The 144,179-nt window shown below is 39.1% G+C and overlaps 2 protein-coding genes across 2 annotated transcripts; one reads left to right on the forward strand and one right to left on the reverse strand.

Moving 5' to 3' along the window:
* Positions 1-4,398: 4,398 nt before the first annotated feature.
* On the forward strand, positions 4,399-34,065 carry IL7 (interleukin 7). The gene is made up of 5 exons (XM_075550640.1): positions 4,399-4,601; positions 25,960-26,040; positions 27,418-27,549; positions 29,979-30,032; positions 33,175-34,065. The coding sequence occupies exons 1-5, from the start codon at positions 4,455-4,457 to the stop codon at positions 33,292-33,294; spliced, it is 534 nt and encodes a 177-aa protein (XP_075406755.1). The 5' UTR covers positions 4,399-4,454; the 3' UTR covers positions 33,295-34,065.
* Positions 34,066-46,545: 12,480 nt separating this feature from the next.
* ZC2HC1A (zinc finger C2HC-type containing 1A) lies at positions 46,546-103,395 on the reverse strand. The gene is made up of 9 exons (XM_075549542.1): positions 103,309-103,395; positions 89,772-89,845; positions 83,942-84,058; positions 73,310-73,451; positions 70,921-71,069; positions 67,407-67,506; positions 66,567-66,666; positions 55,945-56,052; positions 46,546-50,754 (listed from the first exon to the last, which is right to left on the reverse strand). Exons 1-9 carry the CDS (start codon positions 103,322-103,324, stop codon positions 50,589-50,591), a joined length of 972 nt encoding a protein of 323 aa, XP_075405657.1. The 5' UTR covers positions 103,325-103,395; the 3' UTR covers positions 46,546-50,588.
* Between the last annotated feature and the right edge of the window lie 40,784 nt (positions 103,396-144,179).

Below are 144,179 nucleotides of genomic sequence, written 5' to 3' on the forward strand. Positions count from 1 at the left end.
GGGAGGGGAAGGTTATGACTATGTAGTCTGAAACAAATGCAAGCAAAACAATAAAAGGAGAGTTTCTCGCCCACTGTGAGAACCATCTAGAAAGGCACCTTTCAGCTAGACCATCAGTTATTTTCTGTGTGGTCTGTGGAGAAAAGACTTCAATGAGAGACTAAACTGCAAGTCCTTAGTATGGGGTGTGAGGCACGGTTGTGCTTACAGAATGCTCTCTTAAGCCATTTCCAGTCTAAAGAGTTTCTGTATTGGGATGGCCATGGCAGTGCTTACAGTGAAGGTGTCTGAGAACTGGGAAACATCTTGTTACCGCTCTTAGGTGTCGGGAAGTCTATTCTGATTCATGGTGACGCTACATGTCAGAGAAACACTGCCTGGTCCTGTGCCATCCTCACAATCCTTGCTGAAGCCGCTCTGTCAGTCCATCTCATTGACTCATTAAGAGCTCTTTTCATCTAAAGTTTTTTCTGAATCTAAGGTTTCGGAGATCAGGTCAAGGAAGCTTAAAAGAGCTTTTGCCATTCACTTCGACAGCTCAGTGTCATTCCAAGAGGAAAAGCCCCATCTCCGTGTTCTGAAGCCTGTAATCTTGCAGTGGCCTTGCCCATCCGGAGAATCCCTAAGACCCAATGGTTTAAGGCCATCAGTTTGAACCCATCAATAGTTCCTTGCAAGAAAGACCTGGTGGTCTGTTCCTGTAAAGATTCCAACTACATCCACTCTTACTGAGTTGTCTCTGACTCTCAGGGATCGCATATGGGGTTCCCTAGGTTGAAGGCTTTCTCCCATTTGGTGGGTTTGAATTGTGGAATGTTCCGTTAGCCACCAGTGCTCTCCTGTAAAGCTTACAGCCTCGGGAAACCTAGGGGACAGTTTCTACTCTCTCGGATGAGTGTGAATCCACAGCCCGTAACACAAACAAGTTAATCTAGGGCTAACTTATTCTTCCCCAACAAAGGCAACAAAGCACACTCTATTCAGACAGGACAAATTGTGTTTAAGAATCAAGAATCGAGTTGTAATCTGTAGTTTCATTTAGTTACAATACACGGTTTAGTTTTCCACCCAACTGTAATTTGCAAACATTCATAAGGTGCCACCCCAAAAATAAATATGTTGCTATGAATTTAGGGAGCAGTAATTGGCAGGGGTAGAATTCTTGCCTTCTATTTGGAAGTCCAGTTTGATTCCCAGTGAGTTTGATTCTCAGCACCTCAAACACAGCCACCACTCTCTGTTGCTGGGTAGTTCCAAGATGAGGAAGCGACTTCAGTAGAGTTTGCAGACTAAGACAGCTTAAGAAAGAAGAACGGGAGGCTTGTTGGTCTACTTCCAAGGAGTAGGTAGTGAACATCCTGAGGACAGCAGCAATCTGATCCCACCGTGCTGGACTAGACGCCTACTCAGGTGCACTTCATAGTGATTTCTGAAAACTTGAATGAAAAGAACAAATCAGTCCGTGCTCATAGAAAATAAAAGCATATAATTTATTGAAACATAAAAGTGGGTTTTGGAAATAGCATTTGGGTAAAGAGGAAATACACTCTCATTTTCAAACTAGTGTTTATTTTATTACATTCCCCCTAAAACTCATTTCAAATTATATGCCTTTTTTCAATCATCCACTCCTTTCTATATATACCTTTAGAAAACCTATAAAATGACAAAGAAATTAATTTGATTTGGTACTACTTCTATAAATCTAATAACAAGTCAGAAACTTAGTAAGTACAGGTAGCCCTCGATTTATGACATATTCAAATTACCACACACCACGCTTAGGAAATACCCTTGGTGCCACTGCGGGTTAGGCATTGAACTCCCATCTGCACGGTCAGTAGTTCAAAGCCACAAGTCACTCTGGGAGAAAGATGAGACTTTCCCCTCCCATGAACAATTTACAGTCTGTAAAACCCTTTAAGTGTCCCCAGGAGTCAGAAACAACTTCATGGTACTGGGTTCAGTTTGAGGTTTTACTGTTAATAATATTACAGTACATAATTTGTTAATGTAATCATTCTCATGGCAATTACTAAAGCTAAATGAAGATCGGGTTTATAAAGAATATGACAGTAATAATGAAAACTTTTTAAAAAGTGAGGTATTCAATGTACAGCATGAGTCAGAAGTAAAACATCCCACCATAAGCCCGCGACAACCTGTAAATTACCAACTGATTGCTCTTTGAGAGCCTACAGACTGAAGGGATAGTAAAGGAAGAGACAGAAGGAAGTGCTTCATTACATGTGATTATATGTTATCAAAAGATTGTGGCATCCCCTGATCTACTCTTGGCGAGTCAACAAACCTGGATTCAAATCCAGATATGCTGCTGTGAGCCGTGTGTTACAAAAAGAATAACGTGCAAGTTTTTACATTTAAATAATACGGTCATGGCAGCCAACAATGCCTGGTAGATGGTAGTCACCCAAGCAAAGATGGCATCACCGCATTACCAACTTCCTAGGGAAATGGTGGGTATCGTACAGATAGGTACTTTAGCAGCAGAGCTGTGAATACATTTTATGTCTTACTCTTACATGTTCGGTTTTCTTTGAAGATAAGATGTAGGCTTTTTCTTTGTTGCCACCTGTACTACCTTGTCTACAAGGTAGAAAAATACAGGTTATAAACAGCACTTTATGTATTGGAAATTGGTGTTCTATAAGCCAGATGATATGAAGAATGAATATGTTACTGGAAACCTTATGGTAGACATGAAGTCCTTGTTGGTAGACTTAGGCCCTCAACTACCTCTGCACCTGGGAGACAAGAACACGCAGAATGGCAGTAAGGCTGAATCAACTTGTAAGCGATTAACAGCAAAAACAATAATGCGTTAATCTGGGTAGAGTAGAGAAACAAATTCATAGAGCTGCTTATATATGTATAAGGAAGAGCTTTGTATAGAAGAGCAATTGATTATTGAGGAAGCATCCCAGCCCAGATCAAGTCCATAAGTACGATATTAGCCCATATGTCTGATACCAATCTATAAAATCCTCTCCAGACTCACGAAACATATGGAATGATGCCGAATTCAGGAAGATCACAGGCCAGTAAGTGGGAGGTTTTGTGGATCCAGTGGTGTTGTAAGTAACTCAATGCTGGCAGGGGTCTCTACCTGGCTCCTCCAGCTCAGGGCACTAGTGTAGCTCCATGTGTCTTGTCAGCTGGAATGTCTCCCAGGGAGTGTGTTTCTGTCCTACCTCCAGCGAGCTATTTATCTCTGTGGTGCCTCCAAATGAGCTCATCAAGCTGCGACCTGATTGAGAGGCTAAACTCCACCCCTTCACAATTAAGTCTCAAATTGACAACAGATTATTTAACTACCACAATATACTTAAATCTTTAGACCTTGAACACAATATTAGTTCACTGGGTTTGAAGGGATGTTATTTGTACTCTTAATCAGAGAAGAAATGTGTGTGAAGTGTTTTGCAGTCGATAGTATTATAGGAAATATATTTCCAATAATCCTCTGTGTACCGAAAGATGCAACAAGACATTATAGCAGGCTTATAAGGAAAGAGCTTCCTGGATATCCCCACGTTAGGCTTCGGGATAGGGGGAAGGATGCACAGTTCTCTATGTCTGCAGCAAGTACCCCAAGTGATATGATTGCCTTTTTTTCACATGACAAGGCAGCCTCGGGTACTAAAAGAGCAGTGCGTGATGAGAATAAAGCTCTGGCCAAAGTCACAGTGTGACCTTTTCCAGACTTTGGGGGATGGGACACATTTGAAGGACCAGCATTGGAGAAAAAAGAATGTGGTTACAGGGCAATGCAGTGGTGCCTGCATGGTGGTAAGAGCGCAGTTGGGCACGTGGACTACAGCGCACCGTACATGAACACACTTTGCGTGGCATCAGTTCTATGTGGCATTTCAACAATGCGTGTGTGCCATTTGTGTCCTTCTAGTATCTTTGGGTGTCTTTTTTTGCAGACACTGTCAACCTGGGCTCGACCAACTATCATTATATTCCTGAGTTCCTGGATGGTATCAGTGGTTACGGCACTCAGTGCTGACTCAGGAGTTAGAGGTTTGTGTGCACCTGGAAATGCCCTGGAAGGAAGGTCTGGGAGTCTACTTTAGAAGAATCAGCCATTGGGAACCTATGGAGATGGTGCTACTCTGACACACAGGGAGCACCTGGGGTCAGTGTCAACCTCACGGCTTCTGGTTAACTTGATAGCTGTCTGCTTTCCAGAATTAGCCTCTCCTTTAATCATATCTATTCTACAGTGCCCCAGAGAAGAATTGCCAGATAAAAAAGTGAAATAACCTCCACACCAAAATGATGTCCCACTCTTTTTGGTTACAGAATATTCCTTTTGGCCATTCAGAAACCAAGATGTATTTAAAATTTTTATTATGAACAATTGGTCAAGATTATTGGTACAACATAAATTAAATATGCTATGACCTTTAACAGTTTATACTTATCTAATGTTGAATTTAGTTTCTTTTAGGTATATCTTTGGAATTCCTCCCCTGATTCTTGTTCTGTTGCCAGTAGCATCGTCTGACTGTGAGCTTGAAGGTAAAGAAGGCAACGATTATAGAAACATTCTAATGATCAGCATCAATGGATTGGTATGTGTTTATTTTAATTCCTTCATAGTTTCACTGGGATAATTTGAAATTAGAGCTTATTTTATTAATTACCCCTCTAAAAATAATTTTTTCTTAGATTCTAAAACTCACAACTATCCATTTGACGCCTATGTCTCTTTACTGCTGAACTTGAAAGCATGAGTAGCCTCACTGTCTGCATTTCTTTGATTCTCTCTTACAGTACTGGTCTCCATAGAGCATTCCAGTAGAAGTGGTAAACCAGCAGAGTAGAACATTAAAATATTAGCATGTAAAACGATGTGGAGTTATTTTATGTGAATCGTAAGTGAGCCCTTGAAATAGGCAGCCAGGAAATCAAATAACCCAGCGTGTTGGACAAGTCTGCTACAAAAGCAGTGTTAAAAAAAATAGGTCACTTTGAGGACTAAGGTAGACTTGATCCCAGCTGTGATATTATCAGCCACTTTTTTACACATTGGAAGACTGAAACAGGACAAGCAGGGAAGAACTGCAGCCTTTGAACTGTGGGCGTTGGTAGAACGTGGAACCGCAGGGAGTCTCACGCGGATGAACACCTGTGCCCTAAGTTCAGGCAGAATGGTCCCTAGCTGCACGGATGGTCTGGCTCTGTCTCACTTACCTTTTCACATGTTATGCAGAAGAATATCATGCTTGGTAGATGGTAACAGAGGATCATCCAGGAAGGAATAGATGCTTGTTGACATGGGTTGACCCAGTGGCTGTAACACTGGCCTTTAACACACCACCCATTGCGAGAGCAACACAGGATTGCGCAGTGTGGGGCTCTGCCAAGTAAGGATCACTGTGACTCGGCAGTCACCTCCAACAGCAGCAGGCATACTTGCGAAGGCTGCAGAAAGTTCACGGAAGTGGAATTGAATGACAATGGAAAGTGTCCATACACCTGTAACGCCTTCCCATTTGTGTACATCTATTCATGCATACATCATTTGATGTATCTGTGTATGTACAGATAGGATCTATGTTTGCATGTGTGCAATTTATTGACTTACGTTTTTGAAGATTTCAGGATATGTTGATTGATGAGCCACTCATCCTTGTCAGTCAGATTAAAGGCCCAAATGGTGAAGAAAGCCCTTCTCGAATGTTCATAAATGTCTAGACATTGTCTCCTTTCTCTGATGCTTCAACCCTACTCATTGATCCCTCCACATTTCTCACTGATAGGATGATCATTTGAAATTTTTTGTGTAATACTTTCTGGAGGGGGTGTGGGAAATAAACGTCTCTACTTTTGCTCCCTGACAAGGAACAGTACAGAAGTACACACTAAGGATAACTGTTTTTGTTACAGCTCATGTTATATATTTATCTTCATTAACTATCAAACTAAACCAAACTATCACCTCGTCGATTCTGACTCGTGGTGACCCGGAGGACAGGATAGATCAGAACTAGTACTCACAGTTCAGCAGCATGATATGGATCGTGTTAGGCTGGGTTTGTTTCTATGGAAATGAACCAGTTCTTTCTATATACAAGAAGCAAGTTTCCATCAAAAAGGTGCCCCAGCCCAGTCCAACTCCAGTCTGTAGGTCCAGTGCTAGCTGGGCCTCTCTTGAGGCTCATGTAGCTTCAGGCCAAGGGCACCAAAAGGGAAGCAGAAAGCAGGGAGATCACAGGCCGGGGAGTGCACAGTCACATGGATCCAAGCAAGGTCAGGGCACTGGCAGTTGTCAGGATTGGGCAGCCCACATGGGCCACCACTGGAGGCAGACCCAGAGTCCCAGCAACGTCCCAGCGAGGAGGACGGTGAAGTAGCAGCGAGGAATTGTTTCTGTCTGATATTTGTCTTATACAGAAGGCAATACCCCCAAGGAGGCCTTATCAAGCTATACATTGATTGACAGGTTAAACTCTGCTTCTAGCAAGGAGTGTCTAGTTGGTTGACATACTATTTAACTACCACATGGAAAATTCAAAAGTAGGAGAGTTTTGTCATAGCACATGTTCTGGAACTATAAGCGAGTCTAGCTTATTAAAACACACAACAGAAACAACAACCAGGATGAGAATAAGACAAGGAAAATATTGCTACTATTCTTCAAGAGTTTAGTACAGAAGATTACATAAAGTAACACATCCAAGTGAAGATTGCCATGAAAATCTTAATTCCATCAGTAGATAAACCTGAAAACCCCACTGCCATACAGTCCCATCCTCCTAGTGACCCTGTGCCACCTGGACCCTTGATAAGATCGATCAAGCAAAACTCACTGCCGTCCAGGAGATTCCAACTCACAGCAATACTATATGACAGAGCAGAATGGCAGCTGGGGGTCTGAGTCACTCTTGACAGGAGTAGAAAGCCTCTTCTTTCTCCAGTAACGTAGCTGGTGGTTTTGAACTGCTGACTTTGTGGTTAGTTCCCCAACACACAACCCTCTACAACACCAGGGATCCTTGTTCAGTTGAAAAGAAGGAGAAAGGAAATAATACAGACTAATTTACATCGACAAAGTTGGTAGAACATTCAGTCAAGGGGAACTGAACAACACGGTCCAACATAACCATGTTAATGATGAGGAAATCAATACTCAAAATTTTGATCACCAAAGACCATAACCAAGACTTGAAACTGTTAAGTCAAAGATTCTTTCATCAGCCCCATCTCGGTTAAAAACAACAACAAAAAACCAAAGCTTAGGAAGGAACATATTAAATATTTTTTAAGTTCTAAAAATGATACCTGTTGAAATTGATATTTATAAGAGTTTTGTTTCTATTTACTTTGTAAATATTTGTTGAATGGTATATATTGACATTATGATAAAAACAAAGGGAAGTATGAACATTTATAAAAGCTAATTGTGGAATTTCAACGATGGACAATTGACTCGGGAAGATAAAACACATGGAGAAAGAGCCTCGGGGAGATCATAAAAATACCAAGGTCTATGGGGAGGCTGCTATGGTCTCTGGCGAAAGTCAGAGTCTGGGAAACCTACCAGGGCCCTGCTACCCCACACTAGAAGGCCGCTATGAGTCAGAGCTGACTCTGGCACTGAGCATCATGGTCAGCATGGTTTCTGTACATTAACCAATTTAATCTTTTTACCTCAATGTCACGCAAAAAAACAAGGCCCATGATTGCCTATTGGCAGAAGTAGGCTCCAAGCCAGGACTGTGAATTGGACTTATGTTTGATATATTGTTACCATTGTAGGGTCTTTGAGGGAGTAAGGATGTGAACTCTAGTGGTAAAAGTATGAAAATAGAAGGACATGAACTATAATGTAGATTCAAAATAAAGTCTGGGTAAATGAAGAGTCCTGCTTTCTCCCTCCCTCGGAGCAAAGGAAGGATAGAAATCAACCCCTCCTTTTTCTATATGGTCTGTTAATTATGGAATGTACCAACTAACCAACCCACTAACCTCAAGTCTCTTCTGACTCAGAGCAACCCGATTGGACAGAGTAAGACTGCCCACAGAGGGTTCCTAAGGCTATAAAGTTTACAAAAGCAGATGAACACATCTTTCTCTTCTAGAGCAAATGGTGGGTTTAACTTGTGGACCTTTTGGTTAGAAGCCAAGCACTTAACCATGGTGCTACCAAGACTCTTTAGATTCTGGATAAGTATTATTATTTTCTGGCAAGATGGACAGATATACAGTTTGCACGGCAGTGTATGAGATATTCATCTTCATCCGTGTTTCAAAAATATCATATAAGACAATAGGAAAATACTTTTCTTGCTTTGATTTCCATTTCTTGGACAGTCAATGGAGTGCCGCTGGGTAGTGGTGACATGCTGGGCTGCAGACCGCATGGTCAGCAGTTCGAAACCAGCAGAGTTTTCTACTGTCATAAACAGTTACAGTCCCACCTGGAAACGCAAAGGGCGTCGCCGTGAGTCAGCCCTGACTCCACAGCAGTGAGGTTGCTTGATAAGGAAATCGTTAACTTTATGTGGTGTTTGGAGACTGTAACTCTTTAGGGGAGTAGACAGCCTCATCTTCCTCCTTGAGTGACTGGTGCTTTTGAACTGCCGACCATGTTGCGTGTAGTTTCTCCCCCAGCCATGTGAAATGGTGCAGCCGCTCTGGAGAGCAGTTTGGTCGATCCTTTAGGACACAGAGCTCCTATATCACCCATCACCTGCACTCTTACCTATATACCCAGGAGTACGCCACCAACACTCGTATATGAATGTTCATAACAGCCAGAACGTGGCAATCAACTGACGGATGACTAAATAATATATCTAGACAATGGGATGCTATTCAGCCATTGAACGGAGTGCTAATTCACACATAACAAGGAAGCGCCTTCCTGGGGAAGCTGTCTCTTTTCTGCTTTGACAAAGTTCCACAGTGTGGGGGAAAGAGAGGAGTGCCGGGGACTAGATCTTTCAGGCAAACATATTAACTTGTGAACAAGATCTGCTCTGTTTCCTCCAGAGCCAAGGATCGCAATGCCACTGGGGGAAGGCAGGCGTCTGTGCCCGTGTCAGTCAGTGAGTGGACAAGCGTGGGGCATGGGCAAGCGGAAAGGCCACAGAGCACTGCAGCCCTGTGCAAATGACCTGCCTCTTAATTCTCTGTTCCATTGGTGGCGGTAAACCGCGGTTCTCACAGGCTGACACAGTCGATTTTGACACTTTCTGTGGGTGGGTGTTGGTTGGTGTGCTATGTTTCTGTAAAGGGAAAGATTCTTGAGCCGCTTACTCAGGCATCCGGCTGACAGTATCCCATGTTTTTATCTTAAAATGTTTTTTGAGCAGCTGTGTGGTCCTTGATTTGTGGGTTAGGTCTGATCGAGAAGAGAAAAGAAGAGACAACATCAGTGACTGAGGTGAAAAGTGTTGATGGGCATGGACCGAGGGAGTGGTCAGAACCAAAGGGAAGATGGGTTGAAACAGATCCATCCAGTCTCTAGGCTCAGAGGACCCATCCTCAGAGTTTTGCTTCTGTAGTTTTGGGCTACAGCGTGAAACCTTACTGATCTTTCTAATAAGATCACAGGTGGTGTTGATGCTGGATTACCACTATCACGTGAATGCGGAAAATTTAGTTACATTTCAAACACTGTATAGAATATAACAAACGTGAGCATGTGCCTCACGTGTCCCCATCAGCTTTCTATTCCGGTGCCGAGTACATGAGTGACCAGGAAAACCAATGCGCTGCTTTCATAAAACTGTCCTCATATGTGTTACAGGCTTTGGTAGTTCAGGGAAAGAGTGTGGAAAATAAATCTCAGAATATTTTGCTGATCATCACGCCAATGGCAAACGTCTGTGAAAAACACTCAGCTGTCCAGACAAGTACATTTTGTCTGGTAAAGAGAACAGATGGGATAATTTCCCTTTCATGTTGCTTCATGTCATTAACGTTCACAGAAAATGCACTGAATCCATATATCACTTTGTCGCATTCCCCTTTGTTAGAAACCATGATGTTCAAGCAATGAAATAAATACGAAACATAAAAGGCTTAGAGGAACATGAGGGAATGCTATGCTCACCGAGCCATTTGTGACATCCTGAAAACATTGTTCAGCCTCTCTCCTTATGATTGTTCTCGGAGATTTTGGAATACTCCTCTTTATATCTTAATTTTTGTTATTAGGTATCATTGGATACCATCTTTATGAGAGTCAAAGATCTGGAGATAGAGATAAATATATGCCCGACTGCTGTTTCTCCTTCAGTGTGACCGCTCCAGACAGTGGTGTTCACATAGCACAGACGGTCCAGGGTCGGGCACAGGCACTCCCCAGAGGTAGACTCCAAACCTGGAGATTAATATTCGGCATAGGACTCCTGCCCTCCACATGGGAGCAGGCAGGGCTTCCTATTTGTGTGGAATTTCAATTATGTGGAAAGCACAGTGTATAACATTTTCTGTGTCCTCTCCCTTCTGTGGAAAGAATGAATAAATTTAGTAGAAAGCTTAATAGAGCAATATCCCCCTTTTCAGTCTGTCTTGAATGTTGACCACTAAATATGAACAGAAAAGGCTCTGGAGTATTAGCCTAAAAGTAGCTTTTAAAGCTAAGTAAAGCAACCATCTGTAATAGTGTAAATCTGTCTATATTTATATAGAAAGATACCTTACTTAATGTTTTATTCGGTGATACAGTTTTGTAATTTAGTGTCAAGAACCCTGAGTAATGGGTCAGAAGTTCTTTGTAATTGACTTCATTATTGACAAGCACTATGGACTTCCTGGTTGCCTAGTGGTTATGCATTGGGCTGCTAACGGCAAGGTCAGCTGTTTGAAACTACCCGATTCTCTGCGGTAGCAAGACAGGACTTTGTACACCCATAGATAATTATAATTTTGGAAACCCACAGGGGTAATTCTACCTTGTCCTACCTTTTGGGTTTGCTATGAATAAGCATCAACTTGATAGATGAACACACGAGTTGTGACAATGGGCTTGTACTAAGTACATGTGTGGGGAGGGAACCAGGCAGTGTTCCGTCCTGTTACACAGGGGTCCCTAACCATGTAACTCGGTGTGCTGCTGTATGACAAATGTTATGATCTGTGCTGCTTTTGTTATGGGTCAGGTAGTCAGCTCCAATTCATAGAGGCTCTGTGAAACAGAAGGAAGCACTGCCCACTCCGCCTCCTCGCCCATGGTTGCAGCCGTGAGGTTTTCCCATAGCCATTGACTCGACTTCACCAGCCTTGACAGCCTCCCCAGGGCTGTCCCTCTGCTAGCCTGTCTACAGCACATGAGATGACATTTGGCCATCCTGCCTTGTATGGAATGTTGGCTTCTTTGAAGCAGACGTCTGATGGCCCAGAGCATATTTAATAATCTTTGCTGATGCAATCAATCAAGAGCCCAACGATTTCTTTGACTTTCCTAACTCATTAGTCATCTTTCATGTACACACGATGACCATGACAATACTATGGCCTGGGTCTGGCATATCTTATTCCTCAAAGTAACATCCTCCCCCCCACCCTTTTAAATAGAAATCTTTTAAAATAAATCTTTTGCAGCAGAGGTTACCAATGCAACATGTCATTTGATTTCTTGATTGCTGTTTTTATGAGTTTTTATTGTGCATTCAAGTAAAATTTAATCCCTCCTCCATTTATGACGATGTTGCTTATTGGTCCTATTGTGTGAATTTCTTTTGTTGTTGTTTTACATTGAGTTGTGACTCAGGCTGAAGGCTGTAATCTTTGATCTTCATCAGTAAGCTCTTCATGTCCTCTTCACTGTCGACCAGCAAGTTTGTGCCGTTTGCTTATCAAGGTTCTGTTCCTTAGCGAGATTCAGTATGAGGAGAGAGAGGAAGAATAAGAGAACGATTTCTGTCTTTAAGGGACTGGCAACCAAAGGCAGGGATGAAAACGTCATCAAAAGCAATGATACTGGGTAGCCACAAACGAACCATATTATGTAAGAAAATAATGAAACCGTGGCATCACAGGACCTATTATCTATCTTAAGATGTATACATGTATTTCAAGTTGTAATTTGACACTAAAGAGCAGAGAGAGAGGAAGTCACAAATTCTAATGTAGCCAATAAGGAAAAACAGTTCGTTTGTTTTACCTGCACTATGTAACTTCAGCTCAGGTGGACATTTTATAGGGAGACCAAGCAACAAAACGGAGTGAGCAGAAACTGTTTACTGAAGGGCTGACCACGAAAGCGCTACAGAGATCTTACTGCGAACTACATGGCATTCAAATCCACCGTCAGCAAGTCTCTTCTAACTCATAGTGACATATGACATTCAAGGACTCCCTAAATCTGATGTCCACCTACTTGCCTTATCCAACCTCATTTACAGTCTTCCTTGGCACCCTGTGTTCCCATGAAGGAGTCCAAGTGTGCAGTGGTTAAGCGTCTAGTTGCCAACCAGAGACACTTCTCAGGAAAGAGACACGACAGTTTGCTTCTGCAAAGATAATAGCACTGGGCAGTTCCATCCTGTCCTCCAGGGTCACCGTGAGTCAGGAATGCCTCGATGACAATGAGTCTAATTTGTTTGGGTTTGGGTTTTGTGGTCCTCTATATTTAACAAATCATATATTTCCTTTGTCCACATTGTATTTCATCCTAGAATATTTATATTTTATTAACCAATGCCCAAGTCTCAGCTACCCACAAAAGTACCTCCTCCTATGAAGTGGTTTCTAATGAGCTTCCTAATCCTCACCTAGCACATAAATCTGAACTAATTGTTCCTTTTTCAAACAACAATTCTTTTCTCTCTCTGACTCTTAATTCTTCTTGTGTACTTTCCATGGAATATGTCTTTTTATTAAAAATTTCTCTGGATCACTATCAAATAGTTTTATGATATTTAATACAAAACATTTGCAATGTTATACAATATTAATTTGTGCAAGGAACAGTTATTTTCCTAAACAATTTATGTATGTGAATTATGTAAGTTGTAGTCATCAGGACAGATGCTAATTACAAAGATAAAAAGCTACTGATGGTGGTGTGGGCTCAAATTGGACAGCTAACCTCAAGGTCCATGGTTCAAACCTACCAGCTAATCAGAGAAATATGAGGGTACCTGCTCCCATAAGATTTAGTCTCAAAAAAACCGATATAGTGTTTCTGTGAGTTGAATTGATTCAATGACAGTGAGTTTATAAATGACAAAACCTAATAATGACTCATGTAAATGCAAGTATATGGTTTTATTATTTTAAGTTATGGGCAATGACTACTATTACCCATGACAATTTCTAATGTATTTCACTAGGTCATTTCTAAGTTCTTTCGACCAATTCATCTTCTATCTGTATACAGGTAGTCCTTGTCTTACTTATCTAGCGCTCCTGTAATGGAAATACCATAACAGGACGTTTCTGATAAACAGGAGTTTATTTTCCTCACAGTTTAGAAGGCCAGACGTCAGAATTTAGAAGTCAGCTCTAGAGAAAAGCTTTCTCTCTGTCAGCCCTGAAAGAAGGTTCATCATTTAAATTTTTTTCCTATTTCTACAGAGATCTCTATTTTGCCCATCTGGTTGCTTCTTTATTCTCTTTTATGTCTCCAAAGAAATGACTCAAGGCGCACCTTTCTTTAATCTTTAATGTAAGAAACAAACGCCATTATTCATTTCATAATAATCTAAATCAAATACAGCTGCGATCTTAGCTGTAGTCCAATCTGTGACACAATTTCTCTTCATCTGGGAACCTGTAGACTCTAGAAAACAAGTGTGTTACTCTGGGGTGACTAGAAAAACAAATTTTTTTCTTCGTGTATGAAGAGAAGAAGTTTAATTAAATGTTCAGTGCGCATCAAGAAAACATACCTCCCAGAGCTGCCAAAGCTCACAGCTCCAACATCATCCTAGGTGCACCAACAATCCAAAAATCTTCCACCATCTCACAAAAGAGACAAACAGAGACCCAAAGGAGGGCAACAGCCAAGTCAGTGAAGGGAAATCATCTCAAGAATGGTGGGGTCTCCACATGGCTTTCGGCAAAAAGTGCTGAATCATGACAAGGTCCGGACCCGAACCGGAAGTTACCAGGGGAACAGGAGAATGTCTCCCACTCTAAACCCAACCAGTGACCGCGCTGGCGCTTCCGCCTCAGTCCTATTCTGGTCCCAATTTACGGCGCCACCCATAGACGTGTCGGGACAGAATTTTAGAAAAGAAAAAAAAAACCCTCCTACCTCAAGGTCGGTCCATGCGTCCATGGCAGGGCCCATACTCTCAATCCCCAATCCCGAACGAGTCCCCAAATATTAGATTCTGGGAAGGAAGCCGAGCTTACCTTGGGCGCACGCGATAATCACGACCAGTTGAGATGCAAAAGCGGCAAAAGGAGTTTATTAGCTAGCTCGAGCTAGGGCTTCCTCTCACCGCCCGGCGTAGAGGGGATGCAGCATCCAAAGGAATCGGCAGAAAAGCAAATTCATAGGTACTCATATGTGTATAAGAAAGAATTTTATATAAAGAGTAAATGTACATAAGAAAACATCCCAGCCAAGTCCAGATCAAGTCCATATGTCTACTATTAGCCCATATGTCCAATACCAGTTTATAAGTTCCACGTCAGACTCACACAACACATGCAATGATGCCGAGTGCAGGAAGATCACAGGCCAGTGGGTGGAAAGTCTTGTGGATCCAGTGGCAGTGGAAGCATCTCAGCATCGGTGTGGGTCTCCACATGACTCCTCCAGCTCCAGCTCCAGGGCTCTGGCTCCATCAGTGTAGCTCCATGTGTCTTGTCAACAGGAAAGTCTCCCTGGGAGAGAGTGTGTCCCGCCTCTCGCGAGGAAGACAGGAGTTCCCAGAATCCTGTGCAGAAGGCTATACCCACACACAGGCCTCATTGGCTATGACCTGACTGACAGGCTAGATTCCACCCCTTCGCAAGTTGACAGAAGATTATGTAACTGCCATAACAAGTTATCTGTTTTTAAAGTAGAATAGTAGAACAAGTGCAAGGTAGACATTTCCACTACCTTGGAAGTGGGAGTGAAGTGGGAATGTTTCCCACTTCATTGGGAAACATTGAAAGGAAGTAAAGGATAACAGTCACTAAACAAATCCAAACACACACACACACACACACACACACACACACACACAATTACATTAACTCACCAGGCTAGAAAACAATGCACTCTTCTCTGAGACTATCTAGACAACGGTCCGATTCTCCAAACTCTGGTTGGTTCTGCTTCTCTGGATTCTCTGGATTATCGGTTTTTCAGCTCTGGGCCTTACCTTTACCCTCCAGGCTCTCTGGAATGGTAGCTCAGCTTCTTTGACTTTAGGAAGGTCCGTTCTCCTAGTTCTGAGTAGCGACCCACCGTCTCAGATCTGGCAAGCCCTGTTCTGCTCTCTGGGCATGGCCGCCTCTCTTCTTTGGTTTTTCGGTGAGAGCTTCACCCCCCAACATAACTTAGCAACAGCTGCACACTGGAGAAATGAGCTGGTAAATATCCAACTGTTTGAAACCTGCGCGCTGTGGCCCCACTGTTTGAAACCCAGGAGCCCCGTTTCCTGTTCTCCCTGCCGACCTTTGGAGCCCACTAAGGATTACCTGTTCTCTTAGCGACCTGGTTTCTGTCTGTAGAATTCCAGAGATAGATGGCATCTTTTGCCTTTCACTCTGATAGGTTTTCTGCTGTGATCCCGGTTAGATCCATCGATGGCTGGTTTAACGTTTCTTACACAAGGTTGTGTATGAATACCCTTGGAGAACACTCTAGCACACGGGCCCTTAGTTTGCACCATTTCCCAAATCTTTACATTCTGTTTTCATGTTGTGCAGAACATTTTTAAGTCCATAACGGAAGCTATTTTGGACCATGGATATTCATGCCTTTAGTTCACTGAGCTTTCTAGTGCTCTGATATTAAGAAATGAATCCCTTTAGAGGGCCCAGAAGAACGAATGCTCTGCCTATAACTACTGTGTATCTAGCATGTTCACACGCCCAGAGGAGGAGATGACACCTCTGTGGTCGGGGGCCCTGGGGCAAGTGCAGGTGAAAATGCTGCCAGCTTTCCAGAACTCGCGTAGCTTGGTATTTGGTATAAATATTGCTACCAGAGGAGAGCTGCCAACTGTTGAATCATGTAATTCCTGGATCCATTTCCTACTGCAAAACTTACATAACAACACCTTGATTAACAGCCATCAACAAAAAGGTAAAACACCAGGTTTTCGACCTAGGGTGTGCTGGGAATGCTATAAACAGTAAAAATTATAAAAGGCATCAAATCCATAGACAACTTTAAAAAAGACAAAGATTGGCTTTAACAACTAAAGTTTATCAGTTGATCTTTTGTGACAGTCTTCTCTGTTCCACATTGATAGCAGCATTTCTAAGGAACTAGAGCAATGCTTTGACTTTTCCTAAATTAGTTGCATTTTTTTAATTGAAACCCATCAAAGAAATTCTGTAAAGATATTTTCAAAAGTGCAAGCTTATCCTCACGAGCATTCTTCGCTAACTCTTGTGGAGAACCAGGCATGGCACCTTCATGATGACGTTAATTCCAAATGTCTTGTTGGAGAAGAGTCATTCTCTATGCTAATTTCAGACTGATATTCTTCTGTTTCCTTGGAATTCTCTACAATGGATGATCATCAATATTAGCTTTTAAAATATTTAGCTTTAAATTTCTGAAATTGCCAGATGTACTACCTGATGCACCATGTAAGAGATGCTGTTTTATGGGTGCAGGTTAAGTGAGAAGCACAGAAACAATAAATTGACTTTATGTCTGCTTTATTCGGACTACTCTGAATAATACGAACTGGAGAATTAATGCAGTTCTATGTTTTGCCCTTAGATCTTTTGGTAATTAACCCACCATGCTTAAAGAATAGTGACATACCTATTCACCTTAGAATTTTAGCCTAAATCTCAGTAGGAAATATTTTTGGCTGTTATATTACTGCATTAGATTTAATGTCAGTAAATAACAGATTCATAGAATGAATGCTAAAGTCGAACAATTCCAGAACCCCCTTCTTCCCTTTTTTTAACCCAGCAGTGTTAAGAAAATGGGCGGAGTGGCTTCAGGGGATACAGGGATGTAGGATCAGGCTCTCCTTGTCCTATTCACAAATACTCCCAATGCATTATGTTATCAAAGGGAGTATCCGCAAATACTCCCAACATGTTATGTTATCAAAACCTGTCCATTGAAGACAGAGTCTCAGAAATAGAGAAGTCAAAAATATTAAACAAGATTTCTCAAGTCTTCTGGCAGAAATGTAGAACCTGATTTACAAGTTTGGTGTTGGTTAATTCACGATTCGTCTCACGGTGTAACTCTACACGAACAAATGCTTGTGGAACTGGAAGGGGCTGCCAAGTGGGAGGCATCACTTCTGCTGAGCTGGACTGGCCCTGGGCTTCCAGTTCTAGTTAGGCTTAATTCTCCATCCAGCCTTTGTCCTGAGTCTTCTGCCTTTATTGAATTTCACTCTGTATTTGTCCCAACATTTATCACTCTAATATTTTATGTATGTAAAAGGTATCTATGTGACACTCAATCATTTTCATGAAGGAGATGCCTGAATGAATAACTCACTAAAAAAAAAAAAGACTCCCTGCCATCGAGTGGATTCTGACTCCTGGTATCCCGGAAGGACAGGACACAACTGCATGACCTACCTAAACTGTGGGTTGCCCACACTATAACGCTTTAGGGACTACAAAGCCCTGGCTTTCTCCCAAGAGCCAAGGCGGTTTCCAATTGCTGACCTTGCGTTTGGCAGCCCAACGCATAACCACTCTCAAAATGATGACAAGTGATGTCGTGTGGGCGGAGTTCAGGATTTTCAAAAGGGTTTTTTGATGTGTGGTTTTTGTTGTTGTTGAGTTCTAGAATTTATATTGTGTTCTAAGAAATAAAAAAAAGGCCCAAACTTACTGAAACAGAGCAAGAGCAATACAAAGACAAACCTTCCGCGTGAGGGAGACCATCAGCAAGGGGACCTAATGATGTCTGCAGAGTCACGGAAATGGAAGCCCTTCAGAAGACATGGAGATCAAAGGAAAGTCACAAAATTGCCATTGGTAGAAGACGGAGGCAGCACAGTTAGGGTGGGAACAGCTGAAGCATGCTGTGATTAGTGCAGGTAAACGACTGCAGATTAGAAAAGTTTACAAGATGGGCTCAAGGTTCTCCAACCAAGGATAGTCAGGTATAGTTTGTGATTATGCTTCTTTGGTACCCCAATTTCCATCAGGGGCACTCCCAGGCAAATCCATGGGGGCATTGCTGCACTCTCCAGGGGGGTTGGGTAGGGAACAGTGGTATTCTACTTTCAAACACTATCTGCAAACACTGTAAGGCAAAGCTGTTCTTATTGCTGATCAATGAAAAGAAAGGAAAAAATCACTTCCAGCGAGTCAGTTCTGACACCCAGCAACCCTATAGGACAGAGTAGAGCTGTCTCTGTGAGTTTCTGAGGATGCAAACTTTCGCTCCAGCGGAAATGTCATCTCTCTCCTGCAGAGCCTCTCTTGCTTTCAGACTGCCGATCTTGTGTTTACAGCCCAACTTGCTATCCACGACACCAGCACACTGGTCAACAGTCAGAAAACAATCAGTGGAGGCTGAATCTACGTGGAGATTCAAGAACAGATTTAGGGTTCCCGCTCCAAAATCTTGACAACTGCACTGATAGGTAATACCGTGATAAATAGAGAAAACATAGACACGGTCAAGGATCTTGTCTTGCTTGGATCCACAATCAATGCTCATGGAAACGACAGTCAACAGATCAAATGATGCACTTAATTGGGTAAATCTGCTGCACAAGACTTCTTTAAAGTGTTGAAAAACAAGGATATCACTTTTAAATTAAGGTGCGCCTGATCCGAACCATGGTATTTTAAATCATTTTATAGTTGTATTAAAGTAGGACATTAAATAAGGAACACCGAAGAATAGATGTTTTTGAATCATGGTGCTGGCAAAGAATATTCAAAGTACCATGGAATGTCCAGAGAAGTATAGCCCGAATGCCCTTCAAAGACAAGGATGGAGAGAAATCAGCTCACTTACTTTGGATACACTGTCAGGAAAAGGCAATCATGAGAGAAGTCCCTTGGTGAAGCAGAGAGGCCGCGACAAAGAGGAGCACCCTGGACATCTCGGTGAATACAGTGGCAGCAAAGACGGGCTCAAGCAAAAGAACAGTTGTGAGGACCGGGCAGTGTTTCACTCAGCTGAACAGGGGTTCGCTATGAGTCAAAACTGGCTCAATGGCTCCTAACAACAACAGCTGTAAACCGTAGCCTTCTCAAAACTGCTTTTGAATTATCACGTGTAGTTGTAGACCGCATGATTGCCCACTCTGTCTAGGGTGCTCTATGGCGACCTTTTACAGAGTGGTCAGTGGCAGTAGCCAGACATCATCTACTCTGGTCCTGCTAGTCTCAGGGTGGTGCATGCGGTGGTTTCTACTCTACTCCCTTGACCTAAGTCAACCAAAACCAAACCAAAAAAAGCCATGCATACCGAAAAGGTCAACCATTCAAGTTTATTTTCAGAACGCCTATGAAACTGCCCACGCCATCAGGAGTATACATGCCCAAAGTGTTACCATGATCATTTGTGCAATTCTGTTAGCTCACCATTCTCCTGAAGGGGTAGAAACACGGATCTCTTCTGATCAGTGAGCGAAGCAGCTGTCTTCCAAATTTCTTGGCATAGATGAGTGAGTTCTTCTAGTACTTCGTCAACTTGTTGAAACATTCCACTTGGTGGTCTGTCAACCCCTAGAGCCTTGTTTTTGACGAATGCCTTCCGGGCCGCTTGGGTTTCTTTCTTCAATACAATTGGTTCTTGATCACATGCTACCTCTTGAAATGGTTAAATGTCAACTAGTTCTTTTTGGTACAGTGACTCTAGGTATTTTTCCATCTTTTTTTATGCTTCCTGTATGATTCAATATTTTGCCAATAGAGTCTTTCAGTATTTCAACTTTAGATTTGATTTTTTCCTCCAGTTCTTTCAGCTTAAATATACGGAATGCGTTCTTCCTTTTTGGTTTTCCAACTCCAGGTTTTGCACATTTCATTGTAATGCTTTTGGTCTTTCTTCTCTTGCTTCCCTTCGAAACTTTCTCTTCGGAACTATGATCTCATCATTTCTTCTGTTTGCCTTAGCTACTTGATGATTAAGAGCAATTATCAGTCTCTTCTGGCAACTACTTTGACATTTTCTTTCTTGTCTTTTTAATGACCGTTTGCTTCTTCATGCATGATGCTTTTTTACGTCATCCACATTTTGGTCTTCTGGTATAAGTGTCCCAGGAGTCAAATCTGATGTTGAGATATTCTCGATATTGAGGTGGGATAGACACAAGGTCATAGTTTGGTTCTAGTAGACTTGTTTTAATTTTCTTCAACTTCAACTTATCTATGTGCAATTAGCGGTCTGCTGCACAGGCAGCCCCGGATTCATTTCAGCTGCTGATGGTGCGCTGCTGATGGAGCGCTTGCTCTTCCCACCGATGCCATCAGCTTGACTTCTGAATATTCCATCTGAAGACATACACACGTGTGGTTTAGAAAACATTTACAATGAAGTCACTAGTCTTCGAGAATTATTTCATGTGGCCTTCAGTTCCTCTCTATCAAATTAAAAACAACAAATGCACACGGCCATTCAGTCACTACCAACTCATAGCAACCCTGTAGGACAGTGGAGAACTGCTTCTGTGAGTTTCCGAACCAGTACCTGAGTCTTGGAGCCAATATTTCTCATCCGACTCATGCAGTGACCTGCACGTGCTATCAAACCTGAATGTGCCTTGAGACTTTATTGGACACCAAAGAAGAAAAGTGATTTCCAATTAACTTCTACTGGCTGAAACTTCTACCCTGCTAAAATCTTGCCAGGGTTTGCCATTGGGATTGGAACTCTCTTTTTCTTGAACTAATGTGAACCTTCAGTTGTGTGAATATTTGCTTGTGACCAGAAGGCAGTTTAGTGCTCTGGCCCATTTCATGTCTGGCTTATCCTGTCTTGGGAAACTTTAATGACTTTTTTGACCAGGGACCTCTCTAAAAGGTTTTAAGTAAATCCTGCCTGTGTTTTTGTTTGCAGCTTATTATACGTGCGAGTGATTTGGTAACAGTCATGCCAAAATAAATTTGGCAATAAATACATCAAAATATTCAGAGCATGGATTGAAAATGAAAGTATTAAAGGAAATCCACACTAAATCTTGAAGAACACCTTAGCAAATACATGGTGCTCAATTTGAGAGGCTTTTTGCTGGGGGGAATTGCTCAGAATCCAAGGGGAATGGCAAATCCAAACTGTTCTAATGGTATCTGGAACCCCATATTCACAATGTCTCAGGAGCTGCCAAAGAGAGTGTGCCTTCCTATCCCACATATAGAACACCAAGAACTGTCGAAGAGCAGTCATGCTCATTCTGCTGGTGTAAACGCCAAGAAATGTGCTGAAAGAAATTCTGTATTTGTGAACTGGTGAAAGCCACAGAAGAGCAGAACTTAACAAATTCTTCAAAGCACAGGATGAGCGGCGGCCTTGACATTAGAGCGGGGCGGCGGCATTTACATTAGAGCTGGGCGGCGGCATTTACATTAGAGCGGGGCGGTGGCGGGGTACATGGCCACCGTCACAAGGTTGGTACATTATCAACAACTCTACTCTTGGCCATTTTCTTCCTGAAACATCCTGAGAAAACTCCTACAGTTACATTCCTGACCCCTACCCCCATCCACCAAGAGTGGCTACACCACATTCCTGCCCCCAATTCTGATTGATTAATAGTGGCTTGGGATAAGTGTCAGGTCAGTTTTTGTTTTTAAAAAAGATTGCAATGTGGCCAGGGCCTTCTGGTCCCACTCACAGAGGTCCAAAGCCACGTGCACAAGAGTGGGAAGAAGCCAAGTTTACATTATCTGGAGAGGAAAAGCAGGCGCTGTTAGCAAATAGAATTGGATCCGGACCTTGTGTCAGCCATCTTGGCAAGTGCTTCGGTTTTTGATGTTCGTTAGGTGCAAATGACATGGGAAAAATTAAATGATCTATATTTTTTGAAGATTATTTTGTGATTGATTCCAGCTAAATCAAAGTCAATAGCAAAATGATTCATTAAACAAATATTAATTCTCCACTATTTTATTCAGGAATAGGTCTAATGGCAATTTGATAATAAAAGAGCAAATCAAAACTCAAATTTACTGCTACTGAGTCGACTCCAACTCAGTCCTGGTGTGATAGGGGTTCGCTCATTGTGCTAACCTCCAGGTGAGCAGTTCAAAACCATCTGTCTCTCCTTGGGAGAAAGATGAGGCTTTCTACCCTTGTAAAGAGTAGAAACCTACAGGGCCAGTCCTACCCTATGCTCTACAGTCACTATGATAATTGAGAATAGTTATCAACACTACATCTTAGGCATTTGGTGTACTCACAGTATGACTGGGTGGTTAGTACTAACATAGCTTCTTTTTGAAAAAGCATACTTTCCCAAAGACAAGATGTGCTTTAAGCATGCCCAGAGAGTGGAGCGTCCACCGTGCTATCAATAACACAGTAGATTGGGGCTCTGCCTCTCTTATCTTTACTTCCCCCTAAGGCATGGCAGAGGACATTGGACATTGGTCTTCAGTATGTGTCAAATGGTTAAGTTATGACTGTGTGTTCAGACACAAATCCCTACAGGTAAAACTGAAAGTAGGTAGATAAATAAGAATATATTGCTATTACCATTTAATCAAATCAGAATGTGTTTAACTGATCTACTGGGCAGGTTAAATTCACCATGAACCGGCTTATTTTCCAAGGTTGGCCAGGGCTGCCATAAGAGAATTTCATTGGGAGAGTTTATCCTATGCACCTACAGGCCTAATCATGCCCCTTTAGACTTCTTGTTTCCTAAACTCAAAGAATATTTCAAAGGAACACATTTTGAGCCACTCAAGGATATCAAAATTGCCATGGTATAAATCAAAGTGAGCAGCCTTTTTTTGAAGAACAGTTATAGAGATGGAAACTTCTCTGTCATAATTGTGTAGACCTAGATAGAGGATATGTGGAGAAGCAATAGCTTCCGAATTCAATATGTTTGATTAATAACAGTTTCAGTGATCTGTTGCAATACTTTTTGACTTACCTTCATATGTAGATGTTTAAAGTAAGGTTAAACAAGTGGCCATCAATCAGGGAAGCAACAAAGCCCACAGGGAAGAAGCACACTAGCCTGTGTGATCACAAGGTGTTCACGGGATTAGGTATCAGGCATCAGAACACCCAAAACAAACAATTATATTGAGACAAATGATGGGGGTCAGAGTGGAGACCCAAAGCTCATCTGTAGACAACTGGACATCCCCTCACAGAAGGGTCACAAGGAAGGGATGAATCAGCCAGGGTGCAGCATAGCACAGACGAAACACACAGCATTCCTCTAGTTCTTTAATGCCCCCCTCCCCCACCTCTACAATCACGATCCCAGCTCTTCCTTACAAATTCAACTAGACTGGAGCATGCACACTGGTACAGATAACAGCTCCTTACACATGGAATCCAGGACAGATAAATCCCTCAGGAACAGTAATGGGAGTAGTGATACCATGAAGGAAGGTGGTAATACCATAAAGGTGGAGGGAGAAGGGGAAGAAACGGGGAACCAAGTGCAATGATCAACGTATTAACCACCCACCCCTGGGAGATGAACAACAGAAATGTGGGTGAAGTAAGACACTGGATGGTGTAAGATATAAAAATAATTATAATTGATTATTTATCAAGAATTTATGAGTATGGGAGGGTGGGGTAGGGAGGAAAAAAGAGCTGAAAATGTTTTGACAATGAAAATTGCAACGTATGTACAAATGTGTTTGATACAATTGAGGTATGCATTGTGAGAAGAGCTGCAAGAGCCCCGGTAAAATGATTGATTAAAAATAAATAGTCAGGATTATCTCCGAGATCATTGGTGCTTTTCACAGTGGACCCACTTCTCTCAGGGACTAATAAAGATTGGAAACCTGTGACTAAACCCTGCCCTTGTTTCACTTCTTGGCCTGTGTCTTTGCTAAATTGCTTTAAGTCCTTCTAGAAGCTCTGATTTCATGGAATTGCTAGATTGCTTAGGTTGTCCCTTTTCACAAGAGAATCTGTATCTTTAGGAAAACTGCACTCACAGCCATCGAGTCATTGCCCATTCACAGTGACTGTTCTGGGCCAGGTTGCCTAGAGAAACAAATCCAGTGACATTCAAATATGTATAAGAAAGAGTGTTGTATTAATAAGTAATTATAGATCAAGATAACATCCCAGACCAGTCCAACTCGGGTCCAAACGTCTGATAGTAGTTCATAAGTCCCTCTGCAGACTCTAGCAGTCAAGGGCAATGACACAGAATGGAGGAATATCACAAGTTGGTGGGTGCAGTCATAAGGATCCAATGGCAGTGGAAGCATCCAAGGCCCTGGCAGCAACCAGTAAGCTAGCAGGAAAGTGGATGCAGAGAGAAAAGGAGAGGTTCCCAGGCCCTCCTTATAAGAAGGCCACACCCACAAGGAGCCACCATCAGGCCTGATGGACAGGTTGAATACCAGCCCTGCACTTTCCTGTATCTTTAGGTTGACATGAAATTATGTAACTACCACAGTGTCCCTATAGGACAAGGTAGAACTGCCCCAAGAGTTTGTGAGACTGTAACTGTTTATAGGAGTAGAGAGTGCCATCTCTTCCTATGAAGCGGCTGGCGGTTTTAAATGGCTGACAATTCTGATCGCAGCCCAATGCATAACCACTGCACTACCAGGGCGCCTGTATTTTTAGTAAATTTGTCCTAATATGCCAACTAATTCTTGACTTAGGTAATCCCATCTTTTTATATTATAGTCCCTAGAAAACAAAAATAGAAACATTGCCATCTGCCTTACCCCCTCTTTGTTTATGATCCACACACATCCAGTCACACTGTTAAAAGCAAACTTTTACCTAAGTCATCTCAGATAAACTGAATTGTTAGAAAACACTGTAGAACCAAATCTAAGTTTACCTTCATTATCAAGTGACGTTCCCTGAATTCTAATCTAAATTTCCTTTGTGCTGTTTGATATGAAAAGAAATTAGAATAACTTCTTAAATCCATCTCAACTTCATGATTTGAACATTTATAAGACATTTTCCATATGTTTAGCAACTCTGGTGGCACCATGGTCAAATGCTCAGCCAATACCCGAAAGGTTGGTAGTTCAAACCCACAGTAGTTTTGTAGGAGAGAGATGTGGCTGTATGCCTCCATAAATACTACAGCTTTGGAAACACATGGATGGAAGGTTACTTCGCCCTGTATAGCCAGATAAGTCCGAGTCAACTCAATGACAAGGAGGTTTTGTTTTCCTTTGTTGGGTTGTTTTCCGGGTTTTTTTGCCTACATAGTATCACCTCTAAAATATTTCTCTCTGTGTACTCAATTGAGCCAGATTCTATCAATGACTTCTAGGATTAAATTAAGGCGACTGGAATGTCTGGTGGTACTGTTAGGTAAGTGTTTGGCTCCTAATCACAAGGTTGGTGGTTCAAACCCACCAGCCACTCTGAGCGGAAAGATGAAACTGTCTGTTCCAGGCTCAGAAACCCCGTGTAGGATTTCTCTCAGTAGGAATCCACTTGATGGCAAATTGATTTGATTTATTTTAGTTGAGAGGTATTCCAAATATCTGAGAATTTATTTGTTTATTCTTCAATTACAGAACACTATTCTTAATACATAATCAGCTGAGTCAGTTTAAAGTTATTTTCTTTAAAATGTACAGGTAAATACCACTATTATAATATTGCTACTTTTATAATTAGTACATACTACAAAAGTCTTAACTTTTAACCGTCTTATTTTGTATCATTTATTACAGGATAATATGATAGAAATTGGTAGCAATTGCGTGACAAATGAATCTAACTTTTTAAAAAAGCACTCATGTGATGATAATAAGGTAATGATAATTATTTGGAAATAATATGTCATTCAAGTTTGATTTTATGGATGCTTATATTGTTGTGCCTCTGTCGAACAATTCTACTGACAATATATTACTCCCGTTCAGACCACATATACTATACACTGTACTATAAACAGCAGCTCCACGAGAGAAAGACCAAGCTCGCTGCTCCCTCAGCCACAGTCGTAGTTTGGGAAATCCACCAGGAGTCACTATGAGTCAGCTTTGACTTGATGGCAGTGAATTTATAATACTATAGTATATAATAACAGACTACAGTCTAGTTGTATACTTTCACTATAAAAATAACCCCGTGCTTAGGAACTTTTCTATCTTAACATTCAAATTTCACCTTAAAAGTAACAGAAAAACTGCAGAATTCAAGGATGTACATATCTCTTATTTCTAAATACTTGCAGGAAAATACTCATTAAAGTGACTATTTGCATAAACACAGACATGTAATTAGATTCCTTGATTTCAGGCATTTTGAATTTTGTCTTTCAATATTTGCTTATCTTTAAACTATTATCACTTCCCATTGGTATAACATTACAATTTACAAAACCTTCAAGTTTGTTCGTAGAGAGAGTAGTGTATTCTCTGGTAGTTCTCTAAAAAAGAAACAGTTTAGTTAACTGCATGATTTCCCATATTATGTCTTTCTCTATCATCTCTATCTATACTGTATCACATAAACCTCTATTTACACATCCATCTGCATTTATATATGTCTCTATATATTATTTATTGTTTTAAATAACTGAAAACATGAATTTTAGGTGACTATGGCTCTTTATTTTTATTATCAGCTAGTCACTTATAACTCAAAAAGTACAAACTCAATGATGATAAATAAACCATGCATAGCTTTTATTTTGTTTGTTTTTTAAAAATCATTTTACTGGGGGCTCATACAACTCTTATCACAATCCATACATCCATCCACTGTGTAAAGCACGTTCGTACATTCATTGCCCTCATCATTCTCAAAATATTTGCTTTCAACTTAAGCCCCTGGCATCAGCTCCTCGCATAGCTATTATTTTTGTAGGTTTCAAAAAAACTCTCCTTTGGATAACTTGTTTACAATAGTATTGTCACGTGTGCACTCTTAGCTGATAAAATTGCATATGTAAGAAAGAAAAGAGACGGATGAATTAGAAAACCAGCCCCATTCATGTTGTCATCTAGGAGCTACACAGTTATCGTGCTGATGTTGGTCAATCATGTGATTCACTGGAAAAGAACACTAGGGTGGAGGTGGGAGATGGCTTAGAGACACAAATCTAGGCTTTTAAAGAAAGTTTATAATCATCTAATAATATTTTGTTTAAACCACAATCCTTTCTGACTTTCTTTCTAAAATAGGAAGCTATGTTTCTCTATCGAGCTGCTCGAAAGTTGAAGCAATTTCTTAAAATGAATATCAGCGAGCCTTTCGGTGTCCACTTGTCAATTGTTTCAAAAGGCACATTAGATCTTTTGAACTGCTCCAGCAAGGTAAGCGGCAACCTCTGACTGTGATGAAGACTGAACCTCTGACTGTGGTAAAGACGGAACCTCTGACTGGTAAAGACTGAACCTCTGAGTGTGATGAAGACTGAACCTCTGACTGTGGTAAAGACTGAACTTCTGACTGGTAAAGACTGAACCTCTGAGTGTGATGAAGACTGAACCTCTGACTGTGATGAAGACTTGACCTCTGACTGTGGTGAAGACTGAACCTCTGACTGTGGTGAAGACTGAACCTCTGACTGTGACGAAGACTGAACCTCTGTGATGAAGACTGAACCTCTGACTATGATGAAGACTGAACCTCTGACTGTGCTGAAGACTTGACCTCTGACTGTGCTGAAGACTTGACCTCTGACTGTGATGAAGACTGAACCTCTGATGGTGATGAAGATTGGACCTCTGACTGTGCTGAAGACTTGACCTCTGACTGTGATGAAGACTGAACCTCTGATGGTGATGAAGATTGGACCTCTGACTGTGGTAAAGACTGAACTTCTGACTGTGTTGAAGACTGAACCTCTGACTGTGATGAAGACTTGACCTCTGACTGTGGTAAAGACTGAACCTCTGACTGTGGTAAAGACTGTCCACTGTCCGCTCTTCCGATGTAGGCCACTTCCATTTTCATAGAATTCCAACTATTTAATGTAGTTTAGAGATGAAATATGCCTACTTAATTCTAGAAGATGAAAACATCAATTCATCTCTTGCTGAGTAGTTCATGAAAAGGGAGAAAAAAACAAAGGGAAGAATACTTCTTTGCCATGATAATTTCCTAGGTGACTAGGATAGTATTTATACCCTAATTTAACTATATAATTATAGTTTATACAATCTTAATTATTATTTATTATATCCAAATGTAACATTTATATCCACTTTATATTAGGTGGAGAGGAGTAATTTTTTTACCTTTAAAACCTATTTTAATTCATATGTGCCCACATTTATAAGAACTAACCATGATAACAGATAATCAAGTAGATCCTAACAAATATTTTACACGCTAAAGGTGAACATATAGTGTCAAACTTTTTCTACTTTTTTCTTTAATTATTCTGATAAAAATAATATTTCTCTACTTGTGAAATAAAAATATAAAACAAACTTTGGAAGACACTATCTTGGGATTGGACAACAGTTTCTTTATCTGCAAAATTATGAGAAATATGGCATATTCATTATACGATGTTGAAAGAATTAAATACCATAATTATTGTAAAATGCTTAGTGCCAAAAGAGCTTCAATAGATGTTACAATGTATTATTATAATCATCATCACCATCCTCTTCAAGGATTACACTGGGTATCATACAAAGTCAAAAATTAATCTGATTTTTAATTAACATTTTCATGATATAAGGGTTTCATTCGGTTTGGTTTTGGATGCCAATGGTTTTTCACAGAAGGTAAAATTGCTAAGGTTATTTTTGAACCTCATTGACAGTGATAAGAATAAAGTTTATATAACTTGGATAGCCTCATTTAGCACTGTTTCATTAAGTCGGTCTGTCGGTGTTCTAGATGTGCCAAGCCCGTTGCCCGTTCTGTGCTCTTCCCTAGGCTCTGCATTCAGAACAGTCTCGATTAGAAACCTGATGGCAGAGAGGCTTGATGTAACTAACTTGCATATTCCAGGTGCTTAGTAGTGACTGCCGGACATACTATGCTGAATATTAACCTCGCGTTTGAGTCAACTGAAGAGAGGGCCAACCAGACTAATGATGTCACCTAGTGACCCAGGAAGGAATTAGGGACACAGTGGTGTTATCTGTTTGCAATTTTCTCTCTTATACTTTAAGCTTTGCACGGATCACATTGCTTCAGAAGCAATGTGCTGCAGAAACAAAATCAACATCAATAATTCACATGAATAAAGGATATTGTATTATAACTTTAACCTGTTTTTTTCTCCACCTTTTTCTTGAAATGATAAGGTGAGATATTAAAGTAGATAGTCAGCTATGTTGAATTTTGTTCATGAGGCAGATATGTTATAAGCGAAGGTTGTTGCTGTTTTAATTTTGTTTTGCCTCTAATGAGTGAAACTTAATAAAACATTTGGCTAGTTTTCGCTAACTTTTAGTCACATTTACTTAAATGCTAGTGTGATATCTTTAAATATACCCTTTTATGTTAATTTTTCATACTCCTCACAGCAACTAACATAGTACCTGGCATACTTGAAAAATTAGCAATCCAGGGCATTCAGAGAATTAACCTCTCTTGCTTCCTGCCTCTGAGACCCTAGTTAAAATGAAATTGTATGCACCATTCTACCAATCAGGAACTAAAGACAGATTCTCAAATGAACTAAGTGAATGGATAGTAATATAAAAATAGCTATTATAATTAATTGGAGAATCAATAAACTAGTAATATTCCATATTGTGTATGTTACTTTCTTTTAAAGGTAAAAGAAAGAAAATTATCTCCCTCGGGTGAAGCCCAACCCACTAAGAATTTGGTGAGAGTGATTGCATAATTTTTTTATTGCGTAATGTTTTTATAATTATTCATCAGTTATTCATTTAACTCAGTCTCTCATGTTTCTCTTTCATTTTTCTCTCCTCTCGGTGATTGGTTATGAAAATATTCATTATAATATTAATAAAATGAGTGGGATGGTCCCTTTAATATCTGTGACCCTTTTAATGAAGAATTTTAAAATTAAAGAAACTAGGGAAAATTTCAGATACAGCCGCACTCAAACCACCACAGTATCACCTCAGTAGAATATAGCTAAAAGACACAAACAATTTATAAAGGAGAAATAAACTAGGAAACATATACTTTTTTACTTACTAAGGAAATGTACATCAATGCAAGCACCCATTTGATACTCAGTATAGTTAGCAGTCTAGATGCAAGTCAACTTGATGGCTGTGACTGCGAGTTTGATACAATATACACGCATGCCTGGTACTACCATAGTTATGCCCTGCTATTACAATGGGTTAAGCATTGGGTTCGTTCCAGAAAGCTCTGTGGTTCCAACTCACTAGCTAGTCCAGCAATGAAAAATGAGGCAGGCTTTTTCCATTGAAATGTACAGCAGCCTTGGAAACTGGGAGAAATTCTACTCTGTCCTAGAGTATAGGCATGAGTGGGAATTGAAACAATGGCAGTATTCTGGCTAATATACATACTTCTATACATTACAAATCTGCCGTCGAGTGACTCTGACACATAACCATCTCACATAGCATTTCTCAGGGTGAAACCTTTACGGGAGTAGACAGTCTCAACTTTCTCCTGCCAATCAGCTACTGAATTTGGATCTGATAGGGGTCCAATGCACCACGAGGCAGGCTTCATACACATGTGGAACCGGGAAATCCCTTACTCTTCTCAGAGGATCAATGTGAGGCTGCATGTCCCTGGACTCAGAAACCCTAAGAATTTAAGTTGAAAGGGAACTTTTGAAATGAATGCATGAGCTAAGAGCTGTGTGGATGTCCTGAGGACTTCTGGGTAAAAGCATTTGGAAAGAAAGTTTAGAAAAGGGAGGTAATTTCTATATTTCCAGGATTGCAGTAAAAATAAAGTTTCCTTTTTAATGAGTACTTATTCTGGACGTCTTAGGGAAAGACATGACTTTATATATTTCAAATATGCTCAGTCAAATAATTTCAGTGTGTACTTAATAAAAAGTCCTGGAACCTGATTTAAAAATTGATACTTCTCTCTATCTCTATCTTTGAAATTTATCCTCTAATTTTTGGAATGTTTGCTTAAAATGATTATGTATTAGAAATCCTAATTTGTGTCCTAATTTAAAAATATACTCATATATGCAGGTGTCTAGATTGGACAAAATTGGACATCAAATCCAATCATTCTACTGCTTAGGAATGTGATCTTGGCAGGGTATTTATCTCTTTGAAGTGCAATTGCTCATCTGTCAAGTCAGGTGATAGAATTGAGTTTATAAGGTTTATTAAGTAGATACAGCGATCTAGAGTACATATAACACTGACCATAATACCTGACCCAGAAAACACCCAGTCGCTGATTGTTATCTGAGAGAGATCCCCTGACCTTTGCTACCCCTATAGTTCCTGGGTGGTGCACATAGTTGAGTGCTCGGCTGCTGTCAGAAGGGCGGTGGTTTAAAGTCCACCCAGAGGTGCCTCGGGAGACAGGCCTGAGGATTCTGAAAAGTCGGTTATTGAAAATTGGAATGGTGCCCACTTCTGCTCTCCCAGGATCAGTTTACCATGGGGTAGACTCTACTGAACAGCGACTGGTTTCTGCACGAATCAGCTGTACTCCTTCCTATGAGCCTCGTAGTCTCAGGGGTATATTATAAACCAGTCCCCTCGGGTTAATTTGGTCCCGTGGTGACCCTCTGCGTGTCAGAGAACAGTGCTCCCCAAGGCCTGGGGTTTGCATTTGGTTGGAGGGAAGGGGCTCTAACGAGCAGAAACTTCTCTCACAGGTCAGGAGGGCAAAAGCATGAATTCAGGGGAAGGCTGCTTTAGAGAAGGTCCTTGCCTCCTTTCACTATCTGTGTGCTGGGCACTCCTTGGCCATCTCCGTGTGTCCTGGCATCAATCTTCCCAGGGCTCTAGGGCATCTCAGCACAGGGTCCCCTGGTCCAAAGGACATGCCTGCTCCTTTCTTGGTGATAGGCAGGTCCTGTTCCATAGCGCTTTCAATGGCTGCTTTGTCAGAAATGGATCTCCAGGTTTCTCTTCCGCGGAACCTCTTGATGGACTTGTATCAATTGAGTTTCATTGCAGTGTTCCCTTGTATTTCTCCACTTTCTGTAAGATTTTATGATTCTATCAGATACGGAAAGTTAGCTTACGAGGCAGGCATCTTCCAGGTTCTGATGAAGGCCACATGCCTGAGTAAGCCCTGGGGTGCAGGCTCAACCAGTATCTCATTATATAAAGGACACAGGTCCTTCTGATAAATTTCAATGAAGCCTTTCAGCGTTATTACTTCCACTAAACTTGCATTTTCCATGTTTCAGTGTGTGCATGTGTTTTTATTTGTCCTTAGTAGAGGAATAATAGGAGTCCTGGTGGCATAGTGGTTACACATTGAGCTATGATCCACATGGTCAGCAGTTCGAATCCACCAGCAGCTCTTCAGGGGAAAAAGACTGGGTGCTCTGCTCCTGTCAATAGCGAACTGTCTCAGAAACCCATAGGGATCGCTATGAGTCAGCAGTGACTCGACAGTGAGTTTGGTTTTATGGTTTTTGTTTTGCTTTGTTTGAGAAGGAATAATATTAAAACTTAAATAGAAAACCCTCCAGTGCAAATCGACAAATCTCTTATTTAAACAGTACTAGTGTGTCTCCAATTGTAGTGTGAAACTAGCAACCACCTTGACATAGCACTCGCATTAACCCTATGTACACATCCTCCTTGCATTCCCCACACTTCAGTCATCAAAATTAGTGTCTAGACGTCACCAGTGTTGAAAACATTCCACGAGACTTTCTTTCATGACACCAAGCTTTGTATCATATTTTTTATAAGACCAACCATGATGGATATTAAAGCAGTTACCCAAAAAAGATAGTTAAAAATAGATTAAGTACTAAAAATAATGTTTATGAAAATGTAATAACACCTTTGTATATATTTATCTAGGAAGAGAATAAATTGTTGAAGGAACAGAAAAGACCGAACGACTTGTGTTTTCTAAGGATACTACTAGACAAAATAAAAACTTGTTGGAATAAAATTTTGAAGGGCGCTAAAGAGCCCTGAAAAATATGGAGCGGCAATCTAGAAATGTATGAACTTCAATTGAGTTGGTCAAAGATTTGCTCGTGCAGTTTTATGGGAGACAGAACACCTCCTAGACGCTTCCCAATGCCTCCTCATTAAAATGGACGACAACTGTTGAAACATTCCATGTGGTCATACTAGAAGATGGACATTAACCATGTAAGCCAAATGCTGCAGCTCATGCTCTATTTTTATGCAAGTGGGAACAGATCGATCTCTGTTAATCCTGGACTGATTTTGTATAAGACAAGCCACATAAGGTACCAGTTGCAATAATACTTTATCAAAGTGTTTGGACATTTCAGCGGGAAGGATCTAATCTAGGTAGTACTATACGTGTAGGGATGGATTCAAAATGAACATTGCTTAATTATCAACATAATGTTATGGCTCACTCTGTATTGGTGCATTACATTTACAGTGGAAATTCGCATCTTCTTGGCTGGAAATACTTCAGGGTTAACAGTTATTAAAACATGCAAGCCATATACCTTACAGCTTTAACAATATAAAGGAGTCCAAGATATGTTAAAGAGATATCAAGAGATGTACTCAAACATGAAAGTGTAACACAGTGCCTTCAGTAAATGATATATCAACTGTATTTAAATGAAAATAAAGATGATTTCACAAAACAGAATGCTGTCTCTTGTAAGGAAGCTCAATCATAGGACTGATGAGTTACTTTTGTCATTTATGTATAACAAACTTGTCTAAATGAGTTTGTGCTTTTTTTTTGAGTTTGTGATTTTTGAGGTATATTTTAAGAGAATAATATATGTTGACCGTTTATTCCGTACAATATGGATATTTAATTTTGACACTATATCTGTATATAAAAATATTTTCATACTGTATTACAAAAGAAATTGCTTACTTTGGATGAGATTTTCCTTTGATAATAAATAGCCTTTGCACTAACCTGTCAGATGCATTTAATGATCCCAACAGGTTTCCTAAGAGTAGATTTTGTAAAATTGCATCACTGTGTGAACTCCCAAGGAGTTCTGGCTGTGTTCAAAAGCACCGGACACTCTGGGGAAGAAAGATGAGACTGTCTCTTCCTTTAAAGATCCACAGTCTCAGAAGCTCAAAGGAGCAATTTCCCTCTGTCCTACGGTCACTATAAGGAACTGCAATGCGTACTCGGTATCTGTGGTCTTCATCAGCAAGTGCTTCCCGTCCTTGTCACTTTCAACAAGCAAGGTTGTATCATGTGCATTTTGAAGGTTGTTCACAAGCTTTCCTCCAATTCTGATGCCACATACTTCCTAGTATAAGACAGCTTCTCTGATTATTTGATCAGCATTTATATTTAATGAGTATGGTGAGAGGGTTCAACCCTGATGCACATCTTTCCTGATTTTAAACCATACAGTGTTCTGTTTGCACAAATGGCTCTTGAACTACATACAGGTTCCCTGTGAGCACAGGTGTTCTGGAATTCCATTTCTCTCAAGGCTATCCAGAGTTTGCTATGAAACGCACAAACAAATACCTTTGTACAGTCAATAAAACACAAGTAAAGATCATTCTTGCATCCTCTGATTTCAGCCTGTATATGTGACATCAGCAAAAATATCTCCTCTTGTGAATCTGTCCTGAACCTCTAGCAGCTCCTTGTCATTGCCCTGCTGCAATTGATGTAATTCAATTTCCAACATGGAGTACAGCTCAGTGTAAACAAGACCAAATACTCACAACTGGACCAATAGGTACCATTTTGATGAACAGAGAAAATATTGAAGTTGTCAAGGGTTCACAATCAATACTCATGGAAGTAGTAGTCAAAAGGTTAACTGCTGCACAAGACCTCTTTACAGGGTTGAAAGGCAAAAAAAAGAATCAAATTAAAAAAAATGTATTGAAAGGCAAGGATATTACTTTGAAGTCTAAGGTTCACCTGACCCAAACCTCATATGCACATAAAAGTTGGACACTGAATAAAGAAGACCAAAGAAGAATCGGTGCATTTGAATTATGGTGCTGGAGAAAAATATGGAAAGAGCCATTGACTGCCCAAAACAACACACAAATCTGTCTTGGAAAAAGTACAACTAGAATGCTCCTGAAGGCAAGAATTGCAAGACTTCTTCTCACAAGATTTGCACATGTTGTCATGAGAGATCAGTCCCTGGAGAAGGACCTCATATGCTTGGTTCAGCAGCTACTATGAGAAATGGAAGGAATTTCTTTGAAGGACAGCCCGGCAGATGAGGCGACAGCTTTTTAATACCACCAGAAAGATCTTCCAGGCAAGTACAAAATAATATTATCTGCTCTTTTTTGGCATGTCTTGAGCTGAATAAGAGAGAAAGGAAATGGACGGGTCTCTTGCCATGAGCAAACTAAATGGGTTGGCTGATGAAAACTTTCTGTGTGAGTAACAGCTGCTAATTTTCCTCACAATAAATTAGATAACAAAGTTGACTTTAATCTCATCATAACCAAGTGAGGGATTAAAGAAAAAGCTCCAACTTTTGAAAGCAGACTGCTTCATGAGTTGAAAAAATAGATGATTCAATAAGCTACCAGATGTTTATTAAGAAAACATTGTTCTGAAACTACGAGCGCAACAACAAAAAAGCACATAAAATCCCTACCTTCATGGTGTTTCCAAGAGAGGCAATGGTCCACAGAAACGGAACAATATTATTTTCAGAAAAGAAATTCTATGGGGGGAAAAAGGATGTTATGAGGCAGTTTGGTGGAACAGGGTGAAGGGTTTTGGTAAGGTGCCAAGGAAGATCCTTCTGAGGAGGAGATAATTATGAGTAAAATTCTTCACGAGAACACAAGACTTTGAACTGATAGTGGTACCCATTGTACAATACTGCTCGATGGGATTGAACTATGGAAGGATATGATATCTGTATTGACTCCCAGTAAAACAGTTTTTAAAAAATGCAAAGGAGTGTCTTATCTATCCCTGTCTTAGTACTTGTTGAGTTACTTTTTCTACAATTACGAATGCACCTGTCTCTTCTACTATATTGTGCCAAATAATAGGGAGCATTGGCAGACGAGTAAATCATGTGGAGGCCAACAGCAGCATCTATTTGGGAATTTCCAATTTCCGCCAGCTCTAATCTACATGACCCTTACACTGACCTTTCTTTCTCAAGGCTTTGTGAACTGAACAGTATCCTCTCCAAAAATATGCGGAAGCCCTGACCCTTGGTATCTGTGAATATTTCCTTGTTTGGAAATAGGGGTTTTGATCTGTGGCCAGTAAACACAGAGTAGGTTTAATCCCTCCCCAGAGATGTCTTCTAGGAGAGCAGACAAAAGGGGAAGCTGCCTGGTGACGACAGGAGGGGGTTAAGGGACCCAGGGGACTCCGTGGAATGAGGACTCTACACTTTTGGTGCTGGTGTCAGGGAGGGAAGGCACGTCTCAGTTTGCTTCAACTGTCCGTTCTATAGTGTGATCTCTTTCTACAAGCTGAGGGTTCAGAATACTGGATTTGATCAATAATGTGTTTACACGAGATTATGGCCGTCCCTCTTCAACACCCCTCCTTGGCTTTGCAGAACTACAATGCAAAGTCATCTTAACGCCTCTGAGGCCCAGGGAGGCGGGAGGCCGGTAGTTAGGTCTGACTTGCCTGTGGACTCCTCTCCCAATTCCCCAGGGCTTCCCTTTCAGAACTTTTGCCCTTTCGCTTTCATTCCCTCCACGAAGAATCACTTGTTCCTCCACCAGAAGCAGCATGCCTTAACACACTGACACTTTGTAGGGAAAGCACTAAAAGTGAATGAAAAATGACCCCATACACAATGACGTGTAGCAAAAAGGAGGCCAAGACGATAATGTCTTCATGATCTCTTTCACTTGAACTTCCTCAAATAACACTTCCTCAATGAAATCATTCCTGATCACCTTATTTAAATGTATAATCCAATTCCTGGTCTGAAATGTATAACCCAATTCCTGGTCCGTTACTCAGTCCCTGCTTTGGTTTATCGATAACACTTGCCGTAACCTAATAAGAATGTATTTATGAAATTGTCTTCTTTGTTTGCCAATTACCTAACACCGCGGATGGAATGAAGAACGATGTCTTAATTTGGTATACTAAGGATTCCCTTGTGTGGAATATGAGTTTAAACACATCTCCAGCTTCCAGAGCAGACTTTACTAACATTTATCAAGAGTTTTTAAGTGCAAATAATGGATTCCAGTCTAGTAGATGAAGCGAAAAAGAAGGTACTAAATACTTCACAGATGACCTAGAAGAGCAAGATCATCAATTTGGAAGCTACTCAGCCAGAAACAATAAACACATTCTACTGACAAACTACTCCAGTGGAGGACAGGAAACTTGGAGACCACGATGGGCAGCAGGCTCCATCTCACAAGAAGGATGCCGCTTCTTAACTCCCTGCTAACTGCTGCCTGTGGAGCTCAATTTCTCCACTCAACTCTGACACCCGCTCTAGAAACCACAGTCTGCTGCAGCAGAGGGCTGGCTGCACAAACAAATCCCTGGTGTTTCCCTAGGCCCATGTCTCCCCCTAGTGGCAAGAAAGTGTGGAAAACAAAATGAGAGCATTATGAGATGGGATTCAATACAGAAACTCACCAAGATGCTAACCACAAACATGCCAAATGCTCACATGGTTCACATGCATCACAGATGAACATAGTTTTTCATTTGTAGGTACGAGCTAGATAGATGGATATGACCTGGACAATGTGGTATTTTAATTTCTAATGCTATCCAATGTTTTATATTCAAACCATAGCAAAGTATCTGTGCCAGTAAACTATAAGATTCCTCCTCCTTGTATGTAATAGCTTTCAGGTAATAGAGAGAGTGAGAAATAGATATCTTTACTGCTATCAGAGAGAAAACCATACAAATGCTTATCAAGAAGGAAGGAGAATACAGAACCTCACTGAGAAGATGGATTTGCTCTAGCACACATGTGGCTCCTTCAAATGGTGTTTTGATATCATCTACAGAAAGCCATATATTGACAAATAAACTTACCAATCATTTTTATGTATTTAACACATTCTGATTTTTTAATTTATAATTTTTCATATGAAGGGTTAGTTGAATGCCATGTTTTCTCATGCTTGAGAAATTAGTGTTTGAAATTATATTGCTAATGTATCTCATGGTCCATATGAATTTTCTGTATAAACACTATACATTTGACAAAATGAATAAAAATACTTTTAAAAATATCTGGTCTTCCAAAATGGGAGCATTAAGCAAATGTGGTGAAGAAAGCTGATGGTGCCCGGCTATCAAAAGATATGGCATCTGGGGTCTTAAAGACTTGAAGATAAACAAGCGGCCATCTAGCCTACATGGAAGAAGCACACCAGCCTATGTGATGAGGTGTCAATGGGATCAGGTATCAGGCATCTAAGACCCGGAACAAAATCATACCGATGTGAATGGGGGTGAGGGGACGGGTGGAGTACAGACCCAAAGTCCATCTCTAGACAATTGGACATCCCCTTACAGAAGGGTCACAAGGAGGAGATGAGCCAGTCAGGGTGCAGCGTAGCACTAATGAAACATACAACTTTCCTCTAGTTCTTGAATGCTTCCTCTCCACCTACCCCCCACTATTACGACCTCAATTCTACCTTACAAACTGGACTAGACCAGAACATGCACACTGCTACAGATAAGAGCCCACAACACAGGGACTCTAGGACAGATAAACCTCTCAGGGCCAACAAAGAGAATAAAGATACCAAGAGGATAAGGGGAAGGTGGGGGGATAAAAGGGAATCGATCACAAGGATCGACCCCCTACCAGAGGATCGAATAACAGAAAAGTGGGTAAAGGGTGACAGAGGACTATGTAAGATGTGAAAGTAATAATCTATAATTTATCAATCTATAATTTATCAATGGTTCATGAGGGAGAGAGGGCCAGGAAGAGAGGGTAAAAAATGAGGAGCTGATATCACAAGGGCTAAAGTAGAAAGAAAATACTTTGAAAATGATGATGGCAACATATATATAAATGTGCTTAACACAATGAATGAATGTATGGATTGTGATAAGAGATGTAAGAGCCCCCAATAAAATCTTCAATTTAAAAAAAATCTGTTCAACGGGTATTTTCTCTGACTAAAATAATTAGTATAAGAAAATAGCTTTAATGTAAAAATATTTTAAATATTAGCATAAAGGACTGTGAAATAAGATGTGGTATATATGTTACATAACTCTATCTATCATATATATCAAACATATATTCTTTCCAATTGAACAGAATGGCAAAACATGTCTTGAATAATCAGTATAAGCTTGGTTAGCATTTTATGCTCTCTGCAGCAAAATTTTACTTGCATTTCCTGAACTACTCCAATTGCAGGTGATCCAATAATTATGAACACTAAAAACTTTATTTGAATGTCATAGACTCAATAATGTGTGGTATAAGGAATGTTCTTTTTATTTGGAAGATTGAATTATAATCCTGCCTCCATTTTAACCAATACCACAACAACCGCACCAAACGAATCTGTTTTTAATACTAGAGCTCACAGATATTGAGGAAGGTGTAGTACTTCCTGCTAAGATTTTTCTAACTGCAAAAAGGATAATATCCACTTTATATGCCTGGTACTTTTGTTGAGGCTGGAAATAAATACTATAAAAGGAATTTAATAAAGCACCATCAAGATGCAAACGGTTTTTATAAGGCTGCTTGATAACTAGATCGGATAGACATAGAATTCTCAAATAAAATAAAGATTGCCTAGAATTCTCCCCCTTCGTAGAGATGGTAGGTGGGCGGGCATCTACAGTAGCTCATTCCTGGGAATGCCTCAAATTAGAGCACCGCGAGCTGGGAACTTCCCAGATGTCTGCTGTGTCTGCCTGCTACAGACGAGAGTAGATGTGTGCTCCTATGTTTCATGGCCCCCACCATTTGCCTGTCCGTTTGTCATCCTGGGGTGGCTTGTGTGTCCCTGGGATGCTGGAAGCTATGGCACTGGAGTTTCAAGGCCGCTCAAGGTGACCGGGTTTAAGCCGAGCTGTTCTCTTGACGGAGAGCAGCCTGTGGAAGGAGGAATAGCCTGTTCAAGTCTCGGAAAACTTCCTAAAGAGCAGGGAGAGCTGATGCTAAAACCTCAAGTAGCACTAGAGCATTGTCAGCATAGAGCCATAAGATAAGCCCCTCAGGTCAGAACCCCAAAGCTGACTGAGGAAGAGCTGCTTGCACAATGGCCACAATGTACAACGCTCACAATGCTACGGGCGGTGCAAAGCCTGGTGTTCGCCATTTTTAAGCAGACAGCTATACCGTCTCTTCTGCGGGGAGAGACAAATGCAAGAGGAAGGGCACTGCACTCATTGTCAAAAAGGACATTCCAAGATCTACCTTGAAGTGCAATAAGCACTGCCTGGGATAGAATGCCATCTATCCACATGGAAGGACATGCAGTAAATGCAATTATTCAAATTTATAGTAATGGAAGAATTTTACTGCTTTGTCCGGAATTGATCAAATACACAATTAAAATGCACTGATAACTATGGGAGTTTGGAATGCAAATGCTGGAAACAAAGGAGATATATCTATATATATGGAAACTATATATATATATATATTATATATATGGATAGGTTTATGCAGTGAGAAGGAATCTAACAGCTAGCTAATCAGTCCCCACAGCAGTAGAGGGCTCAGTTCAGCTCACTTTTGTGGAACAGTTAATATACTGGAAGCCCTTCAACTCATGGGGGGATGTGGGAGGACCCTTTGGTCCAAGGTCAAGGAAGCAGACAGCAGTCTTCACTCACACAAAGCAGGCAGCAAACAGCAGGGTGGGTCAGCAACAGACAGTTGCATGGGAGCTTAGCGAAGCAGGTCCTGATGGGATCTCAAAGTCAGGCAATGCAAGGCGACAGGGACTGCCAGCCTCAAGCTCAAGCAATGTACACACCTACAGCGTGGCGAAGCAGGTCTCGAAGATGCCTCATGCTCTACCTACATGATCCACATGTTGGCTTGGCTCACAGGTAGTGTAGCACACAGGTTAAAGCAGAGAACTAGCTTAAACCACAGCACACTGGTCCAATCACCAGAGAGCAAGAGAGATGGGGGCAGGCCTTCCAGAGCCATTTATCTCTTTGATCTCCAATCGAACTGACCTGATTAATCTCTGCCCACATGTTCCTATTGGTCAGGTTGGCACAATGAACCTAACTATCCACAAAGAATAATTGGAAAATATGGCCTTGATGATAAAATGAAGTTGAAAAATTTTTGAAAGACCAATGATTTCTTCATTGAAAATAACATTTTTCACCAAAACAAACAGTGAATATCCACATGGACTTCTCCAGATGGAATACACAGAAATCTAATTAAATACAATTGTGGGAGGATAGGATTGAAAAGTTCAATATTAGCAGCTAAAATAATGCAAGGGGCGGACTGTGAACCACTCACTCATTGCTCGTAGTTAAATTCAAGTTGAAGCTGAAGGAAATGAAAACAAGTCCATTGGAGTCAAAATATGATCTTGATTATATTCCACCTGAATTTCAAGAATGTCTCAAGAAGAGATTTGATGTACTGGACACTGATGACTGAAGACCCGAGGAGCTGTGAGCTGACAGGAAGATCATCATGTATGAAGAAAGCAAAACCCATTTAAAATGCAGGAGAGAAAGTGTATGTCAGAAGAGACTGAACTTGGCTCTTAATTGCAGAGTAGCAAAGGGACATAGTAGAAATTTCCAAGGGTAGCTCAAGAAGACAATGTCAACTATTTTAAGGAATGTGAAGACTAGGTGTTAGGAAAACAAAAGGGACACGCTTGGCCTACCTTAACCTTAAATAACGGAAGAAGAAATTCAAGCCTTGAGTTGCAACAGTGAAAGATTCTATGGGCAAGATACTGAACAATGCAGGCAGTATCAACAGATCATGGAAAGAATACAGTGTCCCTATACCAAAAAGAACTAGTTGACATTCAATCATTTCTTGAGGTAACACATGATTAAAGACCAAACATACTGAAAGAAGAAGTCCAGGATGGACCAAGAGCATTAGCCAAAAGCAAGGCTACAGTGATTGATGGAATACTTATTGATGAAAATGTTTCAATGAGCTCATGCAGCAGTCTCGTTTATGCCAAGAAATTTGATATACAGCGATCTGGCCAACTGGCTGAAAGAGATCCATATGTGTACCTATTCCAGAGAATGGTGACCCGACTGGATGTGAAAATTATAAAACAATATTATTGAGAGTACATGCATGTAAGATCACCAAGCAAAGGTTCCTGCAGCACCCTGACTAGGAACAGCCAGAAATTCAGGGAGAATTCAGAAAAGGAAGTAGAATAAAGGTATCATTGCTGATGTCAGAGACACGGAACTACGAAGAAGACCATGGCATCAACAATGAGGGAAGACTTCTCACAGCCAGCAATATGCAGATGACACAACCTCACTTGCTGTAAGGACTTGAAGCACTTGCCCACTAAGTTCAAAGATGGTAGCCTTTGGTATGGATTACAACTTAATGCAAAGGAAACAAAAATCGTCCCAACTAGACCATCATGATAAACAGGAACGATTGAGGTTGTCTTGCTTGGATTTACAATCAACGCTCATGAAAGCATTGGTCATATCGAATGATGTGTTTCTTTAGGTGTATCTGATAAACGATACCTCTTTAAAATGTTGAATAGCAAAGATATTTCTTTGAGAACTAAGATGCACTTGACTCAAGACATAGCATTTCCATTTCCAATTGCCTCAGATGGATGTGAAAGTTGGACATTGAATAAGGAAGACTGAAGAATGCACGCATCTGAATCACGGTGCTGGTGAAGAATATTCAAAGTACCATGGGCTGCCAAAAAAACAAAAATAGTCTGTGTTGCAAAAAGTAGTCAGAGTGCTTAGCAGGGAGAATGGCAAGACTTTGTCTCACATTCTTTGGACATGTCATCAGAAGGAACCAGTCCCTGGAAAAGGATTTCACGCTTGGTAAATAGAGGGGCAGTGAAAACATAAAGACCCTGAAGAGGGGAATGCTGGATGATTTAAGAAGGTGGATTCAAAACATGGATGCAAAGATGGCTCCAACCATAACAATTACGATGGTGCGGGGCTGTGCGGGGCTTTGGTGTTCTACGCAGGGTCACTGTGACTCAGTGCTGACTCAATGGCACCGCACAACAGCAACATAGGGACCCTATAGCATCGAGCAGAACTGCCTCTGTGGGTTTCTGAAGCTGCAAACCTTGGCAAGAGAAGCAAGCACATCTTTGTCTGTGTGGTTGGTGGTGGTTTCACACTGCTGGCCTTGCTTGTAGCATCCCAATATGTGGAGTCATATCCATGTCCATTCAAAAGGAATGTGGCACAATAAGATATTTATAGGTTTGGTATTAAGGCAACAGATGAACCGTGGGCATCCACTCAAGTACTCCCTCAATGCAAGAATATCTTGTTCTATTAAACTGCCATTCCATGATGCTCACCTTCCTGACACAATCGCTTAAGCCAAGGCGGGTGCATAAGCAAATGTGGTAAAGAAAGCTGATGGTGCCCAGCTATCAAAAGATATAGTGTCTGGGATCTTAAAGGCTTGAAGGTAAACAAGTGGCTATCTAGCTCAGAAGCAATAAATCTCACATGGAAGAAGCACACCAGCCTGTGTGATCACAAGGTGCCAAAGGGATCAGTTATCAGGCATCAAAGAACACAAAATCATATCATTGTGTGCTCACCTTCCCAATATGATCACTGAAGACAAATGGGTACATAAGCAAATGTGGTGAAGAAAGCTGATGGTGCTTGGCTATCGAAAGATATAGCATCTGGGGTCTTAAAGTCTTGAACGTAAGCAAGCAGCTATCTAGCTCAGAAGCAACAAAGCCCACATGGAAGAAGCACACCAGACTGTGTGACCACAAGGTGCCAAAGGATCAGGTAGCAGGCATCATCAGAACAAAAAATCAAATCATTGTGAATGAGGGGGAATGCATACTGGGGACCCAAGATCCATCTGTAGGCAAATTGACATCCACTTACGTGGGGAGGAGATGAGCCAAGCAGGTGCAGTGTAGCAACAAAGAAACATACAATTTTCCTCTAGTTCCTAAATGCTCTTGCCCCCGCCCCACTATCATGATCCCAATTCTACCTTACAAATCTGGCAGGACCAAATGATATACACTGGTATAGATAGTAACTGGGAACACAGGAAATCCAGGACAGATGTTCCCTTCAGGACAAGTGCTGAGAACGGTGATACTGGGAGGGGGGGTGGAAAGGGGGAACTGATTACAAGGATCTACATATAACCTCCTCCCTGGGGGAAGGACAACAGAAAAGGGGTGAAAGGTGACGTCAGACAGTGTAAGATATGACAAAATAATAATTTAAAAGTTATCAAGGGTTCATGAAGCAGGGGAAGTGGGGAGGGAGGGGGAAAATGAGGAGCTGATACCAACAGCTTAAGCAGAAAGCAAATGTTTTGAGACTGATGATGGTAATAAATGTACAGACGTGCTTGACACAATGGATGGATGTATGGATTGTGATGAGTTGTATGAGCCCCCAATAAAATGATTTAATTAATGTGGCATTTATTGAATCATTAATGTTACATGCAAGTATAATTTTGAAGATTTTTAAATGGTTGAGTTGTAGTGACAGGGGACTGCCAGAAATTAAAACTGGATTCAGGAGAGAGGATGGGATGAGCGAGCTCATTGCAATGTCAGATGATCTTGGCTGAAAGCAGAGAATGTCAGAAAGATGTTGACCTGTTTTAGTGACTACACAAAGGCATTCGTCAGTGTGGATCATACCAAATTATGAGTAACACTATGAAGAATGGGAGTAGCAGAACTTTTAACTGTACTCATGTGGAAACTCACACAGACCGAAAGGTAATCGTTTGAAAAGAATAAGGGGGCAGATACACTGGCTGGCTTAAATCAGAAGAAGGATGCATTCCAGGTGTGCGCTTTCACTAGACATACTCAATCTGCATGTTGAGCAAACCCGCTGAGAAACTGAAATACCTGAATAAATGCACCTAAGATTAATAGACAACCTAAATTTGAGGACAGAACCATGCTTTCTGAAGACTCTGTGAACAGGTACTTTTGATTAGACTAATCTTCTGTGTTATACCTGAACATTAAAGTGAAACCCCATAACTGGACCAGTAAGCAACATCATGGTAAACACACTGATTGAAGTTTTCAATGATTTTATTTTCATTCGCAATCAATGTTCAGAGCAGCAGCAGTCAAGAAACCTGCACATCCAGCAAATCTGATACAATAGACCTCCTACTCTGTTAAAAAGATAGCACTTTGAGAACTAATGTGAACTTGAGCCAATCCGTGGTATTTTTAATGACCACATAGGCATGTGAAGGCTGAACTTGAATAAGGAAGACTAAAGAATCGATACATTTGAGGACGTGTCGGGCTGGTGACAAAGTCCAGCCAACATGCTCCTTACAAGTGTTCGTCTCACGAATTCTGGACACGTAAACAATCTGATCAACTTAACCACCACCACCACCACCACCACCTAACAACCGGATCATATTTCCACTAGTGAAAAAAGGTTTACAATTTTAAAAATTTAAATATTACTAATATTCATCACTAGCTAATTGTCATTAAACTTTTTATCTAGCAATATCTGTTTGCCACGAATATAGATGTTAGTTGTTTTCCAATGCTAATCTTCATTGACTATGAAGAGAATGCTTCTGTATATTAAAAATCGTGTAGGAAAGACATACGTATAATAAAGGTATAATTTGTAATTCTTTAAAGCTCTGATAATCTTAAGTCCAGCAAAATAGCAATAACTTGTTCCAAAAGCCAACGCTTGAAGAGAAAATCTGACAATATAACCTAACTTCCTCTTAGAAAAATCTGCATCTTTAATTTTAAATATTTAGTGGGGAGGGAGGGGGGAAAGGAGGAGCTGATATTAAGGGCTCAAGTAGAAAGTAAATGTTTTGAGAATGATGACAACAAATGTACAAATGTTCTTGACACAATGGACATATGTATGCATTGTGTTAAGAACTGCATGAGTCCCCAATAAAATGATTTAAATATATATGTGTGTGTGTTCCTTTCTATATACAGTTGGCTAAAAGTCATTAATGACACCAGTTAGCATTTTTATGCATGTTTTTATTAAACAGTTTCAAAATGTGATTTAAAAAAATGTAGAGGATGAGAGACAACACTAGTCACAATAATCTTATGTTAACTGTTTTCAGAATAATATATAAGGGATTTTTACATTTTAGATTCAAGTTTAAAATAATTTCTTATTCTACAACACAATTACTTTTGAAAATAAATAATAAAGGATGCATAGATCTAATAAAATATCTTAAAACTTGAATGATTACGCAAGAAGCCAATGTGAGGATATTGTGAAAGTAATATAAAAATGCATTTAGATACATTGTCACACATGCTTCAAGATTCATAAATACTTCATCTATTTAACGGTTATAATGATCTCTGGGATCAGGAATTGGGTAATTCCTTAACAATTCATTTTCTTAGGAATACCTTTAAACATTTGCTACTGTAAAATTTATTGAGAACAATCCTGTGCCAGTTTAATTAATTTCAACTCATTTATCTACTCCTTTCACAAAATCACGCAGCCTTAAAAATCATGTGGCCTGTAAGTCCTAAAGTTTAATATTCCTCTTCATGAGTCATAACAGGACAAAACCAGCAATGATTAAAATGGCATTCTAGTATATACATTAGTCATTTGAATTGATTACAGCTTATTCTAGTTGTTGGAACAATTTGATTTGATTATTTTCTTAACCCATATGATTGAAAAACAATGAGAAATAAATAAACTAAAAACATTTAACAAAAAGTTAGAAGAGTAATAAGGTACAGTAGAACCCCAGACCTTGACGCTAACCCATTCTAGGAGCATCGAGATGTGATGCAGTTGAGTTCCGAATCAATTTTTCCCATAAGAAATAACCGAAAACGGATTAATCCATTCTCAACCACCAACTTTTTACCCTAACCTTGCCTTTTTATACAAAACATGACACATAAACTCCAAAGTAAATAAGTTCAGAGTTAAATAATATAATTTAAATAAGAAACACAACATTTAAAAGTTTTTAACAACTACAATGTGGCCCATACCACACTGATTGACGAGGATCTGAACTGTGGACATGGATGTGGAGAGGACGGATAGAGAGAGTCAATTTCTGGAAGGGGAATCCCCTTCCATTAAAAATCAACTGGTAGCTTCTTTTCGGGTTATTCCCCTTCTTTGCCTTTTTTTCTTTAGGACCTGATTGGCTTTCTCTTAAAAAAAAAAAAAATCTATCTAATGTGGTCTGCTGTTGGCATATCCTTAACTGTTTTCTAAAAGGGCTGACTAAATTATTATCAACAATATCAATAACATGGTTAACCAGTTCCTTATCATGATGGTTCTTTTCAAAAATCTTCTTAGGACCAATATTTTCTATCTATAACCAGGACAACATGCCACAAAAACTAAGAAAATTATAGCAAAACCCTTGGAACACAGCCGTAAAAGGTTTAAACAACGCATACTAACAACACCAACTAACATTGAGTGACTAAAACACCAACTGCTTTTATTTATAAAAATCATATGCGTTGGGTTGGATTCTGATGTTGTGTTCAAATTCCAATACAAAATTTTCTCGACATTTTGCGTCGAAATCCAATTATGTTGAGTTCTGATGCAGTCGAGTACCGGGGTTCTACTGTCTATTAGATAACAATTCCCACTACCTCTAGTCTACACAACCTGCCAAAACTTTAAACACACACACAAAAACAACCTAATCATTAATGAAATTATAAAGTATAAGCATAAATAAATGAGAACATTCTAAATCACAAATTTCTGTTGATCCTTACAACTGATTATAAACATAAACAGGAAGTTACTAATTGTCTAAAATATAAAGGAAGTTTGTTCTTTAAAAATAATATACACGCTCTTAGGTTTGAACAGAAATCACTACAGAATCCTTGAATTTGGATACACAAGCAATCAAAAAGATTATTACTAAGAAGTGCATGACATTTTGAGTGCCAATGGCAGCCGTATATAAACCACAGATGTGTGAATGGATTTCGGGATTGCACTTCATTCTAGCCCGTCTCAGAGCAGTTAGTTCTTATGACAGGGCCCTGCTTGATGCTCACGCTCATTCAGAAACTACGCGGGCTATGGTTGTTATAGCACAGTGTAGTGAAGAAACTCAACGACATCTGCCATCAGTAAAGTGTCTGCGGTTTTAGATGGCTGCTTATCATGGAAGGGAGGTGTCAACAAAGTCCACATGGAAGAAGCACAGCAACCAGCATGATCCAAGGATTACAAATAATGTAATCCAAATCTAAAGAAAGGAATGGTATCTGAGATTAAACTGTGAACACCTGGTTTGCAGGTGACTCGGGAGGACCGTGGAAGACCCAAATCCATTGGCAGGGTCCACCCATGAGTTAAGCCTCTGTTGAACCCCCCCATTATCACCGAGGGCTGTGAGTAACCCTGTTATCCAACAGAGAACATAGGAAAGTTGATTATGTCAGAAATAATATCACTTGATCTCCCTTTTGATTCATGTTAAAGCTGTTTCCATTTTTTTTTAAAGTGACAGGAAATATATGTGAATTAAGATGGGAATAATTTTGCTATCACACAGAATGCACTAAGAAGGGGATTGTTGCAGATGCAGCTAAGTTAGAATTAGCACTCCATCTTTTGGTCTGTGAAAATATTTTCTGCTTTCTTTTCGACTAAGGTTTTTGTTTTACATTGTTGTTGTTAGCTTTAGAAGCTCCATTTTCTGTGTGTGAAATCCAGGATGGGTGAGCCTCTTAGGGGAAGGGAAGTTTGGGGGAAATGAGGAGAGAACAGCAAGAATGAAGAAAATGTTCTAAAACTGATTGTGATTATTGTACAACTATTCTTGATGTGACTGAACTACTGAATTTTATAATGTGTGAACTATAAGCCAATAAAACTGTTGGGGGTAAAAGCTGGATACTGGTCAAAGTTAAGGGCAAACTATAGTGAAATGTTTGCAAATATTAAATGGTATAAACCAACTACACATTATAACAATACATATTTCAATGACTTTTTATTGTGACATAAGTGATGTTTCAACATTAAGCACTACAGAAGAAAATATGGGTAGAGAAAATGAGATATTCTGTTAACTTTCCTATAGCCACTCTAACTGTTCTTCAAGGGACTCAAATTCATACACTTTTTACCTGTGTGCCCTGTACTAACAACTAATACCCACAATAATTATTTATCAACAGAGGTGGCTGTTAAAATAATTTCTTCTAAATTCAGCCCTAAAGAAAGAAAATGTATTTCAACATCTAAGAAGGAGTTCGAAAGAAATATGCAATGTACATTAAATTAACTTCAAATTTTGCACACACAAAAAGTAGCTGTATTGCATCACTATGACTCAGACAGAAGGTTATGGGGTAGTAGGAAAAATATGAAATTTGGAGACACAATTGAAAGTAAAAAAGAATTTATGTTTAACTCTTACAGTAATGGAAAATTATTTCTACTTAGAATAAGATACATTTGTATTTCCATTTATCTTAAAAAAAAGTACATAATTATATTTTCAAAAATATGTGTGATAATATTTAAATAATGCACTAAGTAAATGATAACAGATTTTTTCTCTCCTTTTTAAAGATTTATAAAATTAAGTGTTCAAGATCTCTGCAGGAAGAAAATCTCACATGACTAATTGTGACTAAAAGTATTATCTTCAAGTACAAAATTCCAAATCCCGTCCTATTATAATACTATCCAATGATAGGCACCAATTTGAAAAAAAAAATTATTGTGATGTTTTTGCTGAAGGTTAAATCATCCTAAAGGCTAAAGGGCCAAGTATTAACATTTGCATTTGTGGAAGTTTACTTATTATGCTTTCACACCATCACCAAGAAATCAAAAATGAAGTTATGATTTCATATGAAATTATTTTCTGACATGTATGTGAACGTATAATTGAATGGCACAGAATGAAGTATCAGATATTTATTATATATAATATATATACACATATATATATACACACATGACATAGCCAAAGAATTATGCTCCAAAAATTACTGGAAAAGGTATTTTGAATATTTTAGCACAAAATTAACTACTGGAAGTGCTCTAGCATCCATGTAACTCTAGACATGTAACTCAGGACCTTGGATCTTGTTCACAGAACCATTCTTCGAATACCACATTCACAGCAGAACTTTGCCCATTCTACAGGGTATTTGGTCCCACATTCGTGGCAGAATTTTGGTAAGTGTCCAGATGAATTTCCTTCACAGCTTTTCATGTTTCCACCATTAAGGGAAGACAGGTAGTCTCCATCTGGCCTAAAGAAGTCCAGAAACAAAGTGGAAAACAAAGCACACATGAGTAGTTTTCAACCCCTCGGTTTGGGTACAGGAGGTAATACTAAGTATAATCAAAAGCTTACTTACACTTATTTTTAATATACTTCTGGTTCAGATTGAAAAAAATAAATGTTTTCACTAGCCTTTTATTAGGAGGATTTTTCCATTCGGAGGATTTTCATGACCAAATGCAGCCACGCTTTCCATCTGCTCTACGTTGTAGCCCTTTACTACAGATCCGCCCTGATCATAAGATCCATTTAATAATATTACTCTTCTCTGAAATTACTGCCATAATATAAATATATTCAACAAGACCTTGTGGACACCCTGAAGCATGAGTTGGTAAACAAAATCTCTCCATGAAGGTAAAACAGATTCTAGAAATATGTACTTTAAGGTGGGTTTAGGGACAGATGTTTGATAGTATTAGAGTCCTATTACAGTAGACAGGAACGGAGTAAGTACAGATTTTACTGATGAAACATTTAACTACTTGTACACAGAGAACACCAGAACGATATTAGAATGTGTTTTATTGAGTATGCCAAGGCATTTGACTACATGGACCACAATAAACTACGGATAACCTTGAGAAGAATGAGCATTCCACAGCACTTGATTGTGCTCATTTGGCATTTATATACCGATCAAGAGGCAGGTATGGGAACAGAACAAGGGAATATCGCATGGTTTAAAATCAGGAACAGTGTGTGCATGGGGGCTTGTATCCCTCTCACTATAGTTGTTCAAACTGTATGCTGAGCAAATAATCAGAAAAGCTGGCTTATATGAAGAAGAAGGTGGCATCAAAATTGGAGAAAGGTTTATTAACAACCTGCACCATGCAGGTGACCCACCTTGCTTGCTGAAAGGAAGAATAATGTGAGACACCTGCTGATGATCAAGGATTGCAGTCTTCAGTGTGAATTATGACTCAATGTTAGGAAGACTAAAATCCTTCTAATCGGACTGATAGGTAACACCATGATAAATGGAGAACAGCTTTAAGTTTTCAAGGATTTTGTCTGGATGGGATCCACAATCAATGCTCAAGGAAGCAACAGTCAAGACATCGAGAGATGCATTGTATTGGATTAATCTGCTACACAAGTCCTCTTTAAAGTATTGGAAAGTAAGGTTACTTTGAGAACTAAAGTGCATCTGATACAAGTTAAAGGCATGGGAAAGTTGGATACTGAATAAAGAAGGCTTAAGAATAATATTAAGGTGGTGGAAGGACCTTGGGCCTCTACTCAAACACTCCGTCTATGCATGAATACTTTCTTTTATTAAATTGGAACTCTATGATGCTCACTCTCCCGACACAACTGCTGGAGCCAAAGTGGGTGAACAAGTAAATGTGGTGAAGAAAGCTGATGGAGCCCAGCTATCAAAAGAGATAGTGACTGGGGTCTTAAAGGCTTGAAGATAAACAAGCAGCCATCTAGGTCAGAAGCAACAAAGTCCACATGGAAGAACACACCAGCCTGTGTGATCGAGTGGTCCCGAAGGGATCATTTATCAGGCATCAAAGAACAAAAAATCGTATCATTGACTGCACACCTCCATGATAGGATCGCTGAAGACAAATGGGTGCATAAGCAAATGTGGTGAAGAAAGCTGATGGTGCCCGGCTATCAAAAGAGATAGTGTCTGGGGTCTTAAAGGCTTGAAGGTGAACAAGCGGCCATCTAATTCAGAAGCAAAAAACCCACATAGAAGAAGCACACCAGCTAGTGCGATCACAAGGTGTCAAAGGGACCAGGGACCAGGTATAAGGCATCATGCAAAAAAAAAGATATATGTGTGTATATGTGTATATATGTGTATATATATGTGTATGTGTGTGTGTGTATATATATATACCATATTGAATGAAGGGGGAAGTGCAGAGTGGAGACCCAAGGCCCAAGTGCCGGCCAATGGAGATCCCCTCATAGAGGGGTTTAGGAGAGGAGATGGGTTAATTAGGGTGCGAGGTAGTACCGATGAAGAACACAGCTTTCCCCAAGATCCTGGATGCTTCCTCCCCCCAACTACCATGATCCGAATTCTACCTTGCAGGGTTGGATAGGGCAGAGGTTGTACACTGGTGCATATGGGGGCTGGAGCCACAGGGAATCCAGGGTGGATGATACCTTCAGGACCAAGGGTGTGAGGGGCAATGCTGGGAGAGTGGAGGGTGAGTGGGTTGGAAAGGGGGAACTGATTACAAGGATCCACATGTGACCTACTCCCTGGGAGAGGGACAGCAGAGAAGGGGGGGAAGGGAGACTCCAGATAGGGCAAGATATGACAAAATAACGATGTATTAATTACCAAGGGTACATGAGGGAGGGGGGAGCAGGGAGGGAGGGGAATAAAAAAAAGAGGACCTGATGCAAAGGGCTTAAGTGGAGAGCAAATGCTTTGAGAATGATTGGGGCAGGGAATGTGAGGATGTGCTTTATACAATTGATGTATGTATATGTATGGATTGTGATAAGAGTTGTATGAGTCCCTAATAAAATGTAAAAAAGAAAAGAAAAAAAAAGAAAGAAAAGAAAATGATTAGGGCAAAGAATGTACAGATATGCTTTATACAATTGATGTATGTATATGTATGGACTGTGATAAGAGTTGTATGAGCCCCTAATAAATTGTTTAAAAAATAAATAAATAAAAATAAAACAAAAAAAGTAGAAACAACTAAAGTACAACAAAAAATGAATGGATAAATAAAATATGGTGCATACATACTAAAAAAAAAAAAGAATAATCAATGTCTTTGGTGCCCTAATCAATGGTGCCGGTGAAGAATTTTAAAATTACCAGAGAATGCCAAAAGAACAAACAAATCCATCTTGGAAGAAGGACAGCCAGAATGCTCTTTAGAGGAGAGAAGAGTGGGATTTCCTCTCATGTACTTTGAGCATGCTGTCCAGAGACCAGTCCCTGGAGCAGGGCGTCGTGCTTGGTCCAGCAGAGGGGCAGTGCGAAAGGGAAGCCCTCCAGGAGAGGGACTGTCGAGTGGCTACAACAGTGGGCTCAAACATAAGGACTGTGATGATGGCCCAGGACCCGGCACCTAACAACACAGACAGAGAGAAGTGGGACTTGTGGTAGCAGCATTACATTTCCTTCTCAAAAAGCAGTTAGAAAGGGAACCTGGAGAATTCTTTCATGAAAGCAGCTTAGGGTGCTTTCAAAATGAAAGTGTCACTAGACTTTCTTATAAAACTCCAAAAGTCACTGAGGTGAAAATAAGGTCAAGTGCTAGCATTTTATGTGCTACACTTGTGTCCTCTCCTATTAGCTCAACAACAGAGTCACAGAGTTGCTGAAGCAAGGGGCAGACGTCTCTGGTGTGGATAAATTATAGCTATCACTATAATTCCTTCAACCCATAAAAAAAGACAGTAATGAACTAGGAGACAACCACAGTCAAGGAAGAATGCCAAAGGGAAATAAACTAAATTTGTTGTCTTACAAATAAACCCATTATTTCAGTATTCCTCTTTGGTTCTTTTAAAAGTAGAAGATACAAAATAACAAAACTCACTGTCATCGAGTCGATTCAAACAAAGCAACCCTAAATAGTTTCAGGGACTATACATTTTATGGGAAAAGAGTCTTTCTTCCTTAGAAAGGCTAGGAAGCTTAAATAACTGACTTTGTAGTTGGCAGCCCAATGGCTTGTCATTATTAGTTATTTCAATTTACTCTCATTGACTATTTCAAACACACCTACTTTCTAGTTTGGTTTGGACCATTTTAATACCTTCAATCATGAACATGCCATTCTTTTCTGCTAGTCCACGTTCAATATTGATGGCTTATTTATTTGTGTAGTGTAGAATCTCCTTGTATGTATGCTCTGTAATTTGGAACTGTGAGCTCGTGTTTCTTGGATGCATCTGGTGGAAAGCCTGAGTTGAGAGAATTTCACACCAAATAGAAGCAGCTTTTGTTTCTAAGAAGCTCCGAGCCCAAGAACATTTTAATTTGTCTTCCAATTAAGAACTGCATTTTCGATCCTTAACCTTGTGGGCTGGTTAACCTGCAGTTAAGAACTATTGGGGGGAACGCTTACATTGCTTGGTGGATTTTCTTTTTCCTTCGTTATAACTGAGGGATAATTCTTGCGTATTGTTAGAAAAACATGAATAAATCTTTTTCTCCTTTTCTCTGAAAATTAACTTCTTTGCTTTGTTTCAATAAAACTTAAAAGTGCAATGCCAGTTGTGTCTCCAGGCAAATAACAGGGGACTTTAGACGGTTGGTGGAAAAATGAAATGAAGAGTGAATGGAATTTTCCTATGGTTTTCTTGAAGGACCCTTGTACAGCCTTGATGTGACCTGGAAGCTATGTCTATGAGACTGGGTAATAAGAGGTAATGACTCTTTTTTTTGTACACAGATTTTCTAATTGACTCCACACCCGCTTATAAGAACTTTCAGACCTACATAGGCATTTATTTGGAGAGCCAGAGAAGCTGCAGGACGGCTACAAGGACATCACGAAGGAGAAATGCTTGCTACTGCCCTTATTTCCTCTAACTCGGCGGTTCTCAACCAGGGGGTCATGACCCCTTTGGGGACCCTTTTTATAGGGGTTGCCCGATTCTTAACAGTAGCAAAATTACAGTGATGAAGTAGCAATGAAAATAATCTTATGGTTGGGGGGACACCACAACAGGAGGAACAGTGTTGTAGGGTCATGCCATTAAGTCTGATGTATTACAGTCACACAAGTCTCTCTAAGTGAGCTTACGATGATTACTCCTTGGTGAATGTAGAGTAAGAGGCATGGAGAGTGGGGGTGATAGGAAAGTTCAGTTACTAATGCTCTAGTTCGTACAAGTCCAAGAACTTCTCTCTCCTACAATGACCTTACTATACAATCTTCTAACTGTGACAGTCAACCAAAAGCCGAAAATACATCTGCAGTTAGTGTTAATTTACCAATCTCATCTCTTTAACTTCCTTTACATGGTTGTTCCCCGACTCTTTTGACAGCTCAGCTATGCATTCACGCTGTCTCTGAGCATTAGCTATAAAGATATGGGAGAAAGGCATGCATTTCTGAACGAACATCCTTCAGTATCATAGGAGACAGACGGGTACCACTTTGACAAGCAAACCTTTGTACTGCAGTGAGGACGACAGAAAGCCGCACGGACATACCTGCTCCCGTAGGTCTCCGTGTATGTTTTCCTTTTGCTTGTTGGCACTCCAGAGGCAGGAATTTTTGCCAGACTAGGTGGTGTGGAATTTCGAGATTTGATGTTACCTCTAGAACAGAGAAAGAGTAAACATATTAACTTTTATTTCTCCATTTGCTTTTTTGTATAACTAGAAAAAAAATCGTATGTTAAAAGTTCAATCGAAGACTAATACTTATTTTAAGTTTGAAAACATGTAGTTAATACCAAAAATAAACTAAGGCACTTTGCACAAATTAACATTATCCTGAAGATATATAAAATTAAAATACATAAACATTAAATTTTAAGTTACTACTACTACTAAAAGATCTCAAATTTTAATAATAAAGAAATCTTTTAATTCTCTTCAAATAAATGTTTCATAGTTGTCTATATGTAATTGCTAAATAATATAGGAAACAGGTTTTGTTGTTATTCAATCTTATAAGAAATGGCTAAAAACCCAGCTTAACCAAATATTTAAATTAAAATATATATATATGTTAAATAAACATACTTTATTTATTCATAAACCACAGTAATCAGGATACTGCAGTTTTGTTCATTAGAGATTTCATTTCACCAACACAGCCTAGACCATTTGGTATCAGTAGAGGAGGCATTTGGGTTGGATTACTGTTCAACTCCTTGAGACTATTTAGGAATAAAAAAAAAAGTTAAGAGAAACAGGAAAGAGTTCAAAAAGTTTCTGGTCTGGGAAAATTCTACTTACTTTTACTTCAACTTTTCCACAAACACATTCTGAAGTTCCCTCACATATGGATCACATGGGATGCAAATGGATCTGGTTTCAAATCCCAACAGCCAAAGACCAACTGGGATAATGGTCAACCTTTATGAAACCAACTTATTTTATAGGGATGTGAATGTATAAAAAGTATAATTTATGTAAAATATTTGGTTAATTGCTGATGATCCTATAATTGTTGCCACTGCCATTATTACAAGAGGGAATTTCTACAACAGGCCTATGATTTGCTGTATCTAATTGCCTTTTCGACATTGACTTATTTAAAACTTGAAATAATTTGGCACATATGAGGCAAAGACTGCTTAGGTAACTTACCCACAATGACACAACTGGTATATTCTGGGGTTCAAATGGTAACTAAAGCATAGCTCCCTTACATCAGTCAAATCTTCATTTCATAGTTAAGCAATATTATGTTAGCTTAAATAGGCAAAATACTTTTAAAGAATTTCGGTACTTTAGATTGGAAGTTCTTCAACTGTGGCTGAAATACTACCTCTTCAATTTATTTAGCAAAGTTGTAGAGTGTAGTAATTTTTTAAACATCTACTTACAGAGTCACGAATCTTGGTATCACTGTCAAGTAAGCAGTGAGCTACTAACCAACAAAGGATGGCAGTTCCAATCCACCAGCCACTCCTTGTGAGAAAGATGAGGCTGTGTATTCCCATAGAAATTTATAAAACCTCAGAAAATCTACATAAATATATAAAAGCTGCCATTCAAAGGCAAGTTAGCCTTCAAATGTCATTTCTAAATTTGAAAAGCAAAAATCTTTTCATATGACCTTCATATAGTCAGTGGCAAATCTTCTATAGTGCCTCGGGAACTCACTATTCACAGCTCAAAAATGGGAAATCCCTGGTGAGAGCATCAAAGAGGAAGAGAAAGTACATTTTGGGCTCTGGAATTTAGCATTTTAGAAATGCTATCGTCTTCATATAACATTCAAATAAGCTATAAACACACGCACACACACAAAACTTCACTGTATCAGAAATTATAAATTAATTTGGACAAAATGTTGGGATTTGGAGAAAAATATGATTAGCTATATAAAAAGCTGCCATTAGTAAGTTCTCATCATTTATTTTCCACACATCTTCTAAGAATTTCTAAAGAACTGCTATTACATCTGAATGACATGGACAGTTTTTGAGAATCCGAGGAACCAGCTATCTTATGATTACCTAAAAGCATGTTGCCAGAATCTTCTAAAGTCAACACACTTTTATTCCTGGCCAGAGTCTGAAAATTGCTGCCCAACTCTATAACTAGAATCTGCTCCTCACAGTGAGTAAAGGGTTGACTTTAGAACTGCATGTAACTTGACTTACTACTACTAAGTGTTCCTTTGAGATCAGCTTCAGAGGGCGCAGGTAGTAGCAGAAGGGCCAAGAAAATGGTTCACGGACCAAAGCGTTCCTTCTAGAATTTGTCATTGGTTAAAACTAACACATGGACTTTGGTAAGATCTCTGAGATTTTCCAACCCTTGCATTTATCAATTTTTATACACAGTAAGCAAAATGCTATAGGAGACCTTGTTTAATAGGTTTTGTTTAGACATTTACTTTTCAACTTTAATTCTGTAGTGTTTGATTTCATCATTTTAAAATTAGAGGGCTACACTCAGTATTGGGGCTCAAATCAGCAAAGCTTTGGAGCCTTGTTTTACAAAGTTCAGAAATGACCGCCATGTCAACCTTGCCTGATTATGCGCCAGCTATGATACATAGAGACGGCTGCACAGGCAGTGTGCGTCCTTTCATTATTTACAGAAAACCTGACAATAGTTCTCTGTAGCTAAAGCCTGATGCTCCGTAGAATGAATGCTTTATAAGATTTTCCTGGTTTAAAAAAAAAGTGCCATGTGTTTAGCTAAAAAAAAAAAATCATTGTTGCATAATATGTATGACCTAATATTCCCCTACTCCCCTTTTAAAAAATTCTCCAAAAATAAAAAGTTAATGGAATGTGTCTAAAAATAGCTATATTTAGAGTAGTAAAAATAAAAAATGTTTTAAGGCCTACAATTTTTAGAACTTTTTGATTAAAAATAATTAAATGAAAATATAGGAATGATTACGTTATGGTATCCCAGTATAGAAAAACTTTTAAGGAAATATCTCAAAAAGATCAACCAAGCTGAATTGCAAATACTTACTTGTAAATGGGTAATAACTCATGTCTTTTGATGGCACTGTCTGCCTTTGTATCACTGTCATGCAACCTGTGCACAGCTCTTCCCGTCCGAAGTGGAGGGCCTAACTTGTCCATCTTACTAGTAAAATATATAAAGGTGGACCCATAAGGAGTTTGCTACTATTTGCTACTTTATACAGTTAAGAAAAGTAGAGGAAAAGAAATACTAGGTATTATTCTGACGCATCAGAAATCTATCCCCACCCTTTAATTAAAAGCCCTTATTTCATCACCTATCTGCCAACATATTAATTTCAGAAGAGAATCTTCAGCGTTCACTGAGTATCCTAATTGGACTATGAATGCCACACACCCAGGCTATCTTGCTAGTGTGATGCACACACAAATGCATCATGTACAGCAGGGGACTGGGATCATAAAGACCTTTAGGAGGGAAGGGAAGTCTTTCAAAGCAAATTATTAAAATTGAGTGGAAAATGAGATTCATAAACAATTCAACTACTCCACTTTCCTGAATTCATGGACTCTTTCCTCTTGCTTAGTTTTGTCTTACAACTTCCTCTGCATTTTAAAATTCTGAGTATAAAATATAGAATCAAATAAATATTGTGTTTACATTTCTACCTCACCTGACAAGGCTTATTTCTGAAATCTATCCAAAGAAGGCGTGAAATGTACGCCCCTGTGTGAAACAGTGGAAAGGCATGGATGGTGAGCCTGAAAATCCTCTTGTGAAAATATTACATGAAAGTGTCATTCTTTACCAACATAATACAGGAGCTCCATCTAGAGTTTACTAAGAAAAACTGCAGTTTAAAATTTCTATCTTTTTATATCAACCCAAGCTGAGTCATATATATTCTTACCAACTAAATGTACATCCCCACCAACCAAAATCCACCCATATTAAGTAAAAAGGAAGAAAATTTTTTAAAAAAAATCAGGAGATTTTGAAACGACTACTGCTGGCACCAGGGGCTCTGGTGGCCTACTGGTGACAAGTCGGGCTGCAATCCACAGGCCGCAGTTTGAAGTCAGCAGCATTAGGCTGGAGAAAGAGCCGACTTCCTACGCTGATAAACTGTTTCCGTCTCAGAAGCTCACAGGGGCAGCACTCCTCTGTCCTGAGGGTGAACTGAATTGGCTTTGATGTGATCACTGCTTTTCAACTTTACTAGCATGGTTAGTTGAAGGGCTCCTCTTTAACCACGCATTCTTCCACCTACACGTTTCCTCTAAAAGCCCTGGTGGCGCAGTGTGTTACGCAGTGGGCTACGAACCATAAGGCCAGCAGTTTGAAAACACCAGCTACTTCATGTAGAAAGATGAGGCTTCTACTCCCGTGAAGATTTTACAGTATCTCAAAGCCTAAGTGTAAAACCCCAGAACTACTGAGATAACTGATGAGAAAAGAGAGACAAACTGGAGAATCCTATTGCACGGTACAAACTATCGATTTAATGACGGAAGCACACACAGCAGATAAGAAAATAGATGACTGGGACCTACTAAAAATAAGACGCTTATGTACATCAAATGAATAAAGGGAGAACTGATGAACTGAGAAAGAAATCTATAACAATGACAAAAGACACAAGGGACTGATCTCTTAAAATCTATAAAATACTGCAGTACTGCAATAATAACAAAACAAATAATCTGAAAAAAGCCACAAATAACACAAATAGAAAATTCACAAAAAATTGCATTGAAAAATTTTTTTCACACATGTGAAAAAATTCTCATGATTACTAGCCATCTGGAAGACTGCAAATCAAAACAATGGGATATCTTACAACGTCAGCCAAATTTAAAAATAAGTCAACCACAAATACTGGACAGAGTGAGAGACTGAACTCTCATACGCTGCATGCTGGTGGGTCTGCACATATGCATAGCATCTGTGGAAATTGCTAAGATGCTAACGAAGACAACTTGGAATAGTAATTACACATGACCCAACAATAACTCTGCTGGATATGCTTCCTAAAGAAATAAGAGACATAATACAAACAGACATATGCTCTTCCATGTTCATTGCAGCACTGCTCAGAATAGCAGGAGGTTGGAAATAGGCCAAGAACCAATCACCAGAAGAAGAGATAAATAAACTTTGGTATATACATACAATGGAAAACTATGCACTACTGTAAAAAAAAAAAAAGATGAACTGACAAAGCACTTCATAACAAGTATGGACCTGGAGAACATTATGCTGAGAGAAGTCAGTCAATCATAAAAGGGCAGATATTACATGAGACCACCACTAGAAAGATAAACAGCAAAACAAAGACTAGTGTGGCAAAGGGGCAAGATTGACGGTCCCCAAGGGGCAAGAGAGCAAGTGTGGGAAGATGAACTAATGCTGGTTGACAGGTGTAAACTTGGGAGTAAAGGAGGATGGAAGTACATAAGAGGGAAAAATAATCTCACAGGGGTGGAGGATGGGTGGGATAGAGTACAAGGGTGGGGAATTGATGAATACTTCAAACCGTTGAACAGAATTTATAGTATGAAATTAAAATTGCCCAATTAAAAACAAATACAAAGATTTAGTCTCGGGAAACCCGCTGCCCCACAGGGTGGCTGGGAGTGAGAATGACGCGCTGCCAGTCATTCTGGTCGGTTTTTTGGATGAGCCCTGAGCACCCGCCGCGTCAGGTCCTGTTCTACATTCTGGGGAACCGTGGTGAATAAGGTATACCTCATGCTTGTGGTTTGGGACCTTGGTGTCTAAGATGTGCTCCCCTCTCTAGATTATAAGGATCTCTATCTTCACTTTGAGAACCTTTTAGTGCCCTATGAATTAATGATGGATAACAGTAGATACTCAAGGAAGAATGTGAAATTAAAACAGCCCTCTTACAAGCTGCTGTAAAAGCTGATATTAATACTTTGGTAGTGTTTACACAATGATATAAATATTTTATGATCCTTCACTTTACATATATACATATCACAAGGTCTAAACTGTGACATTAATTTTTTAATAACAAAAGTGTATGGGAAAATTCATATATTTAGAATTTTAACTAACCAGATTTTTCTTTGAGTTTCTTCCTAATTAATATAGGATCAGTAGTCAAAATACTGGCTAGCTTACAAAAGACATCAGTGAATAGGGGAGTAAGGAATAAACACTCTTAGAAAAAGGTTACCAAATTAAATTTACACATTTTTAGCCTGAAATCAGTGTGTCCAGGGGGCTGGTGGGGGAGCGGTTTTAAAGTTGCCTCTGGTGACGGCCCAGCCCTCCCTGGAATCACTGAATCACATGGTATGTAAACTGCAACCAAAACTTTAAATAAAAAAGAATTTTAAAGCATGTATTTTAAAAAGAGATCCCTCTAGCTGTGATACGAAGTATTCAACTTTTACATGAGATATAGCAGGAAGCTCTATTTGAGGAAGGAGATAGGTAATATTTTTTTAAAATTAAGATAATATATCTAATGGGAAAATTAAATATATTCCACATGTAGAAAACACCAAAATTACAGGTTTTGAAACTGCATTAGAAGGTAGATTTCAAGGATGAAGAATTTTTATTTCATCACAAGTGAAGAATTTATAATCAATATCACTGTACTTTTATTCTCCAATAAAATATATATTAATTTTTCCCAAGCTAATACATTTCTACAGATAAACAATTTTACTTTGACCAAGACTTTTCAGTTTAAGATGACTATATGCAGTTGCATATAACTGCTGCAACATGAACAGCATATGAAGAAATATTACTATACATGGCAAAGATAGACCAATCTTAAGTCTGACTTCCGGAGAAAGACAAGGCTTTTTACTCCCATAAATCGTTACAGTCTCAGGCACTAACCAGGGCAGTTGGATCCTTCCTATAGGCTTGCGATGAGTCAGAATCAACTCAATGGAAGTGAGTTTGGTTTGGTTTAAGCCTAACTTGAAATTAACTTAGAAAAGGTTTCTGTTTTACAGTTGATACTCTGAGATTTAATTCACAATAGAAAATAAATCACTCAGTCTGGCTTCCTACGTATCTTGCAAGATTGTGGCATCACAGTTGGTTAAGATACAATAAGGTGGTTTACGAAATAACATGAAGAAATTTTTTCCAAGTGGCATTTTCCATCTGTGGAATTTGCACCTGGGCGGTGCAAATCATGCTTATGTTTGGCTACGAACAAAGACCACAGAGCTCCGATTCACCCACGTGCAGCTTCAAAGAAAGGCCTGCTAATTTATTTGTGGCAAAAAAAAACAACCCACTGAAAATCCTATGCAGATTAGTTCCAACTCTGGCATGCATGTCATACGTAAATTAACTATGTATTTGTTTTCCTTCGTAGTTTATTCAATAGCTATGGTGTCATTCAAAGTTTGAACTCTGCCATTCTCCTTTTTCCTCGGTTTATAAATCAAATACAGACTAATTTGATATCGAAATTACACACAAAGTGATCCCCTCGTCCTCTATTATTACTCATACAGGAAGCCAAGCTGTGCCGTTCTGGGTTGTTGTAGGTCTGTCTCCACATGTATAAAAGCCAAAACCACACCCACTGCCTTAGAGAAGTTTCCAACTCAAAGTGACCTTAGAAGACAGAGTCAAACTGCCCCTGTGAGTTCCCGACTTGACAGAAACAAGTTTGGTTTGGGGTTTTTCATAACAGACGTATGAGAAATGAAATTCAATTAATAAAACACTCCTTAAATGCATTCTGTAGCTGTAGTTTTATCACTTCGCCTACAGCATATCTCCAATGTAAACTGATTTTCAACATATCTGAACAGCAACAAACCTTGTCAATTTTACATTATAGCAACTGAAAAATTCAGCTGAAACATCTACTTCAACTGGCAATTAACCTTTACAAAAACATGATTCTTAAGGCATATGACTGCAAAAACACTGTGACACAATTCAAATGTGGCAACATTTATTTAAAAACTGCATTTCATCACAGGCTTAAAATCCCCTAAGATGAATAAAAATATTCATACTTTAATTCATAGAATAAGAAAGAGAACTGCTTTCACTGCATTAAAATTTTTTCCCATTGTGAATTAGATAAATGTTTACAGAACAGACTAGTTTTCCATGAAAAAATTCGCATATTTTGTTTCACGTCATTGACTGCAATCTCCATAATAATGTAACATCACATATCTCACTTCCTCACTGTGTTTCCTATGCCCATTCTTTTTACCTTCCCTAATCCTTCTGAGTTTTGTCCTGGATAAGTGCTGCCCTTTTGAGCTCAATGACTGATTTCTCTAAACTGTGGGTACTGCCCTAGTATTATTGTCCCCTTATAGAACTACTGGCTGCCTAAAAATTATTAAACGTGAGATATTTTACAAGTGCAAAGATCTTTCTGGAGTATAGCTTCAATATAGCCTAAATATTATACATCATTAGTATAAATGATTAAATCAATCAGAAAAAAAATTTATACATTGAACTTTACCGTATATACTCGAGTATAAGCACCCCGAATTTCAGCGGAGGCACCGAATTTTACCACCAAAACTGCATTAAAATTGTGCTGAAAAACTAGGCTTATACACAAGTATATACGGTAATGATTCCATGCAAGTGAAAAGACTAATTTTAAGAGGTCCTTAATCTCTCTAAGGTTAACCACATGTTTAATTCCACCGTCATTCAATCCTGAATCAACTGTCAGTGTGCCCGCAGTATGCTAGATCTTGCAGTTACATCTGTGAACAAGGCAGATGTAACCTCTGTATTGTGCGGCTTACAATCTAGCAAGGGAAACAGACATTAAGCAAATCATTACATTTCTAATTCTAGAAAAGCAGTAAATAATGACACTAAAAGTATAGTAATGTTCCAGTTTCGTACAGTATTATATTGGCCTGAAGTCCACACCACTACGCTGATCATTGGAAACATTCCCTTCAGGCAAAAGGATCAAACATAAAATGGACAAATAGAATTTTAATAGATACGCTTGAAACTTTTCAAGTCCATCTGATATGGAATAACAGGAGTTTAAATCTTCGTGGCATAAGGAACAAATCATAAAAAAAAATGTTTGCTTGTGAGTAGAACATATTGTCCCTTAGAAACATGAAGGTTGGACAGGTTTTTGTAGACAGTTGTCAAGGTCTAAGAAGTCACAGAACATTGTCCGTGTAAGGCACAGAAGAGATGTGTCAACATCATGTCACTCGGGATCCAGTTGGGTGCAGAGGCCCCTTGTCCTCACACCAAGGTTAATGCCCCCTTCACAATCTCAGACAGGTTTATAGGTCCTATCTGAAAATCCGGCCAACTAAGGAAACCATCCGTGCGGTAGGAGAGATAACTAAGTGACCCTCCCTTTCCTGCACAGCTACTGTCAATAAAGCTACAAATAAACTCTGTGACTTGAAACCAAAGACAATTTTTTCTGTGATATAGTAAAATCATTTTTTAAATGAAAACACACTATTCTGTTTATACTTCAGTTAAACACTGGATAAGAGAATTCAATAGAGGAGGGGGGGAAATCAGTGTTATACCACTGAAATATGAGACTGACTTACTTTCCAAGCACCCCTAGTACAGATAGCTCTTTTGTTTCTTAATGAGAGGCGATCAGTTACTTTTGGAAACAGTGATCAGAAAAACAAGCAAAAAACCATTTCACTCACTAGATCTTGTTAACTGATTGTCTTTTCTTTTTCACAAAGATAAACTACATTAAGCTTCTTCAAATTCCTGCACGTTCTGTTGTAGTTCAAATTGGGAAGCAAAAAGTTAGCTCCTCCTGCTTGATGCCCTTGACAGTTCCTAATAAGATCCAAGTTGACTATGATGCATAGATATCGTGTACTTGAAAATGCTTGCTATGTTGGTGATGCTGCCAGTGAGTGGTGACTGCTAAGGGCAAGGATGGTGGTACAAAGACGAGACCACTTGTCCCTAGGAAAATGGTGAGCCTAAGAAACCCTATAGAGGGTCACTATGAATCAGAAGTGACACTTTTGTTTGTTTACATTTCCTTCATCAACTTCAATGACCTGAGAAGATCTGGGCATAAGCTTTTACTAATGGTCATGGATCTAGTCCTAATTTTCTGACTTACCAAAATGAAAGAGGAAATAAGCCTCCACTGGAATAGGTGCCCTTCTATTAGAATCTCTAGTGTTCCCAACAATTTTCTCACTTCATAAAAGTGGTAAAAATTCAATTTTGCTACGTTATCACAAAGCACTTATACAACACTTCAGAAAACAAAAAGTATAAAAAATATCACTCTAAATTCCACAGTTAAATTTTGGCTATGTTTAATTTGTCTTTTTCCTCCTACATGTTTTTATAAAATTTCTAGGAAAAAATACAGGCAGTTTTGACTCTAATAATTTTCTTTTATACTACTTCAAATATTTTCATTAGATTATAATACCACAGGTAAAACTATCAAAGCTATCAATAACATCAAAAGTATGAAAATTTTTAAGTCTCTTGCTAAATGCATCAGCATATGTTCCAATATTATACTAATTTAATCATTACAACTTCAGTGAGTGTGCATTTAACCAACAATATGTTAAAAGGTTAATAAATTCAATGTGAAACATAATTTAATGAAAATGCCAACGACCTTTGCAAAATGAAACCGTATCATCATCTAAAAATAAATCAATAACAAATTAAACTAAATACAGACTTACCCTACATGAGGGGCAGAAATTCCTTTGTGGGAGGGAGATAAAGTCTGAAGTTTATTTCCCAAAGAGCTGCTAACTGAAGACATTTTACCAGGAGCCACACCTTATAACAAAAAAAGGGATTTGTTTTAAAAAATCCTCTAGCAGGTGAAAATCATACAAAACAGAGCATCTGAAAAGGAAACCAATACCTTATTAACAATCCATGCGGCAACTAATGAAAATAAGCTAAACCTAGGAAACTTTTAAAAATAAAAGATTCCCAGGGAATGCTATATGACATGCTTTATCTCAATTTTCTGCTTCCTTTTCTAAATATACTTACAAATACAGACAATTTTTCTGAATATACATGACCACTGCAGTTGTCTACTGTGTGGTTGTGAGGAATTGAGGAAGTTGAGGGAAGGACAAGGAGAAATAGAACACAAAATACAGTGGTCATAGAATAAAATAAACAAAAACAAAAAACTGTGATGGCTGTGAACAAGATACCATATACAGTCATGTAGAAGCCAAGTCGTTCAGCACATTTTAAATATAGTTTTTGTGGTAAAATTAGATGCCTCAGCTGATATTCGGGTCGGCTTATACTCAAGTATATACGGTACATCAAAAACATAATCAATAGACATTTAAGCTAAACAAAAATTAAATATCTAAAGTAGGAGCTATTGAAAATTACTTCGCTTTGATCCAAAAATTCACTCTCCATAACTCTTCCATCATTTTAAATATATTATAATATATTTATTAAGTGAACCCCAAAAGGCTACTACCTTCATTTCCCTCTTTACACACCCTATATTTAAAAAAATCAAGTTATTCTATGAATCTCATTACCTACAACAGTTTTGTTAGTGCTACTGGGTTGCGGTAATCGTGAAGATCCTGATGCCGTGGCTCCAGGGGAATTTGATTTTTTAAGTGCAGGTGGCTTATACTAAAATAAAAAAACAAAACATTTTATCAACATGATGTTTTCATTATAGATTAAAAACTATTATTTCTAAAAGGCCAATTCCTTTAAACTAGATATTTTTCAATTGACAGTAAATTCCCTAAAAATCAGAAATTATATCACCTTAGAGAAGGATTTACTAAACTATGTTCTGTGGTTTACCAAACAGTATGTTGTTTGGTTTGCCAAACAATACCAATACAGGTATTTCATTTTTTGAAATAAAAAAAGCAGTATCTACTAAGTTCCTTAATGCCTATGTCTAAAAGAGAAAGTCTCCTCAATGTTAAGATTTTAAACATAAAAGAAATATTTACCAGGAACTAATCACGCTTATTTGGTGATGTAGCTTTAAAGGGCAAGACTTTTGCATGTTCCTACTGTGGCTTTCTACTTCATATAAATCATCCAGCCACTGGCCTGATAAAAATTCCTAAGATGACATATAACACTCTGGTCAAGTCTACATTGGCCGTCTCATGCACAGTTGACGTTTTTTATGTCAGAACTGGCTCTCTCCAAAGCACCTGGCAAATAAAAGGCCTTCAGTAATCCCCTATCCAATTGATAATGAGTAGGAGGCTTTGAGAGATGCTGATTCTTGAAACATCTTTAAAGATACTTTATCTTGAAAACCCTAGGGAATTTTTTATTGGATTGAAGTAATAGTTGGTTAGTACCAGCCTCTCCCACTAAAATACCATAGAAAAAAATTAAGGAAAAAAATTTAACTCTCAATGATATGGACAATAAGAACAAGCAATTCATCAAAATATCAGAGGCATACTGACTAAACACAACAGCCAATAAAATTGGAAACAACAGCGCAGGTGACCCATACATGTCCCATCTACCAAAACTGAGCCAAACTATTGGCATAAACAAGACAGGTTCGCGTGGTGTATTTTACACTGAGAGGTCAAGTCTTCCAGCAGGGAAGGACAGGAAGGGCCCCGATAGAAGTAAAGAGTGAGGGCTAAAGGCTCTCATGCATATTTGAAATTGTTACTGACCACTGAGCTACTACAGAGGTTAGAAAGAAGAACACAATTTTCCAAAGACATTTTGTTCCCCTTTCTCTAAGTAAAAGGCATCCGTAGACATAACATAAAGGAAACTTTCACCTCTCCAATAATTAAGTCCTATACTAGGTATCCCATTGTTTTACACAAAATACCTTTTCAAGTATTCTGAAATGTCCAGAAGCAAGGCTAACGTTTTCTATATTCTATACTTTTTCTGACTACTTTCACAAGAAATGGTCAGGTGAGTTCCATTAGTGAATACATATCCTACTTTGAAAGCCTCGTTTAGAACTTACTTGCCTGCTTCTCTGTTTCCCTGGCTTGGTTAATATGACTCTTCCCATAGTGGGCTATAGTCTATCTATTCGACAGTATCCATCTGAAAGTCTACTTTTATCATAAAGGCTTTCCGGATGAATCTGAACATCAGCGATTTTGCATTAATTTAATGATCAAAAGAACAAAATCACTTCATTTTCATATAGTTGTATTCAATGGTTTTCATTTATTAAATAAGCATTTGTTAACGACCTACTATTTAGTATCTAGGCATACAGGATCATGAATTCAAAAAATTTCCTTAGAAAAAAATATTTACTAAGACTTTTTAGAGTTCATTGGAAAAGCATAAAAACCATGAAAGACATCCATTCCTAATAAAATGGCAAATTAGACTACTTGGGCTGACCTTTCTATTAAACACTAATAATCCTCAGTTTTCATATGCAAGGAATGGAAATTGATTCTCAGAACAGAACCAGGAAACAGAAACGATGAGGTGGCACTGCATGAATTTGCTGCATAAATGTGCATCATCAGGCTGGTTAAATAATGCTCATATTTAAGTTAAAATGCTTTCAGATGCCTGGAATAAATGAGCATAAACTCTCTCTGGAAGAATTTAATTCACATAAATATCTTCAGGAAGAGTTGTTTTTTAAGGGCAATGAACAGCAAATGGTAATTAATAATCATGAACACAGGGTTGAAAGTTCGAGGAAGCAGCTGGGATGGGGGAGGAGGTTGGGGCAGCGGGGGAGTAGGAGAGAGGGTGGGAGAAGCGAGATGGAGGAGGAAGTGGAAGTGGAGGGAAGAGGAGTAGGGAGGAAAGGACACAGCTGCAGGTACATACTCTTATTATTAAGGGACTTGGGATCAGAAAGAACCATCTCTATTATCTCGAGAACTATTCATTACCTTGGTTTTTACATTTACCAATCAGTTGTCACAAAGTTGTTGGAATATGTAGATTCTACTCTATTTCTCACTATTGAGTTTTTATTCATTAAAAAATAGTATTTGCACTCTACTTAAAAGAAGGATTGCATTATTGTTATGTTTTAGAAATTTAAAAACTGAGTTTTCTTCCCAGCCCTTTCTGTACAAAGATGATGATAAGCTCTATTTCCAACATTACTTTAAGGTCAATAATCATATTCTTTCATAGAGGCTCCAATTGTACACACCCATGCTCCTGCGTCTATTCTGACTCACAGCAACCCTGCCGGCAGAGTAGAGCTGCCTGTGGGTTTACGAGGCTGCAGAGTCTGTACAGGCCCAGGAAGCCTCAGCTTGCTCCCTGGGAGCCACTGGGGGCTTTAAAGGACTAACTTTATGGTTAGTAGCCCAAGAAGTAACCCACTAAGCCATCAGGGTTCCCCATAATGGTACGGAGGTCTTGCATCTAACCTTTCATTCAGAAATAACAAAAGTAAATTATACTTTACTGCATGCTACATGTATAGTACTTGAGGAAGTTGCTCCTATAAAGGGAAAAATTGTGAAAGCTGAAATTTTGTCTAAAATCTTGACATTATCGATATTTTTGTGTAATAATGTGCTTATGGAAAGAGAGTGTCATAGAGATTAATGTAACAAAACCTTAAGTAGGATATGGTTTACTAAGTACTTTGACATACATCATTTCATTTAATTCACTAATGAGGATCATACAGCTAACTACTGCACAGATGTGCAGTAAGAAAATAATGGCTTATAAACATGAAATGCAATTTACCAAATATTAAAAAATGGCTTTTGCATTTGACTCAGGCACTTCCACCCCTTAATATTACTCATATGAAACATTGGAACTTAAAAAAATTCCATCAATTTCCAAATATGGATTACTGGGGCCATTTCTTGGACATCTTCTAATCCATCTGCTAATTTCCTCTGAAGCTGAGGCACCGATGTTGAGTGTATGTTTCTTTTACTCTTCTCCTTAAAGCAGTGTATGTTCTAGTCACTGTTAACTCAAAACTATTTCAAATTACTTACTTTGGATCATCTTATTCTCAAATGGTCATTCTAATTTCAAAGAGCCCTTTCCTCAATCGCATGTACCAATGTTTGAAGTTGAGCATTTCACCTGGGCCCGAGGGGTTGGTCTCCCCTTGGTGTCAGCAGCATATTTCCCTTTATTGCTAATACGTGCTGCCTGTTCTTTACAGAAGCTGATATGTCTATCGGCTGCGTTTTCATTGAATCTCCTCTGACAATATGGGCACTGTATATAATCTAAAACACAGAAACAGATTAATAACATCCTATTTAAATAAGACCAACAATTACAAATTTGTATTGACAGTAATTCAAGATAAAGACCATAAGCAATATAATCTCATAGGTAAAACCTCCTTTTTACTTATAAGCGCTTTGCAAGAAGATTTTTAAGGACAAAAGTGTGCTAGTAAAGACTAAGAGGAAAATAAAAGGACAGGTAAAAGACAAACCGTCAGCGCGAGGGTGAATAAACAAAACCAAACTAATCACTAGTTGCCATCACTTGTTCCAAGTCATCGTGCTCCCAGAGAACGAAAAAATTCAAATTTCCTTTTTAGCACCATATTCTTCATCACGTATAAAGCAGCTTGGGAAAGTTTTTGGAAAAACAGAATTAAAAGATAAATGAATTTTCCAGGAGCTTTTTGAAGCTAATTAGAGGAGAAATGTATGATTAAAACTAAACAAACATGTCATGTTAAGAATATATTTTAAAAGAAAAGCACATCTATTAAAATCTTGTATTTTCTCTACAGAAAAACTGTAGAGATTGTTTAATCGACTTTGCAGTTTCCTTCACTTAGGAAGTCCAAGCAGATGTCAGAAGAACCTTTCATATATCAACACTACTAATTCAAACTAAATAAACCAGATGATTCTATGATAAAGATACTAAAAGGCATTATTTGCAAAGTATACCTTTTTCAAAAAAAAATTTAAATATATTTTAAAAAGTAAAACCTCAAATTACCTAATTCAAATTTTGTGCCGGTTTAAAAATCTGAACCAAATAAGTTACTAGAAACACCAGAGAGCAAGAATAGACACAAATAAATATTTAGCAGCTTTTTGAGAGACGGAGATCTTTTACAGTTTACATTTATTCAAAGCTCAGATATTTCCCTAGCGTACTAGGGAGTAGGACTAGATCCCATTCCCAAGAGCGTTTTATTAGACTAAGGCATCTGAACACTGGGTACTCTACGGCAGGGTGCAGACACGAGAACAGCAGCAATAGTGAGGAAGATATGCAAGCCCTTTCAAAGCACACGTGGGACTTAGCTTTAGGCAGGAAATTAAGGTCAAATCAGAAGAGACTCTCCAGAAATACTGATAGAATTAGAATTACTGTAGTTATTCACACTCTACAACACTAATAAGAAAACAAACTACAAAGAAACCAATCTAGCTGTTTTGCAATCAAAGCTTTAAGGCGCTACAGCTACTCCAATTACGTATATTCCGTCCATAGTTGATCACACGCAGCAATGGCAGAGTTGCGCACTTGTCTCAGAGAGAGATGTGATGGTCTGCGGAGACGAAAGTACTTATGGCAAACCTCTGCTCTAGAATAAAACTCTCAAAGTGATCAAATGGAAGCCTTACTAAAGAACCTTCTCTTTACTGGAAAATAAGCTCTAATCTAGAATCCTCACACATTTTAAGGTGGTTAACATTTAACTACCAAGTTATTCCATCTGATAACCAATGTCAAAGTCTCAAATGTGCTACTTTCCGTGTTTGGTGGATCTCGATGTCTCCTTAGAGGTTGCCAAAATCTTGCTTTTCTTTTGGTAACAGTGGGACCAAGTCACATTTCTCTACCCAATGAAAGAAGCAGACTAACCCCTGAATTTAAGGTGTGTTTTGCATCTATGGTCATTTTTACACACTGAATTTAACACTTTAGAAACAAATTAGAGCATATATTTTTCCTTCCCAGATGAGAAGTTACCAAAGGGCTAAGAAAATTATTCCTTCTAAATTGACATTTCATTCTACAGTGAACATGATTAAAACATTTCTGGGAATAGTAAAATTTAATAGTCACTAAAATAATTTTAAAAATTATACTCTAATGCTAAATAGTTTAAATAAAGCCATTTTGAAAAAATACAATTTGTATTTCTATTTTCTATGCTAAGGTGGCTTTGTAAACCTAGAGGTTGGGATTACTGTCTTTATTGCATAGCATAAGGTCCTCAATTTATTTAGCCTATTCTCCCATTTTCAGGGAAAAAAATTACTAACCCCGCCTTGCTTGGTAAAGAATCCATAATCCAGGGCAAAATGTAAAGGTCTGCTTTTGGTGTGCCCTGGGAGCAGTATCTCCCACCATGATAAACTGTTTTATATCAAAACATTTTTAAATATGCTTCATCAAGCTCCATTACTATAAAATAACTTTTATCTCATCATTCTATCAGCATTTTTTTCTCAACATGGACATTGCTGTCAACCAGCGTCTTATATACCAGGATCATAGGAAGGTGGAGGAGGAGGTGGAAGTTTGCCACCCTCTTTAAGTGCTTGATCCAGTCCTTTAGCTGCCCTTATGGTGGCAATAAATTCTTCATGTTTTCTTCTCCAGTTAGATGGCTTCTTTGGTGGTTCTGGCTAAAGATAGATAAAATATCAAAAGCTTTTTTAGTAAGTTGAAATAAAACTTCTGCTAAGGCAAATTATTTTAATTATTCATTTATCAGGAGTCCTTAAGTGATCCCCCTTCCTGTATTTAGAACTTCTATAAGAAACTTGCAAAACCCCAGCTAATTTTTAAATTGGCATAAATATAAAGCCTGTAATACACTGTTATTATTAATTATTCCTCGAGTGAAATTGTTCAAGATTTTCCCCATATCGCTTCTTTTGTTGACTATATAAGCCAGCTGCTGTGGAGCAGACTCCAATTCCTAATAGCCAGCTAGGACTGAGAACTGGGCCATAGGCGTCCCAAGGCTGAAGTTTTACAAAGTAAGCTGCCTCATCTTTCTACCATGGAAAAGCTGGTCGGTTCAAATCACGGCACTTTGAGTTAGCATCTGAGCCTAGTCAAAGTTATATGGAAGCTTTTTCTCTATTGTTTTCTATTCACAGATAAGTATTCTATCGTTATCTCCAGGCTTTCCACAGGAACATATTTTAATATGTACATTTAATGAAGCTAATAGGAAGCCTCCTTCTCTTCACCACTTTATTTCCCTCAAACAGATCATGAAGAAGGAGACATGGCAGCACAAGTTCAGCAGAAGGCTGCCAAGTGAGCCAGGAGCTGCTCCAGGGGGGAAGATGCAACCGTCTGCTCCCGTCTAGACTTATAGTCATGGAGACCCTGCAATAGTTCTCCTCTGTCCAACAAAGTCATGTGAGCAGAATCCACTTGATAACACTAGGCTGGTTTCGTTGACTGAATACGGACACATATGAACACTAAATTTCAAAGCTCATCCCTTTGCACAGTTCATTTCACACCTTATGCCAATATGTATAAGTGTAATAAAACCACACAAAATATAACATATGAATTATGAATATATTTTTATGAATAGACACTGCCTCCAAAATGTACTAATGTTTCTTATAAGTTAATCTTTAAGCCAGTGAGTAGATTATATGCCATATTTTTTTTCTCAACTGAATGTTTCCATCACTACTTGGTACTATTCGCTTTACTGAATATGGGTAAGTAATGGAATAGGATTATTCTATCATTTTTCCCACTTAATCGTGGAAAACATAGGAAGAAATAATGTACACTGAAGAAAGTTATATTTTGAATTTGTCCTATGTAAAGACATGTCCACACTAAACATTCAACACAACACCAGTGGAAAGTAGTTTGAAATTCACTAGTTGCTGAGTGAAATAACAGGAAGTAAGGAAATTGTATCGTAGATACAATAAAGCAATCTGATCACTGCTTTTCAACGAATAAAAAAGTGAACATGATTTAAATTAACAAGACAGAATACTTCCAACTATTTTAAAAGGTATATACTACAGTAGATTAACCCTGATAGAATGCGAGAAAAATGGTGGGAAAGAATGTCAAATTCCTAAGAAAAGAACAACAACCTAACCACCCACAACAAAAAAACCCAGACCCACTGACCTTGTTGAGACTGAAGACTGAATGGCTCCACAAGACTACTTTCCTGAGACACTTTCAAAACCAGCTCAAGGTCACCTTTTACCTAACTAACAAATTGGCTCACAAAATAATGAGTATCACATGTAAATATTGTGCTACTTTAGTAAAATCACCTATGTGAGACTAAACAATATGCAAATTATTTTGAAACAAGAATGTAAAGGGACAAGAAAACTAGATGAATGGAAACAAACTATGGAAAACTTTGTGAAGGAACTCTGGTGGGGCTTTGGGATGAGCTTTAGGTTGCCAACGGAGAGGCCATTGGGTCACACCTCTGAGCTACTCCACAGGGAAAAAATGCAGCTTTCTGGACTCATAAGGATTTAGTCTCAGGAACCACATGTGTCACTATGCATCCAGGCAGCTGAGAAGGCAAAGTATTATTTTTTGAATTGCAAAAACTTGGGATTAGAACCCAATGTATAAGGCTTGAGTTGTAATATTAGAGGATCCTATGGATTAACTATTTAGTAATATAAGAAACATCAAAAGACAATGAAAGGAACAGTCATTGTTCCCCCAAAAGGGTTAACATTCAATCATTTTCAAAGGATACAATTCAGAAGAAATGGTATTGAAGGAAGATGTCCAAGATATAATTAAAATATCAGTGAAAACAGCTACAAGAATTGAAAGAATACTAATTGAAAATGTTTCAATCAGCTGATGAAGGGCTAGAAGCATTGACTCATCTGTGCAAAGAAATTTGGGAGGCAGTTACCTTGCCAACTAGCTGGAAGAGATCCATATTAGTACTATTCCAAAGAAAGGGGATCCAACAGAATATGGGAATTACTGAACATCATTAATAGCACAAACAAGTAAAATTTGCTGAAGATAATTCGAGAAAACTTGCTATAATAGATCAACAAGGAGCGGCCAGAAATTCAATACAGATTCAAAATAGGACCTGGCACAAGGGATATCTTTGCTGACGTAGGATGAATCTTTTTGTTGGTTGAATTTTAGCTAAAAGCAAAGAATAAAAGATGTTACTTATAGTTTATTGACTATACAAACAACTATTGACTATGTGGATCCTAACACCCTATGGATATCAATGAAAGAAATGGGAATTTCAGAACACTTCATTGTGCAGATGCAGATTGCACACAGACCAAGAGGCAGTTGTTGCAAAGGAACTAGGAAATACTGCACGGTAAAATCAGGAAGGGTGTGTGCATTCTCCCCCCGTACGTATTCAATCTGCACTGGCGTAAATACTCCAAGAAGCTGCCCATATGAAGAAGAAGGCAGCACCAGGATTCAGGGAGGCTTATTAGTGAGCTTTGATACAAAGATCAAACAACCTTGTTTGCTGAACGTGAGGACTTGTACTTGATGAAAATCAAACACTGCAACCTTTGGCATGGATTATAAGCCAACATAATAAAACCAACATCCTCAAAACAGGACCAATAGACAACTCCTGACAAACAGAGAAGACTGCAGTTGCTAAGACTTTCATTTTGCTTAAATCCACAATCAATGCTCATGGAAGCAGCAGTCAAGAAATCAAACAAGAACAGCCAGAGTGCTCCTTAAAAGAAAGGTTGAGAAACTTAGTCTCACAAAGAGAGATCCGCTCCTTGCTTAGTAAAGTGGAAGGTCAATGAAAAAGCGTTAGGTCGTCAATGAGATGGACTGACAACACTAGCTGCAACGCTGGTCGAGCACAGCAGCACTTGCAGAGGTCGTGCAGGACAGGGCACGGTTCTGTTGTACACAGAGTCGCTGTAATTCAGAACAAACTCAATGGTATTTACCAACAAGGCTCCATTTGTAAGGAAACAACAAAAATCTTCCCCAGCAGACACACTGTATTTTTAACCTGCCAAGACTTTTGTAAATTATACTAAAATTGCCATTATCACACTTAGCAGTAATTTCACGTGTCTATGTAGATACTCCTTGAGGATCAGAGGAAAAGAGGGCCCTCTGTGGACTGAAACAGCAGCGTCAGCAACAGGTGCAAACGTAACAATCATGAAGTACAGAAGCAGCAGTACTTCATTCTGTTGTACGTGGGGTTACCGTGCGGCACAGACGACTTCAGGGCTCCTAACAACTACGTTACACCAAATTGGTGGGCTTTTCCCATGTTTCCTCCTAGACCTTCTATGTTTCCACTTTTAAATTTTGAATCTTTTATCATGTAATTTTAATTAGGTGTATGGTATGACATATGAATACAGTTTTACTTTTTGTTCTTTAATATGATCATGCAGTTGTCCCACTAATTTTTTATCCCACAGATTTGGTACAGTACCTTTATCATATACTAGAGGCCTTTTTATATCTGAGTGTAAATCAGAAAATTTTCTTCTTTTCAGCATTCAGGTTATTCTTGCATTAGAACCAATCTTTTAAATATCTAGACTTTAAAGCACATTTTAATATCATAGGGATGCTGTTATTAGGTGCCATCAAGTCAGTTCTGGCCCGTAGTGACGGTCCTGCGCCATCTTCACAGCTGTACTTACGTCCAAGCCCGTTGTTGCGGCCACAGTGCCAATGCCTTTCACTGAGCCTTCTGCCTTTTTGCTGCCCTTCAACTCTACCAAACATGATGTCCTTCTCCAGGGACTGATCTCTCCGGACAACATGTCCAAAGTATTTAAAATTAACACTTGCCATCCTTGCCTCTAAGGAGCACTCTTCCTGTACTTCTTCCAAAACAGAATGACTTGTCTTTTAGCAGACTATGCGTCTTTCAGTATTCTTCCCAAGCACAATTCAGATGCATCGATTCTCCTTCAGCCTTCCTTATGGAATGTCCAACTTTCACATGCCTATGAGGCAACTGAAATACAATGGCTTAAGCCAAACACATGTACCTTAGTCCTCAATGTTAATAGCCTTGTCCTTCAATACTCTAAGAGACCTGGGGCAGCAGATTTACCAAATGCAACTTGTCTGATTCCAAAAGCACTGGTTGTGAATCCAAGCAAGAAAAATTCTTGACTTCAATTTTCCCCCATTTATCATGATGTTATGTATTGGCCCAGCAGTGAGGATTTTGGTCTTTACAATGAACTGTAATCCATATGGAAGGCTACAATCCTTGATTTTAATGCAGCCTTACTTTATTATGCTATTTTTCAGACTATCTGTGGTTATTCTTGTTTAATCTTATGATCTTCAGAATCAACCTATATAGTTCAAAGAAAATTTTACTGCTAAACACAATTGGGTTTCTTTTGGAGAAATTAAATTATTAATGATGCTGACTCTACGTAGCTAAGAAAATGTTATATATTTCCATCTGAAGAAGTGTTTATTGGCTTTCTTCGGTAGCTTATTTACCGGAGCACTCTTTGTAGAAGTTTCATGTATTCCTTAAAAGGTTTATCATTAGGTACTTTATGTCATGTGATGTTATTGTACACTGGGTCTATTTTCACTTTTATAATGAGTTATTTTACTAAAGTCATTTCATTGAGCTGATTGACAAGTACATTAGTAACAAAAGCAAACTAAAACATTCTAATCATTGACAAAAATTATAGCAACCAACTTTTTTTAAAAGGGGGGTTTTAACTGGAAAGAGGGCTTGAAAACTTATTGAGAACAGAATCCAAGGTAGGAAGGTTTTTGGTAATAGTACGTGGCACAGAACGTCTTTGCAAATAAAAGCGTCAGCTATACAACTTCCTAGTCTGGAGAGCCTTTCCACTGTCCCTGTAGTTGTTGTAGGTCTAACTTAGAGAGGGAAAATATCATTATAGTTCTAATTCAGAGGAAAATATACAATAAAAATTGATTCAGAGGTTGATACAAAGTACTTAAGTAGTATTTCCGAGAAAAGATTTAATATTTTACTAAAATGAAAGACCAAATATATTGGGAGACATAGACCATGCTATATGCTTTTATTATTACTATTGTTATTATTACCCCTTAGTCTTCTGCTCTAAGTACATAAGCTATCTATAAAAAAAAATGTGGTTTCATTTCCTAACTCCTCCCACCTGGCTTTTGTTCATTGTTCAGTTTAGTATGTCTTAGTTGCTGGCTCGATCCAGTTCCTGGGCTGGCTGCAGTAAAAAGTCAGAAAGTATTGCTACAAACTTATAGAAACCCTTACTAACAAAATCATCAAAATCGAAGCTAATGGTTCTCTCAGCAGATCCTCTTTCTAGGGATGAACATTTCTGAAGGCAATGTTTCCAACGCTAACCTTTCCCTGAAGAAGCCTGTGCTCTTTGATTTATACTGGATCGAACAAGTTAGTTTTGGCATCTCCATGGAACACAAATGGTGTTCCCTATAAATAGTCTTTGGGTTTGTGAATAAAAAGAAGTCTGCAGGGACTAGATTAGGACTGCAAGGAGCATAAAGTACGGTTTCCCAGTGAACTCTCTTAGGGCAACCCTCAAAGAATGAGCAGATAACTAATCATCATGGGGGAAAAAATTCCTTGGTCCAACTTTCCTAGCCTTTTTCTCACCAACGCAGTTTTCAATTTCCTTAAAATTTCCTCCTAAAAGCCCTATGATCATCTTGTGTTCTTTAAGAAAGTATTATCAAGATCACCACTTCGGAATGCCAGGAAACAACTGACAAAACCTTCGGAGCTCAACTCTCGGTCTTAAATTCAACTAGCTCTTCAGATCCTCAGAGAAGCCATTGTTTCGAGTGGACCTTTCCCCCCCAAGCTACCCTAACGAGACTCGGACAAGTAAATTCCTGAGAGAACTGATCGACATCCATCAACTTCTTGCAAAGACATGTTTAAACACATACTGTTTGGCATATACCTGGGCATGTATGAACTGGAGTCCCAAGATTAAGACTTTAATTAATCCTCATATAACTTTTATACTTACAGGCATAAAAGTTTAAAGAGTTTCGTTTTAGCATTCTGTGAACTTGTCACCTTAAACCCATCAACTTTTCATAGTTCTCTTGCATAGCTCCCCCCCCCCCAAACCCACACCCAGATCTCAATTGCTTTGGGCAGACCTTACATAACTGTGAATAGATGAGGCATGTCATTATCATCTAAAAGTTCATACTGGCTTTCCCCTCATTCTGTTTATAATTTTATAAGATTTCACTGAAACAAATAAGGAGATTGTGAGCAATGTTCAAAGACCCTAAGACGATGCTTCTCAAACTTTAATATGTGTAGGAACCACCAACAAACAATATCTTGCTAAAATGCTGATTCAAACTTAGTCTGTGTGGGTGGGACCTGAGATTCTTCATATCTACCAAATTCTCCAGAAGTACTGATGTTAACATACTTTGTGGAGTGCACTGGGTAACAGGATACCAAGACACTTAATGTAAAGGAAATATTTTTTACTGTAATATTTTTGGAGATTATGTATACAATTCATCTTTCTAAAAAAGAGGATAAATAACATTTTTTGAGATTCTCAGGTGCCACCACATGCTGCTTTAGTGGTTTATATGAATAATCTTATATAACAACCATGATAATCTCACAATAGATATTGTCACTAATTCTATCTTACAGATAAACAGAAGCACAAATAGATAAAGTAACTTGCCCAACAAAGCAAAGTAAGTAGCAGCAGAAGTCAGGCTTAAATGCAGGTAGAAGACTTGATGATTCAGCTTTCTTACCCACTACGCTGTCCTGCCTCCCGGGCTTTGGTTAGTATATGTACCTAAGCTAGGTAGAGTTGATCCAGTCATATAGCCAGCTGGTTACTAAGGACAATTGTAGATACTGGTTTATGTACCTTTAATATCCTACTACCCATAAATCTTCGGACTGAAAACCAAAGATGAACATTTAATTTTCTGTTATCAAATAATCTGTCAATAATATTAATTCTTCCACAATGAAATATTCTTCCTCAACAGAAACATAGGCAAAGGGAGACAGTGGATGGTTGAAGATATGAAAATAGTAATAATTTATCATTTATTGTGGGTCCTTGAAGGTGGGAGGGTGGGGAGGTCAAGAAAAATGAGGAAAGAAAAGGGAAATAAAATGTTTTGAAAATGATGGAAACATAAGTACTGATGTGTTTGATATAAGTGATATATGGATTGTTGTAAGAGAGCTGTAAGAGCCCCCATAAAATGACATTAAGAAAAGTTCTTCCCGTATTACTGGAATGAAATATTACTACTGAAAACAGAATTTATTTCAAAAGCTTGCTTAATTTTCACTGAAGTCTCTAAAACTATGTTGAAGTATTTCCAGTTGGTTTATTCTTAGAACTACATCACAGGTGATATAAAAAAATGGTGCTAGGAGGGTCACTACTTTGATCCAAGAAACAAAATAAGCTGAGAATAGCTACACATGGATAATTGAGCACCTGATAAAACTTCTAAAAAAGTAATGATAAGCAATCAAGAAAATTTAATATCTATCATGCTAAGATGTCCATGAATAACAGTGTAGCTTTCGGTTTTTCTTTATTTAAAAGAATCATACTATATGTACAAAGGCAATTCAAAAAAGTTCATGGGACAATGAAATTAAAAGATAATAGAATTTCCCCACCAACTTTTTGAAGTCCTACTGTAAAGCACACTGAATAGAAATATTTAAAAAATTTAAAATAAATACGGACTTTACTTTGAGTTTGTATCGATATATAACTAAATTTAACACTGTATACATTAATTTCACTTATTCATTTCCTCCTAAGGAGAAAAATTTTAATTTAAAAGGCCATCCAATGAACCTTGTTTTATAAAGAAAATAATAGTCTATAAAGTTGCAAATGCACTGTCAGTCAAGATTTTCATAAGTCATAAACATGCGTCATGTATTTTTAATATTTTAGGTATCAAAGCAGATATACACTTTAAGTCATTTATACTCATATCATGCCACCATAAAGAATGATTATGAAATAAATTACAACAAAGATAATGAATCTGGAGGGCATTATACTAAGTAAAACATGTCAATCACAAAAAGGACAAATACTGTATAACCTACCTATGATAAAAAGACAGGACCAGGTACACACTCAGATAGCAACATTCCTGGATGTTCACCAGTGATGGAACGGAAAGAAAGAGGACCTTACTTTCTAAACAGTCGGCAGTTGTTAGTTGGGTTGATGTGTAAGGCAACACTGAGCCAGGGCAAGCCAGTACCAACCTGATCAAGGTTAACTTACAAATACTAAGTTGTGTACTAAGTACAAGAATAAAGGATGAATCTGGTAAAAGCTACAACATTCACAATTTTGCAACAACATAATAACAACTAAAAAATACATGAGAGGTTACATGAAGAGATATCTGAGCTTACATATGTATAAACAGGCACATATGAGTGTATACAGGTACACGTACAAGTGTTCTGTAGGGAAGTTTATATGCATGTTTGTGCTGCGTATACATTCATATGTAAAATACAGCACAAGGCGAACAGTTAATACGTACTTCTTAGACATAATCAAAAACCAACAGGTTATGGAATCAGGTTACTGAGTTTAAGTGCTCAGGAGTATAGTCTTGGGTGCAGCTCTTACAGCTCAGGAAGATGTTCTATATCCAGTTTGTCAAACAGTGTCTTCTGTCTAAAAAGTTTGGGGAGTGGTCATCTCATATACAATTACTGGTCTTTATACAGCTGCCTCAAAAGAGAAAGCAGAAAACCAGGGAATCAAAGAAGAAAATAATCTACAAGACTAAGGCACTTTAGGAACAAGGGTCTCACCTCTCTGACACCAGACCTAGATGGTGCCCAGCTACCACTCCAAACCCACTAGCGACTGTCCAGCCAGGATCATAATAGAAGATGCCACATTGAATGCGAGCACAATGTAGAACATAATTCAAGTTACTAAAAAAGAGTAAACTTATTAGACCAGTAGAGACTACAAGAAATGGCGAGACTATTTCCCTGGACTACCCTTTCAGCTTGCAAATCAAATCAATACCAATGACCAACTAGCAGCTAATAACTACAATAACTCTCACAAATAATATCACTAGTGAGTACTGTGCTGCTCCAAACAATCACAGAAATGATACATAAAGGTCAACATTTGTCCTAGACCAATGATGAGAAGGTTAAGGGGGACAAGGTAGCAAAATCAATGGAAAAAGAACTATCAGAATGGAATTAAAGGGAATTGTCCCATTGTGAGAAGTGTAACCCATGTCACTGAATAAAATGTACAGAAACTCTTAAATGAGAACAAATTTGCTATGTAAACTTTATCCCCAAACATAATGTTTTAATTCAACCATAAATTAACTTTCTAATAAACTGATAAATCTTCTTAAGAGAAAATGAATTATATCTAATCCTACAGAATATTTAGAAATTAGGGTTTATCATAACCATAGTATATAACTTGAGCTTTAAAAGGTATATATTAGTGCATTAGAAAAAGCTTAGAAATATCCTTCATACTAATAAATATAACCAATCGTCTGCTTCAACTAAATCTGTATGTGTCATATATATGCATATGACTACACATCTATATATAAATGTGTGTATATACATGGCTGATGATCAAAGAAAGGGATAAAATATATAACTACTGAAATTCTGGTAATTAATTCTGGTAACTACTGAAATTCTGGTGATTAATTTAGGCAATTAATTTAACTAATTAATAAATAACTACTGAAATTCTGGTAATTTATGAAAAAAGAGTGATCAAAAGCAGGAACAGATGCTAAGAGGCAGTAATAAAATATATTTCTTATATCTGACATGATTAGTAATTCACAAGGAATATATGAAGACATTCTGATTTAATTATTTCCTGCTTAGAAATAAGCCACTGATTCTCTAATGCTATAAAAATCTATCATTTTTAGAATTTGTGACAAAAGTTTAGCTTCCATTTTTAAGAATTTAAAATAAACATGCTTCCAACAAGTTCTAAACTCAAAATATGACATGGAACAATTTGGTTTACTCTTCAGACTTAGTACAACACTAAATACAAGGCAAACAAGGTTCACATTGTTTTAAAAGGTATGTAATTACCCTAGGCTTAAGAGGTTTTACTGTTGGAATATCCGTTCCTTCAGCTCTTTGTCTGCTTGAGTCAAAAGTCTTCCTTTTTTTAGATGCAGTCTTCTGGCAAATGGGTCCATGCTTTTTCTGTTCAGATAAAATGAAATGTATAATTTTCGCATCTAGTGAAAGGAATACTATAAACTTTTCATTTATATTGTCATCTGAAACCAGTGCAAAAACCTTAGATACCAATTAAAAAATACATACTACAAGACAGCAATATTCTACTCAACAAAAAATAAATAAAATACAACTTATCCAGAAAATATGTTCTGAAAGACTACTAAAAACAAGGGGAATGATTGGGGCAGGGAATGTATGGATGTGCTTTATACAATTGATGTATGTATATGTATGGATTGTTGTAAGAGTTGTATGAGCCCCTAACAAAATGTAAAAAAAAGAAAAGAGGAGAAAAAAATGATTAGGACAAAGAATGTACTTATATGCTTTATACAATTGATGTCTGTATATGTGTGGACTGTGATAAGAGTTGTATGAGCTCCTAATAAATTGTTTAAAAAAAACAAACAAGGGAATTATTAGGTAAAAACAGCAACTATACACATAAAAGTCTTACTACTTAACTGATCTGTACAACTTCTCTCTCTTTTTTTACTCTATGACTTTAAAAGGGAAAAAAAAGCTTTAATCAAATATCACTATAACTAAAAATAAATTATTCCCACAAAATAATGACTGGGCACTGAAGTTCCTTTCCACTCTCACTATTCTCTCTGAGGCTTTAATTGTATTTGCCACAGTTCAAGTACAGAGGCACACTTCCTCTGCAGCCTACACTGCTGCTGCGCTTCTGAAGCCCACTGTTCTCTCTCTGACGAGCTCCTTCTGAGCCTAGAATGACATACAGCACATGTTACGGTATGGCTCTCATAAGGAACACTACTCATAAAGTTGTATTGAGTTATTAACTATTATTTTAGTTTTCTCACTTCAATAAACAAAGAAAATAATATAATCACTTCAAGGCTATTTGATTAAAAAATTAAAACCTTCATCACTAATAACAAGGATATAGATTTTAGAGAAAGAAATTCCAAAAGTGCTAAAATTATGAAGAATAGTCATGTCTAAGTTAATGGTTAATAAATTAAATGTACATAATAAATAAGGTTAACATTACAAATTGTTAAGCAAAATGGTCAGATTTGTGCTCTTCCCCCACAATTATCCTTTCTTATCTTTTCCTCATTTTCTTAATCTAGGATTTTTCTAAAGCTAGCCAGTGTATGCTATTAATCTGGTATAGGCCCTTACACTATCTACTTCCATATAGTGTTTATGTATAGCTGTCATTAATTCAGCCATCTATTCATTTATTTAAAGCCATTACAATGGAAGCCCTCTAAACTGATCTCAACTTGACTTTCTGGAAAACATTCTGCAAATATTATAACTGATGAAATCAGTATACTAACTGGGTAAAAAATATACTGTTTATTTTGAAATTATAATAAACACTAAAGAAGGTGGCACTGTTGAACTTTATCTTGTGAGGAAAAAGAAACAAAATTCTGAGATGGTTAACTATTGGTGTCACAGAACCTCGTACAGCCATAAATATAAAATTAGTAATCATATATTGTGTACACTTGTTTACAGTTTTCATTTTACCAAACAAAGCTGTATTTAGAGATAGTAGGAAAAAATTCCCTTAACAATTAAAAGAAAAAGAGGTGGGCTAATAGGCTATTTCTAATAGACTCATGTTTATATATTCCTATAAATTGAGTTGTTTGTGTCATGAGTCAGTGCTATTTGTTCCAAGCCTGATTGAAAAAGTGGTTGTTGCCAGGAATACATCCTGTAATTAAATTAAATATTAAATGAATATGGACAACATGGTTTCTTTTCCAGTGAAAAGCTAGCTGAAAACTTGAAAGTGTTTTTAAAAATGATTAATTGAAAGAAAAAATATCACAAAACTATACATAGAAATTTTTTAAATGATGACAAAAAATGTCATCTGTATCCTGGCCCACCAAGCCTCAAGGATGGCATTCCCCCTCAGAGCAGCCAATGCACAGAGGACCTTAGGGCCAGCCTCCCCATGAGACACAACTTCCCCTTGCTAACCCACAGTGCTATGAGGCCAGCACTGGAGACACGGGCAGGAATTGTGCCCGGCCTGACGCCCACGCACTGGGTGAAACATGAAGGAGTTCAACAGAGCAGCAAGGGGAGCAAAACAACGAAGTCCCCAAGCAATCTTGAAGAAAGACTTCTGCCTTGAGGGCCAAGGTTTGGCATCTCATCAGACGCAATTGGAAAATATTCCTAAGAGTCAGCAGACAAACCAAGAATTATTTACAGGTTTTTGCTTTGTTTTTTTCACTTGTCTTTTTTTTCATGTCTATCTACATAAGATAGGCAGGATAAACAATCCCGAGGAGAAAACAACTGGACTGGCAGTCCTGGGGGCACATGGGAGAGGAAGAGATGGGGAAGGAGAGGGAGGAGCCAAAAAACCCAGGGACAAGGAAACAACAAGGGATCTAAAATCGATGGCGAGGTGGGTATAAAATGCCTAGTGGGGTCTGATCAAGTGTAGTGCAGCTGAGAGGAATAACTGAGTGCTGAATGAAGGTCAAACATAATAGCGGGATGAGCAAAGTAAAAGGAAATAGAGCAAAGAACTAGTAGGCAAAAGACATTTTGCAGAGGTATAAACATGGGCATGTACATATGTAAATATATTTATAACAATATGGATATAAGTATGTACATATATTTTATGTTAATTATTAATGTAACAGATGATATTTTGCCTCTACTCAAGTCCTCCCTCAAAGCAATAACCTGTTCTAATAACCTCGCATGCTGTGATGCTCACCTTCCTGACATGACCGCTCAAGACAAAAAGGCTACATAAGCTAATGTGGTGAAGAAAACTGAAGGTGCCTGGCTATTACAAAATAGAGCCTCTGGGGTCTTAAAGGCTTGAAGTTAAACAAGCAGCCATCTAGCAGGGAAGCAGCAAAGCCTATATGGAAGCACACCAGCCTGTATGATCATGAGGTGCAGAACAGATCAGGTATCAGGCATCAGAAGATCTAAAACAATCAACCATTTCAATGTAAACGAGTGTGGTTGAAATGGAGACCCAAAGTCCATCTGTAGACATCTGAACATCCCCTCATAGAAGGGTCACAGGTAGGACCTAGGGACAAGCAAGCACAGGTGCGGTATAGCACCAACAAAAACACAACAGTCCTCTAGTTCTTTAATGGTCCATCCACACACCCCACACCCCCACCAACTATCATGACCCCAGTTCTACCTTACTAATCTGGCTAGACCAGAGCCTGTACACTGGTACAGATAAGAGCTCTCAATACACGGAATCCAGGAGAGATAAACCCCTCAGAAACAGTAATGGGAGCAATGATCCATGAGGGGTCAGTAGGGAAGTGGGGGAAGAAGGGGAAACATCACAATGATTGAGGCCCAATCCCTCAACCCCTGATCCCTTCAATCCCTCACCCCCCGAGGGGTATGAATAAAAGAAGAGAGGCTGAAGAGAGACAGCGGACAGTGTAAGATATGAAAATAAAAATAATTTAGACTTTATCAAGGGTTCACGAGGGTGGGGGGACAGGGAAGGGGAAAAGACCGGCTTTTATTAAGGTTGGTTCAAGTACAAAGAAAATGTTTTGTGGGACCAGAGGAAAGTAAAAGGAAATAGAGGAAAGAACTAGGAGGCAAAGGGTATTTATAGAGGTCTAAATACAGGCATGTCATATGTAAATATATGGTGGGGATATAGAGCTACGTGCATATATGTATAGGTTTAGTATTAAGGCAGAAAATGGCACTGGACCTCAACTCAAGTACTTAATACAAGAATACTTTGTTCTATTACATTGGCATTCCATGATGCACACCTTCCCGACACAATTGCTGAAGACAAATGTGGCATAAGCAAATGTGGAGAAGAAAGCTGATGGTGCCTGGTTATCAAAAGATACAGTATCCAGGGTCTTAAACGCTTACCGGTAAACAAGCAGCCATCTAACTCAGAAGCATCAAAGCCCACATGGAAGAAGCACACCAGCCTGTGTGACCACGAGGTGTAGAAGGGACCAGGTATCAGACATCAGGGAACAAAAAATCTTATCACTGGGTGCCCACCTTCCCGATATGATCACTGAAGACAGATATGTGCATAAGCAGATGTGGTAAAGAAAGCTGATGGTGCTCAGATTGAAGATAAACAAGTGGTCATCTAGCTCAAAAGAAACAAAGCCCACATGGAAGAAGCACACCAGCCTGTGTGACCATGAGGTGTCGATGGGATCAGTTATCAGGCATCAGAGAAGAAAAAACCACATCATTGTAAATGAGGGTCAATGCAGAGTGGAGACCCAAAACCCATCTGTATGCAACTGGACACTCCCTTACAGAAGGGTTGCGGGGAGGACACAAGCCAGTCAGGGTGAAGTGTAGCAACAATGAAACATACACCCTTCCTCTAGTTCTTAAATGCTTCCTCCCCCAACTATCATGATCCCAATTCTACCTTACAAATCTGGCTAGACCAGAGGATGTATATTGGTACAGATAGGAACTGGAAACACAGGAAATCCAGGACAGATGATCCCTTCAGGACCAGTGGTAAGAGTGGTGATACCTGTAGGGTGGAGGGAAGGTGGGGTAGAAAGGAGGAGCTGATTACAAGGATCTACATATAACCTCCTCACTGGGGGATTGGCAACAGAAAAGTGGGTAAAGGGAGATGTCGGACAGTGTAAGATATGACAAAATAATAATTTATAAATTATCAAGGGTTCATTAGGGAGGGGGGATCAGGGAAGGAAGGGGAAAAATGAGGAGCTGCTAACAAGGGCTCAAGTAGAAAACAAATGTTTTGAGAATAATGATGGAAACCAATGTACAAATGTGCTTGACACAATGGATGTATATATGGATTGTTATAAGAATTGTATGAGCCCCTAATAAAATGATTTTTAAAAATTTTTTTAAAAAGAAAATGTTTTGAAAATATGATGGCAATGTACAGATTGAGACAATTGATGTGTGGATTGTTACAAGAGTTGGAAGAGCCCCCAATAATATGACTTATAAAAACTAAAATAAATTTTAAAAGCTGTCATGATTTGAACAGAATCTAAAGTGATAAGGATGCTCAGGGGTTATAAAAGTTCCTTACTTTGCTTTAAAGAAACAAAGGGGAAGTAGTAACAAGATACAAAATGGATTGTGGCAGATAGCTGATCATCAGATGCACAGTCAAAAAATAGTCGTTATATAAAATCAAATTGTTAATAAGTTGGATGTTTAGCTTTCTTTTAAAAATTAAGCTGAATTAAAAGTGCCTCTATTGCACTTATTTAAGTATTCAGCTAAACAATGCATAATATGTTCTAACTCCACTTTCAAATGTTAAAATTTGTGTTATTTTTTTCTGTATATAAGAGTAGAGTGAACAGAAAAGGAAATTCCATTCATTCATTGCTCTGCTTCAACAATGATCAATATTTCAGAAATCTTGGTCTATTTACTCTCTCTTCGATTTTTCCTGAAGTACTTTAAATATTTTAATAGAGGAATTTTAAATATCAATCACATGCTAAAGAGGAAAAAAATCTGGAATAAAGACAGTGCAGGAAACTAATATTCTGGAACAAAGATTAATAAAACCCAGGAGCTCTTCAAATTTCAAATAGGTCTTCCCATACATGTGGCCCTGAAATATTAAGCATTCATTGATTAATTCAAATCCAACAGCAAAAAAGTACAGAATTTGTTTACTCACTAGTGCAGCTGGAAAGAATGTTCTTCCACAAATCTTGCAGGGTAACAAATCGCCAACTTGGGCACTTCCATTTTCTAAAACAGAAAAGAATTTAGTAAGTATTTTCTATACTTCAAATTGTAAAATTTCAAATTTTGTCTTCTTTGCTTGCTAGACACATTTATTTAAGCTACAAGTTGTCAAAAATACTGTTTTGTTTTTAGTAGGCACAATTATGAATTAAAATGGGCCCAAGACTTTGAAGTTTTATTACTAGTCAAAAGGCTATGCTAAATGAGGAAGACTTATGATTCAAGGATAACTAAACTGAGATTGTTGAAACTTTCTGGTAGTCCCTTAGTTATGGGAATGAAATCAATTTTTCCTATAATTTTCATTATTAATTTGGATTTAATACATATATTGTATCATTCCATAGCGCAATCATGTCAAGTAATACTGTACTCGTTCGTATAAATACTACAACAATCAGTTTCCAAACATTCTTTTTCTACATGGACTCCTTGACATTGTCTCCCTTTTACCCACCACTACCACGAGGCTATCTTTACTTTAATGAACTTTAAAATCCAGATTTTTTTTTAAGTAGAATGTTACCTCAATCTCCAAAGCATTATGAAAGCAAGTAGCATTTCAAGCAGATCTAGGTCAATAAAACTTACATTGATAAAACATAAATTAGTCATTGGGCCAGCAAATTGAGATATTCTGACCCACAAAGGTTATCGTTGTTAGGTTACATTCAGTTTGTAAAACAAACACAAAAAGCCTGCTCACAGGGAAGAACTCACCAATATCTTTGGTCTAAGAATTGTAAAATTACATAATCCAAACCCGAAAGAGAGAATAGTATGAGACTAAATTGTGAGAATCTGCTGTACAGAGGGCTAGGGAAGACAGTGGAAGCCCAAAATACATTTGCAAAATCTACCCAGGGAATAAACCTTCAGTAATATCTGTGTAACCACAATTGAAGGATGAAAATAATCTGGTTATTAGAGTATTGTAGAGATGAATATAGATTGAGAGGATAAAATTGACATGAATGGTTAAAACCTTGACATTTGATGTCCCATTGAAACACTTTGTACTTGATCTAATTTAGAATATTTTGGGGTTTTTTGTTTTCATATTGGGGTTAATCTGTTGCATTTTGCTGTGGCTGGTAGCCTTCTTGACTCTGTTCGGTATCGTTCCATGTTTCGCGGTACGTGAGGCCCAGGATGGGTGACTAGAGACAGTAACTAGCATAAGGGGTCCTGCACGGGCACTGCAGGGGGGGGGGGTGTACAAAGGGGAGTGGATATCAAGGAGCGCAAGAAGGAAAATGTTTGAAACAGACTGTGGTAGCGATTGTACAAAATTGCTTGATAAGATCGAACTAGGGAACAATATAGTTTCTGGATTAGCTCCTAATAAAATGATTTGAAAGAGGAAAAAAAGACAGTCAACTGCCAGGTCCTCTCAACTGTTCCGTTTTATTTTTTCCATTGTTGAAGTTTTTGTGTCCATCCAGCTCCTTGATGGTCTTCCTCTTTTCTGTCAACCCTCAACTTTACCAAACATTCCATGATTTTTCCAGGAACTGGTCCATAACAAGTCCAAAGTACATGCAACACAGTTTTACCATCCTCATTTCTAATAGCATTCTGTCTTCCAGGACACATTTGTTTGTTCTTATGGCAGTCCCTGGTACTTCCAATATTTTTGTCAACATCATAGTCCAATGCATCAAAGGGTCAGTTCTCCTTCCTCCTTCTCCAGCTTCCACATGCATATGGACTGAGTGAAACACCACAGCTTGGGCAAGGCCAACTTAGTCCTCCTCAAGGTGACAGCTGTGCTCTGTAACACTTTAATGTGCTTCCACAGTGGAGTTGCCAAGTACAGTCTGCTTTTGTCTTACTTCTTCATCCATGGTACTGATCATAGATCCAAATAAGATGAAATCTTTGAAAATTTATAAATGTTCTCCATTTCTGCTGCTGCTGCTTCATCTTGTTGTTGCTGTTGAGGTGTAATCTATACAAGGCCAGAGTCTTTGATCTGATTACGTGCTCCAAGTTCCCTTAACTTACAGCAAGCAAGGTATCTGTCATGTGAATACCACAGGTTGTTAAATGAGCCTTCCTGATACTGAATTATCTTTCAAATAGGCCAGTTACTCTAGATGATTTGCTCAGCATATCGACTAAATAAGCATGGTGGAAAGATACAACCCTTACATACACCATCCCAGATTTAAAGCACACATTATTTCTTGTTCTGTTTGTACAACTGCCTATTAGTGTATGAAGAGGATCCCTGTGAACACAATTAAGTGTTCTGGAATACTTACTCCTCAATGTTATTCCTAGTTTGTTAGGAACCACAAAAATGCCTTTACATAGTCAATAATACACGAGTAACATCTCTCTTGTAGTCTCAGTTTTCAGTCAAGAACCATCTACAGTCAGCAATGGTCCCTGATTCCCTATCTTCTGAATCTGGCTTATTTCTGGCAGTTCTCAGTCTATGTATTGCTGCAAGTGCCTTCCCACCCCCAGCATAATTTTACTTGCATGTAATAATTTCTGCATTTTGTACAGTCTCCTTTTTTCAGAGTGGCCACAAATATGGACCCCTTCCAGTCAGTTGGCTGGGAAGCTGTCTTCCAAATTCTTGGTCTAGACAAGGGAGTGCTTCCATTATGGAATCAGTTTGCTGGGGCATTTCAGATGGTATAGTCGATTCCTATAGCCCTGATTTGACTAATGTCTTCAACACCACAGACTTCTTTCCATACCATAGGTTCCTATTCATATGCTAACTCTTGAAATGACTGAACAGGGACCAATCCTTTTTGGCACAATAACTATGTGTTTCCTTGCATCTTCTTTGGATGCTTCTTGCAGTTTAGTATTGTGTCCATAGTAGTGCAACTCATGACTAGACCATCTTTTTCCTTCAGAGCTTTCTGCTTGAGAAATGCCACGTTTGTTCTTCCGTGCTGGTTTCCTAACTCCAGGTCATTGCCTATTTCATTACAATATTTGACTTTTGTCTTTTCAAGCTGCCCTTAAAATGTTTTTGTTCAGCTCTTTTACTTCATCATGACTTTCATTCACTTTAGCTTTTGTATGATCAACAGCCAAGTTTCAGACTCTCTCACATCTTTCTTCCCTATCTAACAAGCTTTTTGCTTCCTGCAAGTATGAAGTTCTTAAGGTCACCCCATCACCTGTCTAGTCTTCAGTTATCAGTGTCAATGGGTCAAATCTGTTTCTGAGATGGTCTCAAATTTGAGGTGGGATATACTCAAGGGCATATGTTGGTTCTTGCGGGCTCATTTTAGTTTTGTCTTTTGTTTTCTAGCTTCCATCTAAACTTGCCTGGCTTGTTGCAATCAGCTCCTGGCGTTGTTCTGGCCGATGATATCATAGAGCTTCCATCATTTCTTCTCGGAGATGCAGCTGACTTGATGACAGCATATGCATCTGGCGAGGTCCACATACATATTTACAATGTCTGCTGTTGCAAAAGGTATTTGCAATTAAGTCAGTGGTCTTTCAAAATTCCATCATGTGATCTCTAGTTTCATTTCTATCATAATGACTATTTTTTAACTACTAACACTTCCTCTTTGCTTCTAAATTTCATATTGCAACCACTAGCAATTATCAATACATCTTGAATGTACATTTAATTAATTTCAAATTGATGAAGTTAGTAAAATTCTTCTCTCTTCACTACGGGCTTCAGTGGTTTGTGTGTGGATCTGAATAATTGTATTAGCTGAACTTCCTTGTAGGCATACAGATACTATTCCATCACAGACAGCATTGTACTTCAACGTAGATCTTGGAATTTGCTTTCTAACCATGAATGTGATACCATTTCTCTTCAACTTGCCATTTTGCACCTTGATAAACCATGATTTCCAGATTCAAAATAGCCCACCCCAATGCACTTCAATGCACTCATGTCTAGGACAGTGGTCTTCATGCACTCGATGTCATTTTGGGTGACATTCAGGTTTCCTAAAATCACACAATCCCATTCCCATTCATACCCATAGGTGTGCGCAGCTGTTTCATTCCATTTTGAGCTTTCCCCATTAGTAAATGAAGGCCCCATAGCTCCATCTACAGCATTGAAGTCAACTCTATTTTCAGGAAGCAGCTCTTTCTTGCTTATATTTTGAATCCCTTCCAACCTGAGAGACTTTTGTCCTGGCACAATATCTGACAATGCTGTTATTCATGAGGTTTTTAATAACTGATCTCTAAGAAATAGTCTATCTTTTTCCTACTCTATATCAGACAGGTAGTTCCACTGAAGCCATCGGTGGCGCTGCTGATATTTAAAATACTGGTGTGTAGTAGTACATAAGTACAATGTGTTAAGTCAGAATACAAAGGTGTAACTTTGACTTGATTAAATATATATAAACACATACTTGGATACAGCTAAATTTTATTACTAAAATGGTTTTTATAAGTTGAGATGTTAATTACATCAACTCATTTTCTTGCCAATTACCAAATGTATTTCCATATCTTTCATCTTCTAAAATGATACCTGAACCTAAAGTATCTCCATATATCCTGTTGTATGTTAGTTATTTGCTAAAGTATTTATAATTTTATTGGGGTCTCATACAGTCCTTATCACCATCTATACATCCATTGTGTCAAGCAAATTTGTACATATACTGTCATCATTTTCAAACCATCTTCTTTCTGCTTGAACCCTTGGTATTGGCTCATTTTTCTCTCCCTCTATCATGAACCCTTGATAATTTATAAACTATTATTAATTTTTCATGTCTTACACTGACCAGTGTCTCCCTTCTATCCACTTTTCTGTTGTCCGTCACCCTGGGAGTGGGTTATACATAAGTCATTGCAATCAGTTCTCCCTTTCTCCCCACCCTTCCCCTCCTGGTAATGCTATTCTCATTATTGGTCCTGAGGGGTTTATCTGTCCTGGATTCCCTGGGTTTCCAGCTTTTATCTGCACCAGTGTACAAACTCTGTTCTTACTGGATTTGTAAGGTAGAATTGGGGTCATGATAGTGGGGGGCAGTAAAGAACTAGAGAAAAGCTGTATGTTTCATAGGTGCTATACTGCACCCAGACTGGCTGGTCTCTTCCTTGTGACCCTTCTGTAAGTGGCTGTTCAATTATCTACAGATGGGTTTTGGGTCTCTGCTCCACATCCCCCCTCATTCAAATTGATATGATTTTTTTTGTTCTGGGTCTGTGATGCCTGATACTTGATCCCATCGACACCTCATGATCACACAGGCTGGTATGTTTCTTCCATGTGGGCTTTGTTGCTTCTAAGCTAGATGGCCACTTGTTTACCTTCAAGCCTTTAAGACCCCAGACACTATATCTTTTGACGGCCAGGCTCCATCAGCTTTCTTCGCCACATTTGCTATTCACCCACTTTGTCTTCAGTGATCTTGTTGGGAAGGTGAGCATCATGGAATGCAAGATTATTAGAACATACTGTTCTTTCTTGAGCAGAGGCCCAATGTCTATCTGCTACCTTAATACTAGCGTATAAATATGTGTACATAAATCTATTTACTGATCCTTATATATGCATGTACATATGTACATGCCTGTATTTAGACCTCTATAAATGCTTCTCATTTGCCTCCTAGTTCTTTCCTTTTACTTTACTCTTGTCCCACTCTCATGTTCAGCCTTCAGTCGGGTTTCAGTAATTCCTCTCAGTTACACTGCCCTTGATCAAGCCCTACCAGGCATCCCATGCCCTCCTCGCCGTGGATTTTAGATAACTATTGTGCCCATGTCTATCTAGATAAGTGGGATAAGCAATCCAAAAGAGAAAACAACCGGACCAATGGTTCCAGGGGGACACGGGAGAGGGGGAGGTGAGGGAAAGGAAGTGTGTGTTAAAAGTACAATAAGATTTTCATTCACAAGTTGAGTGAATAAAAACTAGAATATTCATATTAAACTTTTAGTTTTCATGAAGAGTACAATTATAGCTCCACGTGAGCAATAAGTGAGTTCACATAAAACTAACAAAACTAACAAAAAGAATGACAATAGACATTGGTGAGCATTCAGTTATATACAGTAACCAAGCAGCAGTTTTGTGCTCTCGTTTTTCTAGTAGGCCACAGTTCCATGTGTTATTATTTTGGAGGCAATGTCTTGATGGTGGCAGTTAAGCAGCAAACACTACAAAAGCAAGGTATGATTTGCGGTCTGTCAGGATCAGGAGGTAGGTTATTCCAGGAGAGCAATCTCATTTACCTGGCTCATCTAACACCGTTAGCAATCCAGAAAGTTGAAACAGTTGTTGAAGGAAATCTATTGGGTTAATTAAGAATACATAATAATGATTATCAAAGTGACACAGCATAATGTGTAATCTATTAAGCCTATTTATACGTTTTATGTCTTTAAGTTACAAACGATGAATGAAAATGTTTTAATAGGTATATATCTATTGTATTTCCTCAAATGAACAGCCAATGTCCGTCACTGTCTTTAGGCACTGAGTCTCTATTAACGGTGGTGAAAATTCTAGAAACAAAGAGGGGGTATGATTGCAGAATACAAGGAATGTACCAAACTGGATTAAACATGAAAAAATGTTCAAATCAATAATTACATACATATGTAATTTTAGAGATGTATAAATATATCTCTATATAATATATATTATATAATTAATATTATATATTTATTATAAAATATATATATCTGTATATTATACAACCAACTTCAAAAAATAGCTAATTATCTCAATACAACATCCTAAAATGCTCATTCCTTTCCCCTTAATCATTGATTTTAAATGTTACTTCACCGTATTAGAATTTCTAACACATACACACACTAAAATTTTCATGAAATGTAAGTCTGTTTTTTTATTTATTTTTCATTCTACGCTGTTCCATGAATAGACCTTTATCAAACCATTACTACAGCCACTGAATTGAGTGTTACAGATACTGTTCATCTTTGAATACAAACCCCACTCATTCAGAGAAAATTCACATACATTTTGTTAACTAAATAATATACAAGTTAAAAATTTTGGCTTTAGGAACACTCTAGTCATATGTGTTGGCCTCAGGGTCACTTCATTCTAATAAGATTTTAATCATTATAGTAAATAAAATTAAAAATTTAAATTATCACAAATTTTATCTGTGTCAAAACATATTTTGGTATTACCTGTTAAATGCAAAACAGAAAATTAACAATTAAGAAAGAGCAATTCAACATATGCAAAAATACAAGGCACTCATTCAATTCAACAAATGAGGATTATCATGGCCTCCTACTTGCCAAGCATATTGCAGGTAATGGAGACACAGGGGAGCGGGAAAACATAATCACTGCTCTCATAAAGCTAACATTTACATGATTTATTTATTCAATATGCCTAAAAGTGAACCACTTTGGGGCACAGAGCCCAAACCTAACCTAATGGCACCAGAATATTCATTTCGAGGCGCTATGAAGTTGCTTCTGATTGCTTGCAACCCTGTGTACAGCAGACCCAAGCCATGCCTGCATCGGTACCACCCCACCATCGTTCTTAGGTTTGAGCCCATCCACGCAGTCACTGTGTCAATCTCGCCCTCCGAAGATGCTCCGCTTTTGTGCTGCCCCTCTACTTTACCAAGAGGGACTGGTCACTCCTAACAACAAGTTCAAAGTATGTGAGATGAATACTAGCATATATTAAAAGGCAAGTCTTAAAACGAATTCCCAAAATGTTTTCAAATATTTTTTCAATGGTCTCAATGTTTAAAAAAAATTGTCAGTATGATATGATTAAAAAACATTGCAGGGGCAGAAATTATCAACAAACATCTCAACAAAGAGAAAAATAGTTTAGTCATAATTAAAAAATAATACATACATAAATACATACAGATTGAGAATCTACCAGGACCTACAACAAAGAGCATGACATCTCCTTGTTGCAAAAGCCTTCATGGGAAATGATATACACATACTCATCACACCAATCGTCTCTGATTAACATCTGTTAAATGACAATAATATCTGCTCCATCACCTAAAATTTGAGAAAAGCTACTGAAATGTTATGTAACAAATGCTTCATAACCTATATACACATTGTTGTTGCTGTTGTTGGGTGGCGTCGCATTGGCTCTGACCCACAGTCACCTGAGGCACAACAGAAGGCAACAATGACAGGCTGGGATTACAAGGACAAGTACAGAAACCCACTAATCTCCACAGCACATAAACTCCACTGGCTTCTGCTAAATGGCAGAGACTAGCAAATGTTTCATCTTTTAAAAATATGGAAGAGAGATGATATTTGGAGTAGTGATTAATACAGCAGAGAACAAATATTGCTGAGAGAAAACTTAAACTGATGGACCCCCAAAGCCAAACCAAACTCACTGGCATGGAGCCTATTCCAACTCATAGAACCCCTACAGGCCAGGCAAGAACTGCCCAGGATTCCAGAGACTAACTATTTATAGGAGTAGAAAGACAGCTAGTGGTTTCAAACAGCTGACCTTTTACTTCCTAGCTCAGAGCTACCTGCTATGCCTGCAGGGCTCCCATAAATAAATTACTGTAGCACTCTAGGATTCGCAAAAAGCTAGTCTCCTTATAAAAATTATCCTACACACATTCTTGATTTCTGGAAATGAAAATCAAACTCAAACTGAGTCATGGCCAGACATGCCTCCAATTGTCTTTACCCATTCTGACACCTGTAGCTTAATTCTCCGCTGGGTTCAATAATCTCTTGCACTGGACACACAGAATTCAGACCATACTCAAAGTTAAGGGACTTATTCGACAAGATAACAGGTTATAATTCAGGATCAGAAATGCTGAGCATATAGTTCTTCCAGTAGAGAGCATTTCTTCTCAGCATGTCTGTGGGCAAGCTGCTTTCTGGTTCTCAACCCTTAGCCAAAAGGCGACTTGGTCTCTGCCATGCTCGCACGATGTTACCAAGCGTCTTTACTGCTACCAATAAAAGTTCAAAGGGTATTCCATTCCACTATCAGCTTCAGCTCTGTTCTGTAGGTGGGACTTAGCTTCCTCCATTCAGTCTATGGAGGCAACCCACTCTGTAAAATGAGCCTCCTGCCTGAAGGCACTCAGCTTCGCCATCTGCAGACCAAAGTCTGTCACTCTGTCAAAATCCAAATGTTCAGATTCAAGAAAGACCTCTTCTAAATCACATTACAGCTGTCATACCACTTTCTTTCCATGATCCTTTCCAAACCTAACCACTTTCAACAATCTACAATATCTCAGTTTCCTCTTCAGCTCATCTAGGAGACTGCAACAGTTCAACATTCATACTTAAGCTACTCACCACACAGCCTTCACCTCCACTCTACAGTAGTCACGTGTAGTGAAAACATCTTGGAAGGGCTCTGCATTTATTCAAGCTCCTTCTCTTACCACAGACCGCTACCTCTCTCAAGAAAATTAAATTACTTTCCCCAATCTTAATGAAGAGATTTACTTTGCCTATTTCCCCAAAAATGTATTTCATCAGTGTTATGGACTGAATCATGTCCCCTCAAAGCAGGGACTAACATGATTTTATTACACAATTACCCCTTACTTTGATATCTGGTATAAAGATCATATCTCCTTTAAGTCCTTATCTCTCTGATGTTAATAAGGGAAAATTAGTGAGTTAGGTTAGTGAAATAGGGTAAAATTTATAAGATAGGTTGTATATGGATTCACTATCTTCTTATATAGGAAGGAGATTAAATAAGTGAGTAAGAGATCTCAGGAAGCTGATTACTATCAAGGATGGAAAAGTCTTCCCTTAGGGCTGTGCCCTGAATTTGGACCCCGAGGCTGCTAATTTTCCTGTGACAGAATAAAACTGCTTCTTAAGGCTACCCACTTGTGGTAGTTCTGTTATAGCAACACTATTCAACTAAGACAATCAAAAACCTTTTCTATCCCTATTTAGGATAGTGTCTTCAGTAGCATATTTTTAAAAATATTCACATTGATTGCTTACTCCTCCCTTTCCACTCATTCACGTACTGTAAGACCTGCGAGATTTTATTAGCTCTAGCCATTACACGAAATGAGTCTGTTTGCTTATTCAACAATTATTAATCAAGCATCTAACATGATAGAAACTGTTGTAGGGGATATAGCAACAAAATAAACTACTACCACTCAACTTCATGGGCCTTACACTTTTTTAAAAAAGGAAAGCTAATCAAACATAAAAATGTCAAGTGGTGATATGTGCTATGTAGAGCAATACAGCAGAGTTAGGGGAGAGAAGACTCAAGAGGTTGGAAGTTAGGGAGGTACACGGTGTCTTGGTTACTGTCTGAGTTACCTAGTGCTGCAGTAACAAAAATAACACAAGTGGGTGATGCTGGAGAACAGGAATTTATTTAGATAATTCAGGAGATTAAAAGTTTAAATGTAGGGCGTGGCTCTAGAGGGAGGTCCTTCTTTATCTATTTCAGCTTCTAGTAGCTGTCAGCAAGCCTTGGCATTCCTGGACTTGTAGATGCATTTGTTTCTCTCTTGTGTGTCTGTGTCTATTCTGCTCAGTTTTATAATGTAAGGTTATTTAGGTTTGGAACCCACCCATCACTGATATGTCATCAACAAAAGAAGAGTATGATCACATCGTGGTGCCAGAGTGTTACACATTGGCTTGCTAACCCTGTTAGCTTTTCAAAACTACCAGCCAGCCACTCTGCTGGAGAAAGATGAGGCTTTTTGTCCTGTAAGGGAATCCCACAGGGGCACTTCCGCCCTGCAAAGTAGCTGTGAGTCAGAATTGCCTGATGGCAATGAGTATGGATTTTTAACATGAAGCACTGCTGATTAATTCCATCTAATTTTAAAGTTTTTCCCCCTTGGCTTGAACACTATTTCTATCTCCTAGACAGGGGTCAGCAAACTTATGAGATGAAACAGCCAATCCTGGCCCTCATAAAAATTTGAAAATTATTCCAGAGCCATCAATGTATTCTTATAAACAAATGAAATCACCATTATCTGAAAAGTACCCTTTAAAACTTTTAAATCTTACTTCAGAGCCACAAGTACACACTGAAAGAGCCGGATATGGCTTGCTAACCCCTGTCCTAGACCATGATTTCAAGTTTTTCAGACTTCATAAAGCAAGTATTTTTAAACCTATTGGAGATGCCAAGTACTGTAAGCTTTTTTTTTTTTTTTTCCTTTCCTTTTTCTGGAACATATTCAAGGTGTCCTGATGGCTGTGAGTTAGGGATCAGGCTGCTAGGCACACAGCCAGTGGTTCAAACCACCTGACACACCATGGGAGAAATTTGAGGCTGTCTGCTCTTGTAAAAACTCACGGTTATAGGATGTCCCTCTACAAGCTTTATTGTTTAGAATATATTCACTACTCCATAACAGTTTCCCCCATTTTTCTTTCTTATATACCTTTAAACTTATTTTTAAATTTCCTCCCTCTATTTCCTTTGCCCTAAAGTCTCATTTTGTTAAAGATAATTCTCTGGGGTGGTTTAATCCATTTGGTGCCATTTATATATTAATAACCACTGAAATGAAAATTCCAGATTGATATTACCAAATGTATCTGAGACTTTTCCACCAGCTATCCAAGTACTTTGCAAACTCAACATTTCGAAAGCCAAAGTAATTACCTATCCCCTACCCTTGGTTAAAGACTAGCCAGAAGGCTCTTCATCTTTGATTTCTTTTCCCTCTAAGATTCCACAGTCACATCCCATCATTCTAGCCCAGAAATATCTGCTAAGCAATCCTCCCTTCCTGCTTTCCGCTTAGACCAGTGGTTCTCAACATTCATAATGCTGCCACCCTTTAATACACTTCCTCATCTTGTGGTGACCCCCCCACCATAAAATTATTTTCGTTGCTACTTCATAACTATAATTTTGCTACTCTTATGAATCTGGCGACCCCTTTGAAAGGATCATTCGACCCAACCCACAGGTTGAGAACCGCTGCTTTAGTCCAAATACTCATCATCACTTACATGGACTTTCAGCTTCTCAACTCCAGTCTTCTCCACTGCCAATGGTATAAGGGAAGACAGCCCATGCTTGCTTTCCAGAGTTCAATGGGTATTTGCCTTAATTACAAATGTAGAATAAAATGATAAAAGTGTGCTGAAAGATTTGATTTGAAGGCACTTAGTGTGTCTGTTATGGTCCTCCCAACTCTGTTAAAATACCATCACGTCATGTATTCATTTATAAAAATAACCTGACTCCGGGGAGTACTCTAAACAAAAATATCCTAAAGGGGCATTATTACAATTAAAATTAAACTTTAAGATATCTGTGTAAAATAAATTCAGTAACAAAGACCTTCACAGTTCACAGTATCCTAAGCCCCTTACAAATAGAAAACAATAAGCATTCTTTGATTATCATCTAGAGGAGGTATTGACTATGAGAACTTCATCTAAGAGCAAAAAAGTATAAATTACTTAAACCCGTGTTACTGTATTTGCTTTGTGTTGAGTTTAGACCACTGAAAAAAGTTCCAGTGACTTTTCATTCCACAGCAAACAAGAACATTTTCACTCTGTAAAATGCAACCACACACAGGGTTCCATGCCTTGGGCTCATTTTCAATCTACAGGAATCCTAAATTGGGGTAGGGTGGGAACGAAATCATCACTCAATTGAAAAGGCTTGTTTCTGCAAGAGTATCCTGAGAACTAATCACAATTTGAAAAAATGATCTTGTAAGTGTTGCGGCTCATTGCTAGCTGGCTATTCCCCTTCCTTTGTTTTAGGAGAATGCTAGATTTACAAGGGTATAAAAGGCTAAGGAGAAGAGGGGCAAGTGGAAGAATTAGGACAAAGCAAAAATCTGGAGTCGTGGTTACAATAGCACAAGGATATAAACCCAGCGATACAGACCTAATGCCTGCACTTCCTTTATACGGCTATCATGAATAAGCCATTAGACCCTTCCTTCGAGCTCATCTCCGGCTATAAAGCTGGCCAGGGACATTTCCTTAGAAGATGCTCTGCGCATCCTCCAAACGATGCTGCGGTAGAAATACAAAAACGGTCACCTAGGGAAACTCCAAAAACAGGATCTGGAGCTCGAGGCTGGAGACACACCCTGGGCCCCTGCAAAGACTGGTGGCGGGGAGGCCGTGTGCATTAAGGCAGAGTCCAGTTTGCAACGAAAATAAAATCTGCCCGGAGGCTGTGAGGACCAAGAGGACACTCCGGAGACGGGCGGGACCCGAAAATGGCTTGAAGGGGGCTGCAGGCATGTACCAGGGACCTGATCAGCCTCGGGGTGAGGATCCCCAGGGGAAGACCTTCCGGGAAGCATTACACAGTGTCGGGGGGCGGCGAGGAGGGGTGAAGTAGAAGGGGGGGGGGCTTTTCTTCACGCCGGCCAGGGTTTCCCACGACGCGGCGGGGTCCGCCACTGAACCGGCCCCGGTATCCCCGGTACCGGTGTCCAATGCCTCCCAATTGCTCCGAGACCCGCGCTGGCCCCCCTGCCACCCCCCTTTCTCCTCCTCACCTTCCAGTCCCTCCATTGCGCCACAGTCTCGGACTCGACCACACTCTCCGGCCGCGTCTGCCGCCGCCCAGCTCCGGCTGTGGCAACCCAGCCGCACCTCCCACCCACTAACATTCCGCGCTCCCATTGGTCCGGAGCCGGTGGGGCGGGGCTCGCGCGCAGGGGCGGGGACCCAAGGGGAGGTGCGCCGCAGGCAACCTCGGGCTCTGGCTCTCAGGCACCCTCAAGCTCATGCTAAGCTTTTGAGGTTTCCCGCTGCATTCTACAGCCCAACAGCACCTTTGTTCCGCTCCAGCCTCCTTTCCCTCACACCATATCTTCTTGTTTAGGGCATCTCAGTACCTCCTGGCGTCTCCATCATCAGTTTCTCCCCGGAATCAATGCAATTCTGTCTTCTCGCCTATTCATCTCAGCCGAACCTCCTGAAGCAAGCTTACCCTCCTGAGAAACAGCCTTGACACTTGTAAGACGGCACACTCCATTTTGCACTATTTGGTCACCTAGCTTTTCACCTGACTGTAACCCATCTGGGCTTTATCTTCTCACACAAACTTTTTTATTTAAGATTGTGGAATTACGATTGCTCTGAGCATTTGAAAACAACTTCCTCAACTTGACAGCTTAGGCCAAAAAAATTGGAAGTGAAACCCAGTCCTCCAGCCAGCTCAGCTGCACATGGTCTACCCTGGGCCTAAACTTTATCATTCTTAGACCAAAAATAGGCCGCTGGCCTAATAACTAGTGAGGTCACAAGAAAACTATGTTGTTGTGCAGTTTCTCTCAGAGCCTAAGCTTACCCTTGAGGTTCTAGTTAATGCCAGTCCCTGAAACCATTTTAATGTTTTTTCTTAACAGTTTAACATTCCACCAAAGGAAATTTCCTTGAAACTTTGATTTCTCACTGATAAACAAGACAACAATCAATAGAACGAGTTCATTTATTGGCAAGTCACTGAATTGGAAAAGACTTGATGGTAGTGAGTTTGTTTTAGTTTGGAAATATTATGGGTTTTCCATAAGAAATATTATGTTAATTTTCTCATTATTTGCCCAACTGAAAATATGTGAACATATCAAATGTTGTCTATTGTGAAGAGTATATATCTTACAGACTAATAGGCTTTAGGAAGATTATTTCTGCTGTAAACTCAAGGAAAGGTATTAAAATCAAGCAAAGAAATACTCAAGTGGGTCATCATCTCTTAGTCATGGGAAGGAGCTCTCAATGCTTTTAAATGTGGGCTGGGCCAACCGTATTACAGAGTCATGTAAAGGAAAACTTGAACCAGGCCGGACTTCCAATCCTTTCCTGGTTCGGCCATCTCGTTCTGTTTCTCTGGTATCTTGAGCCTCGTTTGTCAGATTACCAGCAAGCCTGCCACTTGGTTACCTTGAGCTGAATGTTGCAAGGTTCTTAAAACTGCTAAGATAAATGTTAGAATTTTCATTGTGAACTTTTAAATGAACAATAAGGGGGTGGGTTTAGGGGAAAAGCATGCATAGCAGAGGATACAAAAATATGCATTTTAGTTTGAAAATAAGAGGTTCTTGAACTGGAGTCAAGTGAAAGACTAAGTTGGCTAGTACCTGCATGGTTGTTGCCCTTGCGATGATTCAGGCTCATGGAGACTCCAACAAGGGAAAGATCCAGTTGTTGCATGGTATCTGAAAGGATGTGACCTTTTAGAAGTAGATTTCCAGGTCTGTCTGTGAGGGGCCTCTGTGTATATTTGAACTGCCCAGTTTTTATTTAACCCTGGTGCATACCTTATTGCACATAAAACTACAGTAACAACAACACTGATAATGATAGCAATAGCAATAAAATATAAAGCATGTGAAGTGTGTTTTAAGTTCCTTTCACATATTCGGTTTTCAAAACAATTCTACCAAGTGGGTTGTATTATCTCCAGTCTTTAGCATTAAAGCATTTTGTTTTCTGAATGTAAGTTAATTTTTTTAAAAAAATATTTGCCACCATCAAATGGTATAGCTCAGATTTAAACTGTGACTTGTCTGATTCTAAAGCCCGTGAAAATTTTGTGGACTCTTCTATTGTCACTCTTGCTTGGCGTTCTAGGTGTTGTGGTGGTAAATTCAGATGCGTAGGTGTGCTGTTGAAGGTATACTTGGGTAGACATTAATTTTGTGAATGTTGATTCTCTAAAACCTGCTGGATTCTCTTCTCTACGCGCATTGGGCTCTCAGCACTCTTATGCTGAGGCTAACTGAGGTTCTTTAACTCTTCAGGGGCACCGGCTACTCAGTAAAGAATATATCTTTCTATCTGACCTTCGGATTTCCTTCCTCTGCTTTCTACATGTCTGGCCTTTTTGGTCTTGGTGGCCACTTGAGACTCTAGTTACTCCATAATTGATTCTATTTTCTGACACATTCATTCAAGAAATACCTCTTGATCTATATTTCAGTGTTATTCATCTATGCACTCACTGTCATCCAATTGATTCTGATTCATAATGGGTTTCTGAGACTGTAACTCCACAGGAGCAGAAAGCCTCATCTTTGTCCTCAAGAGCAGCTGGGGGTTTCTAGCTGCTAACCTTGTGGTTAGTAGCCCAGCATGCAACCCACTACACAATCAAGGCTCTTATTTCATCTCCAGCCAGTTACTTAGGTGAATGAAGCTCAGCTTTTTTCCTTATGCTCCTAAATGCTTATCTGAAGTTTTTGTCTTGGTTTTTAGTCTACAAAATGCTCTTGTAGGCTATTAGTAATCCTCAAGATGGACTATATTAGATATCTTCCCACCTCCTTTCCATAGAAGTAAGAAAGAATGGTTCTAAATGCTTAGAAAGCTTCTCTAGATCCTAAAACTAGTAAATAGCTAACAGTTATTAAACCCTTGTCTTATAACAGGAGACCTAGTGGTGTAATGGTCACACATTGGGATGCTACCTGCAAGGTCAGCAGTTTGAAACCACCAGCTGCCCCTCAGGAGAAAGATGAAGTTTTCTACTCCTGCAGAGTGCATTTTGACTCCTGTAAAAAGTTACAGTGTCAGAAACTCCCAGAGGCCATTATTCCCTGTTCTATAGGGTCACTATGAGTCAGGATTGAATCGATAGCAGTGAGTTTTCTTGTCTAACATTATCCTCAGGCTTCTGAATAATGCATCCCACCCTGAAATCTGCATTATGTTTCCTTAAGATATTGTTTCCTGAAGCTGAGAAACATTTCCTCTGCACCTTCCAAAGACTGGGAGGGATACATAGATCTTCTTTCAAAGCATCTACCTCTTGTTGGATCTCAAAGTTCAAGTCCTTTCTCTGAGAGAAATTTTCCTTTTAAGATAATTTGTAAAACATACCAAATGTATCTGAATCCTAGTTAGAAACCACCTCCTTTTATTTATTTCCTATGCAACTTTATGAGGAACAGAATATCATAATTTACTTTATCAAAACAAATTCACAACTTGGTAACCATACTGAAGTGATAGTTTTCATCAAAAACCAATAAAAGCAGAATTTAAGCTAAAATAAAATGCCCTCCACTGATCTTGGATTTTATTATTTATAATCCTTGGATCACACAAGCTAGCATATTACCTCTTTGTGGACTTACTTGACACCTCACTTGTTGGGCTGCTTATCTTAAAGCAAGCAGTTAAGATTGCAGGACTACTCTTTCTGATAGCCAGGTACCATCTGATTTCTTCACCACACTTTCTGAGCATCTGGGTCATAGAAGGCTAAGGATGACAGTGAAAGCCCAAAATCCATTTGCAGAGTTCCCGAGTGAATTAAGCCTCCATTGAATTTCCTTGCACCCCTGTCCAGGGATATGAAGAGGTTTGCCCTCAAACAGAGTGCATTGGAAATGGATTACTGCAGGTAGAGGTAGGTCATTTGTTTTCCCTTTTGACCCATTTTTAAATTTGTTTTGGTTTCTATTATCTGGTTTCTCTTTGGGTTTAAGTTTTCTGTGTTTTAATTATTTATTGTTTTGGGGGGCGTTCAATGATTTTCTTTATATGAAATTCAGGGTTCATAAATCAATAGAGTCAGTACTAGATGAATAGTTCCTTAGGGTTATGCCAGAGTAGTGGGATGCTAATCATAATGAGTACAGAATGAAGAATATCCCTAAATATGATTGGATGATGATTGCACAACTTTCAAAATATATTCAAATCATTGAATACTATGGTACACGACATATATGTCAATGCCACTGTTTAAAAAACCAATGGAACTTATTCACTTTAAAAGTAGGAGGATGGGGGGATTGAGCAGGTCTGATCTTTGAAATCAGTTTGAAATTTTATTTTCTTTGATTGAAGTAAAAAAATCAAGTGTTCAAGAAACAGGAACTATGCCCAGTTCAATATTGCCTGGAATAATCAGAAAGCAACGGTAGCTCAGTTGCCTGAACTAGAACATTGTTGAAATATCTGGTTCCTAAACAAGAAAGCACACACATGCATGCACACACGCTGAGGAAAGTGGATCTTGGAAAGAGAAGGACCTAAAGCAATCGGCGTCCTCACTGACCGGAGGACAACTATATCCACAGCGTGCGCGATGCAGCTCCTCCGTGTGTGTTACTGTCTTGTTTCAGGAGTGACTCCAGCTCCACAGGAAACCTCTGCTCTGGTCTCCTTCTAAAAATCAATTCCCCACTGTCTAAGGGGAATGTTTCTCAATGGATGACCCATCACAACGCAAATCCCAACTAAAAGCCTATTAGTTCAGTGTTTACTGAGAACCTCCTATCTGCCCAGCTCTGTTTGGGACCCCATGAGACATTTCAAAGTAGTCTCTGAGCGATAGAATGTGAAAATCTCGCAATGGAGGCCTAACAGGGAGCAATTGTGGGTGTTAGGTGCTGCAGGATCGGCTCTGTCTCATAGCAAAATCATGTACACACGGACACACCGCCACGCCCTACACCATCGTCATAATTATTAATGTGCGTGAGCCCCTCCTTGCAGCCAGCGTGTTAATCCACCTCATTTGACATCTGCTTTTTCACTGCTCCTGTACTTTACCAACTATGATTTCTTTACCAAGAATGGGTTTGTCATATTAACATGTCCTAAATGCGTGGCTGTGACTCTGAGCATTCTTGTATCTGAGGAGCATTCTGGCCGTACTTCTTCCAGGACAGATTTGTTTGCTCTTTTGAAAGTCCTTAGAACATTCCCTATTCTTGGACAAGATCGTAATGCATCAATTTGGTGGTGTTCCTTATTCATTGTCCAACTTTCACATGCATAGAAGGTGATTAGAAACACGATGGCTTGGAGGAGGCACACCATAGCCCTCAAAGTGACTGCTTTGCTTTTCAACATTTTTTTAAGCATTTTATTAGGGGCTCATACAACTCTTATCACAATCCAGACATATACATACATCAATTGTATAAAGCACATCTGCACATTCTTTGCCCTATCGTCCAGTGAGTCAGGTAATTTGCTCCACGTACACACTGAATAAGTAAGACAAAGGATGTAAACTTGACACACACTTTACCTGATGTTAAACCACCCACTATTTCCTCATTCTGTTACAGCAATTGCCTCTTGATCTATGTACAAGTTCCACATGAGCACAATTCATTGTTCTAAAATTCACATTCCTCTCAATATTGCTCATAGTTTTTTATGGTCCACGCAGTTAAATGCATTTGCATAGTCAATAAAGCACAAGTAAACATTTTCGTAATATTCCTGCTGTGAGCCAAGATTCATCTGACGCCAGCATTGACATCCACATCCTCTTCTGAATCCAGCTTAAATTTCTCAAAGCTCCCTCTTGATGTATTACTGCAACTGTTGTTAAATTGTCTTCGGTACAATTTTACATGTATGAAGTATTAAGGCTACTCTTTGGTAATTTCCACACTCTGCTCGATCACCTTTCCTTTAGATACAAAAATAAAACTCTCTAAGTTGCTTGGCCAGGTAAGAGTTTATCTGAATTTCTTGGTAAAGGCAAGTGAGTGCTTCCTTTGTTTCATCAGATTGCGGAAATAATAATATTGTTGTGTTGTGAGGTGTCATCGAGTTCTGACTCAGATTCCCTGTGTACAATGAACACTGCCGAGTCCTTCCTGTGCCATTCCCACAATTGTTCTCGTTGAGCCCATGCTGGCAGCCACTGCACCTCATCAAGAACCTTCCTCTTCTTTGCTGTCCTGATACTTTATGAAACATGCTTGTCTCTCCTGATGACATGTCCAATGTACGTGAGATGAAGGTTCACCATCCTTGCCATCAATTTTCAATATCTTAATGTTTCCTTTTTTTGTTGTCATTGTTGCCTTTGGCACAGTTAAAACATTTTTTTCCGGTTCCATGGTGTGACAATTAAGGGTTATTGTGCCAACCTGGCCAATAAACAGATGTGGGAGTAATTGCAGAGCAGAGCGATAAATGGCTCAGTGAGCCTCGCCTTTCTAGTTCTTGGGTCTTTTGATTTCTAATGGTCGGAACAGGGTGCAGCTGCCTTAGGCAGTTCCCTGCTTCAGCTGGCAAGGCTCACTTCCTTCAAGACATCACTGAGAAGCCGCATGGACCTACCCCGATGCAGATAAATGGTTCTCCCATTTATCATGGTGTTACTTCTTGTCCCCAGTATGAGGAGTTTTGTTTTACGCTGCAGTGTAGTCCAAGTCTTTGCTCTTCATCATTAAGTGCTTCACATCATTTTTGCCTTCACAGGCAAGCAAGGTTGTCTCATCAGCATATTGCTGGTTGTTATTGAGTTTTCCTCTCATTTTGATGTCCCATTCTTCTTCCTATAGTACAGTTTCCCATATTATTTGCTCAACAGACAGATGGAATCAGTATGGTGAAATAAATTCGGATGCATATCTTTTCTGATTTTAATCCAAGCAGAAGCCCCTCATTCTGGTTGTACAATTTTCTTTTGTTCTATTGCGTGTTCTGCATGAGCATCATTCAGTGTTGTAGAATTTCCATCCTTCACACTGTTACCCATCATTTGATTTGTTTCTGTGGTATTTTTTTAAGCAATTGGGTTTGAGGGAGGTGTTAACATTATTGGAGTAATAAAAATGGTTTTCTAGAGAAATAGAAATTAAAGCGTGTCTTGAATGTGCTTGATTAGGTAGAAGCCCCTGAGGATGATGGGACAATTGTATAATCCTCAGTAAAAATAATTTTAAAAAATGTAAACCCAATGGGTTATGGGGCAGTCACTGAAAAAGCAAGGAATGTGTTTCTGTATATTTTTGTAAATGTATTTTTTTTTACATTACAGAGCATAGGGATCTCAAGTTCAGAGGATTAAATTAATCATACCATGAGGTTATAGCACCTTGTCCTCAACTGTCCTTGCAAGGGTATCTCGTTAAATGATTGTGCTCTTTATCCACCATATCCTTCTCTACAGCAGCCATCTCACTAGGCACCATTCGATGGCATTTAAACTCTCAGGTTACGTCCATCTGTGGATATTCTTGGAAGACAACGCAATGGTCCTTTGTAGGCATTCTTTTAAATGAATACAAATGGCAATGTACTATCATTGCCTTTCATTGTACTTGCAAATTTTCAATAAACACCCCTTGAGAGATGCTGCTGTCCCGAAAACTACCTTATTACTTCTAAATGCTGCTTAGGATTTTGCTGCGGGCATACACACGTTTTCTTATCTGTTCCTGTGGTGAGGGGCACTCAGTTGCCTCTAACGATGTGCTACAATGAGCATTATTGTGCCTGTCCCCTCCTGAACCTGGGCTCAAGTTGCTCTGGGATGCATCCCTTGGATGACTCCAGGGTCATATTCATTTCCACTAAGTGCATCCAGATTGCTCTCTACGATGACTCCACCAGTGCGCAGTCCCATCAGCAGTGCAAAAGAGCTCCCCTGTTCACAAACTTCAGTGATCGCTGACTTAACTATAATTCTGCCAGTCTGCTGGGGGTCAGGGCTTGGGCATCTTTTGTGGATTCAGGTTTAGCTTTTAGTAAATTGCCTGTTTCTACCCATTGGAATTGTTATCTTTTCCTATGGATTTATAAATTCTTTGTATGTTCAACATGCTAACTCCTTGCTTGCTTTGATTGTTTTATGTTCTTTTTCTAGTTCAGAAAATATCTCATACCTTGGTTATGATACTTTTCAAATGCTTAATTTCAAGTCTGTGAAATCCAACAATATGCTTTCTTCATAAATTCAATATCAGAATTTTCGTTAAGGGAGTTTTTTTTTCCCACCTCTAGATTCTGAGGTTATTTTTTACATATTTTTCTATCAGCATGATAGTTTTACCCCTCCCAATTACCCTACCATCTGGTTGTTCACTCTGTATGTGAAATGCATTGCGACTGCAACTTTTTCTCTTTAGGATGAATTATGTTTTCCTGTGCCATGGCTAATGAGAGAAATTACATGCAGACAGGCGAGATTTACAAGTAAAATAAGTATTATCACCGGTAGTGTAACTGCTAAGTACAGCTGAAATGGGGCTTTGGATTAGCCTCAAGATGGGAGCAGGGAGATAGGCAGTTTGGAGCCTAGAGCACGGCTGATTTGCATAACCGGAGGAGTCCACTGGAAGCCTGAACAAACGGGACCAGTGACGGCTAGCAGAAACTGGGACTTGTTCTGTAATATTTTTATCCCATCCTTTTCTCTGATAGAATCACTGAAGGTGTAGCCTGTAGAATGGAGACTTCACTGTAGCTTGGTGAGCCCAAAGACAACAGGATGACTTGGAAAAGCAAAACAAAACTCACTGCCATCGCGTTCATTCTGACTCATATTGAACCTACAGGACAGACTGGAAATGCCCCTGGCGGGTTTGATGCTGTAGAAAGTCACCCCCCCACCCCACGCCACCCCACCCCCCAAGGAGCGGTTTGTGTTTTCAAACTGCTGACCTTGCAAATAGTAGGTTAACGCTAACCCACCATGCCGCCAGAGCTCTTTGGTAGTTGTGGATGACATTTTCTGTCTTTATGGAGAAAAGGCGTATCATTTTACTTTTCTTCTCTTCCCTTAGCTGACATTTAGCAACGAAAGCAGGAGCTGAAATAGTCATCTTCGACTACAAGGTGACCTTTAAAATAGAAATCTCTCATAGTCATAGTGGAGTTAAAAGACAAAGAAACCTGGATTTCTGACACTCTGCCACCAACTTCCACACTTATAAAGAAGACAGATATCATTTTGTTTTAAGCCTTTATTTTCTTTCTTTCAGAAATGGGAAATGAGCTAAGAGAATTACTCTGCTATTTATAGGCCAGCCAAGTCTTTATGTGTGTTTTAAGTGAAATTTTAACCAGCAAAATCAGTTCCTTTTTCAAAACTTTTATTAAATTACTCTGAGCTGTGCCATGGTTACAATTCTTACCTTGTGCCAGCATCCTGGTATTTTCTATTCTGTTTGTTTTATTTCCGTTGATCTAGCTTCCCTTCCTTCTTTGTCATTCACCTTTGCTTTTAGGTAACTGTTGACCGTTGGGTCTCATATAGTTCCTTGTTTAAGAGGGGGAGACCAGAAACGGGGAAGAGAGTGCAGTGGACAAACGTTCTATGCTCGTATTTAAGGCGTCTGGGAGGGAGATTCTAGTGGAGGAAGGCCTTCACATTCGTGCGTTGAATATGAATCCCAGTCACATTCTCATAACTAAAAGTCATCCCCCACGATGCACCCCATACTAAGGCCAACTTCAAGATGCTGTTTTCAAGCACAAGATTGCTCCTATGCACTTGAAGTTTATCTGCATGACCCTTGTCTGCCATCACCATCCATCAGACCACCTCCCACTAAGTACCTCACACTTCCTTCTGATAAGGATCATGGATTGCTCCCTGGAGCAGAGCCAGCTCAGAGATGACCAAGGTTACGCTGCTATCTTAACTCTAGGAACCATCCATTGACTTATGTATGTGCCTTCCTGTCACATGTATGCCCCTAGTCCCTCCCCTTCCTGTCACATATGTTTACATGCCCTGAGATTATATAAGCCTGCCAGGGAATATATTAACTCCTCCTCCTCTCTGGGATTCCAGTCTCCATGGAAAAGCTGTGCTCTTGTATACCTGTCTGATATTTCTTTAACTTACTCTTCAATTATACAACTGGCCGTTAAAACTCATTCGAATGTGGAGACTGGTCCCCCACATTTGAAGAGGCAAATTAATCATTGTTGCTACTATTTCTTTTATTAGCCAATTGATTATTTGACTTAAATGGGGCTTGGGGACTAGCTCCAATTCCACATTCAAAGGTTACCATAAGGAAATATAGTTAAAGTTTATTGTGCCAACCTGGCCAATAAAGACATATGGGTTTAATTGAAGGGCAGAGAGATAAATGGCTGGGTGAACCTCACCTTTCTAGTTCTCGGGTCTCTTGATTTCTGATGGTTAGACCAGCTAGGTTAGGTGAAGCTGCTTTAGCCAGTTCCCTGCTTCAGCTGACAAGGCTGACTTCCTGCAAGACATCCCTGAGGAGAAGCCACATGGACCTACCCCAGTGCAGCCCTGGGTGCGGAGCAGCCGTGTGGAGACACCTGCTAGCACTGAGATACTTACATGTTCACTGATTCGGCTTTCCTCCTGCAGTCAGCATCATTGTGTGTGTTTTGTGATTGGAGGAGGATTTGTAGATTGGTGTCAGACATATGGGCTAATGTTGGACTTGTGGGCTTGGGCAGCACTGGGTTGGGATGTTTTCTTGATGTGCACTTACCTTTTATATAACACTCTCTCTTAGACATGTGAGTTTCTGTGGATTTGTATCTCCAATGTACCCAGACTAACACATAAGGCAACTCTGTCTGTTCATCTAGTCTTTATGGGTCCAGCAGGCCTGGTCTTTATTTAGGTATCTCATTTTGTTATACATATATATATATATATATATATATATATATATATATATATATATATATATACATACATTTATCATCCATTCTATCTTCTTTTGTACCTTCCATTGTGTCTGAATGATGAGGTGGGGAAGGAGGGAAGCAGGGTTGCAGGAATTAATGATATTAATAGTAGCCAGGTCCATGCAGTTCTTCTGGTCCTACAGTGCTTCCCAAGTAATATCTATTCTGTACGATGGCCTCTACAGTACAAATTGGCATTGCCAATGGGGCGCTGAGTCATTTTTTTCTTTTCTGAAGAGGGGCGGTAGGTAAAGTACATTTGAAAGCCTATGGAAGAGGTTGTACTTCCCAAGGATTATTAGTCCTATGGATTTGTTTCTTCTTTGAGCCTTTAATTTCTATCATTCTCTTTTACACCATACACGTCAAGCTCACGCTCATTGAGTTTCATTTCAATATGACTCCTAGGGACCCTATAGATTGTTATGGTTTCCAGAAGTAGAGAGCCCCCTCTCTTTCCCAAGGAGTGGCTGGTGGTTTTGAACTGCTGACTTGGTGGTTAGCAGCCCAACTCCAACCACTACCCAACAGGGCTCCTTATAGTCCAAATTTTAGCTAACAAACCCTGGGGCAACAGGTTCTTTTGCAGACTCATGGTCATGTTCCGTCCCAGAGAAACACTTAGTCCTTTAAATCCTAGAATTACTGCCTCACCCCTTCAAGCTTGAATTCACTGTTGAAAACATTGCTCTTCATCCTATATACAAACAAAATATTCTGGAATGTAAGGCTTAATCGCTTCTGTTAAGAACCAAACTTCCTCCAAGTTTGCCTCACAGCTAAACATATAAAGTTCTGCTGCAAGTCTGACCCTGTAAAAGTTCTGCACAAACAGAAATGAATGTGGTCAGAAACCTCAGTGAACCAAGGACGGTGAAGACCACAAAGGAATCAGTGAATCACAAATTATGACGATCTAAAATGACTACCTGGCGCTCTCATAACACCGATCAATCAGGAACCTCAGCCTGTATTTTTCACCCTCAAGGGAGGACCAAACTCATTCTTCATCTTTGTACAGTATATACAGGCACTAACTAGCCCTTGAACTCGAGGATGAAGCATGTTGTAACCTCAGCCTGGCTGACTCTTTTCTGCCTCCGTGTGTCTGCACCCAGATGCAAAATAAGTCACAGATTTGCTAACACTTGTCCTTGTGTTTGAGTTCAGTCACCTCACTGAACCTCACATAGAGAAACCAGTTCCTGTGTCTTTGAGAGCCACTGGGATATAGAGCATAATCGTTGTGAATTACATGCTATTCACTAAATTGTCCTATGAGACTATGGTCTCAAACCTTTTAAGCTTGTAAAAACTGTTTAGATATGTTCAGGATGCCTTTTTATGTGGGGTCAACCTGGAAAAATCTGAATATGTACTATTGAGTAGGAAAATTAATAGCATTTACTTTGATGTTTAGATTTTCCTTATCTATGAAAACAAATATTAACCATAAAAGTCTGATTCAGACTTTATAGGCCTATCAGAAACTATTGTCCTGCGTACCCCACTCTTATTGCTGTTGTTGTTGTTGTTGGTAGGTGCCATTGAGTTGATCGTAACCCACAGTGACCCTCTGCACAACCAAACAAAAACAAAACACCATGCAGTCCTGTGGCATCTCACAATCATTCCCATGCCCCGGCCCATTGGAGCAGCCAGTATGTCGTTTATTTCACTGAGGGCCTTCCTCTTTTTCGCTGCCCCTCTACAGAACACTATGACTTGGATCTGGCATACCTTAGACCTCAAAGAAATATCCTTGCTCTTCAGTACTTTAAAGAGGTCTTGTGCAGCAGATTTACCCAATGCATATGTCTTTCTATCTCCTGACTGCTGCTTCCATGAGCATGGATTGTGGATCCAAGTAAGACAAAATCTTTATCAGCTTCCACCCTTTCTCCATTTCTCAGGATATTGCCTATTGGTCCACTTGTGAGGGGTTCAGTTTTCCTTACATTGCATTGTCATCCATACTGAAGGCTGTCTTTTCTATTGTACCTGGCTCATGTCACCATAATCGACTCCCATCCAAGAAATCAGCTCCTCTTCAGTCACATTCTCCGTGCCCTAAGACCTGAGGGAGGGGCCCAGCCTCAGGCCGTATCTCAACAGTGTTTTGCTTCCTTTTATAAGGCTTTCAATATTTGATATTACTTTGTTGCTTATGTTATGCATAAGGTTTTCAGTGGTTTCTCCCTCCGGAACTATGCCCTTTTTTCTCATCTGTCGTAGACTGAAAGTTGTGCTGAAACCTGTTAACTTAGGGTGAGCCTGCTGGCATTTGAAATACCAGTGACACAGCTTCCCGCAGTACAGCAATGCACAAGGCAGCACAGTATGACATCACACTAGAAAAGGGTAATTGTCAAGCTAGTACTTCTTCGAATCTCAGGCTGCAGGTATGTGGAGGGCCAAATTATTAGCTAGACCAAAAATAACCTGATAGGAGCGGCTCTTAGCAGAAGCAAGCTTGAGTCTGTCAGTCACTTGAAGATTGGCCAGAGGTTGATCTTGTATGTTTCTCCCTCTTTTTCTCTTTTTAGGTTCCACTGAGCCATTTGCTGTATTTTGGAATTAAGATGGCTACCTTTGATGAATATAAAGCCAATTCTCAGAATAAGACTTACGCTCATATTTAAGTGACTTTTCATTATTTTTAACAGTGCTAAAAGCATGAAAACAATATTCTTTGAAGTTGTGAACTTCAGTTTTACTCAGCTTCACCTATTACCAAGTGATTTTAAGTGCCCCTTTTCTCAGTTGCAGGAAGATTGAGAGGGAAAAAGAAAGGCAGAAGTAAACAAGAGTTATTTCCTCCTCACTTTATTATTAATGACAACAGATTTCCGGGGTCTTTAAAAGTGCTTCCTTATAAACACTGTCACTTATTGCCGATGGATATTATAGGATAACAATGTCAGAATTTTATACTGAGAGCCAAGAAGGAAAATTATCTTATTAAAAATCATCTAAATGAATATCTTGGCACTTCTTCGTGGCATTAACAGCTTTGTGGCTCTGTTTCCTAAACACTCACTAGGTACTTTAGCATCTGCAACTGCCTCTTCCTACCCCATCCCCTCCCCTTCAAATTCATTTTATTGGGAGCTACTACAGAAATCACACCACTCCATAGTTCAAGCACGTCAAGCGTGCTGTACAAGGGCTCCCACAGTCAGTGTCCAAACCTTCCTTTCCTTCTTGAACTCCTTGACACCCACTCCCCACTCCATAAAACTTGTACTGATCACTAGTATAATTGAATGATTTGATTTGCCAAAAGCACAAACGAGTAAAAAGGAAAGACAACATTTTCCTTATGCAATCTGTCGGCAGATTGTACACGAAGCCCATATATGCCGAATTCATCCCAACAGAATAGTTGCTTGTTTGCTTTTTCCTCTTAGTGATTCTGCCAATTCTGCATTAATTACTCTTTGTACTAGATGTTTGGGGCGTCTAGCAAGAATGTTGGCTGATGACCTTTTGCTACTTCCTTCTCCAAAGAATCCACCCCAGAAGGAAGAGTACTACTGGTCTGGCAGGTTATGCACCTCAACATCTAGGGGGGCAGTTTACAGCTAATGACTGACTTGGTTATAACAGTTTAGCTGCATCACCACGTGATGCACTGAAATCCACTTCCAGATAAGACAGCCTGCTTATATTTCTTTCCTTGCCTATTTCCCTGCTGGAAAGAGTGGGAGCCATCTTTTAATTAAGCACTTCTCCTAAACTTTCACTTTTAGTAGAAGGTAAATCTTAAACCTGATTTCAGACCCTAAACAGGGTGGTAGTGGCACCTCTTAAGTGATCTGTGCTAATCCCAAATGCTACTTCATCATATGCCCAGCTGAATGCTTGTTCTGGTATTCATGGCTATTCAAAACTATGTTCTTGCTCTCAGGGTGTAAAGTTTTAGTGGGAAATGGGTACACCAGCTTCATTTCCCCTAATAACATTTCATAGAGTTTATAATAACTCTGTAGATGAAGACAGTGTTTGTGCAGTTGATTGTCGTTTTCTCATTGAACTAACATAGTGCCCTGCCCTAGCATGAGTTTATAATAATGGCAGTATTATTTATAACCCTATACGTTAAGTTATTTAATGTAGATAGAAAAAATCCCCCTTACAAAATGAAGCTGGCCTAAGGTACTTTATGTAGCTCAGTATCTCTGGAATTTTATACTTCACTATTGCTCAAAAGCAGGCCGTTGGTTCTTGTAGGTCACGTGAAAGGGCCAGAGAATGCTGAGAGTCTTCTCCTATTTGCCTGACTGTTAGTGCTACAAAGCTAGGCCCGGCTGTGTGGTTAGTCAGTCAACAAAGACATCCTGGGACTAGCCTGAGACTTACCCTTATTGTTCTGATCAACCGTTGTTTCCTGTGGTTACTGGGAAACCTGCTATCATGTCAAACCTCTAGCCGAAGGTATATATACTCTAAGTAGTCTGATTGCAAACAGGCTGCCATTAGAATGTCTATTGTGTACTGCTGTGGTCTCCTTGCAGGTACACTTTCTTCCTCTGACTTGCAGGGACTAAATTGGCTGTGCAGTCCAAGAGTAAAATACTTGCATTTCAGGTGACGATTGCATCATTATTTGTTTAATGAAAGTAAATATCTCAAACCCTTGTACTAAAATAACTCAGGAACTTGCGAGGAGACTTTAAAAGTGAAGAGAGCAGGGCATGGTATGTAAAACAGTACAAAATGACACGTAAGGAAGAAATAAATGATATGCAAGAGTAACTAACCTGCCCACAGGGGCAGTTCTGCTCTGTTCTGTAAGGGGCTGTAGGACTCCGAAGTGACTCCGTAGAAGGCAGTGAGAGAGAATCTGTTCTTTGGAGCCTAGGTGGCGCTGTCCGGTCAACGTTGGGCGGCTCACCACCCTAGGGGCTTGCAAACCCACTTGCAGCCCAGGATGTGCTGGCCAGTGGATTGTTTCAAATGCAGCTGGGTCAACATTTAGCGCTTATCCCTGTAGCTCCCCTGTGATCCATGTACATTTGTTCTAGATTTTAGTATTTTCTGTCTTCAATTGAAGTCCTTACCTATTTTAGTTTGTTATTTTGGTTTTGTTTGTAATGTTTGTCTGTATATGAAATCCAGTTTAGATAAATCTATAGAGACAGTAACTGGATTAATGCATTGTTCCTTGAGGGGAGATTGGGGGAAATGGGAGTTTATAACGATTAGCACAAGAACGAAAAAAATATTAAAAACTGATCGTGGTGATGATCATATAACTCTTCCCAGTGTGATTGAACTATTGAAATGTATGATATGTGAACTAAATGGCTATAAAATAAGATGGCTGTGAATTATCATCGGCCTGCAGGCGGTGTGTCTATGTTTGGTGGAAGGTGGGGTCTGGAGTAATGGAACCGGGAGACTGTTGGTCCAACTCACCCCCCAAGCAGAGGTCGCCGTGTAATAGTTTTCCATTCAGAGGCAGCTCTGTGCCAAGATATTGCTTCGTGCCTCCCACGCGTGATCTCAGCCAGTCTACTGAGTATGGCGCAAGCAGGAACTCTTTATTCTATGACTTTGGGGGATAAGTTAGCTGTTTTGGAAAGGTTAGCAAATTTTATCCAGGTTTTACACTTAGCAAATGGCAGAACTGGAACTCAAAGCTCAGGAGTTTCATTCCGAAGCATACTATTTATTTCTGCAAAATAAGAGGAGAAAATTGACTTTTCTTTTACAAAAACCTGCTTCATGATCTTAAAGGTGGGCAACGTGTTTGGTTTTTTAACCACTTCTATTTCTGTTTTAATTTCATTCCTTGAAAATAAAATATTTCTTTAGATTATAGCTTCTCATTGTTTTGGGAATATGAACAGATAATTTAATTTACATTTTCTTTAATTTTTAATTTAATTTTAAACCTTTATTTGCAAATTAAAATGATTTCTTTTAAATTAAAGGTTATTAAAATCTATTCATATTAATTTGTATATTTATTTATATATAATTTACAGATAAACTATATATACATATTTATTTATTTTAATTTCTAAGGATATGCTTTAAGAAATAAACAATTAAAAATTAACTATGTCAGTCGTTTGATTACTTTTCTCAAAAGAAACCTATTACTTGTTTTCTTTATTATCTTTATGTGAGGATATAAGTTTTAAAGTGCAAAAAAAATGCTCGTAACTCATTATTTTCAATCTACAGTTTTTATTTTAAAAGTACTGGTAAGAGCCATAGAACACATAATCTGATAAAAAGAAATTTTTACTTCCTATAGAGTGAGCAATTCCTAGTTCACCTTTCACCTTGTTTTAGGTTTTATACGATTAATTACTTAAACCAGATGAAAGATTTACATGGACCAAAACTTCTTGCATATTTAGTTGATATTGAATTCTGTCTTGTTCAAACAATTGTAATAACTTGAAAAAAATTTGGAATATAAATGAATTAATTTATATTAAAAGTTTAGATACAATGTTGTTGCTAGCTATATAATATTAGTAACCAGACAGAGAGAAGAAAATAAAATGATGTTTGGTCACTCCCTAGTGGATTTTCATTAGGAATTAACTAAGGGAAGCTTTGTTTAAAAAATAGTTAATAAGAATGTTATCAAAAGTTAACCTAAATATTCACTTTGGAAAATAAAAAAATAATAGTGCTTCAAAGAGAAAGGATTCTAAATTTATTATTATATAAAGATGTTCCTTTTATTCTTATGATTGACAAAATATTTAGAAATTTTCTGTTTAAATTTTAATAATATAATCAGGGTTGATTGTGTCATCATTTACTGAAGATTTTCATTTTTCAGGTTGTTTCTTATGAATAGTAATCAATTTTCAATGTCATTTTAGCGTGTTTGCTACATTTCACATAGCTTGTGTTTTTCACATTACTCATCAATACTTAATAAGTGACTGAAATTGATAATAAATTTTGAAAATGAAGGGAAAACTATATGATGATATGAGTTTTGTTATTAAACTTTTGTTAAAATTGCATCTTCTATGATTAGGCTGGTACTTGATAAGGTTTGATAATTATTTTTGTGTGACAGTTAACAGAAAAATTAGTTTTTAAAACTTAATTTGGCTACTTGCCACTATGTTTGAAGCATACACAGTGTTACACCCCTCATCTGTAAAAACACACAGTGTTATGTGCCCTCATCTGTAAAAGAGAAATAAATATCTTTTGAAAACTAGATATAAAAAAGATCAAGTACTTTGTACTTAATAAGCGCTGAAATTAAGTTAGGGTTTTGGTTGGTTGTTGTTTATTTTTCTGTATACACTTGTATCCATGTTCGCTTGGGATTTTGTTTGAATTTTTTTTAAGTAAGGGGCTTCTTTGTTACCCAGCTTAAGATTTAAATATGCTTTTTGGTATTTATCTTTTATTAGAGTTGCTTAGCCTTCACAAACAGCGATGAAAGACACATATGAAGTAGGCAAATTGTGCTCTATTTGTCATTGTTTCCAGTTTTCAAGAGCTATGAAAGCACTCTCGCGGTTGTTCCAAAATTTAAGACCTTTGGTGCGAACTGGAGATTTGTTTAAAAAGAAACAGGGAAGAGTGTAGAATTGTAGGTTTTTAGGAGAGGGTTCTAGTATTTCTGGTATTCATTCTTTGTGGCTGTAATAAAATAGGAAGGTGCAAACACAAATTAGATGCTACAGGTCCAAAACTCACTTCCACCATGCAGATTCTGCCTCATGGAAACCCTGGGGGTGAAGAAGAACCGGTCTGTGGTGCTCCAGGGCCTTCTGTTTCCATCTCCTCTGCTTCAGAGAAGCTGCTGGTGGTTTGAATGGTTGATCTTGGCATTAACAACCTGATCTTTAATCCTAATCCACTAGGCAATCCCCCCACAGCTCCATAGATATAACCCATTGATGCCAGCGTCCTGTTCTGTAAGTCAATTTACCACATTGGCATTTGTTTCTTAGGGTTTGAAAAGAATAATCACAAACCAACATTGCTGCCTCGTTAACAGAACTCTAGTCTCTCTCAATTCTGAGTGATCTTGTAAGGCATTTTCTCCTGTGATGCTTAATGAAATATATTGAAAGTTGGATGCATCAGAGTCCCACAAAGCCCTTTTCCCTTCCAAACATCTTCACTTCCTGTGATTAGTACCATTCCTCAGCACACACTACCACAATCAACTTCAATCTATTCTTTTCCTCCTTGTGGTAAGCTTATTTTGAAAATTACTTTTAGAATCTGAGAAAGATTTTGATTAAATATTTTTAAAGTCCCACTTGACATAAAGTGGATTTTTTTATTACAAGAAGGCATTTGATTCAGAAAAGAGATATAACTGATTTTGTCTATCGAATGGTCATTCGAGATAATTTAAGTTTCTAACAAAGTCAACTCATGTCAAATTACTAGGAAACATTACAACTAACACTGCACAGTAACATTCATATTAATAAAGTTTTTACACCCCACCCCTATGGACAGTCAAAGTTATTGAGAACAAGGGCCTCATATAACTTATCACAATCCATACATACATCAATTGCGTGAAGCACATCTATACATTCATTGCCTTCATCATTCTCAAAACATTTGCTCTCCACTTAAGCCCCTGGCATCAGGTCCTCATTTTTCCCCTCCCTCCCTGCTCTCCTCTCCCTCATGAGCCCTTGATAATTTATAAATGATGTTTTTGTCAGATCTTGCCCTGCCCGACATCTCCCTTCACCCACTTTTCTCCTGTCCATCCCCCAGGTAGGAGGTCACATGTAGATCCTTGTAATTGATTCCTTCTTTCCAACCCACTCTCCCTCCAACCTCTCAAATAGTGCCACTCACACCACTAGTCCTGGAGGGATCATCCGCCCTGGATTCCCTGTGTTTCCAGTTCCTATCTGCACCAGTGCACATTCTCTGGTCTAGCCAGACTTGCAAGGTAGAATTCAGATCATGATAGTGGGGGAGAGGGGGGGCATTTAGGAACTAGAGGAAAGTTGTATTTTTCATCGTTGCTACATTGCACCTTGACTGGCTCGTCTCCTCCCCTATACCGCTCTGCAAGGGGATCTCCAGTGGCTGACAAATGGGCTTTGGGTCTCCACACTGCACATCCCACCACATTCACTATGGTAAGACTTTTTTGTTCTGATGATGCCTTATACCTGATCCCTTTGACACCTTGTGATCGCACAGGCTGGTGCTCTTCTTCCATGTGGGCTTTGTTGCTTCTGAGCTGGATGGCCGCTTGTTCACCTTCAAGCCTTTAAGACCCCAAACACTACCTCTTTTGATAGCCGGGCACCATCAGCTTTCTTTGCCACATTTGCTTATGCACCAGTTTGTCCTCGGCGATCGTATCATGGAGGTGTGCACCCAATGATATGATTTTTTATTCTTTGATGCCTGATAACTGATCCCTTCGGCACCTTGTGATCACACAGGCCGGTGCATTCTTTCATGTGGGCTTTGTTGCTTCTGAGCTGGATGGCCGCAGATTTAAAGCTTAGCAGATGGAGGAAAATATGCACTGTATTCCTTTTACAGTTCATGTTAAATGTACTTGGCACCATGCCGAGTCTAATGTTTCCCAACAGTGTCTTTTCTTGAGCACTTTAAACTGAAATCACTGAATTCCTACATTTTGATCTTTTTCTGTGTTGAACACAACCCTGCCTTTGAAACCTCATCATTTTGGGGGACTGTAGAGCAGGAATCCTACGGCGCAGATTGAAAAGGACACTCCCATTTACACCAAGGTGGAGAAATAGGCTTCCTCCTCTCGCAAGGCCTACGGATGGTCTGGGAGAGTAAGATTCTACGCTTTGCTGAGAGGCAAGACAGGAAATAAAAATGAGTACTTTTCTTACTTCAGCCTATGCCTTGGAAGTCAGCCGAGTAAATGTAGAAATGAATCTCCAGACTTCTGAAAAAGGAATAGCTGAAATAACCTATCAACTTTTCAAAAGAGTCCCATTTCATTCATGTCATTTCACTCAGAACGATAAATAATCAAAATGTCTGACATGCACCAAGTATCTTGCAGAGAAACTGTTTTTCTAGCAGAAGGAAAACAAAAATGAGATCCTTTAGACAATGAAGGTATGCACAAATGTACAAGGGAATGAACAGGCTGACACTGGGATAGGAGGAAGGAACGGAGGGGTTTGGTGGGGGTTAATTTTCCTAATATGATTTAGATCGTCAAAGCCATACATGGCTATTATAAAAATCAGAATCCTTAATGAATAAGAAATAGATTACAAACTCGGTTTCTTACTGCCAAAATTTCAGTGTGTTCAATTGTCCACCGAGGAACGCTTTTTATGGACCCCTCTGCGTCTGTCTTTGCATCTGTTCAGAGTCAGAGACACCTGGATGGGGTTTCCGGACTGTCCATCGTTATGTGCACATTCTCTCTCCTGCAGAACAGATAGTGAATTTGAACTGCTGACCTTGCAGTAAGCAGCCCTGTGCCTGTTTTCACAGCAACAGTAGGACACCTTAGACATAGTTGATAACTATTGGGCGGGGGTGGGGGGTGGGGGGGATTGTAAATGAGCGAATGCTTTAAATCTTACTTTTCTCTTAATTTCCCTTTTCCCTTAATTAAAAAATTCTCTATTTGTAAAAACCGTATTCTAAAATTGCCCTCAATATTTCAATGGAATCTAATTTAATCTGTATAACACTTAGTGATGGCTCTTCTTATAGTCCATTTTTATCATTCATGGAACTTGCAAAATATTGAATCTAGAATTATTGCAGAATAAGTGAAAGGGGACCTTCAACCACAAATCAAAAATTAAAATAGCTTCCTCAGACTTTTAGTATTATGCCCTCATCAGGGCAGTAAGCTTCTTGAGGTCACTTTACTGTGGGAATGGAGTCATTAGTTTATTCCCTAGGGGCAATGATCTTTGTAGCATTTGAAATAGATGCTTCCTTACCAAACTATGTATTATTTTCAATAATAGGTGTTTATTTGTTTTTGTTTTATCATGATATGTACATGGTCATTCTTAACCAAAGTTAAGAAAGAGTAATACTTTTGGTCTTCGTAAACTTAAGTTGCCTTCTGTCCCAAAAGCAAATAGCTTGGTCGGATAGGCAACCTAGGCTATGATGGGACCATTTGGTGCCTTGCTTTTTATAACAGACACAGACAACTGCAGTACAGGCAGGAAACAAACTTCAATTCTGTTAAAAATAGCAGGAAGTATTTTTATACTCAGCAATACATCATCCCTTGTGGTTTCGTTAAGCCTAAAAGACAGGTCAGTTCAAGCCTTTGGAATGGGGTGTGTGTGTGTGTGTGTGTGTGTGTGTGTGTGTGTGTGTGTGTAAACAACTTCCTTCTCTTTTTCTTTACTGGAACGCTGACATGTGTGGTGCTTGGAAATTCAGAACCATTTATCAAAATCGGTCAGATATTACCCTGGCACTTGGGAGGCAGTGTTTCAATAGTTCTCCGGTGTTCATTTGCATTTCAGCAGAAGGGTTATACGAATATTTAGAGAAGTGAGTTGTGTTGATTGCTTTATGTCTTCCAGATGACTTATGTATAATATACGAACTGAAGAGGAGTCATATGGCTATAGGTACCATCATCTACATAACTTTCAAAGGTCCCTGGGCCACACACATATTTGCACTCTACCGCTAACAGAAAGGTCCAGTTCAAGGCCGTCAGCAGTTCCACAATAGCAGGGCCTGGTGACCTATTTCCATAAAGATTGACAAGAAAACACCCGAACATAAGGAAGACCAGAGCGGAGGGGGTGCGTTTGAATAGGCGTGCTCGTGAAGAATGGTAAAAGCACCACAGACTACCAAAACTTAAACAACTCTATCTTGGAAGTTCAGCCACATTGATCTTTAGAAGCAATTAGGGAAAAATAATCTATAACTTATCAAGGGTTTGTGAGGGAGGGTAGACGTGGGCGGGAAGGGGAAGAAACGGGGAACTGATATCAGGGGCTCAACTGGGAAGAGAATGCTTTGAAAGGTATGATGGTGGCGTATGTGAAAATGTGTTGAACACACTGGAGGAATGTATGAATTGTGATTAGAGATGTAAGAGCCCCCAATAAAAAGTTTTTTTTTTAAGAAGCAATTATGATTAGACTTTGTTTCATGTACTTTGGACATGTTATCAGGAGAGACCAGTCCCTGAAGAAGGTTGGCGTTCTTGGTAAATTACAAAGGTAGTGAAAAAGAGGCTGCCCTTTAAGGAGATGGACGGACACAGTGGCTGCCACACGGGCTCAGACACAAGAACACTGTGTGGGCGGCACAGACTGGGCAGTGCTCCAGGCTGATGCAGAGAGAGCTGCTGTGAGTTAGAAGCAATGTGGCATTCTTCACACAATCCAGATTACTGAGTAGTCGCTCAGCATATAGATCGCATAAGTTTGATGAGAGAAAGCACCCTGAGGCCACCTTTCCCAGCTCTAAACCCTGCAGTATTCCTCTGATCTACTTCCACAAATGTCCCTTGATCCTTGTACAGGTCTGTTATCAGTGCTCCATAAATTTTAAGCTTTCCAAGACAGTGGCTCTGGAAATGGTCTAGATATCCCAGTACTCATGTGTGAGTTTGTGTTAGCTGCTATGGCCATCAACAAACAAATAAACAAACAAACAAACCTCACTGCCATTGAGTCCATTCGGCCTCATAGAGAAACTATAGGACAGAGTTTCTGAGAGTTTAACTATTGACAGGAATAGAAAATCCTTTCTCCCAAGGAGTGATTGGCGGGGTTCAAGCTGCTGACTTTGTGGTTAGCAGCCTAACGTGTAACCACTGTACATGTTACTCTGTACACTCCTACTGCAGTCAGAAGTGCTGCCAAATGAAGAATGGCGTGAAAATTGAGGTATTGAGAGTTGAGAGGAGACTAAAACTCACCTAAAAGTACCAGCCCACTGTATTAGGGTGAGAGGAAGGGTGGTCACATCCTTCGTGTCATCCTAACCCTCTTGGTCAGAGAGGAAGTGTTAGTGCTGGAGTCAGGGCGATGTTGATGACCAGAGGGATACATTCGTCCCATGATTTACTCCAATTTGTATTTCTTACTGGTTTGTTATCTGATTTTGTTTTAAACTCACATATTAAAGGCCTCATGTATTTCTCAGATTAGATTTTCTAGGCAGAGAAGCACACATGATGTGGTTTGGAAAGACACATTATCTCTGACCTTTTATTAACTTCACGAAAAATTATTTTACAGGCTTATGTATAAGAGTTTCTAGTGTTTTGATGTTTCTACCCTATGATTTTAGGAAGAAGCACCCCAGCCTGTGTGACCCAAGGATTGTAAATAATAATAATTTTTTAAAACTCTCAGAGGAGGGAAGTGTATTAGAGCTTTAATCCTGAAAACCTGGTTTGCGAAGGGTGTGGAAGACAGTGAAAGTACAAAACTCATCCGCAGGGTCCCCTGTGTGAATTAAGCCTCCGGTGAATCCCCTCTGACTACGGACCAGGGATGGCAAAGGCCTTGTGAGATAGTTTATTGGGCCAGCCTGGCCAATAAACACATGTGGGATTGATTAAAGGGCAGAGAGACAAATGGCTCAGCGAGCCTTGCCTTTCTTGTCTCTCGCTCTTTGATCATTGAACCAGTGTGTGGCTGCCTTGCTTGTTCTGTGCCTCAATTTGCGAGCTACACTACCTGTAGGACACCTAACCTATGGACCATGTTGCTGTAATTTGAGGCCCCATTTAAGACCTGCTTCGCCAGAGAATTCGAATGTACATCTCTGGAGTTGGGGACTGACTGTTGGTGACCTGGCTGACGGTTGGTGACCTGCTTTGCTGTTTGCTGCCTGTGCCTGGATAGCTTGGCTCTCTCTACAGAGGACTACCTGGCGGCCCTCAAGACTTGAAGGACTGCCAGTGTCTCACAACTCCCTCGTGGGACTGAGTTGCACTGAGCCATTAGTACTGTTCATTTCTTGTATTATCTATCTATGTATCTATCTATCTATAATTTAACAGTTTATTTCTTGTATTATATATATCTATCTGTATATAATTTAACAGTTCATTTCTTGTGTTGTATATCTATCTATCTTTATAAATATATATATAATTATCAGCAATCTGGTTTTATCTCGCTAGAGAACCCTGTCTAACACACCTTGTTAACCAGACCCATTGTAGGGTGGGTTACTGCAGGTGTAGTTAGGTCAAAATTGTGACACCTTATCTCCCTCTTGATCCAAAAGTATAATTGCTACAGCATTTAATATTTCTGCTTTGTTTTGGATTGATGGTTTTCTCTGTTTCATTCTGTCATTGTAGTTGGGTTATTTGTGTTTTGTTTTGATTTTATATGTTTTCCTGCGTATGAAATTAGGTTAGGTCAACCTACAGGAGACTAAAATTGCATTATTAGTTTCAAAGGGGCCTGGCTGGGGAGGTTGGTGGGCATGGAGAGCTGACATCAGTAAGTACAACAAAGAAGAAATTTCCTGGAATGGATAGGGGAGAAGGTTATCCAAAATGTGAGTGGACTCTTGATATAATGATATGTTGGCTAAAGGTTACCAATAAATAAACTAATTTTAAAAATGCAAAAATATTTTAATATGAGTGATTTCTTATACTGATATAGCTGTACTGTTGGAGTAGAAAGGGTAGTCAGAACTCTAAATAGACATTTTACAATGGGAATTTAGATAAAAAGGTCCAAGTGTGTCCCATCTTGAATATTTAACTTCAAATACAGCCCAAAGCTTTTAGGTCACAAAGAACAACTATTTTAAGGAAGACATGAAACTAATTATGTAATGTAACTTATTTTTAACATACCTTTACAAACTATTGGATCATAATTTATTTTTATTTATATTTTATGAGATGTGGTGTCAGTTTTTTGTTAGAATTTGAAGCAGGGTTTTTAGTCTTTCAAAAACAAAGCCCCTGGCAAGCAGTTTCTGAACATTGAATCCTTCAGAATTAGGTGGGGAATCTTTTTTGCTTCTCAATTGAGTTACACTAGAGATTTTATAGAAGGTTGTGATCGTTAAAGTGTTGTGTCACCACAATGGGCCAGGATTTTCAGTGATTTGGCAGTTAAAATTTCATCATCCCTATAATAAGATGTCTTCGGTGGTGTGGTCTGGTTACAAGATAAACAAATGCTGTGGGAAAGATTGCTTGCTTTTTGTTGGGGTTGGAGCCTACATCTGGCTTGTCATCTGATCTTGATTCTTTGGACTTGAACCAGTGGTCTGCTTTGCTGCCTGCTGTTTCTGGGTGTCACCTACAGCCTGTCATCTTATTTGCCAACCCCTGCAGCCAGATTCCTGCTATCTGACTTACTAATGTTGGGTTCACCAACCCCTGTAGCTATGTAGATCAGGAACAGCCTCTAGCATGACATTTGACCCACAGATTCGGCACTTGCCGGCCTCTACAACTGTGTGAGCTATTTCCTTGGATGTAACTCTTCCTCCCTCTTGAGGTGTTTATTTATGTATTTATCCTGGTTTGGCTTCTCTAGAGAACCACTCTCAATATGTTTCTCAGATCACTTGGAAAGACGAGATTGGAAGATGAATTTGAATTTCTTGAAAACTCAGCTGATATTTTGGTTGTGTAGACAGAAGTAGGATTACTGGATTGTATGTAACTTCTACGTTAATATTCTAAGGAACTGCCAGACTCGTTTCTGTAACAATTTCGTTTTTACAGCCCCACAGAAATATATGAGAACTCCTATTTCTCCACATCTATTTCTCCATGTATTTTTCATTTCTTAAAGAACAGCCACCTTTGTGGAGATGAATGATAGCTCGTTGTACTTTTGATTTATGTTTCCTAATGGCTAATGAATAGCTCTTACATATTTTTGGCCATTTGTATTGCTTGTCATTGAAGTGTCTCTTCAAGTCCTTTGCTCATTTGTTAATTGGATTGTTTGTCTTTTTTTCTGTTTGTGTGTTAAGTTGTAGGCACTATTTATATATTCTGGACACTTAGTATTTTTCAGATATATAATTCTTCCACTTTTTCCTCCCAATCTGTTGGTTGTTACTTTAGTGTGTTGAGAAAGTCTTTTGATGAGCAAAAGTTTTTAATTTTTGGTGATGTCTCATTTGTATATTTTGTTTCTGTTGTTCAATCTTTCAATGTTATATCTAAGAATCTATGACTGAAAACTAGTCCCTAAACCCTTATATTTTCTTCGAATAATTCCAAGGTTTTAGATGTTACATTTAGGTCTTAGATCCACTTAGAGCTTCTGGTATAGAAAGGAAATTTTGGAGGTGGATAACGGTGATGGTTGTACAACATAAACAAAATCAATATTCGTAAAATGCACATGTGAATGCTATTGAGATGGAAAATATTATTTTACATTCATATTCACTATAATTAAAAAGTAATAAGGTTAAATACCCTTTTCAAAAAGGATAAATAACATGTTTTATGTAAAAACTATCTCTACTTACATAATTAAAAAAATTTTCCCCATCACCAACACCAGAAGATATTTGCAAAGAGAGTCACATTATTGTGGCATATTCAGTAATTAATGTTATAGATATTAAATTAAAAATTATCAGAATGGGAAGAAAAATAAGGGTAATAAAGGAATATAATGAACAAAATCTATGTCTATAAATTTAGCAGCTTAGATCAGTGGTTCTCAACCTTCCTAATGCCGTGACCCTTTCATACAGTTCCTCATGTTTCATACAGCTCCTCATGTGGTAGTGACCTCCAACCATAAAATTATTTTCATTGCTACTTCATAACTGTAATTTTTCTATTGTTATGAAGTTTAATGTAAATATCTGATATGCAGGATGTATTTTCATTGTTACAAATTGAACACAATTAAAGCACAGTGATTAATCAAAAAACAATATGTAATTATATATTGTGAAATGTTTATTTCTAATTATAAATAAATGAAATTCTGTCTTGAAGCATGGCTAGCATGGGTAACAGTCTTCACGGCAGGTACTCATATATGGGCATATCTGCATGTGGGCGGACCTTCCTGGAGATGGATAGAGGAGCAGTGTCTCTGTTCCTAAGACTGGGAAATATGTGTTTTCCGATGGTCTTAGGCGACCCCCACGAAAGGATCGTTCAACTCCCATAGGGGGTGTGCTAGCTGGTTAGATGAAATGGGTCATCTGACTGCTGGCTTAGATGAAATGGGTCAATATCTTCAATTGAGATATTGAAGAACTGCTGGCTTAGATAAATTAGGTCAATATCTTCAAAGACATGAACTACCAAAAGTCATACAAGAAGAGATCAACTGAATAGGTCCATGAGGAGACTTCAAAAAGTTCATGTAAAAATTCCATTCTGTGGGATAGAAAAGGGGAACCGATTACAAGGATCTACGTATAGCCTCCTCCCTGGGGGAGACAGAGAAGCAGAGAAGAGGGCAGGAGGGGGGGGACGTTGGACAGTGTAACATTTGACAAAAATAATAATAATTTATGAATTGTGAAAGGTTCCTGAGGTAGGGGGGAGTGGGGAGGGAGGGGGAAAATGAGCAGCCCATATTAAGCGCTCAAGTAGAAGCAAATGTTTTGAGAATGATGATGGCAAGAAATGTACGTATGTGCTTGACACAATGTATGTATACATGTATTGTGATAAGAATTGAATTGATGTATGTATATGCATGGATTGTGATAAGAGTTGTATGAGCCCCTAATAAAATGTTTTTAAAAAAAGAATTGTACAAGCCCTCAATAAAGTGATTTAATTTAAAAAATTCCATTACCTTTTATTTTCATTTTTCTTCAAACTTTCTAAAGCCCTCTCACATGTGAATTAAAGAAATTAAAACAATAATTAATATTCCCCTCTGCCACGCTCCCAAAGAAAAGCAAAAGACTCAGATGTCTTCACCAGTGAATTCTATAAAACATTTAAGGAAGGATTGATACTGAATCTCTACTATCTCTTCCATAAAAGTGAAAGAGGAAACACTTCCTCACTCCTCAATAGAAAGGAGCCCTTCATTTATAGAGCTCCAAATACAGGCATGCACATATGTAAATATATTTATATGTGAGGATGGGGAAATAGATCCATGTGCATATATTTATGGGTTTAGTATTAAGGTAGCAGATGGACATTGGGCCTCACTGATGTACTCTTCCAATGCAAGAATATTTTTTTCTATTAAACTGGCATTCCATGATGCTCACCATCCGTACATGATCACTGAAGACAAAGTGGGTGCATAAGCAAAGGTGGTGAAGAAAGCTGATGGTGCCCGGCTATCAAAACATATAGCACCTGGGGTCTTAAAGGCTTGAAGGTAAACAAGTGGCCATCTAGCACAGAAACAACAAAGCCTGCATGGAAGAAGAACACCAGCCTAATTGATCACAGGTGCTGAAGGGATCAGTTATCAGGCATCCAAGAAAAAAATCATATCATTGTGAATTAGGGGGAGTGCGGAGTGCGGACCCAAAGCCCATCTGTAGGCAACTGGACATCCCTTTGCAGATGGATAGCAAGGAACAGAAGAGCCAGTCAGGGTGTAGTGTAGTAAAGATGAAACCTACAACTTTCCTCTAGTTCCTAAATGCTTCCTCCCCCACCCTTATCATGACCCCAATTCTACCTTACAAATCTGGCTGGACCAGAGGATGTGCACTGGAACAGATGGGAAATGGAAACACAGGGAATCCAGGACAGATGATCCCTTCAGCAGTAGTGGTAAGAGTGGCGATACTGGGAGGGTGGGGGTGGATAGGGTGGGTTGGAAAGGGGGAACTGATTACAGGATCTACATATAACGCCCTCCCTGGGGGATAGACAACAGAAAAGTGGGTGAAGGGAAACATTGGACAGTGTAAAATATGATAAAATAATAATTTATAAATTATCAAGGGTTCATGAGGGAGGGGTGATAGTGGAGGGAGGAGGAAAAATTGAGGAACTGATGCCAAGGGCTTAAGTGGAGAGTAAATGTTTTGAGAATGATGAGGGCAACGCATGCACAAATGTGCTTTACATGATTGTTGTATGTATGGATTGTGATAAGGGTTGTATAAGCCCCCAATAAAATGACTTAAAAGAAAGAACGAACGAAAGGAGCCCTGTTGGTGCAGTCCTTAAGTGCTTGGCTGCTGATTGAAAGGTTATAGGTTTAGACCTACCACCTATTCCATGAGTGAAAGATGCAGCAGGCTGTTCCCATAAAAATGTAAAGCTTTGGAAATCCTGTGGTCTCTTCTACTTTTCCCTATGGAGTCACTACATGCTGTAACCCCACTTGATGGCAATTGGATGGTTTGTGTGTTCATCTACAAGAGCAATACTGCCTTGATATCAATATCAGATATAAAACATGATAAGAAATTTAAACTACCATCCAATATCTTTTGTTAACAGATGCAAATATGCTCAACAAAAAAATTGCAATGGAATGCAGAACTATATAAAAAGAACTATGTAGTATAACCAGGTGGGAATTATTACAGGCATGCCAAAGTGATTGAACTTTTGAAAATCAATATATAAATCACATGATCAATTATATTGTATCGAATGATTATGGGCTCATTTTCAAACTAACTATCAAAGGTTTCTGTGAGGCAGTTGCAAACTGGAACATTTACAAAAGACTTAAAAATATATTCCTTTCTTTAGACTATCTTTAGAAATGATAATGCTAAGATAAACAAGCGGCCATTTAGCTGAGAAGCATCAAAGCCCACACAGAGGAAGCACACCAGCCTGTCTGACCACGGGGTGTAGAAGGGACCAGTTATCAGACATCAAAGAACTAAATATCATATCAGTGGGTGCCCACCTTCCTGATATGATCACTGAAGACACCTGTGTGCATAAGCAAATGTGGTGAAAAAGCTAATGGTGCCCGGCTATCAAAAGATATAGCGTTTAGGGTATTGAAGGCTTGAGGATAAACAAGTGACCATCTAGTTCAGAAACAGCAAAGCCCACATGGAAGAAACACAGCAGCCTGTGCGACCATGACATGTCGAAGGGATCAGTTATCAAGCATACAAAAAATCATATCATTATAAATGTGCGTGAGTGCAGAGTGGAGACTCAAGGCCCATTGGTAGCCAACCAGACACCCCCTTACTGACGGGTTGTGGGGAGGAGATGAGCCAGTCAGGATACAGGGTAGCAACGATGACACATATAACTTTCCTCTAGTTCCTAAATGCTTCCTCCTCCCACTATCACGATCCCAATTCTACCTTACAAACCTGGCTAGACCAGAGGATGTGCATTGGTACAGATAGCAACTGGAAACATAGGGAACTCAGGGCAGATGATCCCTTAGGACCAGTGGTGAGAGTGGCGATGCCTGGAGGGTGGAGTAGAAAGGGGGAACTGATTACAAGAATCTATGTATAGTCTCTTTCCTGGGGGATGGACAGCAGAGAAGAGGGCAGGGGAGACGTCGGACAGTGTAACATGACAAAATAATACTTTATGAATGATGAAGGGTTCATGAGATAGGGGGGAGTAGGGAGGGAGGGGGAAAATGAGCAGTGGATATTAAGGGCTCAAGTAGAAGGCAAATGTTTTGAGAATGATGATGACAGCAAATGTACTTATGTGCTTGACACAATGGATGTATGTATTGATTGTGATAAGATTTGTACGAGCCCCCAATAAAATGATTTTTTAAAAAGATACAAAAAAAGAAATGATAATGCTATAGTGATTATATATAAATGCTGCTCATCATTTATATGTACATACTAGCATTAAATTATGTTTTTCTAGAGATTGCAACAAAGTAATCCATTAGGATCATCAAGTAGTCAAGTAATGTAAACGAGATAAAATTTTCCATGAGAGATAAGGTTGAAGCTCTAGAATGACTATTAGGAAATTCACTATATTGCCACTACTTAATATAGAATTTAAAATTTCTATTAATGATTTTAAAATTAAAACACATTAGAGAGCAATCTGAGTAAATGAATACCACTTGATGGTAGTACAATATATCATCAGTGCTATCCTTTTTCTAAAATTGTTTACAGGGAAAATTCCATGATAATATAAACCTTTTGTGTTCTCAAAACATTAATTAAAAAATAAGAAAGAAAATAAACCATTTTGGATAAAGTTTAATAAAATGCTGTGCTTACCAGTATGACTAATGTCTTGGTCTCCCTTAATTTGTTTATGTTTGTTACGTACATTAAAATAATCTCCATGCAACGGTCTTCCCTTCACACACTAGAACTAATCAAAAGAACATTATGAACCATCTGGAATAAAACATAAGCATTTTCCTTATCAATTCCCCAAGTAAATTTTCATATTTTGATCAAAAGTTATTTTTTGCTCAATTCATCTTAGTTTAATGCATTTATTAATTTTTAAAGTACAGCTTTTTATAAAATAATATTTGTTTCTCTTATTATCCACATGTTCTCTTAATTAAAAATTTATTCTGTATCATAACTCCAATATAGATTTAAGTTAAATATTAGTTAAATGATATGTAAAATTACCTTGCTGTTATTTCTATTTAAGTAACATATCAAGATTAACTCAGATTTTCACAATCAATAGTTTAGAAAATTAGCTTTCAAAATTATTATTTTGCAAAGCTGCTCCTGTTTCTAATACATAGTTTTAGTAAACCAACGTCATGTTCCTTTTGAGGCACATTCGATGCTTGCTGAAGGATTTAATTTCATTGCCAATGCGTATATTTTAACAAAGCTTTGTTGTTAACTAAACAAAGAAGTGTACATTTCTTTAACCATATCTTATTATCAAGAGACACCTGAGATCAGAATTTATATTCAGAACATTCTGTTTGGCTATAGACTTCTGGCTAAAGGTAATGAAAGAAACTCTTCTGTAGTATTAACACTTGGGGTTGAGATGATATTTGGAACGAAACATTTTAAAATTAAAAGGCTTATATATCTTAGATCATTCCAAATGGTTTTCCTGAGGACTCTTTGGACCTGATGTGGATAGATTTATGACCTACACATTAGTGGAATGAAAAGACAGCCTCCTGATTTCCTAAATGTCCTTGGAAGGTAGTCATGTTGGCTGCCACTGTTGACATTTTTCCTTTTTGGAACCAAGCTGATCTACTATTACTTTGCTGAGTGAACAGTTTGCTAAAACTTTGGTGTGTTTTAAGAGACTTAGAGGATTTTCCCTCCTGTCACTTAAGTCTGCCTATAGCCACCAGGAGAAAGATATACATTACTTATTACTTACCAACAATTCTAGAAACATAGATTCTTTCATTAGTAATTAACTTGGTTTTCCCCTCGGATTGAGAGTGTGCCTTGCTTCATGTCTAAATGTTATTCCAGGGCACTTACAAAAGTATGCAGAATGTGGGTGAGGTTAAACCCCTGGTGGCTCAATGGGTGAAAGCTCAGCTGTGAACCAAGGAGTCCGCACTTGGAACCCACTGGCGACTCCGTGGAAGAGAATGTGAGTCGGCTTTTGCAAAGATTACGACCTTGGACAGAGCACCAGGCAGTTCTGTTCTCTCGTAGGAGGTTATTGAGAGTCCAAAACCACTCCACAACAGTGGTTTGGAATAGCAAGGCAAGGTTTTTTATTTACAAATGTTACAAACAAAATAAAAATATCAGCTTTCTGACTGAGTAAATAGATTGATACCCATCATAACCCCGGTCCAGGCTGGCTACGATGCTAGTGATTGGGGCACAATTGTGTTTACTTTCCTGTTTGTATGTTTGCTTTAAACAGCAAGAAAATATTTGCATTTCTTCAGTGTGTGTGAACAGCTTGTCTGTGTTGTACGAATCATATAATTGATGTTATGGGTAGAGAGTCACTTCCTCTTTAAATATTATTTTCCTAATATGTTAAACTAGTGGAAGAAGAGCCTCTTCATCTAGACGTTAGGGCTGGAAGAGCTGAGAGTGAAGCAGGAGAGATTTCTGGCTAGCGTCTCATCTCCTGGGGGATCTCATAAGAAAGAGCTGGCTGTCCCGGCATACACTAGTTGAAGTGAACTAGCATCAAGTGGAAGGCCTCCCGTGGGTAAGCCAGTCAATCCCATCTCTGCCTTTACTGGTTTTTTAGTTTCCTTCGTGTTTAGAAAATGTTTTCCCAGATCTGTTTTACTAAAGGAACCCTAGAGAATAGGTTGGTTTTTGGTTTTTTTTTTTTTAAATCTGCGGCTCACTCAGAAAACTTAAATGGTTGAAACAATGAATATTCTGTTGTGTATCTTTTACCTCAAGTTAAAAAAGAAAGGACCCTACCTGAGGCACCAGTTAGTTTTGTTTCATAAAGAAAGTTTATATTCCCTAATAGATCTAGGAGCCTGGAGGCAGAGTGGGTTGCTAACCACAAGGCCAGTAGTTCAAAACCACCAGCATCTCCACAAGAGGAAGCTCAGCCTTTCTATTCCTGAAAAGATTTGCAGTCTCAGAAGCCCACAAGGGCAGTTCCACTCTGTCCTATAGGGTCCCCACGAGGAGAATCCACTCACTGGCAGTGGGTTTTTGAGTTTACACTATCCACTGCACTGTGAAGTACTACAATTGTCAGAAAAGCTTGGGGTGAACCTGCATTGACCCTAAGACAGTTCTGACATTGCTTCTTGTCTTCACTCTCTTCATGAAAATAAGTGTATCTCTTTTCTCCTCCTTTAAATTTAGCTTACTCTGTGGTAGACTTGAAGCAGTAATCCGATTAAATTTTTGGTTGGCTGAGATCCCACTAAAATGAGTTTTATTAGACTTGGTTTTTTATCGTCAGTGATCATGCCTGTAGTTAAACCACTGTATACTCAGCACCCTAATTTTGCCTGCTCATAGAAAGAACATATTCATATTTTTAAAATGCATTAATAAGCTTATGAATAGTTAGATGATACTATTTATAGGAAAGTCAGATCAATTTGATTATTAGCTCAGAGTTCTTTATGTCTATAATCTAAATCTCATATAAAAATAACATAACAACATTGTCAATAGTTAATGTTTCTTCTAATATACAAGTTACTAGTCTCCATGCTTTGCAGGTGCTAATTGATCTTACTCTTTTAACATATCCTGAATATTATACTTCTATAAGAGATACTCATATTTGCTCCATTTTAGAGTTGAGAAAGCAAAACTCAGACTGATTAAAGAAATTCCACTATTAGTAAGCAATCTGAACCCTGACCTCACACCCTTAAATCAGGCACTCGTATGTATATTGTCGACCATTTGGATATATGAGAAATCCAGGGCCCTCAGGTAGCCGATGAATATTTGACTTGAGTGGTGGGAGTAGTTGGCAGTATTGAGGATCCTCTGTCACCTTGCCGTTAATGGATTACCCAAGGGGAGCTATGATTGATAGAAACTATAAAAACCACTTGTGTCACCAAGGGGATTTATGCATTTTTATCCTCTCACAGTCTTTTCTGTCCTCCTGTTACAACATAAAACAAAACACCCTACCACTAAGAAGCCTACATAGTTCCTGATATTGCAAGTCTTGATGGGAGCAGATAGCCACATCTCTCCAGAGGAGTAGCCTCTGACCTTGCAAACCAGGGAATTTATTCAAAGTCAATTCAATGTAAGTTCCATACTTAAGATAAACTTCAGCGTGAACTATATTTTAAAAGCTTAGGTATGGAGTTATCATACAAATGTACCGCAGACCCAGTAGACTCTGGTTCACAGTGACTCTACATCAGGTTTGTGAGGCAGAGGATCTTACAGGAGCAGGCAGCCTCCTCTTTAGCCCAAGGTATGGCTGGTGGGTTTGAAATGCTGACCTTGTGTTTGTTCAGCATTTACTGAAAGCAAAAAAGTGCTAGACAAGAAAATTGAAGCAGGAAGATGGTGGTGGAGGGATGGGGGATGGAGAGCAATTGATTCAGTGTCAGACTCTCGACGATAAGAAGAATCATGAAGAGAGAAAATGAAGGAAACTAGTGAGGGTGCGCAGGAGGAGACAAGATGTAAGTGAGAAAGCTCCACCAGGAAACTGATGGAACAATGCCGGGGGATGAGGAGGAAGAAGACAAGGAGGGAGACAGCTGTGCTAGACGGAACCATGACAGAAGAAAACAGATGGCCATGTTTTCCCTTTGTTTCCAAGCACAAATGTTCTCTCTGCAATGTCAGGCTCACTCAAAAGATTCTTGTATGAGTTCAAGAGACCATTCCCTGGTTTGAGAACATGGAGGTATGTGGGGGCAAGGTGGGCGAAGTGGCTCTGAAGTAATTGTAATCTATGGAATGGGCAGCCTGACCTGATCATTGGTGGGATTTTGTCCATGTTGATATTGTTCTCTGGGATTTACTGCAGTGTGGAGTTCAAGGTCCCAGTCCACTGGGAGGTTTTGCATGGTCTGCATGGAGTTAGGAAATGTTTCTTCTCTGATCAAAGCAATGAAGACATATGCACTAAGGACACCTATTTAGAATTTTCTTAGCAATGCATTTTGGAATCACCAAATCTGGGGAGTTACATGAACTATAGGAAGAAAGAGCACTGTTTTCAGAGTATTGAGCTGTTTAGGAAGCGAGAAGCTGTCTGATAATAAGAAGGACCGACACAAAGATTGGGGAAGTTATTTACCAAGGAGAAGCAAGTAAATTCAGTGCTTCAATTAAAGTTTATTTACAGAAAATTAAATTTTTTTCCATCCAGTTGACATGCTGTGTTGGTGAGAAGAGAGAAAACTTGGGGGGAAATAGTTCTGGAATGGGCAGGAAAGGACAGAATCTCTGGGATCACGTAACTAAGAAGGATGGAACCAAAAGGAGGCCAGCTCGGTGGCCTTGGTGTGACAAGAGTGTCGTGTTGCCTGGAGAGGGGCGTGAAGGATTAAGGCTTTCTGACAGAGGATTAGCATGTGATTCATGACGTCATGACTCCCTGAGATTCACATTGCCGCGAGAAACCCACGAGCAGGCCTCTGTGCAAGGGCAACCTACACTGAGGTGAATGTATTAGCGGCTGGCTGTGTTGGGGGAAGGCCAGGGCCGGCTCTGGGAAGACAGACGAGAAGTCACCATTCTACAGCCCCAAGGGCTGGATGGAGCCCATTGCCCAGGATGCTGCTTAGGAGGGACAATGACAGAGGCTTTTAGGCTGCTGGCATCTTCTGATTCTTCATCTAGATGTTCAAAGCCTGGGTATGTTCGTTTTATGAAAATGAATAAAATTATATGCTCTTATCTGTATTTTATCCATTTTAAAGTATTTTGCTACATAATAGGAAATTTAAAAAAATAAAAGAAACTCGTGTGATTGGACCTTACCTTACAATAAAATCCAAATCTGTGAGGGTGGGGCTCAGTCATTATTAGAACATAAAACTGTCTCGGTGATTCTGACAGAAAACCAGAGTTGAGAACACTGTGAGAAAGAACTGCAGATAGCGGGTTTCACACACAGTCCAGTCTCCAACATAATTGCTTCATCCTTAGAAAGCAGACTTTAGCACTATACAGTGTTGTACAATGCAGCGCAGCCGAAATATTGGAAAATATAGCTCGTTCTGCTCATAGTGGTACCATGAGTTATGCAGGAAGCTTCTAACTCAAGGTCAGTGGTTCAAATGCACCAGCTTTACCCCTTTTCAGAAACCCAAAATAGGATCACTATAAGCCGGAAGCAACTCCATGACAGTGGGCTTATGGATATGGAGCAGACACTGGATTGATAAGAGTTTATATGAAAAGAGAAAGCATAATAAACCACTGAAGTTTTGCATATTTGTTAGATGTTGAATGAGAATATTTTAAATATATTAGACAATGTTGCCTCTCTTTTGGATGTGGCTAATATACTATTATAAGATTACATGTTTGGCGTGTACTATGGTTCTTTTAGACAGTTCTGCTATGGCAGAAAAGGGAAATTATCCTCAGAGAAGATGCACTTTGGTTTCAGTCTTGACTTTACAACACAAAAAACAGTGTGGCTTCAGGCAAGCTTTGTAGCGTCTCTGAATCTTAGGCTTCTTATTCATAAGCAGATTGAGTTTTACCTACAATGAAAAGTTAGTTTAAGGAAGGTTGTTAGTTGCCTGCGAGTCTCTGTAAACTCATGATAACCCCTTGGAAACAGAGTAGTATTGCCCCATAGGATCTTTAAGTTTATGCTTTTTGGGAGGAGACTGCAGGCCTGTCTTCAGAGGTACCTCTGGGTGGGTTGAAACCACCAAACTCTAGACCAGGGGTCCTCAAACTATGGCCCGCGGGCCACATGCAGCCCGCTGAGGACATTTATCCAGCCTGCTGGGTGTTTTTGCCCTGTTTTGATTTTTTACCTCAAAATAAGATATGTGCAGTGTACATAGGAATTTATTCATAGTTTTTTTTAAACTATAGTCCGGTCCTCCAGCGGTCTGAGGGACAGTGAACTGGCCCTGTTTAACGGGGTTGAGGACCCTGCTCCAGACTAATAGTTGAGCACTAGCCATTTGCACCACGCAGGGTTCCTATGGTAAGGAATCATCTCTCCCCCCAACCAAAACTCACTCTCATCCAGTGGATTTCGATTCATAGAGACCCTTTAGGATAGAGTAAAGCTGCCCCATTGGGTTTCTGAGACTTTAAATTTCTATAGGAGTCATTAACAAAACAAAGAAACCCCAACTCATAGAGACTCTATAGGATCAGGCAGAACTGTCCCATGAGTTGCAACTATTTACAGGAATAGGGAGCCCTGTCTTTCTCCTAAGGAGTGGCTGGTGGTTCCAAACCGCTGACCTTTCAGCTCTCGACTGCTTTGTCTTTCTCAGGTGGAGTGACTGATGGATTCAAACTGCTGACCTTGTGGTTAGCAGCTCAGCTAACAACTATGCCATCAGAACTCTACATGTAAGAAATGGAAGTAATCCAATACAGGTTCAACCATTATTGTTATCCCAAGAGAGGGGAGGGACGGGAGTCTTGTACATCTTCCTTACAGTGCTTTACAGGGAAAAAGAGCAACAAAACAAACCAGGTGTTCACCTTCAACTTGGACTTCCCGTTATCAGTAGAGAAGGCTGGCGCCTTTAAGCAGGGACGAGTGGAGAGGGCGGGGGCTGAAAGGCTGGATGAAGGGCAGCAGCAGCTGCTGTGCCAGAAGGAATCTCCGCTGGGCCTCCCCGGATGCCTACACACTGCTTCTCACTTTCCTTCTGACGTCTCTTTGGAGTTTCAAGTTCCCGGAATCTTAATCTTAGAACCTGTCCTTTACTTTTATCTCTAGCCCTTACTTTGTTCAAACACTTAACCCAACACTTTCAGAAACCTCTGTTTCTATGCTGGCTGCTGACTTGGACCACGTGGGTGGCTCTGAGGCTTTGTGCTTGGGGCATGCCCTTACGTTCACATACTTTCCTGCAGGATCTCAGGGTGTCATCCAATGCAGGCACACGCTGGGGTCCCAAGTGGCTTTCAGTCGCTTCTGGGGCTCACAAGCCATTCCCCTAGAATCTTCTCTACCTGGCCCTGCATCGGAATCAACTTGATGGCCCACAAGAGTCACAACCACCAACCTGGAGCCCTGTCCTACCTCAGCTTTAACACTTGCTTATTATACTCCAGTGAAATTAGATTCCTCCTTAACTATAGAGAACCCTATGTTTTTGGCTCTATATACCTTTGTCTATATCATTTTTTTCTATGTGGAATGCCTAATCCCTATTTCTTTTGTGAAGTAATTGTCCAAAACCAAACCAAACAAAGAAACAAAAACAATTCTAATACATCTTTCTTCACATTATTCACTGTTGAGTAACATTTCTCTTGCTGCATGACAATGAAATATTTGGTGTTCATCTATTATGGTTAATTTTATTCAGATATTTCTTATATTTGGTCTATCCCCCCCAAAAAAAAACCTCTGCCACTGAGTCGATTCTGATTCACAATGGCCCTCTAGGACAGGATAACACTGGCTCTGAAAGTGTCCAAGACTGTAGCTATTTTCAGGCGTAGAAAGCCTTGTCTTTTTCCTGCTGGGCAGCTGGTGGTTTTGAGCTGATAACTGAAAGGTTAGCAGCGCAATGTGTAACTACGACTCCACCAGGGTCCCGTGTAGATACGTTAATACTTGTTATTTCTAGCAAGCAGTGTATATTAATGGTCTTTAGGGTCTCATGTGAGCCTATTGTATGGAGTCAAATTTAGGAATCGAATAAATTAATTGTAAAGAGATTCCAATATTTACTATGTCTCTTCTTTCACTGACCCATAGCATGTCAGGGGGGGGCACTAGAGACACTGTGTGTGCAGAAAGTGTGCCTGTCTGCCCCATGCACAGCGGAGTGCAACAGGACAGCAAAGTAAAATCTTCCCTGAAGAATTCTGAAAACAGATTTCTGACTTGGGGGACAAGGCTAGGCGTCTCATCAGACCCGACTGGTAAACAGTCATAAGGGTCAGCTGACAGTCCTCAACTATCTAACATGTTTATCTTTCGGTCTATGTCTATCTATCGATATAAGATAGGCAGGAGAAACAATCCTAAGGAGAAAACAATGGGACAAGCGGTCTCAGGGGGACATGGGAGAGCAGGGGGTGAGGAGGGGAAGCCAACAAACTCAGAAACAAGTGAACAAGAGATCTAAAATTGATGGTGAGGAGGGCGTATAATGCCAGGTGGGGTTTGATCAGGTGCAATGTATCCAAGAGGAATTACTGAGAGCCAAATGGAAGAGGGGCATGATAGTGGGACAGGAGGAAAGTGAAAGGAAATTAAAGCATTTAATCATTAAAAAAAGAAGTAGGAGGCACAAGCTATTTATAGAGGTATAGCTATAGGCATGTATATATGTAACTATATTAATTTATAATGAAAGGGATAGAAGCCAATGTACACATATGTTAAGTATTAAGAGAGCAAATGGACTTTGGGCCTCTACTCAAGGCCTCCCTAAACACAAGCACTCTTTGGTCTAATATCCTGGCACTCTTTGATACTCACCTTCCTGACATGATTGCTGAAGACAAAATGGGTGCATAAGTAAATGTAGTAAAGAAACCAGATGGTGCCTGGCTATCA

Source organism: Tenrec ecaudatus, chromosome 5 (genome assembly GCF_050624435.1).
Source record: "Tenrec ecaudatus isolate mTenEca1 chromosome 5, mTenEca1.hap1, whole genome shotgun sequence".
Lineage (NCBI taxonomy): Eukaryota > Metazoa > Chordata > Mammalia > Afrosoricida > Tenrecidae > Tenrec > Tenrec ecaudatus.

What these genes read in the sequence shown, in the direction of transcription:
- IL7 (XM_075550640.1), top strand. Translation starts at nt 4,455, where the DNA reads ATGTTGAATTTAGTTTCTTTTAGGTATATCTTTGGAATTCCTCCCCTG. An exon ending in TGATCAGCATCAATGGATTG is followed by an intron (nt 4,602 to 25,959) that starts GTATGTGTTTAT and finishes CATTTATTACAG; the next exon opens with GATAATATGATAGAAATTGG. An exon ending in ACTCATGTGATGATAATAAG is followed by an intron (nt 26,041 to 27,417) that starts GTAATGATAATT and finishes TTTCTAAAATAG; the next exon opens with GAAGCTATGTTTCTCTATCG.
- ZC2HC1A (XM_075549542.1), bottom strand. An exon ending in TCCACCTTCCTATGATCCTG is followed by an intron (nt 71,070 to 73,309) that starts GTATATAAGACG and finishes TCTGTGTTTTAG; the next exon opens with ATTATATACAGTGCCCATAT. An exon ending in CACTAACAAAACTGTTGTAG is followed by an intron (nt 66,667 to 67,406) that starts GTAATGAGATTC and finishes TTTTGTTATAAG; the next exon opens with GTGTGGCTCCTGGTAAAATG.